Source organism: Vipera ursinii (genome assembly GCF_947247035.1).
Source record: "Vipera ursinii genome assembly, chromosome: 4".
NCBI classification, from domain to species: Eukaryota; Metazoa; Chordata; class Lepidosauria; order Squamata; family Viperidae; genus Vipera; species Vipera ursinii.
The window spans coordinates 1,155,481-1,298,101 of NC_139514.1; the positions used below are offsets into that span (position 1 = coordinate 1,155,481).

At 50.2% G+C, this 142,621-nt stretch overlaps 1 protein-coding gene across 2 annotated transcripts; it reads right to left on the reverse strand.

Moving 5' to 3' along the window:
• Nucleotides 1-10,614: 10,614 nt before the first annotated feature.
• CLPB (ClpB family mitochondrial disaggregase) lies at nt 10,615-97,581 on the reverse strand. Of its 2 annotated transcripts, none has more exons than XM_083362116.1 (16): nt 97,045-97,581; nt 93,576-93,627; nt 86,346-86,432; nt 73,192-73,295; nt 66,529-66,657; nt 49,399-49,496; nt 36,728-36,842; nt 28,157-28,234; nt 25,840-25,895; nt 22,584-22,628; nt 21,688-21,849; nt 17,998-18,154; nt 15,935-16,008; nt 14,294-14,413; nt 12,490-12,594; nt 10,615-11,324 (listed from the first exon to the last, which is right to left on the reverse strand). In XM_083362116.1, the coding sequence occupies exons 1-16, from the start codon at nt 97,544-97,546 to the stop codon at nt 11,070-11,072; spliced, it is 2,139 nt and encodes a 712-aa protein (XP_083218242.1). In that variant the 5' UTR covers nt 97,547-97,581; the 3' UTR covers nt 10,615-11,069. The 2 variants fall into 2 exon arrangements, with proteins under 2 accessions (XP_083218242.1, XP_083218241.1); XM_083362115.1 differs by having other exon boundaries at nt 22,584-22,631.
• Between the last annotated feature and the right edge of the window lie 45,040 nt (nt 97,582-142,621).

The following is a 142,621-nucleotide window of genomic DNA, read 5'->3' on the forward strand; positions in this document are numbered from 1 at the left end:
CCTCCCTTCTAGCACTGATGTTACCTAGCTGGGTCATGAAACATCTGCAAGAAAACCGCGGAGCAGGAGATGTGCTTCAAGGGGTCCAGGCCTTCATAGGTGAGCAGATTTTCTTGCTGCCCATTTGGGTCAAGTGCTGGCATTGGGGAGAGCAGGGTCCTCTCTCCAAGCCTGGACATCGGGAGCCTTAACAGCTCTCGGCTGAATCCTCCGATCTTGGGGAAGCCAGCTGGGCATCCCCACGGCCACTCAGGACCGAGTCTGGCCCAGACTGATAGGTCTCCATCCTGACACAGCACCCGGGAAGGAAATAGAATATTATAGAATATTATAGAATATTATAAGGGATGCGGTGGCTCAGTGGGTTAGGACGCTGAGCTTGTCGATCAGAAGGTCGGCAGTTTGGCGGGTCGAATCCCGAGTGTCACGTAGCAGAGTGAGCACCTGTTACTCGTCTCAGCAGTTCAAAAGCACGTAAAAATGCAAGTAGAAAAATAGGGACCACTGCGGTGGGAAGGTAACAGCGTTCCGTGCGCCTTTGGCGTCTAGTCATGCCGGCCACATGACCACGGAGACGTCCTCGGACAAGCACTGGCTCTTCAGCTTTGAAACGGAGATGAGCACCGGCCCCTAGAGTCGGAAACGACTAGCACGCGTGTGCGGGGGAACCTTTACCTTTACAATAGAATAGAATAGAATAGAATAGAATAGAATAGAATAGAATAGGAATAGAATAGAATAGAATAGAATAGAATAGAATAGAATAGAATAGAATAGAATAGAATAGAATAGAATAGAATAGAATAGAATAGAATAGAATAGAATAGAATAGAATAGAATCTGGAAGGGACCTTGGAGGTCTTTTAGTCCAGCCCCCCTATCAAGCAGGAAAACCTATACCATCTCAGACAGGTGAATGTCTAGCCTCTTGTTAAAAAGCTCCAGTGATGGAGCGCCCATGATTTCTGGTGACAAGCTGTTCCACTGGTTAGTTGTTCTAACTGTCAGGAAGTTTCTCCTCAGTTCTAGGTTGCTTCTCTCCTTGATTAGTTTCCATCCGTTGCTTCTTGTCCTTCTCTCTGGTGCTTTGGAGAATAGTTTGACCCCCTTTTATTTGTGGCAGCCCCTCAGATACTGGAATGCTGCTATCATGTCACCCCTAGTCCTTCTTTTCTTTAGACTAGCCAAACCCAAGTCCTGCAGCCGTTCTTGGTACGTTTTTGTCTCCAGGCCTTGGATCCTCTTAGTTCCTCTTCTCTGAATTTTTTCTAAACTCTCAACATCTCCTCTTTCTGCTAAGGCATCTCTGAAGGCCACCAGCCCTTTAATTTTTATGTTCTATTATTTATTGCAAGTCTTGGATTACTGGGTGACCTTGGGGTCCTTGGTGAGAGCAGGGTGGCAGAGGAGTTTAAATTATTATTAATATTCTTGCAGTTCCCCTGCGGTGCTCCCCCAAGCCCCGGGGTGGGGGGGACCTCTGTGGCCGGGAGTGGAGTGGAAGTGGGTCTTCCCAATCTAAGGCAGCATCTTCGCTGGGACACCCGTCTCACACTCAGTGGGCTCCGGAGAGATCCAGGCTGTTTCCCCAGCCCTTGTCAAATTCTGTTCAGAATACAATACGGAGGGGACATGGAGGTCATCTAGTCCAACCCCCAGCTCAGGCAGGAGACCCTATGCCATGCTGAGCCAATGATTGTCCAGTGTCGTCTTAAAATCCTCCAATGTTGGCTGATTGTTCTCACTGTCAGGACATTTCTCCTTAGTTCCAGCTTGCGTCTCTCCTGGATTAGTTTCCATCCTTGGCTTCTTCTTCTCCTGCCTTCAGGGGCTTTGGAGAATGGTGGAACACCCCCCCCCCACCCTTCTTCGTGGCAGCCCCTCAAATATTGGAAGATGCTATGACATCACCTCTGGCCCTTCTTTCCTGTAGAGCAGGGATCTCCAACCTTGGCAACTTTTAAGACTTCTGGACTTCAACTCCCAGAATTCCCCAGCCAGCAAGGCTGGCTGGGGAATTCTGGGAATTGAAGTCCACAGGTCTTAAAGCTGCCAAGGTTGGAGACCCCTGCTCTAGACTCGTCCATCAAATCCCAGCAGGGCTGGTGTCACAGGGGCGAGACGTCCAGCCTGGTCCCGGAGACCTTGCCAAACGCCAGGCACGAGTGAAATCTCCCCCACGGTTGTTAAATGAATCCACTGTTCACCTTGGGAAGATCTCTGTGGAGATTCTCAGTCATCCAAGTCACGGTTGTCCCCAAGGTGCTTTTTTGCTGTTCCCCAGAGCGGGAGGGGATGATGGTGGCCACCACCTTTCAGGCTTCGGAAAAGGGCCCAGAAGACTGGAGGCTTTTCCCCACCCCAACCCCCCCAAGGGGCCGAGCACCCCGGCTGCCGTGGGGCACAGGAAGCTGGATGAAGCCAGCTCCCCCTTGCCCGTTCTCCAGTGGCCTTCGGCTTCCCGTCTTGGGAGAAGACAAGCCCAAGGCCACGGAAGCCCCACGGCTCCGGCAGGTCCCCCCATCTCTCTCTCCGCCCCCCCATCCCCTGCCCCCTCGGAAGCCTTGTTTGTTCAGCAGGCAGCTGAAGCTGGCCCGCCGTGGGGCTGCCGACCCCTCGGCTCAGCAGCCCTTCTGCTTTTGGGAAGCTGCTCGGCCCTAATTGAATTACCACCCAACATGGGGCTGAAGGCTGCCGGTAATTGAATTTCGGCGTCACAGGCTGCTGTTTCTCTCCGGCAGCTTGAGCTTGGTTTTTATTGTTTCTTGCTTCGGCTGCGCTGGCACATTTATTTGATCTGTCAAAGGCAGCCCCGTCACCCTCGCCGGCTTTCTGAAAAGCGTGCTGCCTGTTTGCCGACGCCACAGGAAACCCACCCAACAGGTGGGTCAGGGTGCTCTGTGGCTGCTGCCTTCCGGCTGGTGGGGGAAAAGATGCTTTTTTATTTATGAAGGAAATTTATACGGCCACCCGGCTCCGTCTCGGTGACTCTGGATGTCTTGCAAGGATAAAACCCCAATTGGTTGTTGTTAGCTGCAAAGTCGTGTCCGACCCATCGCGACCCCATGGAGAACGTTCCTCCAGGCCTTCCTGTCCTCTACCATCTTCTGGGGTCCATCTAAGCTCACGCCTACTGCTTCAATGACTCCATCCAGCCACCTCCTTCTCTGTCGTCCCCTTCTTCTCTTGCCCTCCACCTTTCCCAGCATGAGGCTCTTCTCCAGTGAGTCCTTCCTTCTCCTGAGGTGGCCAAAGGATTTGAGTTTCAGCTTCAGGATCTGGCCTTCTAAAGAGCAGTCAGGGTGGATCTCCTCTAGGACCGACCGGTTTGATCGCCTCGCAGTCCAAGGGACTCGCAGGAGTCTTCTCCAGCGCCAGAGTTCAAAGGCCTCACAAACCCCAATAAATTTCCCCTGGTGACCACGATCAAAGCAACCTCTTGATGGGCTCCGTGTCGTCTTGAGGTCCCCACGCCTGCTGCAAAACCAGGTCTTCAGGGCCTTTGCAAAGAGTGGCAAGGTGGGGGCTGATCTTATCTTTGCAGGATGTTCTCCACATGAGCCACGGTGGAGTAGGCATCTTGGTCCCACCAGATGGACCTCCTTAGGGGAGATGACTCCTAACCTCCCTTGCCTTTCTTCTCTGCTGGTGGGGTGGATGCAGCTGGGAAAAGGCGGATGCTCAAATCACCTTGTCAAAGCAAGAACATTCCAGTCCTTTTGAAGAGCTCATCTGTCAGAAACTTGACACACCTGGTCTCCAGCCACGGAGGGCTTTGAAGGTGACCCGGTACTGGACCCAGATGCAAACTGGCAGCCGGTGCAGCCCACCCCCCCAAGAGAGGTGGCCCATAAACAAACCTAGACTTGCAGACAACCAGGCGGGCTGCCGCATTTTGAACCAACGGAAGCTTCCAGACTGCTTCAAGGGCAGCCCCATGCAGAGCGCGTTGTGGTACTCAAGACAGGAAGTGACTACGGCGTGGGTGGTTGCGAGCAAAGCTGGTTGACCCAGGAAAGGGCAGAACTGATGCCCGATCCTCCTGGGCTCGGCTGCCACGTGGAAGTCACGAGTCCAGGAGAACCTGGTTACTTCCCAGCTGACCCACAAGTGCCCAAGTGGCAGGTTTCCGAGAGGGTTAAGCCAGGATGGTCTCCCCCACTCAAGGGGTGGGCTTGATTTCAGACCAGGCAGTCTTCCGTCTGCAAATCGCCGCGTAGGGGGATCAAACGGCTCTGGGGAGCGGGACAGTTGGCCTACGAATTAAATAAATCAAAGCCGATAGCAGAATGATGGAGTTGGAAGGGACCTTAGAGGTCTTCTAGTCCAGGGGTCCCCAACCCCCCCCCCGGTCCATGCAGCAGTGCCGGGCCGCGGCATGCCAGCAATTGGTCTGCACAAACAAGCAAAACCCCATCTGTGGGATGCAGGCAGCAGACAAGACCACACACCCTCTGGTCTGCGGAAAGAAAGAGAGAGAGGGAGGGAGGGAGAGGGAGGGAGAAGGAGAGAGGGAGGGAGAGAGGGAGAGAGGGAGGGAGGGAGAGAGGGAGGGAGGTAGAGGGAGGTAGAGAGGGAGAGAGAAAGGGAGGGAGAGAGAAAGAGGGGGAGGGAGGGAGAGGGAGAAAAAGAGGGAGGGAGGGAGGGAGGGAGAGAGAGAGGGAGGGAGGGAGGGACGGAGGGAGAGGGAGAGAGAGAGGGAGAGAGAGAGAGAGAGGGACGGAGGGAGGGAGAGAGAGAGGGAGGGAGGGAGGGACGGAGGGAGAGGGAGAGAGAGAGGGAGAGAGAGAGAGAGAGGGACGGAGGGAGGGAGAGAGAGAGGGAGGGAGGGAGAGGAAGGGATGGAGAGGGAGAGAGGGAGGGAGAAGGAGAGAGAGGGGGAGGGTGGGAGGGAGAAAGAGGGAGGGAGGGAGAGGGAGAAAAAGAGAGGGAGAGAGAGAGAGGGAGAGAGTTTCTGTCCCACAAGGATTGGCATCTCAAGCGGAATTGTTTCTGCCCGAGGGCCACTCTGCCTTAGGCGGCCTCCTCCAGAGAAATGTTTACGGTGCTCTTGATGCTTGCCAGGTCTCGGTAAGACTTGAAAGTTTCCATGCCATGGAAATGCAATTTGCTCAAGGCCAGCCTGGATGCCAGACTGACTGGGGGCGGGTGGGTCTCTCCTACGCACGTGCCCAACAGAGTCAAAGGCCGCCTCTGTTCAGGAGGAGAGGCGGGCACCATTTGCCTTGCGCCCAGGGGACGCCACCACGCGCCATCAAGAGCCGCGTCGTCTGCCTCGCACTCTCGAAGCGCGGGGAAGGGCTCGAGATCTGCGCCCGATGAAGTCTCCATCGAGAAAATCAACGTCGATAAACAGGAGGGTAGATAAATCCACCTTCCTAGAGCTGCGGATCGCTTGAAGCAGTGACGGTAGCCCGGTGCAGCCGGATGGCACCGGGTCACACTGCAGTGATCAATCAATCGATCAGAATAGAGCTGGAAGGGTCCTTGGAGGTCATCTAGTCCAACCCCCTGCTCAGGCAGGAGACCCTATGCCATTGCAGACAAACGGCTGTCCAGTCTCTTCTTAAAAACACCCAGTGACGGAGCACCCACAACGTCTGGAGGCAAGGAGTTCCACTGGTTAATTGTTCGCACTGTCAGGAAGTTTCTCCTTAGTTCCGGGTTGCTTCTCTCTTTGGTTAGGGTTGACCAGCAAGGAAGCCCCGGTGCGCGTTAACACCAGACGTGTCAATGGAAGGCAGAATCACGAAACCGGGTCTTATTTTGCCCACGTCCCAGGAAGAAAACGGTTCTGTTGGGAAGAGATAGCGGTCAGAGGAAACCAGGCCACCACAGAACACGTTGTGGCTGGACACCATCAAAGTCCACCCCAGCCAGAGCATCGGAACATCTCAAGACAGCGCAAGATCGGAAGAGGTGGAGCGAGCCGGTGCCTAAAATCGCCCGGAGTCGGATTCGACTGAATGGACACCCCCCTGGTCAAACACAAACAGGCTCGCCTTCACCGACTGACCCAATTCACTTTCCATCTGGGCTTCACACAACAGGCCGAACGATTCGCCGGCCAAGGAGACTGGCCTGGAGCAGCCCGAAGCTTTCGGCATGCACAAGTCCTGCAAAGTGTTCCAATATCTCAGGGGCTACCACAAAGAAGAGGGAGCCAGGCTGTTCTCCAGAGCGCCTTAAGGCAGGAGAAGAAGCAACGGACGGAAACTCATCAAGGAGAGAAGCAACCTAGAACTAAGGAGAAACTTCCTGACAGTGAGAACCATTAACAAGTGGAACAACCTGCCTCCAGAGGTGGTGAATGCTCCAACGCTGGAGGTTTTTAAGAAGAGACTGGACAGCCATTTGCCTGGAATGGTATAGGGTTTCCTGCCTGAGCAGGGGGTTGGACTAGATGACCTCCAAGGTCCCTTCCAACTTTATATATTATTATATTATTATTATAAACGGAGCTTGGAGGGAGAGAGGCTACTGACACTTAGCCGAATCGAAGCGTAGCATCTGAATCTTGGGCAGAGTTTTCCTAAGCTCCCTTTGTTCCTTCTTCCGTCCTCTGCCTCTCTAAGGGGGGGGGGTCTTTCTCCACAGGTCTGGCCTGAAGAAGAGAAGGACCAGGGGGGACATGATAACAAACCCCCCCAAAGAAGAGAGGGGGTCCACCTCTTCTCCAAAGCCCCTGAAGAAGGCAGGAGAAGAAGCAACGGATGGAAACTCCTCAAGGAGAGAAGCAACCTGGAGTTAAGGAGGAATTTCCTGACCGTGAAGACAATTAACCAGGGGAACTCTTTGCCACCAGAAGTTGTGGGGGCTCCATCACTGGAGTTTTTTAAGAAGAGACTGGACAGCTACTTGTCTGGAGCGTTACAGGCAGTCCTTGACTTCCACAGCTCACAGTGACCATTTTAAGTTACAACGGCACTGAATAAAAGTGACCTATGACTGTTTTTCACACTTATGACCATTGCAGCAGTCACCTGATCAAAAGTTGGACACTCAGCAACTGACTCATATTTATGACAGTCGCAGGCATCCCGTGTGTGTGTGTGTGTGTGTGTGTGTGTGTCACATGATCCCTTTTTTTGCAACCTTTTGACCAGCAATGGGGAAGCCAGATTCACTTAACAACCGGGTTACTAATTTAACAACTGCAGTGATTCATTTAACGACTGTGGCAAGAAAGGTCATAAAATGGGAGCAAAATTCGCCGAACCGTTTCACTTAGTGGCTTAAATTTTGGCCTCAGTTGTGGTTGTAAGTTGAGGTGCAGAGTCTCAAGGTCGAGCAGGGGGTTGAACCGGAACACTTAGACAACTTGTTTTTCAAAGCACCAGAAGGCAGGAGGAGACGGACACTCCTCAAGGAGAGAAGCAACCTGGAATTAAGGAGAAACTTCCTCACAGTGAGGACCATTAACCAGTGGAACTCCTTGCCTCCAGAGGTTGTAGTTGCTGTGTTACTGGAGGTTTTTTATGAAGAGAATGGACAACCATTTGTCTGAAGTGGTATAGGGCAGGGGTAGGCAACCTTGGCTCTTTTATGACTGCTGGACTTCAACTCCCAGAATTCCTGAGCCAGCTGTGCTGAGGGGAAAGGGAGAGGTTTCCAAGCTGAGCCATGCTGGCTGAGGAATTCTGGGAGTTGAAGTCCACAAGTCATGAAGGGGCTGTAGTTCCCCCATGCTGGCTGAGGAATTCTGGGAGTTGAAGTCCACGAGTCATGAAGGGGCCAAGGGTGCTGAGCTAGAAGACCTCCAAGGCCCCTTCCAACTGTTAATTCTGCTATTCTTTTTTCTTTCTTTCTTTCCTTCCTTCCTTCCTTCCCCTTCTCCCTCCCTCTCTTCTCCATTACTAGAAATTTTCAAGAAGAGACGGGACAACCGTTTGTCTGAAATGGTATAGGGTCTCCTGCTTGAGCAGGGGGCTGGACTAGATGACCCCCAAGGCCCCTTCCAGCCCAATGCAGATTGACTGACTCTTTGACCCGCAGCCTCCCTTCCAACTCTACGATTCTGCGAACGGAAAGACGTCCACAGCCTGCCTCGCTTCCTTTAAGTAACTTTCCCCAACTCTGGGCAAGGATGAGATCGGTGGGCCCTCCACTCTTCCTCGGCCGCACGAGCCAGGGCTGCTCCCGCCCGGGAAGGACCCAGGCAAACGGCACAGGGGAGCTGAAAATGATAAATTCCCCTCATTGCTCCAGCCTCTGCATCCCGCTTGCTCCTCTCATCCTCCATCCTGCCTCCTTAATCCGATTAGGAGCCGGACCTCCAGGCAAGCTGAATCAATGGGTAGACGCCACGCGAGGCCATTGGAGGCAGCTCGGCTTGCTGGCGAGCCATCGATCAAAGCGGGCTGGCGGTTCTGGCGGGTGGAGGAGGCTGCAGGAGGGGACCTCGGTGCCTCCTTGAAGAAGTGGCCTTTCTGGGCATCTCTGCATGTGCCCAGAGGCTTCGGCGAAGGGCAGCGAGCGGCTGTACCACTGCAGTGGACTGTGGGAAAGACCTTGGGAGACGGAGAAGAGGCTGCCGGGGGGGGGGGGGAGGGAAGGAAAGAGGGCCAGACTCTAGAAAGAGCACAGAGGAGAGCAGCAAGGATGATGAGGCAGCTGGAGGCTCAAGCGTGCTTACTGGGTTGTGGGAACTGGGCACGTCTAGCCCAAGAAGGACCAGGGGTGACACAAATGCAGCCTTCCAGTATCTCAGGGGCTGCCCCAAAGAAGAGGGAGTCAAGCTAGTCTCCAAAGCATCTGAAGGCAGGACAAGAAGCAACGGATGGAAACTCATCAAGGAGGCAACTTCATTTCCTGGCCATGGGAACGATTAACCAGTGGGACAACTTGCCACCAGAAGTTGTGGCTACTCCAACACTGGAGGTTTCCAAGACAAAACTGGATTTCCACTTGTCTGAAATGGCATAGGGTTTCCTGCCTGAGCAGCGGGTTGGACTAGATGACCTCCAAAGTCCCTTCCAACTTTATTATTATAGTTTAAAGACCCCAAAGACCAGCTTCATCCTGGGTAAGCCAGAACCATTGTTAATCCTTCCCCGTTTTATGCTCCAGAGGCTGACTTTCTTAAGAAATCACAGGAAAAGGTGTTCGGTTCAAAGTTACAATGGCACTGAAAAATGTGTCTTTGGACCATTTTGCACCCTTCTGACCGTTGCAGCGTTCCCTGTGGTCACGTGGTCAAAATCCAGGCACTTGGCCACTGATTCAAATTTACGACGGTCACAGCGTCCCAAGGGCCCCGTGAAATGGTAGAGGGTTGTTGGAGTAGATGACCTTAAGGGTCCCTTCCAACTCTCTTCTTCTGAGACAGCACAGCCCACAGCCGTGCCTGTGTGTGTATGTGTGGCAGTTGCAGCTTTGAGGATGGATCATCAAGTAGCTTTCTGGAAGCCCATCCTAATTCTGAATGGCCGCTAAGCGGCTGGTCGTAAGTTGAGGGCTGCCTGTAAAGACGATGATGAGAGAACTCTTATTTGCAGACCTTTCAGGTTTTAAAAAGGCAGTCCTCGACTTACGGCCACAAATGACCCCTGAATTTCTGCCAGACAGTTCTTAAGTGAGTTTTGCCCCATTTTACGACCTTTCTTGCCACAGTTGTTAAGTGAATCACTGCAGTTGTGAAATTAGTCGAACTGTTGTTAAAAGTCAATCTGGCTTCCTAAGTCGAGGACTGAAGTGTAACTCACTGGGTCGTGTTTCCTGTCTGGCCTAGGTGGGGGGCCGGGGGGGCCCTGAGAGCCACCACCTGCCTCAGCTTGTCAGCCGCTCCTGGCCAGGGGTCTTTGTCCCCTTCCCCAGTTTTGAGCCCTCTCTCTCGGCCCAGGAAAGGCGGGATTCGCGGTGATAATTCCTAAAAACACAAATCAACTGACTCCACAGCCCAGGGTGGACTAGAAGACCTCCAAGGTCCCTTTCAGTCCGGTCATTCTGTATTTCCGGAAGAGGAGCATATTACAGGAAGTCCTCGACAGCTGAGGAATTCTGGGAAATGAAGTCCACAAACCATAAAGTTGCCAAGTTGGAGACCCCCCCCCCCATGTTAGGGGAAAATTCCCCGCACAAATTTTGTGTACATCAGCAAAAATAACGTTTCAGATCATTCACAGGCAGTCCTCGATTTAGTTCGCTTAGCGACCATTCGAAGTTACGACGGTGCAGGAAAAAAAAAGACTAATGACCGTTCTTCGCACTTTTAACGACCGTTGCGGCATCCCCCGGGCTCACGTGATCCAAATCCAGACGCCTGACAAAATGACTCAGATTTATTGACAACTGCAGGGTTTCGGGGTGAGGCGGCCCCCTTTCGCGACCTTCTGAGCAGCCGAGTCGAAAGGGGGAAGCCGGATTCACTTCGCAACGGTGTAAGTGCAGTGATTCACTTAACAACGCTGGCAAGGAAGGTCGTAAAATGGGGCAAAACTCACGTAAAGGACTCTCCTGCAGAAATTTGGGGCTCAGTTGCGATCGTTTAAGGCGAGGACCGCCTGTTATTTCCAGAAGAGGACGCGACTGGAGGATGAGAAAGCAGCGATCCAGGGACCCCAAAGCCCCCCCCACTTTTACTTTCGAGGACCAAAAGGACGAGGGACACAAGGAGACGCAAACTGCATTTATTCCAATACAACTGCAATAATTTAAATCTCCCCCTATGGCCGTGGGGGGCTGGAAACAACCTCCACGCCGCCCCCCCTGCCCCCCCAAGAGCATCTGGGACAGAAATTAGGCACTCAACCACTCAAGCAATCACCCCAAGACCTGAGACATGATAAGGACCCCGGATTGAATCTTCCCACAGACTCTACGGGGCCGTCCTAAAACGACGCCCCTCTTCCTGGGACACCCTTCCTTTTGACCCTCTCCGGTTGCATTGGACTACAACTCCCACGCACCCGGGCAGTCCCCGGAGGGCGGCGAGCTGCCCTTCCTGCTGCCCTCGAGAAAAAAACCGCCCTCTCCCCCCCCACCCCCGCAGACACATCCGTCTCTTAGGATCGCTTTATTGCCAACTCTTGTTCCGCCAGGCGCTGCCCTGGGGCGCCGGGGTCCGGCGCCTAGGAGGGGTAGGAGGCTTCGTCGGGCATCAGGGGGGCCTGGATGTCCAGCTTCCGGCTCTTGCTGTCCTCCAGGATCTCCAGGCGCAGCGTGGGCCCCTTCCGCTGGCCCTCGGCGGGCAGGGGGCTGTCCTGGCTTCTGGCCTTGAGCAGCTGCTTGTCGGAGTCGTCCACCGCGATTCTCAAGGTGCAGCCGTGGGGCAGGAGGTCCTGTTCGTAGGCCGCGGCCAGCTGGTTCACCACCCGGCGCTCCACCTGGCCAAGAGGGAAATCGGGCACTGCAGGCGGCAACTTGCGGGGCCGACCAAGGCCGGACCGGCTGCGTTTTCCAGAGGAACATCGGCCAGCCGGACCCCGAATCTCAAGATTTCAAGGGGGAAAAACAAAACCAGCCAAGCGACAGGGACCCTCGGCCGGGGGCTTCTGGGCAGAGTTTACAGAAGGGAGGGGGGCAGTGGAACCCAGCCGGGTAGGAAATTAGCAGAATGTCCTTGTGTTTCATTGCAAAGGGGTTTAAAAAGGTGCTTTCTTTGGCTTATTAAGTCCCTGCAGCAGCTGGGAAAGCTAGAAAACCAGCTAGGTTCCAGTCCTCATTGGCACATGAAAGCCGGCTGGGTGACTTTGGGCCAATCACCAGGAGGCGGTGAGTTCTAGTCCTGCCTTAGACATTGAAGCCAGCTGGGTGACTTTGGGCCAATCACCAGGAGACGGTGAGTTCTAGTCCCACCTTAAGCACGAAAGCCAGCTGGGTGACTTTGGGCCAATCACCAGGAGACGGTGAGTTCTAGTCCCGCCTCAGGCATGAAAGCCAGCTGGCTGACTTTGGGCCAATCACCAGGAGACGGTGAGTTCTAGTCCCGCCTTAGGCATGAAAGCCAGCTGGCTGACTTTGGGCCAATCACCAGGAGACGGGGAGTTCTAGTCCCGCCTTAAGCACGAAAGCCAGCTGGCTGACTTTGGGCCAATCACCAGGAGACAGGGAGTTCTAGTCCCGCCTCAGGCACGAAAGCCAGCTGGCTGACTTTGGGCCAATCACCAGGAGACGGGGAGTTCTAGTTCTGCCTTAGCAGAAAAAATTGGTTGGGTGACTTTGGGCCAACCCCCTCTTCCTTCTCATCCCAACCCACCTCGCAGGATTGTTACTGTGGGGGAAAATAGGAAGAGGAAGGAGCATTACGTACGTCTGTTGCCTTGAGTTATTGTTTTTTTTTTTTTTAAAAAAAAGGATGTAAATAAATAAATATTTACTTCTGGTGCAGAACCTTTGGGAAAAAGTGAGCAATGAGCTAAATGCAAAAAAAAAAACGGAAAAAAAAGGAAGAAGCAACGAGTGTGTGTGCGTGGGGGGGGGGGTCTTGCCCCCTCGGCTCCAGGGTGGGGGTGGGGGCCTGGAGAGAAAAGAAAGGTGGCCTGGGCTCACCTCGTGCTTGATGGACCGGGCTCCGTAGTGCAGGTTGTAGCCGTCAGCCAAGACGTCTGTCACCTCTCGGTCCCACACCAGAGTGATGTTGTGCCTCGCTTTGGCCTGCAGGGGGAGGAAGGAGCAGCAGTGAGGGAGTCTTCCAACAGGGGGCTCTTTCTGGATGGGGAGGGGAGGATTCCGCTCCCCCTGCCTCTCGCATAAGACACCCCTGAGCCGTCTCTGTCTGGCGGGGTGTGTGTGTGTGTGTGTGTGTGTGTCTGTGTGCGTGTGGGACAGGGAGAGGCGGAGGCCCAGCTAAGCAATCCTCATCCCTTTCGTCGGAGGGAACTTGGTGCTGCAAAGGAGAAGTTTTTCCTTTTTTTAATTTTCATTGCTGTGAGCCGCCCTGAGTCCTTAGGGAGAAGGGCGGCATATAAATTTAAGCAAATAAATAAATAAATAAAGTGCTCAGTCTTCCTTCTCCTTGACTTCTGAAACCCCTCCAAAATATTGGGAACCCAGCGGCGATCAGAAGCTGTTAAGTGCGCTCTCTCTCTCTCTCTCTCTCTTTTGATGTGCAAAATCCATCAGGTCACATAAATGTCCAATGGTCCCAAAGGGGCTTTTTTTTTTCCCCAGGAGGCAACGGGACATTCTGGGTGTTTTTCTTTTGAAGACGTTTCGCTTCTCCTCCAGGAAGCTTCCTCAGGTTCTGACCGGATGGAGGGGAACGGAAGGATTTATACTCCTTGCAGAGAGCTGGTCGTTTGCATCCTTTCAGAGGGTCCTTGAGGCCATTCCCCACCGTCCAGCTGAAGATTTATTTATTTATTTATTTATTTATTTATTTATTTATTTATTTATTTATTTATTTATTTATTTATTTATTTATTTATGGGATTTATATCCCGCCCTATCTCCCGAAGGACTCAGGGCGGCTAACAACCAAACATATAATAAGTACAGAAATTAAGATAAAAATAAAATTAAAATCATCTGTGCAATAAATTAAAATTAAAAACTAAAAATAAATTAAAAATTGTAAATTGTAATTGTAAAATTGTAAATTGTAAGCTTCTCTGAGGAGGAGCGAGAGGTCTTCAAGAGAAAAACGAGGAAGTCCAGTTGCCTCCTGAAAAAGCATCTTTGGGACTACCGTGGCCAGGAGGGAAGGCCAGGAGAAACGCCCCCCCCTCATCTCAGGGGGTGGGGGGGACAGTGTTCCACAAAGTAGGCGCAATGGCAGAGAAGACCCTCTTCCTGGACTCCCCACCCACCCACCCACCCAGTTGGAGTTCCCTAACTTGTGAGATGTGCAAACGTCCCTTCCCCGTCCGAGAGGGTGGGGCGGGCTGATGCTTAGGAAGAGCACAGGGTGGTCCTTGACATACGACCGCAACGAGCCCAACATTTCTGCGGCTAAGCAAGGTTGTTAAAAGTGAGCCACGTCCGATTTCACGAGACTTCCTGCCACGGCTGTTAAGCGGACGGCGGCAGTTGTGGAGCAAATGGTGTGGCCGCTAAGAAAATCCATCTCCTTCCACCCCACTCCCCCCATTGTTTTTGCTTTTGAAAGCCAGCCGGGAAGGCGGCGAGGTGACGCGACAACCGCGCCACCATCATAAATACGAGTCATTTGCCAATCACATCGCCACAGGGAGGTGGCAATGTGTGTGTGTTTGTGAAAAAAACATAAATCCCTTTTTTTCGCTGATGTTCTAGCTTTGGTCGGTCACTAAATGAACGGTTGTAAGTCGAGGACTCCCTGTGCGGAAGAGGGAGCAGAGGGGAGTTGGGCCAGGGCAAGGCTGGCAGGGCTCACCCGCTTGGCCCAGAAACTCAGCTCCTTGTTGACCAGCTGGATCAGCTCCGACTGGCAAAAGGGGAGGAAGTAGACGATCTCGTTGATCCGGCCCAGGAACTCGTCCCGTCGAAAGTGAGCCTGGGGTGGGAGGGGGGAGGAGGGAAAGAGGAGTGTTGAAGGTGGGTGGGTGGGCTGGCACAGACCCATCCGTTGCACCGGCTATAATCGGGCGCCTTTGCAAATCGCCGCGGAGGGGACAGGTGGCCTACGAATTAAATAAATCAAAGCCGATAGCAGAATGATTCAGTTGGAAGGGACCTTAGAGGTCTTCTAGTCCAGGGGGTCCCCAACCCCCCCCCCCGGTCTGTGGACCAGTGCCGGTCCGTGGCATGCCAGCAACCGGTCCGCACAAACAAGCAAAGCCCCATCGCAAGATGCAGGCAGCACACAAAACCACGCACCCTCCGATCTGCGGGAAAACCTCTCTCCACGGAGCCGGTCCCTGGTGCCCAAAAGGTTGGGGACTCGGTTTCTAGTCCAACCCCCTGCTTGAGGAGACCCTTGCAAACTTACAGAATCACAGAGTCGGAAGGGACCCTGGAGGTCATCTAGTCCAACCCCCTGCCCAGGTAGGAAAACCCCCATATCATTTCAGACAAATGGCTGTCCAGTCTCTTCCTAAAAACTCCCAGGGTTGGAGCACTCACAACTTCTGGAGGCAAGCAGTTCCACGGGTTAATGGCTCTATCAAGACGCCCCCCCCGCCCCCCACCCCCAGTTACTGCCTTGCTCTTGGCGAAACAGACCAGGGCCCCTTGCGAAGTTATGGGTGGGGGGGGGTTTCTAAGAAGAGATTGGACAGCCATTTCTCCAGAACAGCACGGGTGGTCCTCGACTTAGTGGCCATTTGAAGTTACGGCACTGGAAAAAGTGACGTGACTGTACTTAGGACCGTTGCAGCATCCCCCCCCCGGTCACGTGATCAAAATTCGGCCACCTGGCAACTGGCTCGTATTTACGACGGTCGCCGTGTCCCGGGGTCACGTGATCCCCTTTTGCGGCCCTTCCGATAAGGAGGGCGGTATACAAATTTAATAAAATAAATAAAAAAAAATAAATAAAGTTAATGCGGAAGCCAAATTCACTAACTTAATAACTGCAGTGATTCACTTAGTAACTGTGGCAAGGAAAGTCATAAAACGGGACAAAATTCACTTAAGAAATGTTTTGCTCAGCAACAGAAACGCTGGGTCGTAAGTCGAGGACTACCTGCATAGGGCAAGGCTGGGCCTCTGCGGCACCTTTACGGCCTGTGGGCTTCGACTCCCAGAGTTCCTGAGCCGGCCAGGAATTGAAGTCCACAGGTCATAAAGGGGCCACGGATGCTCAGCCCTGCTATCAAGTCTCCTGCTTGAGCAGGGGGTTGGACTAAATGACCTCTAAGGTCCCGTCCAACTCTGTTATTCTGCTAAGTCCTGCATTTCCCCCCAGAGGGGTGGGAAAAGGTTTCCTGGCATAAATCCAACCATCCTAAGGCCAAGATACCAGCCTGGGATTCGGGCTTAGCTAGAGAAACACACACACACACACACACACACACACACAGGCTCCCATTTCTGCAACTTGGGGGCCCAGGGCTGTAAACAGCACCATCTGTACCTTGAGGATGGGGCGGATCACGTTCTCCTTGAACTGCTTGGAGATGGTTATCTTGTCCCTCACCTGGACGTCATCTGGAAGACAAAAGCAGAGCTGATGGGTACCCAAAACACAGCGCTTAAGAAGTGGGGACGGGGGGGGGGCTTCCTGGGGGTGGGGAAAAGGGCTGGCTAGCATCTGTCCGTCCAAATCCACCCATCCATCCGTTCATCTGTCCATCTATCCATGCATCTATCAAAACAGCTAACACAATCCTGGGTTGCGTAAACAGAGGCGTAGAATGAAGATCACGCAAAGTATTAGCTTTATAAAGCCCCACTGAGGCCACGCCTGGAGTACTGCAGCCGGTTTTGGCTACCGTGTCACAAAAAAGATGTTGAGACTTTGGAAAAAATTCAGAGAAGAGCAACTAGGATGAATAAAGGCCTGGAGACTAAAATAGACGAAGAACGGCTGTGGGAGTTGGGTTTGGCTAGTCTAAAGAAAGAAGAAAGAGAAGCAGCCTGGAATTAAGGAGAAACTTCCTGACAGGGAAGACAATTAACCAGTGGAACAGCTTTGCCACCAGAAATCGTGGGTGCTCCATCACCGGAGGGGTTTTAAGAAGAGACTGGACAGTCACCCATCTGAGATGGTATAGGTTCTCTTGTTTGAGCAGGGGGCTGGACTAGAAGACCTCCAAGGTCCCTTTCCATTCCATTCCATTCCATTCCATTCCATTCCATTCTACATTCTGTTCTATTCTATTTCTATTCTATTATTCTATTCTAATTATTCTGTTCTATTCCATTCTATTTTAATTCCATTCCATTCTCCTATTCTATTCTATTCTATTCTATTCTGTTCTGTTCTGTTCTATTCTAATTCTATTCCATTCCATTCTATTCCATTCCATATTTTCTATTCTATTCTATTCTATTCTATTCTATTCTATTCTATTCTATTCTATTCTATTCTATTCTATTCTATTCTGTTCTGTTCTATTCTATTCTAATTCTATTCCATTCCATTCTATTCCATTCCATATTTTCTATTCTATTCTATTCTATTCTATTCTATTCTATTCTATTATTCTATTCCATTCCATATTTTCTATTCTATTCTATTCTATTCTATTCTATTCTATTCTATTCTATTCTATTCTATTCTATTCTATTCTATTCTATTCTATTCTATTCTGTTCTGTTCTGTTCTGTTCTATTCTATTCTGTTCTATTCTATTCCAATTCTAATTCCATTCCATTCTCTATTCTGTTCTGTTCTGTTCTATTCTAATTCTATTCTATTTTAATTCCATTCCATTCCATTCCATTCTCTATTCTATTCTGTTCTGTTCTGTTCCATCCCATCCCATCCTATCCTATCCCATTCCATTCCTCTGTCCATCCACCCGTTCATCCCTGCATCCATCCATGCCAGCTCTCCCAAGGGGGCTGCTAGACCCCCTCTGTTGCTTGAGAACAGAAGCCAAGGCTGATCGGGCAATCCTGTGGCCAGGGTAAGGATGACAGACCTGCACTACAATTAGTCCTCGACTTACAACAGTTCGCTTACTGACCGTTCGAAATACAACAGCCCTGAAAAAAAGAGATTTATAACCATTTTTCACACTTACGACTGTGGAAGCATCTCCGTGAGCAAAATTCAGACGCTCGGCCACGGACTCGTATTTATGACGGTCGCAGCATCCTGGGTTGTGTGTGTGTGTGTGTGTGTGTGTCACGTGATCCCCTTTTGCAAGCTTATGACAAGTCAATGGGGGTGGCCAGATTCATTTAATGACCCCGTCACCAACTTAACAACTGCAGCGATTCGTTTAACAACCGCGGCAAGGAAGGCGGTCAAATGGGGCCAGGTTGACTTATACACATGTCTCGCTTAGCAACCGAAGTTTTGGGCTCCATTCTGGTCGTTAAGTCGAGGGCCCCCTGTGAGGAAGGAGAAGCCGCCCAGCCAAGGGAACTCTCTGGAGGGAAGGGAGACGGCGGACCGCACAGGATCGCCCTGCCAAGTCTCCAGGGGTTCCGGGGTGGGGAGGGAGGGAGGGAGGAAGAGGCACCCACCCAGCTTTTCGGCGATCCTCTTCCGGCTGAGCTCCGCGGCGTCCTCCCTCAGCTCCAAAGCGTGCTGGGCAATCTCATCGCTGGCCACGTTGGAGGTCATGATGAAGATGGCGTCTTTGCAGTCAATGGTCTTCCCCTTCCCATCGGTCAGCCGGCCCTTCCCGGGACACAGGAAGCGGAGGTAGGCCTCGTCAGGCCGAAGAGAAGCCCCCGGGGCCCTTGGACACGGGCAGAGAAGAACCCCCCCTCCCTCCCAGCATGGATGAAGACGGGTGGTGAGGCCTGTTCCCGAGGCCGGACAAGGAGCCGCAGATGGGAAGCCATCCCAAAGAGAAGCACCTTGGAATTAAGGAGGAAATTCCTGACGGGGAGGACAATTAACCAGTGGAACTCTCGGAAGTTGCAGGAGGCTTTCAAGAAGAGACAGGACAGCCGTTCGTCTGAAATGGTATAGTGTCTCCTGCCTAAGCAGGGGGTTGGACTAGATGACCTCCAAGGCCCCTTCCCACTCTGGGATTCTAATTCTAAACCTCTGCAAAAAAAGTCAACCAAACTTAAGACAGCATCCAGGGCCGCCCGGTCTTCTCCCCCCCCCTCCTTGTGGCACTGATGAGGTTGCCTAGTTGGGTCATGAAACGTCCGCAAGGGGAAGCCCAGCCCAGAGGGGCCCAAGGACCCCAATGGGGCAGGGTCTGCTTGGAGCCCTTGAAACAGGCTCGGCGCTTGCTTGGAGAGAATGTCACACAACCCCCTCAACTCACTCATCACCCCAGAGCTTGTAGCACAGCTAGTCCTCCACTTATGACCACCAGTAACCCACTTCCGGCTTCCCTACTGACTTTGCTTGCCAGACGGTCGCAAAAGGGGATCGCGTGGAACCCACCGGGACACTGTGACCGTCATAAACGCGAGTCAGTTGCCAAACGTCTGAATATTGATCACGTGACCCCGGGGGGGGCCCTGCAACATTCATGTGAAAAGACCCTCTTTTCAGTCAAGTTGTAACTTCGGACGGCCGCTAAATGAACGGCTGTGAGTTGCCCCCACGTCGTTTCTCGGAGGACGGCTCTTCCGCCAGGACCGCTCTCGGTGGGCCCGGCTTCACTGAGGATAGGGGCAAGCACAACTAGTCCCTGACTTACGACCGTTCATTTAGCGACCGTTCGGTTACAACGGCACTGGAAAAAGTGACTTAGGTCCGTTTTTACGACCATCCCAGCGTCCCCCAGGGTCACGTAATCAAAATCCAGATGCGTGGCAGCTGTCTTGTATTTACGACGGGTTGCAGCATCCGGGGGGGGGGGTGTTTCACGTCATCCCCTTTTGCGACCTTCGGACTAGCAAAGTCAACGGGGGAAGCCAGATTCGCTTAACGACCGGGCGACTCGCTTAAGAACTACGGTGATTGGCTTAACGACTGTGGCAAGAGAGGTCGCAAAATGGGGCCAAACTCACTTGGGACGGGAATTTGGGGCTGAGCTGCGGTCCTGAGCCTCAAGGACCACCTGATTTTTTGGCTCCGGGTGAGGGAAAGACACCCCCCCCCTCCAGGGACCGTCTGGGCTTGGGGGTCTGACCGGGGGTGCAGAGGGCCCCCACCCAGACGGGACTTTGGGGCAAGGCAGGGCTACGAGGCTGGCCCCCGCAGGGGTGCCCGGCTCTCCCCTCCGAGAATGCTAAATTCAGGGTCTTTTAAAAATACGGATGGTTCGTAAGGGGGGGAGGAGGAGGAGGAGGAAGAGGAGCAAGGAGGACACAGAATGGGGGGGGAAGGGAGGCCTCCTCCCCCTCCCCTCTCCAAGTGTCGCCAGGAGCGCTCCTGTCCAGCCGAACGAACGACAGGCATTTGTGTCAAGAGCTGGGGATTAACATTTCGGTTATTGCTCTGTCAGACCGGCAGTTCAGGAATTGATTTCGCATTTAGCGGCTGCCACCGTGATCTATGCAAGAAAAATACCAGGGTTATTAATCCTGGGGAAAAACAAAACACAGACCCCCAAACGAACAGAACTCTGAAAAGGCGCCACCGAGGAGGCCGCCATTTTTACTTAAGGTCGAGGAGGGAGAGGGTTGGGAGACCCCCCCCCCGTGGAGGCTGGTGGGTTCAGGGGGCGGGGTGGGGGTGCCTCCCCTGACCCAGCTGGGTGCAGAAGCCACCTGGCACCGACACAGCTGGGCGTGCCAGCCTCGTCAGAAATGCGAGTCATGACGGTCGTAAAGTGGGTCACCCAGGTGGCTGACCCGATTTTATGAGCTTTTTTGGAGGAGTGGGGGGTGTTAGGGTACGGAGAGGGGATCTACCCTCCTGGTTCCCGAGGGTCTACTGGAAGCTTCTATGGGCTCAGCTTAACAGAACAACAGAAAATCAGAGTTGGAAGGGACCTTGGAGGTCTTCTAGTCCAACCCCTCCAACGAATGGTTGTCCAGCATCTCCTTGAAGACCTCCACAACTTCTGGAGGCAAGACGTTCCACTGATTCATCCTTTCCACTTTCAGGAAATTCCTCCTCAATTCCAGGCTGCTTCTCTCCTTGATTAGTTTCTATCCGTTGCTTCTTCTCCTGCCTTCGGTCGCTTCGGAGAAGAGGTGTCCTCCAGCCTTGACAACTTTTAAGATTTGTGTGCTTCAACTCCCAGAATTTCTCAGCCAGGCATGCTGGATTGAGGAATTCTGGGAGCTGAAGTCCACAAGTCTTAAAATTGCCACAGTTGGAGAGTCCAGAATGAATATTTATTTACTTATTTATTTTAATTCCATTTATATCCCGCCCTTCTCCGAAGACTCAGGGCGGCTTACATAAATGACCTGGAACCCAGAATGAAGGAATGAGTGAGTGAATGAATGGATAGACCTAGTGTTGTGATTCAGGGTCAGCCTGTGGGTTCGGCAGTTGGGTCGGACTCAGAGGAGGAGGAAGGGGGTGTTGAAGAGCTTGCTGATGAGAGCCCCCAGCCAGGCCCCTCTCATCTGCTCACGACGCAGACCCAGCTGTTGTGAGCCTGACAGCGTGGATGAAGATGACCCACAGCTGGCCCTGTTTAAGGACGCCCGACGCAGGAGGCAGTCAATCAGGAGTAAACAGGGGAAGGCAATGGGGCACCTCGGAAGGAGGCAGAGAGAGGCCACGCCCTGAGCTGTATTTAAGGGGAATGTGTGGGAGGGCTGGTTTGCTGAAGGCAACCGCTTGAATAGTTCCTGTTTCTTAGCTCCTGTTTCATGGTTGGTGTCTGTTTTATGTTAATAAATTTGACAGGCTTTATTACAGCCTCTTGCCGTTTGTAACGGGGTTGTCCCTGCTTTTTCTGCAGGGTCGGTAGCAGGCTGGTACAGAACACCTAGAACCCAGAACAAATGAATGAATAATTGACCTGGAACCCAGAATGAAGGAGTGAGTGAATGAATGAATGGACGGATGGACCTGGAATCCAGAACAAATAATTGACCTGGAACCCAGAATGAAGGAGAGTGAGTGAGTGAGTGAATGAATGAATGGATGGATGGACCTGGAACCCAGAACAAATGAATGAATAATTGACCTGGAACCCAGAAAGGAGTGAATGAATGAATGAATGAATAAATGAATGAATGGACCTGGAACCCAGAAGAAATGAATGAATCTATGAATGACCCGGGAGCCTGAACCAACGAGTGACCTGGAACCCAGAACAATCCCAAGGAGACCGATCTTACTTCATCGAAGAGCTGCAGCATGATGGTCAGGACATCTGGGTGGGCCTTGTCCACCTCATCAAAGAGGACCACGGCGTTGGGGCACTGCTTCAACTTCTTCGTGAGCTGCCCCCCTTCGTCATGACCAATGTAGCCTGGGGGAGAACCGATGAACTTGGCCACCTGCAAGAGACCCCCCCCCCCCCGAGTTACATCATCCAGCCTTCTGGGCTTCAACGGAAGGATGCTGCTCCTGAGGCCCAAGCTGAAGACAGGCTGGCCATATTTGGAACAGAACCAGCCCAGCCCTGATAGCAATAGCTCTTAAGACTTACATACTACTTCACAGCCCTCTCTAAGCCGTTTACAGTCAGCCAGTTGCCCCCCATCTGGATCCTCATTTTACCCGCCTCGGAAGGACAAAAGCCTGAGTCAACCTTGAATGCTGGCTCAGGAATTTTGGGAGTTGAAGTCTACGAGTCATAAAAGAGCCAAGGTTGCCTAACCTTGACCTACAGCTTCATATCCACCCCCTTCTAGCACAGATGACGGTCCCTGGTTGGGTCGTGAAAGGTCTGCGTGGAAACGCCTCCTCTTCCTCCTCCTCCTCCTCCTCCTCCTCCTCCTCCTCTCCTTCCCCCTCCCCTTTGGTGATGTTCCCTAGTCGGGTCATGAAAGGTCTTCAAGCAAACGGCCAAGCTCGGACACCATGGCTGAACCCAGAGCTACAAGTATCCTAACGAGACTGACCCATAGCAAGAACTTTTAGAGGAGCCAAGCCAACTCCTCGGAGAAAGCTCACCCCTGGGACGGTCAAAGTGAGGGTGAGGGTCTTTGGGGTCTGCAAAGGAGGGCAACTGATCGAGGGGGGCGCCAGGCTGGGGAGGCCTGGCAGAAACGGTCCCCCTCTTCCTCACCTCGTGTCTCTCTTGAAACTCCGACATGTCCAAGCGAATGAAACCCTGCTGAGGAAAGAGGCAAAGGAGGGTTAAGAGAGGTTGTCAGAACGGCTCAAGCCACTTGTTAAAGGGGGAAACACTCTCTACACAGTGTGTGCCCGTCCACAAGGAGGCTGGTCAAGGCCCCTTGGCTCCTTGAAGGATCCACAACTCACACCCTCCTACACAAAATACGCACCATGGCCTTAAGACGTGGCTGACGCCGTACGCAAAACTCACTTCCCTGAATATCTAAAAAGGTTAAATCGTGGCAACTGGGCCCACGTTTATTAACACTGAGGTGTTTCGTCGACTGGCCCAGGTAACCTCTTCCGTCAAACTGAAAGCTTTGGGATAGCAGAGAGTCACAATCGTGGGAGTTTTCACTGCTTTTCATTTTGGGGAGAAACCCCCCACACCCCCCCAGTCGGGTATGGCAAGAGTTAGTCACATTCCGACAACTTTTTGATTCTCCGTTTACCCAAGATTTCCATTCTGACTGAAGCAGTTACTTGGAGGAGTGAACGAAACATCTCGGTTTTAATAAACTTTGCTCCAGTTGCCATGATTTAACCTTTTTAGATACCTCTGGCCCGGAAGATTGAAGTCTCGGTTCCCTGAAGTGCTCCTAAAGCCAGGTGCGCTGAAGTAAGAGGGAAGCTGAGCTGGCTCAGGTATCAAACTGCCTTATCCTATCCTAGAACCAGGCTGTCTACGTTCACAGGCTTCGCTGGGCGCCTGTCTCCTTTAGTGGCCGTTGCGATGGGGACGGGAAAGTAATTCAGCAACTTAATCCTTGCGTTTATGACCTTGGCAGGCCTGTAAAGCGAAGGAAAGTCAGAAGATAATAAACGAGGTCACCATCCATCCATCCATCCGGCTTGTCAGAAGGTTGCAAAAAGGGACTCCAGGACACTGCGACCGTTATAAATATGAGTCAGTTGCCAAGCGTTGGAATCTGGGCCTTGTGACCCATGGGGCAACAGCCGTACACGTCACTTTTATCAGGGCTGTTGGAAGTCAAGGACTACCTATGCTCCTGAAACCTAGGGGGGGGGGGGTGTGCCTCTGACTGAGATGGCCCACCTGGGTTTCATTTGAAACACTCCATCCAGTTTTGGTCACCACGATGTAAAAAAGGTGTTGAGATTCTAGAAAAAGTGCAGAGAAGAGCAACAAAGAAGATCAGGGGACTGGAGGCTAAGACATATAAGGAACGGTTGCAGGAATTGGGGATGTGTAGTTTAATGAAGAGAAGGACGAGGGGTGACATGATAGCAGTCTTCCAGTATTTGAGGGGTTCCCACAAAGAAGAGGCAGTCAAGCTATTCTCCAAAGTGCCCAAAGTCAGGACGAGAAGCGATGGATGGAAACTAGTCAAGGAGAGAAGCAACCTGGAACTAAGGAGGAATTTCCTGACAGTGAGAACAATTAACCCGTGGAACTCCTTGCCTCCAGAAGCTGTGAATGCTCCAACACTGGAAGTTTTTAAGAAGAGACTGGACAGCCATTTGTCTGAAATGGTATAGGGTTTCCTGCCTGAGCAGGGGATTGGACTAGATGACCTCCAAGGTCCCCTTCCAACATTATATTATTATTATTATTATTATTATTATTATTATTATTATTATTATTATTATTATTATTATTATTGTCATCATCATCATCATTATTATTGATGGTATCTTGAGAGTCAGGTGCTTCTACCTGTTGCCAGACTGAAAATCCCGGCATTCTTAGAGGGAAAATGAGCTTTGCTTCCTATTCCAGTGGAAGGAACTCTTCCCGCCAAGCAAAGTGGCATTTTTCCCACGAGTAATAACCTACTACGCATCCCACAGAAGCATTATTTCACTTTGACAGACGTCGGCGGCTTTAATTTAGCATTTTGTTGGCTTGTGTTTTATTCTGCTCGTAATTTAAATTCCTTGCTTGTGGAGGGACGCGATATATTTCTTGGTATATTTGCAAACATTCAAATAGCTTTAATACTCTGCTATGCTATTTGACAAATCGGTTTCGAATTTCCTATTTTTTCTAATTGCCCTAAAAAAGGGAAGAGAGGGACCTTAAGGACGACTCCTGACAGGGTTTCCCGAGAAATGCAACGGAATTTCCGTTTTCGGCGATAAAACTCTTTGTCTTTCACATTACTGTAGTCCTCAACTTACGACAGTTCATTCAGAGCGGTTCAAAGTTACAACGGCATCGAAAAATACGACAATGGCTATTTTTCACAGTTACGGCCTTTGTGGCATCCCCGTGATACAAATTCAGACAGTTGGCAACTGACTCCTATTTACGACCGCCAAAAGCGTCCTGAGGTCACGGGATCCCCTTTTGCTGACAAGCAAAGTCAACGGGGAAGCCAGATTCACTTAACAACCGGGTTGCTAACTTAACGACTGCCGTGAGCGTCCATGACAATCCTTCGAGGACAGCCCCTGGTGTAACAGGCTGCTGCGTTCCTTCAAGTGGGAGGTTAGCCCGGCAAACGTCCGCACTGCCAGGCTCTCTCTGGCCAAGCAGGGGGACATCTGACGCAGCCGCCTAAATGGGTGACAGACGCATAGAGGCAGGAGGCCGGATTCTGGCTTTTTAAGATGGTCAAAGTACTCACCTTTCCCCCTATTTTATCTTTTTATTTGTTTAAATTACCTGCTGCCCATCGGGCCATCCAAGGCCACTTGCATCTGAGGGCAGCGGTGGCAAGTCGGCAGGTCTCAGAATGATTTCCGGATTGGTCTGGTGGTTAAGGCGCTAGGCTAGAAAGAGGAGGCGGTGAGTTCTAGTCCCGCCTTAGGCATGAAAGACGACTGGACGACTTTGGACTAATCACCAGGAGACTGGGAGCTCTAGTCCCATCTTAGGCATGAAAGATGACTGGATGACTTTAGACTAATCACCAGGAGGCTGGGAATTTTAGTCCTGCCCTAGGCACGAAAGACGGCTGGGTGACTTTAGGCCAATCACCAGGAGGCTGGGAGTTCTAGCCCTGCCCTAGGCACGAAAGACGGCTGGGTGACTTTGGGCCAATCACCAGGAGAGCGGGAGTCCTAGTACTCTAGTCCTCTAGCCTTAGCCATGAAAGCTGGCTGGGTAACGTTAGGCCAGTTTCCTCAGCCAGCATGGAATTCTGGGAGTTGAAGTCCACAAGCCTGAGTGGCCCAGGTTGAGAAACTCCAATTCTACAGCTGTTCTCGGCCTGCACAGAATCCTCACCTGGAGATCTTACCTTTTTGACGTCCTTATGCAGGTACTTTGCAGTTTGCTTGGCCAGTTCCGTTTTACCTGAGCAGGAGGCAAGACCAGGAGACGTTAGGAGCAGAAAGGCTTCCATAAACACTACAAAATACAGGCAATCCTCGCCTTCACAACCACAATTGGGACTAACATTTCCACTGATAAGCAAGGCAGTGGTTACGTTACGTCATGCACCAGATTTTATGACCTTTTTCTGGCACGGTTGTTAAGTGAATCATAGGGTTCTTAAGCAAACCCGGCTTTCCCCCTTGGGAGCTAGCTGAGGAGGTCGCAAATGGTTCAGGCCAGGAATGCTGGTTTAAGATGCAGCTTTCCCTACGGTGCTGATCTTGAGACAAGGAGCAGTCAATGCTAGGAAACACAATCTCCTTTGTTTATTGGGTTTATATACAACTCCGGTCATAAAAGTCTAGGCGCGAGACAATTAATAATTCAAAATGTATATTGCAAAACAAATCTATTTTGATGTTCACCAACGCACAAGAGTTGAGAGAGCTGTTCCTGGCCAGGTGTGTCTCTGTCCCCAAGGTAAAAAGCACCTGGGAGATTTATTTAACATTTATTGATCAGGAGGTGTTTTTTTTCCTATGGTGGTTATTTGACTCTAAGCAGCTTATAAACAACCATGTGCAAACAGGTAATAATATAACAATTCAGGAAAAACAACAACACCCAGAAGTTATCAATCTATCTACCAGCTCCAGAGGGGAACATCCAGAGCAGAGAATTCCTTTTCTTTTATTATTTCTATAGCTGCCCACTTTAACCAAGTAACTCTGGGAGGTTTACAATTCTAAAACTATAAAAATTAAAAACAATAACATGATGAGCTCTTGATGCTTCTTTGCTGCTCTTGGTTTTTTTCAGCACCATCAGAAGCCATCCCACCTTTTAGGTTGGTTTTCCCACCTCGATAACTTTCAAGATTTGTGGAGCTCAAATCCTAGAGTGCAGGCTAGAGAATTCTTAGTGACAAGGCCAGCCATGCTGGCTAGGGAATTCTGGAGTTGAAGTCTGTCGAATAGCCAAGGCCAGGGGTCTGCAAACTGGGCCCTTTTATGACTCGTGGACTTCAACTCCCAGAATTCCTGAGCCAGCAAGGGGGAATCTATGGCCCCTTCATGGCCTGTGGACTTGCAACTCCCAGAATTCCTCAGCCAGCAAGGGGGAATCTATGGCCCCTTCATGACTGTGGACTTCAACTCCCAGAATTCCTGAGCCAGGCTGGGGGAACTATGGCCCCTTCATGACTGGTGGACTTCAACTCCCAGAATTCCTGAACCAGCAAGGGGGAATCTATGGCCCCTTCATGACTTGTGGACTTCAACACCCAGAATTCCTGAGCCAGCATGGGGGAACTTTGGCCCCTTCATGACTCGTGGACTTCAACTCCCAGAATTCCTGAGCCAGCCATGCTGAGGGAAAAGGGAGAGGTTTCCAAGCTGAGCCATGCTGGTTCAGGAATTCTGGGAGCTGAAGTCCACAAGTCGTAGGGTGGACACACTTACACACCTCTGCCTTAAACCACCATACGTCTCCTCCCTCGAGGGTTTTCATTGACCCGTGGATGACAATCTCCAGATTAAACTCAGGTGGCCTCCAGAAAAGAAGGCCCCCCTTGAATGGCAGTGCGGATACGGAGCCCAAATTAAAGATTTGATCTGACTACTGTGGAGTCACCAGGAGCGTGTTGGGTGGCTTTATAAATTCTTTCAATAAAGAATAAATTTTTAAAAAAGGATGGCAGAAGGGGGTTTGAAATGAGGCCTCCATGGTGCTCTCTGAAACTTGGTGGTTTCTTTGCAGACGTTTCAGGACCCAACTAGGTAATCTCCTCAGTGTCAGAAGGGAGAGGGGTTTCCACGGAGGAGGAGGAGGAGGAGGAGAATTACTGTGTGGGGTCCTTGGTGTTCTTTGAGCTTGGCTGTTTTCTTGTAGACGGTTCATGACCCAACTAGGGAACATCATCAGTGCTAGAAAGGGAGGAGGAGGAGGAGGAGGAGGAGAACTGTGGGGTCCTTGATGTTCTCTGAGCCGGACTGTTTTCTTGCAGACGTTTCATGACCCAACTAGGGAACCTCATCAGCGTCCTGCACGCTGGGCCGTGAAATGTCTGCACGAAAACAGCCACGCTCACCGGCTGTTTTGCGATCTTAGTGGCTTCCTTTGCCGCTAGGTTTTTCTTCTTTTATCCCTCCGAAGGCCAACACAGCCAAGGCTCCAGGCGGCTGCAAAACACCTCCCCTCCTTTCTCGGGGAGGGGGGGGGGAGAAGGAGGGCAGCCTTACCTATTCCCGAAGATCCCAGGAAGAGGAAGACCAGTGGGTGCTCTTCATCGTACCATCCATTTTCCTTTCTCCGGATGGCTGCCCGTGAAAAAGGGAAAAAAAAACACAAAGAAAGTTTGGGGGGGGGGAAGGTTTATAAATCTGGGCACATAAAAAAAACCCAACAAAAAAAAAAAGGGAATGGCATATAAATCAATGACACAACAGCCAGGATAATTATCACTAAGTATACACTATGTTTTACTGCTCTCTGCCCACTCAGAGTCCTGGCTGCCATTAGCGCAAGCTAATTTGATTAGCCGGCAAGGGCCCCAGAGGTACTTAATCAGGTTAGCATGGATTTGGAAAGCTGCCCAGGAGCAGATTTCGGATAAAGTTTTCCAGGATGTGCACTTAAGAGTTGCCAGGGAAACAGGAGGAGGAGGAGGAGGAGGAGGAGGATGGAATGAAGCAGAAAGGGACTGAGGGGGGGGGAGGGGGCGCTCCAGTCCGCACAGGAGGGGCTGGCGAGGGGAGGCTCCCCCCCCAACTGCTTTGATGCTGACGGGAAAGCCAGCAGACCTGCAATCAAGGTCACGGAACAGACCAGCATGTGGGCGCTCGTGGGTAAGGGTGGATGCAGAGGAGGGGCCAGGTCCATCACACCAGGAGGAGGAGGAGGAGGAGGAGGAGGAGGAGGAGGAGGAGGACTCCAGGCTGAAATACTAAGAACAGGGTGGAGTAGAGTAGGGAAGGATAGGGTTAGGGGAAAGGACAACAGACCAAAGGAGAAAAAGGATGGAGAAGAAGGGAGAGGAGAAAAGAAAAATGAACAGAACATATGGAATCAAATCGAATTGAATCAAATTTATTTTATTTATTTATTTTAATTCCATTTATATCCCGCCCTTCTCCGAAGACTCAGGGCGGCTTACAAGCTTAGCAGTAGCCTTCATTCTATGTATATGCCTGCTTATTAGGGCTTTCACACCCCCCCCCCAAGCGGCATTATTACAAAGTCAGCTTATTGCCCCCAACAATCTGGGTCCTCATTTTACCTACCTGGGAAGGATGGAAGGCTGAGTCAACCTGGAGCCTGGTGGGATGCGAACCTGCACTAATTGCAGGCAGCTGGTCTTACTTAGGGAGGCCTTAGCCCACTGCTCCACCAACGCAAATTACAGAACAGAATAGAGAATAGAAACAGGACAGAATTACAGAACAGAACAGAACAGTAGAGCAAAGGAGAAAAAGGAAGGATGGAGAAAACAAAGAAGGAAGGAGGATAGGATAGGAGGGGAGGGGAGGAGAGAAGCAGAATAGAGTAGAACATAATATCATGGAATCACAGCACTGGAAGGGGCCTTGGAGATCTTCCAGTCTGACTCCCAGGAGAGAACAGCAGTGGCGGCTGACTCCTTATCTGCGGGCCAGCTGCTTCCAAAGACCTCATCAGGCAAAAATCAGGAGGAATCTGGTAGCATCCGAAGCAAATTCTAAGAAATAGGATACTCCTGACAACTGGAAGATTCTAACAGGTAGAATAAACTGGGAGCAAACTCGCTATAAACTCAAGAGTCCTCTAGGCCCACACCCCGCCTAGACCCACACCACCATCCCAGCCCCAAACACTTTGCACAAAGACACAACCTCTTAAGGCACCAAGGCCCTTCTGGATCCTACAGAAGACAAAACGTTCCTGTAGAAAGATGAGCGGACTGGAGCTTGAAGTCGGGACTTCAAAGAAGGACGGAGCCCAGGGCATGGCCACCCCCGAGAGATTCTACTGAAGACGAGGCCATCTTTGGGAACGCGTAGTAAGGAAGCAAAATTCATGCGCCACCGCACTCTCAGGAACTCCAAACTATTAGCAGTGCCATTAAGCAAGAGATGGCCCAAGTTATGAACATGATCAGTGCTAGGATGGAGCGGAGTTCGGGATGTGGAGGACCGTGGGGTCCTTGGTGGTCTCTGGGCTGCGTGGTTTTTTCTTGCAGACGTTTCGTGACCCAACTAGGGAACCTCATCAGTGCAGGAAGGAAGGAAGGAAGGAAGGAAGGAAGGAAGGAAGGAAGGAAGGAAGGAAGGAAGGAAGGAAGGAAGGAAGGAAGGACTGACTGTGGGGTCCTTGGTGCTCTCTGAGCTGGATTGTTTTTTCTTGCAGATGATTCATGACCCAACTAGGGAACATCATCAGTGCTAGAAGAGAGGAGGAGGAGGAGGAGGAGGAAGAGGAAGGAAGGAAGGAAGGAAGGAAGGAAGGAAGGAAGGAAGGAAGGAAGGAAGGAAGGAAGGAAGGAAGGACTGACTGTGGGGTCCTTGGTGCTCTCTGAGCTGGATTGTTTTTTCTTGCAGATGATTCATGACCCAACAAGAGATGGGGGCTTGCTCTGTTTATATACATATAGCTTGCCCTGTCAGTGCTACCCCCTATCAAAGAAGTACCAATTCAGACAAATAATCCATAAATAATCCCCCGACCTCCGTTCATTCCGCTGGGACCTGAAGACCTGGCTCTCTGGCCCAGGCTGAGAATTTTAATTTTAATTTTAATTGGGGTTTTTACTTTTTTCAGGGATTGATGTAATTTTTAAAATTGTTTTTAACTTTTGTATTTCTTGTTTTAAATACCCTGTAAACCGCCCTGAGTCCTTCGGGAAAGGGCGGTATATAAATCCAATAAAATAAAATAAAATAAATAAAATAACAGTAAGCAACAGCCTTATCAAGGAACCACCAAGACCCTCCTCCCCCCCTCTGCAATCCCCACTTCCTTCTAGCACTGATGATGTTCTCTAGTTGGGCCATGAAACGTCTGCAAGAAAACCGCCCCGCTCAGAGAGTACGCAGGACCCCACAGTTTGACCCTGAGCTGCAAGTATTGTCTTTTTTTGGGTGACCAACAACACCTTGACCAAAGCCTCGGCCTTTTAGTGCAATGGATCAGTTTGATTCTGCTGGGCAGGCTTCATCCTACATTTCAGAGACGGCTCTGCTTTCTGCCCGACGCTCGCCTGCGATTTCTGCTTCCTTTCTTGATCAAAACGGGCGACAATCAGCCGGGTCTGGATCAAATCTCCTGCCTGCTTTGTTTCGCTCCCCCCCACCCTCCTGCTGCCCCCCCCCACCCCCTGGTTCCTGTTAGTAGCTCTTACTTACCCCAAGCTGACTTTTCAAGGCCGTTCCGGCATGGGGGAGCCCTCTCCTGACTAGGCCAGGCAGCCCACCTCCTGACCGTCACGCCACCCGTCCTGGAAAAGGTTTCAGCCGGGGGGGGGGGCAACCGCCAATTCGGCAGGCCTTGCAGCCTATTCAGAGGGGACCCCTTCGCCATGCCAAAATCAGCCTCCAAAGTCAGCCGGCCTTTAAACATCCTAAGCTCCGCTATTTCCCATCTTGGTGCGGGGGAGGGGGGCAATTTTAAGAGAGATGCTTAAGGATGGGCAGCCCGGAGACCGCCGGGCTGGACTTCCGGTCCGTCTGCCAGGAGTGCCAGCTAAGGCAGCCGGACGTGGTTGAGATGGCCACGGTTCTTCAAGGTCTGACTTGGATGGAGGATCCTCGAAAGGCCCTTTTGCCAAGAGTGCCCATGCTCCTTTGCCCGGTGATGACTGCAAGAGCAGGAGATACTGACAGAGTATGCAGGGGCGGGGATGACCAGGCTGAGGCCGAGGGTCGAACGCAGGGCTCCTCAAACGTGGCCACTTTAAAAGACTTGCGGACTTCAACTCCCAGAATTCCCCCGTTCCACTGATTAATAGTTCTCACCCAAAGGACATTTGTCCTTGGGGTATTTCCAGGTTAGATCTTTCCTGGACGAGTTTCTCTCCGTGGCTTCTTGTCCTGCCTTCGGGCGCTTTGGAGAATAGGTGGGCCCCCAACTCTTTCCTGGGGCAGCCCCTCAGATACTGGAAGGCTGCTATCCTGTCCCCCCCCCCTCGTCCTTCTCTTCACTAGACACTCCCAATTTCTGCAACCTCCAAAGGGCAGGGGAGGGGAGGGAAGACTGCAGTTCCTCCTAGGTTTCATCCTCCGCTCCCCTAACCTCCTTTGTTGCTCCCCTCTGCGCTCTTTCTCCAGTTGCAGCATCTTGTTCTAGATCACAGGAACCGGAAGCGAGTGGGGGATTCCGAGCGTGGCCTCACTAGGGCGGCCTCGTCACAGGCCGGGCGCCTGGTCAGCCTGCAGTCCGGATCCTTTGCATGTCTCCTGTTAACCAGCCATCCGCTCCCCGAAGCTTCGGCTGCCTTCTCCGGAGCAGAGAACTTGGTCTCTGGGTCTCTGTTCACTCCAACCGAGGCCTCCAGTTCTCCTCTAAGGCTTCGGATCGCTCCGAAAGGCTCTTTGGGATACGCTCTGTGCCAGCTGCAGCGGGAAGGAGGTTGACAGGGGAGAATGGAGCTCAGGGTGGAAAGGAGAGGGGTCCTGGGTGTTCTCTGAGCTGGGTTGTTTCCTTGCAGACGTTTCATGACCCAACTAGGGAACATCATCAGTGCTAGGAGGGAGGTGGTGGTGGCGGAGGAGGAGGAGGAGGAGGAGGAGGAAGAGGACGGTGGGATCCTGGGTGCCCTCTGAGCCGGGTGGTTTTCTCGCAGATGTTTCGTGACCCAACTAGGGAACATCATCAGTGCCAGAGAGAAAGTTGCCCCAATCAGAAATGAGAATGCTGAAGACTGCCAGGTCAGAGACCCAATCCTGGGGTGCCCCCTTTGAAACCACAGTGTCTTCCAAGAGGACTAGCTCCTTGGAGGGTCAAAGAAAACAGAAAAACGCCCACATTTTGGGCTTCAGCTCAGGCCACCCTCCCTGCTAGGCCTGGCAGGCGAAAAGAGTCACTTAGCAGCCCGGCAAACCCCGCCTGACGAGGCATTAAAAATATCAGAAGTTTAACTTCTATTTGTGTTGCCACTTCATTAATTTTTCATCCCCGGACATTTGGGGACTCCTCGTCATCCTTCAGACGGACGATGCCCTGGGAGCAGGCCAAGCTCCGCCAGCCCCGCCTCAAGGGTCCTGGGACCCCCACCCCGCAGCCGAGTGGGAGCAGGGGGGCTGTAGAAAGGCAGGAAAGGGGGGGGGCGTCAGGCTGGCCCCGTGTTCGAAAGCTTTTCCCCCCCCTTTTTTCCAAAGGCAGGCGGATTCTGCCGCCATCTGCCACAGCGGCCGTGTCTCTGGGAGGCCCTTCAGCTTTGCGATTGAGCTGATAAATTCACTGTATTACTTTACACCAATCAATACCCCAGCAGTTATCAGGGCCCGACGTGAGCAAAATTGGTTTCAGCCAATTTGTGAGCGTAATAAATGTCCATTTATCAAATCAATTCATTTTGCGGGCCTGGGCGGGATCCCGTTTGGGTCGGGGATACCAGAAGAACAAAGAACCCTGGAGGGGCTGGAGGGGACCTTAGAGGTCCTCTAGTCTAACCCCCACCCACCCCGCTCAAGACAGGAGTCCTTATGTCATCCTGATCAAAGGGACGTCCAGCCTAGTTTTCTGAAGGAAAAAAGAAGAAGGAAGGAAGGAAGGAAGGAGAAGGAAGAAAGAAGGAAGGAGAAGAAAAAGGAAAGAAGAAAGAGAAGGAAGGAAAAGGAAGAAGAAAGAAAGGAAGAAGGAGAAGGAAGGAAGAAGGAAGGAAGGCAGGAGGGAAAAGGAAGGAAGGAAGGAAGGAAGGAGAAGGAAGGAGAAGAAAAAGGAAAGAAAGAAAGAGAAGGAAGGAGAAGGAAGGGAGGCAGGAGGGAAAAGAAACGAGGAAAGAAGGAAGGGACAAGGAAGGAGGAAGGAAGAAAAAAGGAAAGAAGGAAGGAGAAGAAAGGAAAAGAGAGGAAGGAAGACTGAAAAAGGAAAGAAGGAGAAGGAAGGAAGAAGGAAGGAAGGCAGGAGGGAAAAGGAAGGAAAAGGAAGAAGGAAGGACAAAGGAAGGAAAGAAGAAAGTAGGAAGAGGAAGGAAGGAGAAGGAAGAAAGAAAGGAAAAGGAGGAAGGAAGGAAGGGAGAAGGAAAAGAGAGGAAGGAAGACTGAAAAAGGAAAGAAGGAGAAGGAAGGAAGAAGGAAGGAAGGCAGGAGGGAAAAGGAAGGAAAAGGAAGAAGGAAGGACAAAGGAAGGAAAGAAGAAAGTAGGAAGAGGAAGGAAGGAGAAGGAAGAAAGAAAGGAAAAGGAGGAAGGAAGGAAGGGAGAAGGAAAAGAGAGGAAGGAAGACTGAATAAGGAAAGAAGAAGAAAGGAAAAAGGAAAGAAGGAAGAGGAAGGAAGGAGAAGGAAGGAAGAAGGAAAGGAAGGAAGGAAGAAGGAAAGGGAGGGAGGGAGGAAGGAAGGAGAAGGAGGAAAGGAAGAAGGAAGGAAGGAAGGAAGGAAAGAGGGAAGGAAGGCAGAAGGAAGGAAGGAGGAAGGAAGGAAGGAAGAAGGGAGGGAGGGAGGGAGGGAAGGAGGGAGGGAGGAAGGAAGGAAGGAAGGAAGGAAGGAAGGAAGGAAGGAAGGAAGGAGAAGGGAGGGAGGGGAGGGAGGGTTAGGGTCCAGGGTGCCCAGAGGCGGACTGGCACCCAGGAACCCCAGCCTGCCGCATTTTCCCCAAAGTCCACCGTGGGGCCAGAGGGTGTCGGAGCGCAGCTGGTGCCCGAGGGGCAGGGGAGGCATCCGAGGCCGGGCCCTGCCTGCTCCCCGGTAATTCAATCAGGAGACTCTCCCCAAGGAAGGCAGCTGCTCCCTCCCGTGCCCAAGGCCGTGCCCCCCCCACGTCAGAGGACCCCCACCATTAATCACGGCCTGCGGATTAGCTTCCCCAGCTGCCGGCAGGCGTGGCCTGGGCCCTACCAGGGTGCCAGGCTGTGGGGGTGCAAGGGGGAGATGCCCCCCGAGAGGGCTGGGGGGGGCTTCCTCTTTCGGGGTCCCCTTCCTAGCTGAGCCTCTGGGTTAAGAAGGGGCCGAGCTGAGGCTTGGAGCCGTTTTGGGGGGAGGGGGTGTCCTGCGTCTCTCGGGGCGTACGGGGACCGTTCAAAGTTACGAGGGCCCCCAGAAGCGGCTTACGATCCTTTTTCACTCCGGCCACCCTTGCGGCCTCCCCCCAGGGTCGCCTCACTGACATTCGGACAACCGACTCATAGCTGAGCTACCGGGAGCGAGAAACGGCCAGAGTCACTTTCAGCAGTGATCTGGGTGATGTACAGAAGAAGGGAGGGAAGAAGAAAAACAGAGAGAGAGAGAGAGAGAAGGAAAGAAATACGGAAGGAGGAGAGAAGGAAGAAAATACGAAAACAGGGGAGGGAGGGAGGGAGACAGAGAGAGAGAAGAAAAGGAATACGGAAGGAAAGAAGGAAGGAAGGAAGAAAAAGAGAGAGAGAAGGAAAGAAGGTCTAGTACAGTCCCTACTGGTCTTCAAGCGTATCTTAAGAGTGAGTCAAAAACATTTTTTTTTCTTTAATTGCTAAATGGAACATCAAATAGATGCTAATCTCTCATCCTGCCCATCTTTTATCTTTCTCCTTGCTCTCTACAGCAACAAACTGGCAGGGGGCCTGTTACCAGTGCACATGTGAAGGGCAAACACGGTCCAGGGCTCTGCTTTTTCAGGGGCTGCAGTTTTGCATGCATGCATCTATTTATCTATCTATCTATCTATCTATCTATCTATCTATCTATCTATCTATCTATCTATCTACCTACCTACCTACCTACCTATCTATCTATGTTCTATCTCTCTCTCTCTCTCTCTCATCTATCTATCTATCTCTATCTATCTATCTATCTATCTATCTATCTATCTATCTATCTATCTACTATCTATCTATCTATCTATCTATCTACCTACCTACCTACCTACCTACCTATCTATCTATCTATGTATGTATGTTCTCTCTCTCTCTCTCTCTCTCATCTATCTATCTACTATCTATCTATCTCTATCTATCTATCTATCTATTTATCTATCATCTATCTATCTCTATCTATCTATCATCTATCTATCTATCTATCTATCTATCTATCTATCTATCTATCTCTATCTATCTATCTATCTATCTATTTATCTATCTATTTATCTATCATCTATCTATATCTATCTATCATCTATCATCTATCTATCTATCTATCATCTATCTATCTATCTATCTATCTATCTATCTATCTATCTATCTATCATCTATCTATCTATCTATCTATCTATCTATCTATCTCTATCTATCTATCATCTATCTATCTATCTATCTATCTATCTATCTATCTATCTATCTATCTATCATCTGTCGTCTATCATCTGTCATTTATCATTTATCAATCTGTCTGTCTGTCTGTCTGTCTGTCTGTCTGTCTGTCTGTCTGTATCTATCTATCTATCTATCTATCTATCTATCTATCTATCTATCTATCCATCCATCCATGAATGATAGAGATGTGATTGACTTAACAAATAGCAAGGTCATAAAATGGGGCAAAACTCACTTAACAAGTGTGTCTATGTGTTCATGGGCTGTGTGTATGTATATACACGCACTGTCTGTCTGTCTGTCTGTATGTGTAGACACACCCAGAGCATATAGAGACACACACGAGCACACGCATGTCTGCTCGTCTGGCCTTCCCGGGCCGGCTTCCCCGCCTCACCGGCTCCGACGGTGGCGATGGCGCTCTCCTGGCCAATGATGTGTTCTCGGAGTCGCTGCTCCAGGGGAAACCGCCGGCGTTCCTCGATCTCCCTCCGGCGCTTCTCTTCCTGGAACTGTGGAAAGGGCAGGGAAAGAGACGCTGGTGACCCCCGGGCCTCTCTCCCGCAGCCCTGGCTGTGGGGAGGAGTGGGTGGGTCGCAGAGAGGCTCCCTGCAGGGCGGAGAGGTCCTGGCCATCTTGGAGGAAACTGCCGGGCACCCACTTTGCCAGAGCAGCCCTGGACCCGGGACAGTCTGGTGCCATCTCTGCCCAGCCACCCCCTTCCCCTTCCCAGAACTGGGGGGGGGGGGTGAGTCAGGGGTGCAAAAGCAGTCTGGCTGCCCTCTAGGACAGGGCTAGGCATCCTTGGCTCTTTCATGACTCGTGGACTTCAACCCCCAGAATTCCTGAGCCAGCCACGCTGAGGGGAAAGGGAGAGGTTTCCAAGGTGAGCCATGCTGGCTGAGGAATTCTGGGAGTTGAAGTCCCGGAGTCATGAAGGGGCCAAAGTTCCCCCATGCTGGCTGAGGAATTCTGGGAGTTGAAGTCCACTAGTCATAAAGGGGCCAAAGTTCCCCCATGCTGGCTCAGGAATTCTGGGAGTTGAAGTCCACCAGTCATGAAGGGGCCATAGTTCCCCCATGCTGGCTGAGGAATTCTGGGAGTTGAAGTCCACAAGTCATGAGGGGACCAAAGTTCCCCCATGCTGGCTCAGGAATTCTGGGAGTTGAAGTCCACAAGTCACGAAGGGGCCATAGTTCCCTCATGCTGGCTGAGGAATTCTGGGAGTTGAAGTCCACCAGTCATGAAGGGACCATAGTTCCCCCATGCTGGCTCAGGAATTCTGGGAGTTGAAGTCCACCAGTCATGAAGGGGCCAAAGTTCCCCCATGCTGGCTCAGGAATTCTGGGAGTTGAAGTCCACCAGTCATGAAGGGGCCATAGTTTCCCCCATGCTGGCTCAGGAATTCTGGGAGTTGAAGTCCAGAAGTCATAAGGGGCCATAGATTCCCCCATGCTGCCTCAGGAATTGTGGGAGTTGAAGTCTACCAGTCATGAAGGGGCCATAGTTTCCCCCATGCTGGCTGAGGAATTCTGGGAGTTGAAGTCCCCGAGTCATAAAAAAGCCCAGGTTCTCCACCCCTTGCCTATACCTTACCAAATAGAGTCTTCTGGACTTCCCCATTTCTTTTGTGCTGAAAACTCTGCCAACATCTGGACCCGAAGGCACTCCAGCTGTTAGATAGATTCCTTCTCTTGTTCTTGGTCTCTCCGCTCCAAAATCAGTTCTGGGGACCTCACTTTAAAAAAAATATTGGTAAGATTGAGCAAATCCAGAGATGGGCAACAAAAACGGTGCAAGGAGTTGGAGTCCACGAGTCATAAAAGAGTCCAGTCTGCCTAGCCCTGCTCTAGGACAAGGCTCAAAGTCTCAAGGTTTGGGGAGAAGACGCTGGGCAGGAAAGCCGCAGAGACACAGGGCAATTCGGAAACGCTTGCCCTCTTCTGGCCTGAATCAAGTGGAAGGCAGAGTGACACGGCACGGGTCACGGCGCAGATCAGATCATTCACACCGGGGCTCCCCAACACGGGCCGTGGTCTGTTAGGAAGCGGGCCGCACAAGCAGCGGGTGAGCAGGCGAAGCTCCATCTGCACATGTGCAGGATCTAGGCGGCGTGTGAAACCATTCCTCCTCACCCATCCCCTCAAGGTTCGTGGGAAAATTGTTGGAGACCCCTGATTGACATCATCTGTATGATGATATAATGCAGGCGGTCCTCAAGGTATGACTGCACTGCAGCCTGCTCATTGTGGCCGTTAAGTGGTAATAGTTGTAAAACGGGTTGGCCGTGTGACCAACCTGATCTTATGACTTTTTTTTTTTTACAATGGTAAAAAAATTCTCTAAATTCAGGTCATAAGTCCCTTTTTTAAGGTAGGTTGTAACATTTTTGACATTTTTGGTAGCAGCTGTTAAGCGAATCACCATGTCGTAAGTGCAAGCCCACGGTCATTAAGCAAACATGGCGGTCGTTAAGTGCAAGCCCACGATTTGCTACGGGTGTGGTTTTGCCAAAAACCAGACGTGGCTTTAGGGTAGGGGGTAGGCAATCTTGGCTCTTTTATGACTCGTGGAATTCAACTCCCAGAATTCCTAAGCCAGCATGGGGGAAGTATGGGCCCTTCATGATTCGTGGACTTCAACTCCCAGAATTCTTGAGCCAGCATGTGGGAAACTTTGGCTCCTTTGTGACTCGTGGACTTCAACTCCCAGAATTCCTAAGCCAGCATGGGGGAACTATGGCCCCTTCGTGACTCGTGGACTTCAACTCCCAGAATTCCTGAGCCAGCATGGGGGAACTATGGCCCCTTCATGACTCGTGGACTTCAACTCCCAGAATTCCTGAGCCAGCATGGGGGAACTATGGCCCTTCATGACTGGTGGACTTCAACTCCCAGAATTCCTCAGCCAGCTTGGCTCAGCATGGAAACCTCTCCCTTTTCCCTCAGCATGGCTGGCTCAGGAATTCTGGGAGTTGAAGTCCACGAGTCATGAAGGAGCCAAGGTGGCCTACCCCTGCTTTAGGGTTACTGCACAGCCATCTTGCAGAGTGCCTGAAGAGGCATCACCTGGTTGCAGGGGTATCAGATTCAGGAGGATCCTAACTTTGAGCAGTTGCTAAGTGAGCAGTCGTAAGTGGAGGACTACCTAAAACCAGCCCAATGCCAAGTTTTCAAGGTCAGCTGCAGGTACTCAGTGATGCGGCATTTTCAGACCCGCAAGGACCCACCACAGGCACGATGGCCATGGGTCTTATCGGTGTGTGTGTGTGTGTGTGTGTGTGTGTGTGTGTGTGTGTGTGTGTGAAGGAAAGCTCTGCCGAAATTTTGACCCAATTTTTAAAGAACGCAGGCACTATTCGGGCTAACTTTTCATCCTGCTTTAAAGTGTTTCTACCAAAGCATTTAGCTGTGTTCTTTCAGGGTCTGTTTTTCCAATTTCGGCAGAACGCGTAATTCATGCATGACTTTAAAGAGAGAAATTTTATTTTGGTTTACTTATATTGAACTCATTTGTACTGCAGGCCACTTTTAGCTTCCTCTCTAAATATCAAGGCGTATAAATACCACAGATAGTAAACCAAAGCACCAGTGGGACGAGAGGCAGATTTTGATTATTCCTGGCGTAAACACCCTTAAGAGGCTGCGGGGTTTCTCAAAGCACACAGATCATCAAAGGCCGTTATGCCATTGTGACTGCAGTGAGACAACCGGAGCAAAACCCAAAGCATAAAATTTGTGCCTTTCCTATCCTGGCGCCCTCTTTTCGTCCAGCTGGCTAAGAATCCCGGGACCTGCAGCCCCAAAGTTTCACGTTGCCCAATCCAGCAGCCCAGAAGCCAAAATGTCTCCAAAGCTTCCCATGGCTTTCCAACTCTCCTAAGCAAATGGGCGGGAAAAACCTATTCACACAAACAACGCTGCGCCGGGGTGGGACGGAGTCGTCTTCCAAAGGATTTGTGGCAAGAAAGGTGGGGGGCAGAGGTTGGCTAAATGGCTGGCTAAAGGAGAATCGACGTACTGGGTCTGTCTCTCGACCTGATTCAACAGGGCCATTTTTCCATTCCACTTTTTCTTTTGAGTCGATTTGGTTGTTTCCTTGCGGACGTTTCATGACCCAACTAGGTAACATCATCAGTGCTGGAAGGGACTGAGGTCGGCTCTTGTTTTTATACAAGTGGCTTGTCCCAGGGATTAAATCCTTCTTTTTCTTTCTTTCTTTCTTTCTTTCTTTCTTTCTTTCTTTCTTTCTTTCTTTCTTTCTTTCTTTCTTTCTTTCTTTCTTTCTTTCTCTTTCTTTCTTTCTTTTTCTGCCTTTCGAAATAGCACCTTTGGGATAGCCCTGATGAGGCCATCTAACTGGGTAAATGAAAATCTGTATGAAAACTTCCAAGCTCAGAGAGCACCAGGGACCCCGTAGTCCTTGCCCCCTTGTCCTCCTCTTCCTCCACAAGGCCCCTTCCCTTGTAACACTGATGGTGTTACCCAGTTGGGTCATGAAAGGTCTGCAAAAAAACAAAAACAAGAAAACAACCAGGCTCAAAGAGCATCAAAGACCCCAAATTACTCCTCCACCTTCTTTCCGCAAACGCCACACTCCCTCCTAGCACTGATAAGGTTCCCTAGTTTGGTAATGAAACGTCTCCAAGAAAACCACCCAGCTCAGAGAGGAATGAGGACCCCACAGTCAGTCCTTCCTTCCTTCCTTCCTTCCTTCCTTCCTTCCTTCCAGCACTGATGACGTTCCCTAGTTGGGTCATGAAACGTCTCCAAGAAAACCACCCAGCTCAGAGAGCACCAAGGACCCCACAGTCCTCCTCCTCCTCTTCCTCCGCCTCCTCCTCCTCCTCCAGCACTGATGATATTACCTAGCAGGGTCATGAGAGGTCTACAAGAAAACCACCCAACTCAGAGAGCACCAAGGACCCCACAGTCCTCCTCCTCCTCCTCCTCCTCCTCCAGCACTGATATTACCTAGCAGGGTCATGAGAGGTCTACACGAAAACCACCCAGTTGAGAGAGCACCAAGGACTCCACAGTTCCACCCCGAGCTACAAATATTCTCTTCCATCAGTATCCTTCCACCGATTTAATCAGCGCTATCCGTTTTCACCAGGACGGAAGCATCAAAAAAGCTTCTTCAGCCTCAAAAGCCACCCGGGAGTTTTTTTTTCCTGTGATGGGAACGACGGTGACAGAAGTTTTTTTCTTTTTTTAAAACAACACCACAAAAGCCGCGGAGCCCATTTTGGCTGTTGCCGTCCGTCGCGGCGGGAGACACCCCATCCGTCCTGATGCTTCAATATGGAGCAATAACTTCTGGGCCGATCCCAGAGGATGCTCATTGCCGGGCTGAATCCGGAGCACCAATCCTGCCGCGGCTCCCCTCAGGCTCTGCATAGATCACCAGCCTCCCCCGTCTATACATCTCTGTCTCCCTGAATATATAGGCCAATTCGTTTATCCGTTGCTTTTTTTATGTCTGCGGAAAAAAGGGCTTCTGGCCAGATATATTATCCGAGGTGACTGACAGGCAGATTCTGTCAGAGAACGGCCTCGTGGTTCCCATCAGCTCTGTGGAATCAAGCTTCTGTCTTTCTCCCTTCTTCCAAAATTCAGAGATTTATGCTGAAGCCGACAAAATGGGTGCTTGGTGCCTATTTGGGCACCCAGAGAACTCGCTGCCGTCGTGATCCGAAGCAGGACGGATGGTACCTGGTGATCCAAGGTGCAGCAAACATGCTTGGAAACCAGGTTATTAAGGCTGGCTTACGCCTTCTGGATTCAGGGTGCCTAGAGCGAGGCAGAATACAGCTAGTCCCCGGCTTGCGACGGTTCGTTTACTGACCGAAGTTACAATGGCACTGGGAAAAAGTGGCTTGTGGCCATTTTTCACACTTACAACCGTTGCGGCACCCCCACGATCAGGCGATCAAAACTCCGCTGCTCGGGCAAACGACTCATATTTATGACAGTCGCAGTGTCCCGGGGTCACGTGATCCCTTTTTGTGACCTTCCAGCAAGAAGCCGGATTCGCTTCATAACCGAGCGACTAAGTTAACAACTGCGGCGATTGACTTAACAGCTGTGGCAAGGAAGGTCATAAAATGGAGGCAGAACCCACTTAACAAATGTCTCGCTTAGCAACAGAAAACCCGGGGCTCAATTATGGTCCTAAGTCGAGGACTACCTATAACACAGTCGCTAAGAGAATCTGGATGTACTTACGACGTGGTCGGTATGAACGGGGTGGCAAAGGAGGCCTCTGCGTTTCTTGCAAGCTCCAGTTGCCATGTTTTTATTTATTTGTCGATTCCTTCGTCGTATTTACACAGCCGCTTATCTTTCTCTCTTCTCTCTCTCTCTCTACCTATCCTCTTTTTTATCTCTCTTTTCTATCTCTTGCTTTCATCCATCTCTCCCCCTCTCCCTACCTCATCCATCCATCCCTATCTATCCAACTATCAATTCATCTGTCCATCTCTATCTATCCATCCATCCATCTATTCTTTTTTTTTTAATCCCATTTATATCCCGCCCTTCTCCGAAGACTCAGGGTGGCTTACAATCTAAGAAGCACAAATCAATGTGCTTAGCAATAGCCTTCATTCTATGTATATGCCTGCTTATTAGGGCTTTCACACACACCCCCAAGCGGCATTATTACAAAGTCAGCTTATTGCCCCCAACATCTGGGTCCTCTTATCTATCTATCCATTTATCCATCCATCCCTATCTATCCATCTATCTCTCAATCTATCCGTCTCTATCCATCTATCCTATCCATCCATCCATCTCTATCCATCCATCCATCTCTATCCATCCATCCTTCTATCCATCATCTATCTATCTATCTATCTATCTATCTATCTATCTATCTATCTATCTATCTATCTATCTATCTATCCATCCATCCATCCTCTCTCTCTCCATCTAATTATTTACCTGCCCACCTACCTATGATATTTTCTTACCAGATTCTTCAGTGCCTTCAACAATAAGAGAATTTATAATTCATTGCCTTCACTACAAAAGTTGAGATACATTCAAGGGTGCGTATCTGCCTTGAAAGTAGCCCATGTTCAACTGTACAGCACAGGGGTAGGCAACCTCAGCTCTTTTATGACTCGTGGACTTCAACTCCCAGAATTCCTGAGCCAGCTCTGGGAGTTGAAGTCCACGAGTCATAAAAGAGCCAAGGTTGCCTACCCCTGGTATATCAAGTCAAATATCAGCATAGGAAACGTACGACATTTTTTATTGTCATAAAGTATGATTAATTTTATGCCATAAAAGGTTTTATAAAACTGGCCAATTTTTAATCCCATAGGAGCAGGGATCCCAAATTTTGGACGCCCTCTATAAGTTAGCTGATATGAAGCATTTGCTTCAAAAACTGTTGCCTTGTGATGCTCTGTTTTGCCCAGTTAAAAGGTTAGAGGAACGAGTTTTTCCATAGACAGACATACAGATGTAAGTTGGATGGGATGGAACTGTGGAAATATTGATGGAATGTAATAAAAGGAACATTTTCCATTAGTCCAGATGATGAAAGTGCCGTCAATGAATCTCAGTAAAGGAGGTGTTTCAGGGGAACAGCTAAGAAATTGTTGCTCTAGCTCAGCACCTCAACCCAGCACCTTTAAAATGGACTTCAACTCCCAGAATTCCCAAGCCTGCGATATGGAGACACAGGGAGCATCCGACAGCTCCGTCTGCTCCAAGGCCAGGCAGGCAAGCCAGCCTCCCTCACCTGCCCACGGAGAGGACCTGGGACAGGAGAGCACCCTTTGCTGCTCATGGTAATTTTGTACCCAGGATCAACTCAAGTCTTCTCATTCACAGCCCATCCCAGCTGGGGCCAAGTGCTTCCTCCCAGTATAAGGGAAGGAGCTTCCGTCACAAAGCACCCGAAGGCAGGACAAGAAGCAACGGATGGAAATTCATCAAGGAGAGAACCAACGCAGAACTAAGGAGGAATTAACAGCACAATTAACCAGTGGAACAGAAGTTGCCTCCAGAAGTTGTGGGTGCTCCGTCACTGGAGGCTTTCAAGAAGAGACTGGACAGCCATTTGTCTGGAATAGCACAGGGGTCTCCTGCTCAATCAGAGGGTGGGACTAGAAGACCTCCAAGGTCCCTTCCAATCCTACCATTGTGCTGCTCCAGGAGGGTCTTCCATTGCTGAGGGAGGGGCCGTCCCAGAAAGAGCTCCACTCCTAAACCGAGCTTTTTTGTGCCGATGGGCACGTTTTCAGAAGTGGTGGGTTGCTCCATCACTGGAGGTTTTTAAGACGAGACTGGACAGCCATTTGTCTGAAACTGTATAGGGGTTTCCCGCCTGAGCAGGGGGTTGGACTAGATGACCCCCAAGGCCCCTTCCAATTCTGTGATTCCCTTATATTCTGCTGCAAGTAAAAAGGGGACCCTTCCAGAAACAAGTGAAAGCCACCAGTGGGACACCTCCTGTTGCTTTGTCACCGCTGTGCGAAGACCCTGGGTGGGACGGGCCTCTCTTTTGTATAGCAGCCCCAGTACATTCTCCAGCAGGGATGATAACGGCCCATAAATCCTCGAAGGCTCTCCGCAGGTTGGGAAGCGGCAGGAGAAAAGTCTTCTGAGCAAGCCCCACATCTACCACGGCGTGTCCCCCACAGCGCTGAATTCATCACCAGGCAGCCAGGAAGAGTTTAAAGATTTTTATGCCTGCACCATCGCGTTTCCTTCGGCAGTTCCCATTTATCCACAAATCACAGCCTCTCTCTCTCTCTCTCTCTCTCTCCAAGGTTGCAGGGTCTGTGCGGGAGACGTGAAAACCCTCTCCTAACCATCTTTAAGTAATGAAGAGCTCTGACTTTCCGGAGGGGACCCCAGAGACTCATCAGACTTAGCGAGACCTTGTTTCTCTCTCTCTCTCTCTCTCTCGTCTTCTCACGGAGATGGAAGAACCGCGACTCCTGACATTTCTTTTACACCAACTGAAATTGCGACAACTTTATCCTCGCCTCCTCTCCCCAAAGCCGACGACCCCTGGATTTTGCAGTCAACGTCACCCTTGGGTTGACGCTTCCATTATGTGGAGGTGACAACTGGCAAGCAGTTGAGTGCATTATATATATATATATATATATATATATATATATATATATATATATATATATATATATATATATATATATATATATGGAAGAAGGAAGCTGAAGCCACCAGCCTGATGATGACGGATGGGATTCCGTCGAAACGTTGCTCCTACACCTTTAATTCTACGGATCTGTGTTTATTCCAAGCATCTTTAAACTCAGTTACAGATGGTGGACCCACTTCCTCTGCCGGAAGCTGGCTCAAAGCTTTCACCGCTCTTTCTGTGAAGTCATCCTTTCTAATGTGAATTCTCAACTTCTCTTCTGTCAAGTTTGAGGCGAGGTTCTTCTGTTCTTTATTTTTTTTTTTTTGCTTAATACTTGACAATGCCACCTTCCGGAACCTTACTCACGCCTTTAATATATTTAAAGGTTCCAATCATATCCCCCATTTCCCTTCTGTTTTCCGGGCTGGGCACATTCAGTTCCCCCAACCTCTCCCGACAGGTCTTGTCCCTCAAGCCTTGCACCGTTTTTGTTGCCCATCTCTGGATTTGCTCAATCTTACCAATATTTTTTTTTAAGCGAGTTCCCCAGAACTGATTTTGGAGCGGAGAGACCAAGAACAAGAGAAGGAATCTATCTATAACAGCTGGAGTGCCTTCGGGTCCAGATGTTGGCAGAGTTATCAGCACAAAAGAAATGGGGAAGTCCAGAAGACTCTATTTGGTAAGGTATAGGCAAGGGGTGGAGAACCTGGGCTTTTTTATGACTCGGGGACTTCAACTCCCAGAATTCCTCAGCCAGCATGGGGGAACTATGGCCCCTTATGACTTCTGGACTTCAACTCCCAGAATTCCTCAGCCAGCATGGGGAACTATGGCCCCTTCATGACTCGTGGACTTCAACTCCCACAATTCCTCAGCCAGAATGGGGGAAACTTTGGCCCCTTCATGGCTCGTGGATTTCAACTCCCAGAATTCCTCAGCCAGCATGAGGGAACTAGGGCCCCTTCATGACTGGTGGACTTCAACTCCCAGAATTCCTGAGCCAGCATGGGGGAACTATGGCCCCTTCATGACTGGTGGACTTCAACTCCCAGAATTCCTGAGCCAGCATGGGGGAACTATGGCCCCTTCATGACTCGTGGACTTCAACTCCCAGAATTCCTGAGCCAGCATGGGGGAACTATGGCCCCTTCATGACTGGTGGACTTCAACTCCCAGAATTCCTCAGCCAGCATGGGGGAACTATGGCCCCTTCATGACTCCTGGACTTCAACTCCCAGAATTCCTGAGCCAGCTTGGGGGAAATATGGTCCATTCATGACTGGTGGACTTCAACTCCCAGAATTCCTGAGCCAGCTGTGCTGGGGGGGAAGGGAGAGGTTTCCAAGCTGAGCCATGCTGGCTGAGGAATTCTGGGAGTTGAAGTCCACGAGTCATGAAGGGGCCATAGTTCCCCCATGCTGGCTGAGGAATTCTGGGAGTTGAAGTCCACAAGTCGTGAAGGGGCCATAGTTCCCCCATGCTGGCTCAGGAATTCTGGGAGCGCCAAGGAGCCCTCATCCCAGCCCAGCTGCCGGTGGCCTCTTGCCGACACCTCCGGGACCACCAAACCCACGCCAGACATTATTCTACTGAGCGCCAACGCCAGTCACTTCCCCAAATATGATCACAATTAAATCCAGGTCTCTCAGATGGGAGCCAGTTTGGTCTAGTCCAGGGGTGGCCAACCTGGGCTCTTTTATGACTCGTGGACTTCAACTCCCAGAATTCCTCAGACAGCATGGAGGAAACTTTGGCCCCTTCATGACTTGTGGACTTCAACTCCCAGAATTCCTGAGCCAGCATGGGGGAACTACGGCCCCTTCATGACTTGTGGACTTCAAGTCCCAGAATTCCCAAGTTTCTGCAGGGGGGGGGGCGGAGGAAGCTGCCTCTGCCATGGGCACAAGGGCTGCCTAGACCAGGGGCAGGCAACCTCGGCTCTTTTATGACTCATGGACTTCAACTCCCAGAATTCCTCAGCCAGCTTGGCTCAGCTTGGAAACCACTCCCTTTCCCCTCAGCATGGCTGGCCCGGGAATTCTGGGAGTTGAAGTCCACCAGTCATAAAAGAGCCCAGGCTGCCCACCCCTGATATAGGCATAAAATACGCGTTCCTTCTGTGTCACCTCAAAGGTTGCCACAAATTAGTAAAAAAAAAATAACTTTGAGCAGGAAAGAGACCAGACCAGGGGGAAGCAAAATACAGAGAACAAACTGTACTCCTGACTCCACAAAGGGCTACAGAATGGACTTCTGTAACCTGCCTCCTTCCCAACCCAGAGCTCCCTTAACAACTGTCTCGCTTAGCAACAGAAATTTTGGGCTCCCATTTTGGGTTTTAAGTCCGAGGACTACCTTTTATATCTATTTGATCTAATTACCCACCATTTATAGCAGGGGTCTTCAAACTCGGCCCTTTTATGACTCATGGACTTCAACTCCCAGAATTCCTCAGCCAGGCCGAGTTTGAAGACCCCTGATTTATAGTATCTTTTTTTCCCCTTTCAGTCGCACGTTATCTACATTGGTTCCGATGTATTACTTCTCAGATCTGGGCTTCCGACTGCATCTTATAATTTACTTAACATTTTTGGGTGCCTTCAAGCCAGTGTTTGAACACGGCATCGTTTACGTACGAAACCAGTGGCTCGCATGCGACAGCCGGTCAATAGAAGTGCAATAAATAAAAATAAATAAAACATACGTAGGTGGTATGCCCTGAAGCAGCCTGGCTTGCCTGTCACCAACAACGCATTCCTCATAAATTTATCCGTAGGCTTAACAACCAAGAGGACATTTTTAACTTGCTCCCTGATCAATGGAGAATTATTTGCAAGCGTGCCATCCCACAGGCTCTCCTTTCAACTAGGGCAGAGGGTAGGCAACCTCGGCTCTTTTATGACTCGTGGACTTCAACTCCCAGAGTTCCTGAGCCAGCCATGCTGAGGAGAAAGGGAGAGGTTTCCAAGCTGAGCCATGCTGGCTCAGGAATTCTGGGAGTTGAAATCCATGAGTCATGAAGGAGCCATAGTTCCCCCATGCTGGCTCAGGAATTCTGGGAGTTGAAGTCCACCAGTCATGAAGGGGCCATATTTTTCCCTATGCTGGCTCAGGAATTCTGGGAGTTGAAGTCCATGAGTCATGAAGGGGCCAAAGTTCCCCCATGCTGGCTCAGGAATTCTGGGAGTTGAAGTCCACGAGTCATAAAAGAGCCAAGGTTGCCTAGCCCTGATCTAGGGAGACCCAGCAGCGAAAATGTTTTTTAAGTGGTCATTCCTACTGACTTTACATAAAGATCATGTAAACTTATAAATACCACAATCAATCGATTTCTCTCTCCCTCCCTCCCTCTCATTGCACCGAGCTTCCTACTTTCCGTAAAAAGTATTCAAGCTGATTCGCTCTATTGTATGTTTCCTTTAAATTAAGAAACAGACTCATAAATTGTTTTTCTTAAGGGTCTTCTCCAGAGCAAGCCTGTGTTCTGCACCCTCCCTAGCCAGCATAAAGGCACACATCCGCTCTTCCCAAAGGTTGACACCCCTTGTGACAATTGGATCAGGATTCTGCCATCCACGTACCCAGGTCCTTCTGTATGTTTTCCATTCATTTGTACAGGGGAACGCGGCTTTCATTTCTACAACCTCGGAAGACGATTTTTCAATTCCACGTCTAAACGTCTAGGGCAGGAGTCCCCAACCTTGGCAACTTTTAAGACCTGTGGACTTCAAATCCCAGAATTTTCTGGGAGTTGAAGTCCACAGGTCTTAAAATTTGCCAAGGCTGGGGACCCCTGTACTAGGGTATTAATATATATACCGTCTCATTTTGGGTTGCCCAAATACTTCTGAGCTTCTGGTCAAATACTTAATATTTTACTTGTGTTTCCGAGCTAGAAAGAGAGGGAAGCTCGCTGAAAACGAATGCCCAAATCCTCACCTTTGTTGCTGACGTCTTCAAGAGTTTCATGACTTCTCCCTCGCGGGCGTAATCCAAGGGCGTGTGCCCCATTTCGTTTCTCTGCAGGGGGTTGGCACCTGAAAAGGAAGGAAGGCAACTCAACGTCTGGGAGAGGCCTCTGAATGTTATGGCCTCCCCCTTCGTCTCTTGTGATGAGCTCGAAAGAGAGGAGACAACATCAAAAGAACGGAGCAGAATATCTGTGGCCCAGGGTTGAATTGCAGGGGTCTCGTGGTCTCTGAGCTTGATAATAATAATAATAATAATAATAATAATAATAATAATAATAATAATAATAATGATGATGATGATGATGATGATGATGATGATGATGATGGAAGGGACCCTCCATGGCCAGTATAAAGGAACAACAATAACAGATTACAAAGCTAAACTAATCCACTGGGCGTTGTGTAAAAAATACGACTTGCCTGTGTCCGAAAAGTCATGGGAACATAGGGTGGGAAAAGTTCTCGAGAATGAGAGGGTGAAGATCTTGTGGGACTTCTGAATACAGACAGATCGCCATTTTGAACACAACACGCCGGATATCGCAGTCGTGGAGAACCAAAGCGTACAGCTGATTGATATCGCTGTACCAGGAGAGGCCAGAGTCGAAGAAAAAGTACTGGAAAAAATTACGAAAGACCGCGACCTGGCCATCGAAACTGTGCAATTATGGATGAAACGTGTAACGGTGACACCCACTGTCATCGGGGGCACTGGGATCTACGTCCAAACACTTTGCAAAAATACACATCAAGAAACTGCAGCTTCCTGCAATAACTCCAGCAAAGCTACAAAAAACTGCGCTATTCGGAACATCTTACATTTTAAGGAGATACCTGGCGGATACCTAGGATGCTGGCAGCAACCCGTGTCAACCAGTAGTGCCAGTCAATATGAGTGTTCAGCTGACTGAGGTTCATGTTTAATGAATAAAAGTTTTATAACAACAACCACCACAACCACAAAGTTGGAAGGGACCTTGGAGGTCATCTAGTCCAACCCGCTGCTCAGGCAGGAAACCCTATGCCATTTCAGACATTTATCTGCAGACGTTTCACGACCCAACGAGGGGACCTCATCAGTGTTCCATCAGAAAGGGCCCGTTGCGCTCTGATTATTTGCAACTGGCTTGCCTTATTTATATTGGTGGGAGGGTTCTTGGTAGATGATTGCTTATTGTTAGCTTGTCTCTCCGAGTTGGTAGTTCCTTGACCGGGATGTTAGGGCTTGACTGCTGATCTACTGTTAAATCTCTGCTTATCTGTTGATTGCTGGCAAAGAGGTCTTGTGGCCTTTTTGCTTCCCTTTTCGACTTTTTGATGGTCTCTTTGGAATGGCATGTAGACGTTGTTTATTTCCAGGGGCCTGGTGATGGCTGAAGAAGAGCCTAATCAAGAACACTCCCACCAACAGGGCAGGGCAAGCCATGTGAATGTAAACAGCAACGTATCAGTGCTAGAAAAGAGTGAGGTTTACTCTCTGTTTATGTCAGGGGTCTTCAAACTTGGCCCTTTGACGATTTGTGGGCTTCAACTCCCAAAATTCTGGGATTCTGGCAGCTGAAGTCCACAAGTCATCAAAGGGCCAAGTTGGAAGACCCCCCTTGTTTGTATACAGTAGCTTGCCCAGCCAAGGTAACCCCAACCGAGGACTTATCAATTCAGACAAACATATTGCTACCACTGAAGATGGTTCCTCCTCCTCCTCCTCCTCCTCCTAGTACTGAGAAAGCTACTTGTTGACAACCCAACACAGAGAGCACCACGGATCCCACCGTTCAACCGTGAGCTACAAATACTCTCTTCTAGGGGGAGTTTCTTGGAAAAGGGCACCGGTGGGCATCCCTGCCAAGGACCTTTGGCCTTCAGGAGCTCCTTCGGCCTCCTCCCAACACAGTCATGCTGTTAAGAGCTGAAGTCTTCTGCGCCTCTGCGGGTGCAGAAACGGCAGCTTGGCAGGCACACCGCGTCGGCTTCAAAGGCCAGATGTGTTTGATGGGCTAGGACAGGGGTGGGCAACCTTGGCTCTTTTATGACTCGTGGACTTCAACTCCCAGAATTCCTGAGCCAGCCACGCTGAGGGGAAAGGGAGAGGTTTCCATACTGAGCCATGCTGGCCCAGGAATTCTGGGAGTTGAAGTCCATGAGTCATAAAAGAGCCGAGGTTGCCTACCCCTGGGCTAGGAGGTCTATGGCTTCCCCTTAGTCAGCAAACATGGGCAGGGGGGGGGGTCTTGTTCTCCTCTCCACCTTCTCACCCACGGAGAAGGAACTCTTCCCAGAGAAGAACTGGGATGTAGAGAGCCGGGTATAGTCTAGAGAAGAGAAGGACGAGGGGCGACATGATAGCAGCCTTCCAATATCTCAGGGGCTGCCCCAAAGAAGAGGGAGTCAAGCTCTTCTCCAAAGCACCTGAAGGCAGGACAAGAAGCAACGGATGGAAACTCACCAAGGAGAGAAGGAAGCAACCTGGAACTAAGGAGAAATTTCCTGAGTGGGAGAACAATTAACCAGGGGAACAACGCAACTTCTGCCTCCAGAAGTTGTGGGTGCTCCATCATTGGAGGTTTTTAAGAAGAGACTGGACAACCACTTGTGTAGCAAGATATAGGGTCCCCTGCTTGAGTATGGGGTTGGACTAGAAGACCTCCAAGGTCCCTTCCAGCTCTGTTATTCTGTTCTCCAAAGCACCAGAGGGAAGGACGAGAAGCAACGGATGGAAACGAATCAAGGAAAGAAGCAACCAGCAGAGAAACTTCCTGGCAGTGAGGACAATTAGCCAGTGGAACAACCTGCCTCCAGAAGTCATGGGTGCTCCATCACTGGAGGCTTTTAAGAAGAGCTGGACAGTCACCTGTCTGAGATGGTTTAGGTTCTGCTTGAGCAGCGGGCTGGACTAGAAGACCTCCAAGGGCCCTTCTAGGTCTGTTATTCTGTCAAGCCTCGTCTCCCCCCCCCAGGAAGGAGGGGAAGGGCAGTTTCCCTCCCTCACAATCCAGAAGGGCTCGCAGACGAGCAACAGGTACCAAGGGGGTGCCACGCTTTTGCAAAAAAGTTGGGGTACACACCACAGCCTTTCTCCGAAAGGGGACTCTGCCCGCTTCTCCCCTAAAGCCCAGAGTGAGCCTGAGAGGGCGGCATGAAAGAAGAAGGGCCGAGAGGCCCGAATTAGCCATTTCCCAGACCCCCCCCATCCTTACTTGCCTACGGAATGAGAAATGCGTTCCGTAAGGCTTCCGACGCAGAGTTAATTTCGGCGGTGGGTCCTCGTCTCCCCCCCACAAAGACAATCCAAACAGGTGACCACGTTATCTATGGCTTGCCAGGACCAGCCACTCAATAACCTTTTGAAGAGGAGAACGGCCGCTCTTTTCTGACGAGACAATGGCCGGGGGGTCTCCAAGGAAGAGGAGGAAAAAGTTTTCGGGGGCCCTGGAGGCTGGCCAGCCTGGAGGCTACCTTTTGCCTTCGAAGATCTGGACTTCGTGCTGTCAATCTATTAATAACGGCTCACCAATATCGGTCTAATTCCCCTGTTAATGGCGCTGACGACTTGACTAATTGCTGCAATAATTGATAGACCCACCAGACTCGGCCTGCAACGTTGCCGCCGGTCGATCTCCTCCTCCGATAGATACCCATGGCAATAAAATATTATGCTTTCATAAATAATGTGGTGGCAGGCCACTTGCTAGCCCAGCGGGCCGCAGAGAGGGCTGCTGGCTATCCTAAGTGTCGTGGCCTGACCCCGGCCCCCTTCTGTAGCAGGGGGGGGGCAGCCGTCCCCCCCAGCAGCAAGTGCCTCTCCTGGATACAGCCAGGCCCACGCCTGCTGAGGGGGCTTCAACCTTTGGGATTCGGGATGGGATGTCATTTGTCACCTCCCACTAGCTGTCGCTGGCTGAGAATCAACACCTGGGCAACGCCAGGAGGGGCTCTGCAGGAGACTGGGATGCCCCCTCCCCAAATCTTGGCTCCCGTGAGTGGGCCCTGACTTATAATATTTGATAAATAGCAGGCTGGCTCACCCCCAGCATCAACGCGGCAAGGCAGAGCCCGTGCAGCTGCCGAAGGCCCTCTCATTGGGGAAATATCTTTCCGTCAGAGGTATTGAAAAAAGTTTAGCCGAGCGGCAGCTCTCAATTTTTCAAATTTTATTAACTCCATCCTCTTCGTCATTTGTCTTGAATTCCTCCAGATTCCAGGCCGCTGTCAATAGAGGGGCTGGGGAAGGGATTACGGATGGCGAGGACGTCGCGCTGGGAGGAGGCCAGAGTGAGTTAATGACTCCAGGGCGAGGGGTGGGCGAGCGGGCGGGCAGGGGTGCCAAGTGGGCAGGAGGCAGGGAAGCCCACCGGTGGGTGGGGTGGGGGTCCCCCTGGCGCTTGGCTCTCAACCCACCGAACAGACATCTCTCTCTCTCTTTCTATATGGAGGGGGACACGGACGTTTCACTGGGTGTAACAAAGCAACATCGAATTCAGAACAGCCATTCTGGTTGGAAAAAGAACACACACACACACACACACACACCAGAGAAGTGGGTTGGAAAAACTTCCAGGATCAATATTTTCCATGCAGCATTTTCCACTTTAGGCACAATGTATTGCCCTCGCCCCAAAACTGCTTCCAACGTTCCAATAAAACATTTCTTTCCCCCCAAAGTCCTTAGATTCCTCGAATAGGTAGCTCAAGCCCGCTAAAATAAGGTAGAATTCATTTTTTTTGAGTCACTCGGGAGATGGAGAGTCTTGCCTTGAGACGTGAAAGGCCAGGGTGACTTCAGGCCAATCACCGGGAGACGGTGAGTTCTAGTCCTGCCCTACGCGGGAAAGCCGGCTGGGTGTCTTTGGCCCAATCACCAGGAGACGGGGAGTTCTAGTCCCGCCTTCGGCATGAAGACTGGCTGGATGGCGGGTCCTGCTGTAGGCACGAAAGCTGGCCAGGTGGCCCACCCCTGGGAGACGGTGAGTTCTAATCCTCACTTAGGCCTGAAAGCTGGCTGATTTTGACCCAATCCTTCTCCCAGTCCAACCCACCTCACAGGGTTGTTGTTGGGGGGAAAATACAGGGAGTGCAGAATTATTAGGCAAATGAGTATTTTGACCACATCATCCTCTTTATGCATGTTGTCTTACTCCAAGCTGTATAGGCTCGAAAGCCTACTACCAATTAAGCATATTAGGTGATGTGCATCTCTGTAATGAGAAGGGGTGTGGTCTAATGACATCAACACCCTGTATCAGGTGTGCATAATTATTAGGCAACTTCCTTTCCTTTGGCAAAATGGGTCAAAAGAAGGACTTGACAGGCTCAGAAAAGTCAAAAATAGTGAGATATCTTGCAGAGGGATGCAGCACTCTTAAAATTGCAAAGCTTCTGAAGCGTGATCATCGAACAATCAAGCGTTTCATTCAAAATAGTCAACAGGGTCGCAAGAAGCGTGTGGAGAAACCAAGGCGCAAAATAACTGCCCATGAACTGAGAAAAGTCAAGCGTGCAGCTGCCAAGATGCCACTTGCCACCAGTTTGGCCATATTTCAGAGCTGCAACATCACTGGAGTGCCCAAAAGCACAAGGTGTGCAATACTCAGAGACATGGCCAAGGTAAGAAAGGCTGAAAGACGACCACCACTGAACAAGACACACAAGCTGAAACGTCAAGACTGGGCCAAGAAATATCTCAAGACTGATTTTTCTAAGGTTTTATGGACTGATGAAATGAGAGTGAGTCTTGATGGGCCAGATGGATGGGCCCGTGGCTGGATTGGTAAAGGGCAGAGAGCTCCAGTCCGACTCAGACGCCAGCAAGGTGGAGGTGGAGTACTGGTTTGGGCTGGTATCATCAAAGATGAGCTTGTGGGGCCTTTTCGGGTTGAGGATGGAGTCAAGCTCAACTCCCAGTCCTACTGCCAGTTTCTGGAAGACACCTTCTTCAAGCAGTGGTACAGGAAGAAGTCTGCATCCTTCAAGAAAAACATGATTTTCGTGCAGGACAATGCTCCATCACACGCGTCCAAGTACTCCACAGCGTGGCTGGCAAGAAAGGGTATAAAAGAAGGAAATCTAATGACATGGCCTCCTTGTTCACCTGATCTGAACCCCATTGAGAACCTGTGGTCCATCATCAAATGTGAGATTTACAAGGAGGGAAAACAGTACACCTCTCTGAACAGTGTCTGGGAGGCTGTGGTTGCTGCTGCACGCAATGTTGATGGTGAACAGATCAAAACACTGACAGAATCCATGGATGGCAGGCTTTTGAGTGTCCTTGCAAAGAAAGGTGGCTATATTGGTCACTGATTTGTTTTTGTTATGTTTTTGAATGTCAGAAATGTATATTTGTGAATGTTGAGATGTTATATTGGTTTCACTGGTAAAAATAAATAATTGAAATGGGTATATATTTGTTTTTTGTTAAGTTGCCTAATAATTATGCACAGTAATAGTCACCTGCACACACAGATATCCCCCTAAAATAGCTATAACTAAAAAAAAACTAAAAACTACTTCCAAAAATATTCAGCTTTGATATTAATGAGTTTTTTGGGTTCATTGAGAACATGGTTGTTGTTCAATAATAAAATTAATCCTCAAAAATACAACTTGCCTAATAATTCTGCACTCCCTGTAGGTGGAAGGAGGAGTACTTTCTTGCCTTGAGTTATTTATACAAATAATAAAGGTGGGATAGTTAGATGACAGATGGATGGACGAATAAGACAGACAGATGTAAGTGGGCAGAGGTTACATCAAGACTGAGGGGGGTCCAATCCCCGGTTTCTGCCCCAGGTGGGGATCAGATGCCCTGTTCAAATTTCCAATTTCATGACCCTAAAAGGCAACCACGCCTCTCCCTCCACGCTTATGAAGGAAATGCCCAGGGGAACGAAGCAGAAAAGCAATAAAGGCGGGGGATAAAAAAATAATAATCTAATAAAATACGTAAACAAATGAACAAAATATCTAAGGCCAGAGTTGCGTTCGTCGGATTCCAAAGGAGCCCATCCTCGTGCTCCCACCTCTAGCAGCCCACTCACAAGCGTGCGCCTGTGTCTGCACACCCAACCTGACACCCGCAGGTGTGCGAGGTGGACGGCCACCGACCAGATGCGCTTCCAGCGCCAAAGCGGCCAGGATTTTGCCGGGAGGAAGCGGCGCTGGGAGCTAGAGGAGGAGGAGGAGGAGAAGACGATGCCGTGTCATCAGCCATCATCCCTGACAAGTCCCGACATCCTTATTGCTCTACATGGCTAGTTAAAGTAATAGGAAGAGACTCCTGTCCTCCGGAGCCCGGCCGTGATTGAATTAACATGATCACCCTTTTTTCCGGTAAAATAAGCGCGCTTCCAATACGGGGCGGCAAGAACACTCCGCAGGTGGCCTCGGAGAGCAGAGCAAGGAAGAGAGGGAAGGAGCAGCGCGCCAGCCTTCCAGAAAGGCCGGCAGCCGAGGGGCTTTTTAATCACCGCAACGAGGCCGCGTCCTGCCACGGACAGGGTGGGCGAAAGCTCCCCGGCTTTGGTCAGGTGCACGGCGGTTCCCGAAAGGGGCGAGAGCTCAGGCGCCCCCAGACGCTCCATCTTCCCTCTTCAACTGTTGTGCTAAGCGAGAGAGGAGACCCTTGGCAGCTCAGGGCTGGGGTCTCTGGAGGTGGGCGGTTTTGTGAGAGGGGCTTCGCGACCCAAGCAGGGAACATCATGGGTGCTAGGAGGGAGGAAGGTTTGTAGAGTGGAGGAGGAGGAGGAGGAGGAGGAGGACTGCAGTGCTCGGTGCACTCTGAGCTTGGTGGTTTCCTTGCAAATGTTTCATGGGCCAAACAGGGAGGAAGGTTTGCAGAGAGGAGGAGAAGGGGGGCAGGAGGAAGAGGAAGGAGGAGGAGGAGGAGGACTGTGGGATCTTGATGCTATATGAATTTGGTTGTTTTTTCTTGCAAACATTTCATAACCCAACTAGGGAACATCATCAGTGCTAGGAGGGAGGTGTGTGTGTGTGTATGTGTGTGTACACAAATGGCTGGCCAGTCTCTTCTTAAAGACTTCCAGTGTTGGAGCATTCATAGCTTCTGGGGGCAGGTTGTTCCACTGGTTAATTGTTCTGACTGTCAGGAAGTTTCTCCTCAGTTCTAGGTTGCTTCTCTCCTTGACTAGTTTCCATCCGTGGCTTCTTGTCCTGCCTTCAGGTGCTTTGGAGAATAGCTTGACTCCCTCTTCTTTGGGGCAGCCCCTGAGATACTGGAACACTGCTGTCATGTCACCCCTCACCCTTCTCTTCCTTAAACTACACATACCCAATTCCAGCAACCGTTCCCTATATGTTTTAGCCTCCAGTCCCCTGATCCTCTTTGTTGCTCTTCTCTGTACCCTTTCTAGAGTCTCGACACCTTTTTTACATCGTGGTGACCAAAACTGGATGCAGTATTCCAGGTGTGGCCTTACCAAGGCATTGTAAAGTGGTATTAGTACTTTACTTGATCTGGATTCTATCCCTCTGTTAATGCAGCCTAGCACTGTGTTGGCTTTTTTGGCAGCTGCAGCACACGGCTGGCTCATATTGAAGTGATTGTCTACTAGGACTCTGAGATCTCTCTCACAGTTGCTACTATTGAGCAAGGTACCACCTATACTATACCTGTGCATTTGACTTTTGTTGCCTAAAAGCATTTGGTTTTTCTTGCCTAAATGTCAGGCTCAGTTGTGGCCAAGACTCCCTGGAATGACCAACACCTTGAACAGGACGGGAGGCCAACTGGCCACGAATGCAGCCGGCTTTCGCTGATCCCTGCGCCCAAGCCTGCTGCCCAAGCACACCCGCGTTGTCCACCCAACTTTGTAATTTCACGCTATTCAATGCCTTACGAACGGCTGTATCGGTACAAAACATCTGCGCCCGGGGAGGCCTTCGGAAGGCTGAGTTGTGGGGAAGCTGTTCTTAAAAGCTTCGACCCAGACGCAGACCTGTGGCCGGCCTGGCGCGGATTGCGCTGCCCGTGTCGGGATGCCAAAGCTCTCGGCGCCGTGACATGATTGGCTTTTACATCCTGGTCTCCTCGGAGTTTAATCGCTGCTGTGGGGCTCCTGGGTTTGGGGCGGGCGGCCTTCGCAGGCAGGGCAGGTCGATATACTGCCGGCCTGCAACATATTGAGCCTTGGCACCGGCGGAGGCTATTGAGCCATTTAATCATTTTTTGCAAAATTTACAGCGCGGCCGAAGGAATCAATACGGAATTTATCACACTCTCTGGCAAACGTGAGCAGGAGGAGAGAGAGGATTCGGGGCACGGCGTGGGGGAACGCAGGCTGTCTTCAGCCGCAGCCCCTTCGCAGGTGGGTCCGTCCTGGAGGACCCCCGTGGCGGGGACCCCTTCATCTTGGGGGACTCCTGCTGGGAATTCTCCAAGGGGCACGGGAGGTGAGCTCTTCCTAGCCCAAATCTTCAGAAATCCCTGCTCTGAATTCATGGTGCACGAACATCCAAAGCTGGATTCGGGCACTGGGTTAAGCCAGGAAGGAAATAAACCACATTATAATTGAGCACAGGATGAACTTAGTCCACCTCTGCATGAACCACAATTAAACCAACAGAAGAGTATCTCTGTGGCTCAGGGCTGGACTGTGGGGTCCTTGACGCTCTCTGAGCTGGGTGGTTTTCTTGCAGACGTTTCATGACCAAATCAGGGAACACCATCAGTGCTAGAAGGGAGGAGGAGGAGGAGGGAGGGAAGGAAGGAAGGAAGGAAGGAAGGAAGGAAGGAAGGAAGGAAGGAAGGAAGGAAGGAAGGAAGGAAGGAAGGAAGGAAAGAAAGTGGGGTCCTTGGTGCTCTCTGAGCTGGGTGGTTTTCTTGCAGACGTTTCATGACCCAACTAGGGAACATCATCAGTTCTAGAAGGGGGGAGGAGGAGGAGGGAAGGAAGGAAGGAAGGAAGGAAGGAAGGAAGGACTGTGGGGTCCTTGGTGCTCTCTGAGCTGGGTGGTTTTCTTGCAGACGTTTCATGACCAAATCAGGGAACACCATCAGTGCGAGAAGGGAGGAGGAGGAGGAGGAGGACGACGACGACTGTGGAGTTCTTGGTGCTCTTTGAGTTTGGTGTTTTTTCTTGCAGACATTTCATTACCCAACTAGGTAACATCACCAGAGTTAGAAGGGAGGAGGAGGAAGAGGACGACGACTGTGGGGTCCTCGGTGCTCTCTAAGCTTAGTGATTTTCTTGCAGACGTTTCATTACCCAACTAGGTAACATTATCAGTGATGGAGGAGGAGGAGGAGGAGGACGACGACGACGACTGTGAGGTCCCTGGTGCTCTCTGAGCTTGGCTGTTTTCTTGCAGACGTTTCATGACCCAACTAGGGAACATCATCACTGAGGAGGAGGAGGAGGAGGAGGAAGGCTGCAGTGGTCATTGGTGTTTGCTCAGCTTGGTCCTTTTTCTTGCAGACGTTTCACGACCCAACTAGGGAACATCATCAGCGCTAGGAGGGGGGGGGCCTTGTGGAGTGGAGGAGGGCAACTGTGGCGTCATTAAGTGAACTGCACCTGATTCTATGACCTTTTTGTCACAGTCGTTAAGTGAATCTAGCTTCTGCCATTGGCTACGTAGTCTCTTGTGGGGTACAGAGGCCCCCACCACATCCATGAGACCCCCTCCCCCGCCTCTATTAAGAACTCCCTATCTTGGATCTTTCCATCTTGGCCGTTTTATAATGTTGTTTTACATTTTTAATTTTTTTTTTTAAAATTATTGGGTTTTTAATCTTTTATGGTACCGATTAAACCGCAGCGGCCCCCCCCTCCCCAGCGCCCCTCCGCGAGGGAGACAGCCCGCTAAGGAGTTCCCTAGGTAAATAAATAAAATAAAAGGAGGCTGTCGGTGGGTGGCCTCCCTTTGTATCTGGCCTCCTCCCCTGGGGCCGAACGTGGGGCTCCCTTTGTCCTCCTCTTCGGCCCTGACTAAGTCAACAGCCTCCCCCCCCCGCAGGCCGAGATGGCTCCCGAGTGGGGGTCCCCGGCTAGCGACCGAGGGGCCGGCCCTGCCCCGACACCCAAGCCAGGAACTGGGCTGCAAATGGGGACCCCCGAGGGTCCCTGGGCCTTCTGCGTCCTATTAGGACTCCTAGGCTGCAAGGCCCATGGCCCCCCTCACCAAAGGTCCGGGGGCTCTTAAGGAGACCACGGCAGCCCACCTTCCTAGCATTATAGACAGTCCTCGAATTACGACCACAAAAATTTCACTGGTTGAGTGAGTTTTGCCCCGTTTTGTATCCTTTCTTGCCATCGTTGTTAAGTGAATCACTGCAATTGTTAAGTTAGTCACACCGTTGTTAAGCGAATCTGGCTTCTTCGTTGTTAAATGAATCACTGCAATTGTTAAGTTAGTCACACTGTTGTTAAGCGAATCTGGCTTCTCCTGCTGACATTGCTTGTCGGAAGGTTGCAAAAGGAGAACACGTATCACACATCCCGGGACGCGGTGACCCGTCATAAATACGAGCCAGTTGTCGAGCGTCTAGATTTTGATCACTTGACCCTGGGGATGCTGCGGCGGTCGTTAAGTGTGAAAAACAGTGATAAATCACTTTTTTCAGTGCCGTTGTAGCTTTGAATGGTCACTTAATGAAGTGTTGTTAAGTTGAGGACTAATTATTTTATTTTATATTGTATTATACTGGACTACATTACACTACACCAGGGGTAGGCAACCTTTTATGACTCGTGGACTTCAACTCCCAGAATTCCTGAGCCAGCCATGCTGAGGGGAAAGGGAGAGGTTTCCAAGCTGAGCCATTCTGGCTCAGGAATTCTGGGAGTTGAAGTCCACAAGTCATGAAGGGGCCAAAGTTTCTCCCGTGCTGGCTCAGGAATTCTGGGAATTGAAGTCCACAAGTCATGAAGGGCCCATAGTTCCCCCATGCTGGCTCAGGAATTCTGGGAGTTGAAGTCCACAAGTCACGAAGGGCCCATAGTTCCCCCATGCTGGCTCAGGAATTCTGGGAATTGAAGTCCACAAGTCATGAAGGGGCCATAGTTCCCCCATGCTGACTCAGGAATTCTGGGAATTGAAGTCCACGAGCCATAAAAGAGCCAAGGTTGCCTACCCCTGCACTACACTATATTATATTATATTATAACCTCAGCATTGATGGTATGAGTGCTGGGGTAATAATAATAATTGGTTGATGCTTGGAGTGAGCTAAAACTGAATAAATACCTAAAGAAAGAAGCCATCTCCAAACGGAATGGGAAGAGAGCATTTTTAATGTTTCAACGCGGAATGTTTTAGAAAGATTTGAATGCTCTCTTTGTTTTATTTATATCACGCTTTTAAGATGCTGTAAGCCGTCTACAGTTGCTGCGTAGGCAGATGGGTGGCATATAAATGTGATAAATAGTAGCAGTAATTATTATTTTACTATCATCGGCTTTGGCAGAATCACTACTGGTCAACTGCAAAAGGCAGTTTTATTTGCAATAGCTGGCATCCTTTTTAGCACCCTCAAACCACCACATCTGCCTATCTGAGATAGAAATGCTAAATCCAGTCTAAATCTCTGGCCGGCTGTGCGACAGAACCACAACAACAACCGACAGCGTTGACGAACGCCCCATCGGTCAATTGCAAAAGGCAGTTTTGCTAGGAACAGCCGATCCTTTCACGCTACGACATATCATCTTCCGCCTATCCCTGGGTCCTTGGCCAAATCCAGTGTAAAACATCTGGCAGACCGTGTGACCAGCCACAATAATAGTGAGGGACCCCCACCCACCCACCCCTACCAGCAGGGCGGTGACCGAGAAATGCAAACACAAATGCTCCCGGCCTCGGGCTGAGCCTGCCGCGCATCAATCCTGCCTCAACAAATCCAGCTGCGGTGGCTCGGCCCCCGTGACGACGCTGAGGCACCTTGTCCTTCTGTTCCCCCCCCCCAAAAAAATGCCCCAGAGCCAGAAGGGTGACCGAACTTTCCCTTCCCACCCATGGAAATGCCCCGATAGTAACTGTCCTGCTTCAAAGGGCGGGCGGGCGGGCGAGTGGCTGGGCGTGATAATGGCCAACCCAATTGTGGTGGGGGGGCTGTTGGCCCTCTTTTCTCAATCAAAGGGAGACAAAAACCTGCGGATCGATTAAGGGTGGGAGGACCCCCTCCGAAGGACGGCCTGGCCAGGCGGACGTTCGCTGGCTGGCTGGCTGGGGCTGCCGTGCCTTCCCGGGCGTGTCACTTTGGGTCAGGAGACCCCGGGGTCCGAGCAGGAAGGGGCCGGCCTGCCTCTCGCGCTCCGCTGGGCACACACAGACTGACCACAAGGAAGGGTCAAGTGATGCAGCCCAAAGGCCGGCGGTGGGGTGAAGGGTGACGGGCAGCCTGCCTCCAGCCAGGAAGAGGGAAGAAAGGGGGGGGGCGCAAGTGGAAGCAGGGAGACGGCAGGGGGGAGTTAATGGCTTTGGCCCCCAGGGCAGAGAGATCGCGCCAAGGGCCGGCCGGCCGGAGGAGAGGGCGGGCGCCCGGCGGAAGGGCAGGTGAGGGGGCCGGAGAAAGCAGAGGGGGCCTGGTGGCCCAAGGCAGGGAGGAAGTGCCCACCTCTCGGGGGTCAGAGTGCAAGCCACGCCGGCATTCCCCGGTGGAGAAAGGGGCTGCAGGCGGTTGAACAAGGCATCAGGCAAAGCGTGTGTGTGTGTGTGTGTGTGTGTGTGTGTGTGTGTATGTGTCTCCCCCCCATTGCCCCATTTTACGACTGTTCTCGTCGCAATCGTTCAATGAATCCCCGCAGTTGTTAAGTGGGTAACACGGTTGCGAAGCGAATCTGGCTTCCCCCCCCCCAGTGACTTTGCTTGTCGGAAGGTCGCAAAAGGGGATTGTGTGACAGCCCCCCCCTCCCCGGGACTCTGCGACCGTCATAAATAGGAGTCAGCTGCCAAACGGGTCTGAATTTAGATCACGGGGAGGCTGCAGCGGTCGTACGTGCGAGAAACGTTCCTAAGTCCCCTTTTTTCAGTCACAAAACACATAGTTGTAAGTCAAGGACTCACAAGTCACAGGACTCCTTTGCTTTCAATCCCGTGATCCCAGATCTCGGCTAGTATTCTCTCAACCTGGGCGACTTGGAAGTCCCGGTGGACTTCAACCTCCCGAATTTCCCAGCCAGCCAGCCCTGGACCACGGAAGGGGGTCCTCCCCTACCCCCAACACACAGCTGCTCACCCTTCCCCAGTCTCAGCCAAGCCTCCTCGGACAGAGCCAGGTGTTCCCAGAGACAGAGTTTTACACAACCCTGGTTAGGACAAAGTCTTCACAAAAAGACCCTCCACCAACTTTTAAGCAGGGGTCTTCAAACTTGGCCCTTGGATGACTTGTGGACTTCAACTCCCAGAATGCCTCAGCCAGGCACGCGTGACCCCTGGCTGAGGCATTCTGGGAGTTGAAGTCCACGAGTCACCCAAGGGCCAAGTTTGAAGGCCCCTACTCTTACTACAATGATTGTCATTGTGGCCTAAGGAGAAATTGCAACAGGGTTCTCTTAATTCATGCAGTCCTGAAGCTGGAAGGGACCTTGCAGGTCATCTAGTCCAACCCCCTCGCCAAGGCAGAGGTTCCCATACCATCCCAATCTTCCATATTTTTCTCTAAGGGCAGTATGGCAACTGTGGTTTTAACTCCAGACTTATTGATCTATTGCTATATTTCAGGGGTCTTCACACTTGGCCCTTTGATGACTTGTGGACTTCAACTCCCAGAATTCCTCAGCCAGGCATGAATTCTGGGAGTTGAGGTCCACAAGTCATCAAAGGGCCAAGTTTGAAGACCCCTGGACTTCAACTCCCAGAATTCCTCGGCTAAGCACGCTGGCTGAGGCATTCTGGAAGTCCACAAGTCATCAAAGGGCCAAGTTTGAAGACCCCTGCTTTAAAAGCTCAACAAGCGCCCCCCTCCTGAGAACAACACACAAGCAACAGTAAACTCACAAGTCATCGCAACAAGCACAGCATGCCAGGGAGATGGTGATGTCACTTCATTACAGGCTATGGGAAACGGGATGCCAGGAGATGTGCCAGGAATGGAAATTTAGGAATATCCAGAAGGCCGCAAACTGGGATTTGCTAGTCAGGGCTTCGTGCTGACATGATGGAAGGCCTATCTGGCAGACTGGGGCCACCCCCAAAAAGGACCTGTCCTTTGTTGATTGCCAGCTTAGCTGACAAGCAGCAGTTCTTGCTGGCCAGCCCTGCAATGAAGGCTACTTGGTGTGAGTCCTGGCAATTCTCCATGTACCTTAGAGCAGGGGGTGTCCATCCTTGGCCACTTGGAGGCTTGTGGACTTCAACTCCCAGAATTCCCAGCTGGCTGGGGAGTTCTGGGAACTGAAGTCCATAAGTCTTAAAGGGGCCAAGATTGGAGACACCGGACTTAAGAGTCGTCCCCAACAACCAGCAAATCTTTGGTAACTTTCTGACTGTTCTTCGTAACTGGGATTTCCTCCAAATACTGGCTGGGAATCTGCGAGGCGATGGAAACCGTTTTAGGGAGAATCAGTAGTAAAATCCGTGGAAGGTTGAGGAATAAGGAGGATCTGGAAAGCCAGGAATGAAATAGTACTTCCCCTGAAAGGATAGGCACTTCTCCGCAGAGAAGAGGGGGTCAAGCTATTCTCCAAAGCACCGGAGGGCAGGCCGAGAAACAATGGATGGAAACTGACCAAAGAGAGAAGCAGCCTGGAATTAAGGAGAAACTTCCCGACAGTGAGGACAATCAACCAGTGGAACAGCTGGCCACCAGAAGTTCTGGCTGCTCCATCACTGGAGGTTTGTAAGAAGAGACTGGACAGTCACTTGTCTGAGATGGTGTAGGTTCTCCTGCTTGAGCGGGGGGCTGGACTAGAAGACCTCAAAGGTCCCTTCCAGCTTCTATTCTATTCTATTCTGTTCTGTTCTGTTCCGTTCCGTTCTATTCTATTAATTCTAATTCTGAATTCTGAATTCTATTCTATTATTCTATTCTATTCATTATTCTATTCAATTCTAATTCTATTCTTGTTCTGTTCTGCTCTATTCTATTCTATTCCATATTTCTATTCTATTCTATTTCTATTCCATATTCTATTCTATTCTATTCTATTCTATTCTATTCTATTCTATTCTATTCTATTCTATTCTATTCTACTCTATTTTATTCTATTCCATATTTCCATTCCATTCCATTCCATTCCATTCCATTCTGTTCTGTTCTGTTCTGTTCTGTTCCGTTCTATTCTATTCTATTAATTCTAATTCTGAATTCTGAATTCTATTCTATTATTCTATTCTATTCATTATTCTATTCAATTCTAATTCTATTCTTGTTCTGTTCTGCTCTATTCTATTCTATTCCATATTTCTATTCTATTCTATTTCTATTCCATATTCTATTCTATTCTATTCTATTCTATTCTATTCTATTCTATTCTACTCTATTTTATTCTATTCCATATTTCCATTCCATTCCATTCCATTCTATTCTGTTCTGTTCTGTTCTGTTCCGTTCTATTCTATTCTATTAATTCTAATTCTGAATTCTATTCTATTCATTATTCTATTCAATTCTAATTCTATTCTTGTTCTGTTCTGCTCTATTCTATTCTATTCCATATTTCTATTCTATTCTATTTCTATTCCATATTCTATTCTATTCTATTCTATTCTATTCTATTCTATTCTATTCTATTCTATTCTATTCTACTCTATTTTATTCTATTCCATATTTCTATTCCATTCCATTCCATTCCATTCCATTACATTCCATTCCATTCCATTCTATGACCAGGGACTGTTTTTAAGTGAGTCCTTTCTAAAGTGACAGAAGGAAGCAAAGCAAACCAAACGGGATCAGCTCAGAGAGCAAACACAAAGGACTCAGCCCCCCCCCCACCCAATCTCTGGACAGCTTCTATCCCTGGAACTGACAAAATGTCTTCCCTTCCTTCTCCTTTCACCCCAAACCAACCACCCCCAATGCGCAGGAAGGCTTGTCTCCAGATCTGGCACACTAGTGTCCAACTCCACAGGGGGAACATCTCAAGAACTTCCTCCAGGAGAGAGAGGCCAAGTCCCCTCCCCCGCAGGGACCCCTTACCTCCTTCCAGGAGCAACTTGACTGTGGTGTAGTCATCCGCCAGAACCCCGTAATGCAACGCCGTGCAGCCCTTGAAACTTGCCCGGTTGTTCAGGCGGTTGTTGAAGTCATCTTCCCGGGTGACCAGCACTGCAGGACACGGTGGGAGAGTTCGTTAGGGACAAAGCAACGCTCTCTAGCTCAAGGTTGCTTCATTGGCGGTGTGTGTGGAACAGCATGTAATCAAGGGACCACTAAGACCACTCCCAACCCAACCCACCCCCAGCACTGATGATGTTCCCTAGTTGGGTCATGATACGTCTGCAAGAAAACCACCCAGCTCAGAGAGCACCAAGGACCCCACAGTCCATCCTTCCTTCCTTCCTTCCTTCCTTCCTTCCTTCCTTCCTTCCTTCCTTCCTTCCTTCCTTCCTCCTCCTCCTCACACACCCCTCCCTTCTAACACTGATGATGTTCCCTAGTTGGGTCATGAAACGTCTGCAAGAAAAGTACCCAGCTCACAGACCACCAAGGACCCCACAGTCAGTCAGTCCTTCCTTCCTTCCTTCCTTCCTTCCTTCCTTCCTTCCTTCCTCCCTCCCTCCCTTCTTCTCCTTCTCCTTCTTCTCCTCCTCCTCCCTTCTAGCACTGATGATGATCCCTAGTTGGGTCATGAAATGTCTGCAAGGAAACCACCCAGCTCAGAGGGCACCCAGGACCCCACAGTCCTTCCTTCCTTCCTTCCTTCCTTCCTTCCTTCCTTCCTTCCTTCCTTCCTTCCTTCCTTCCTTCCTTCCTTCCTTCCTTCCTTCCTTCTAGCACTGATGCTGTTCCCTAGCTGGGTCATGAAACGTCTGCAAGGAAACAGCCACGCAACGAGGATCCCCCAGCTCAGAGCTGATCTACAAAGATCCTATCTATCAATATGTAAACTATTCTGCCCAGACCGAAGGAAGATCTTAAGAGATAACCCAACAGAGGATGAACCTGCCAATTTAACCAGACCAACTTTTGAGTCCCTCGGCTGCTGAATCGGTGCCCTTGGTCTGTTTTTGCCAGCTTGGCATAAAAAGGCAGAGACATTACTTTGCCCGGTTAACGGAGGAGGAAGAGGGAAGAGATGAAAATTTATTAGATGCAAAACTAATGAAGAAACAGAATTTTCCTATTGTAACAGCACGAGTCATCTGGCGTAGATCAAGTCTACATTTAATGTAGCGCCTGCATAAACAAACAAATAAAGGTGGTAGTCCTCAACGTATGACCACAATTGAGCCCAAAATTTACATGGCTAAGCGAAACATTTGTTAAGTGAATTTTGCCCCATTTTAGGCAAGATATTTAATATTTATTTGTTATGTATATGTAGGGGTGCGGGTCTATACATATGTGTTTATAGTATGGTTAGGTGTGTGTCATGTATGTGTTTCACTTGGGGAGCAGGCAACTAAATTTCATTTTTGAAATTTAGATGTGTGCCGTTGTGCCCACAGTAAAAAAAAAATGACAATAAAGGTTATCTTATCTTATCTTATCTAAATACAAGTCAGTTGCCAAGCCTCAGAATTCGGATCACGTGACCCTGGGGATGCCGCAACGGCGGTGTGGAAAAACGGCCCTAACTCCCGTTTTCCAGTGCCGTTCTAATTTTGAACGGTCGCTAAACGAGCTGCTGTAAATCGAGGACTATCTGTGAACGATTTGAAATGTTATTTTTGCTGATGTACACTGTTGTGGACAAAATTTTCCCTCAACACAAAGCGGGTCTCCAACCTTGGCAACTTTACGACTTGTGGACTTCAACTCCCAGAATTCCTCAAGAGAGCTCTGGTCTGCCGGCTGAGGCATTCTGGGAGCTGAAGTCCACAAGTCGTAAAGTCGCCAAGGTTGGAGACCCCTTGCCCTAACACAGGGGTCGGCAACCTCGGCTCTTTTATGACTCGTGGACTTCAACTCCCAGAATTCCTGAGCCAGCTATGCTGAGGGGAAAGGGAGAGGTTTCCAAGCTGAGCCCTGCTGGCTCAGGAATTCTGGGAGTTGAAGTCCACGAGTCATAAAAGAGCCGAGGTTGCCGACCCCTGCCCTAACAGATACATTCCTGGTGGGGTTTTTTTCCTTTGGTGGAGCTACACCGGGAAATTTGAAGCAGACACATTATTTAAAGTTTAGAAGAGGTTCAATGGTTGTTTTTGTTTTTTTTAAAAAAGTGACCTTTTTCTTCCCCACCCTGGAACATACGTCCTTACAGATGTTTCCAGAACAGAACATCTGGAAAAGAATAATTAAAACCCCCACCACCCCCTTATTTCTCTGCTGGATCAAACTACGGTCTCACTTTTCATTTCTTCCATTTGTTATATTTACATCTTGCCTTTTTCCTTGAAAAGCTTCAAGTGGTTTGCATACATTTTTTTTTTTAAAAAAATTCATTTATTAAGAGAACTGATACGGCTGCTGCTCAACTCATTCATCGTGACTCCGGGTGGCTGGACTGCTCTGTTGTTTTATGTCGTTCCTATCGCTTTTACTTTTTAATACTTATTTGTTAAAATTACGGGCCACCCGCCTCGCTGACACGCGACTCTGGCTTACAATGAAAACAGTGTTATTATAAAAGGTTAAAACATTGAATCCTGCCCCAATTTGCCGAGCCACAGTGGATTGGCTCTACGATGCTAAAATTAAAAATTAGCCACGAAGCGGGCGGGGGGTGGTGGTAAATATATGTAGGGTGGAGGTGGGCGCTTCTATTTAATGCGACTGCAGCTCCCAGTATGACACGCCCACGTCAACTGGTAGAGCTGGGTCCTCAAGCCCTTTCGGAAGAGTAAAGGAGCGGGTGCGAATCTCACCTCGAGATCAGACGGAAGAAGCTTCTGGGATGAGAAGTGGAACACTTTCAAGGAAGGAAGGAAACTTTATTGTCCAAGTACAACCACGTATACATTGAGATTGGCTGAGCCTCCCTTCGTGCTGCCACCAGCAACTCGGGGTGGGGGCGAAGAAACCAACCCCAAGTCCAGTTGCCTTTTTTTGGGGGGGGGGGGAAAGCACCTTTGGGACAACCTGGATGGCCGAGAAGCTCCGTAGACCTTTAAAAGTCTGTTTTTCACCGCTAGCCAGCCAGAGCCGCGCAGGTGAGACGGGCAGCCGGACAAACCTCAAAATGCATAAGCAGCACGTAGAGCAAAAGCTTCTGAAGGGACCTCGGAGGTCTTCTAGTCCACCCCGCTGCTGGAGACAGTCAGCGAGCCCGTGTGCCCCCCCCGACTCCTACACAGGTGGGTCCTGAGCAGCAGCAACAGGCAGCCCCCCCCCAACTTTCCTGGGCAGTGGCTGGTTAAGGACCAGACGGGCGAAATCTAAAATATCGTAATTAACAGCCGGCATCCCTCCCAGCTGCCATTAATGCAAATAAATCTCAGCATCTGCAGAAGGAGCCATCAGAGCGGGATAGGCTGGACCTTCTGTTGTTTTTTCTTCCCCTTTTCCTGGGCTGCGTTTTTCCCTTCACTTTTGTGTGTTTTACTTTTTTCTTTTCCTTCCCTTTCCTTTTAGGGAGGGGGGGAGACCGAGAGGCCGTCCCCTTATTTATTTCCCTCCTTTGCCTATCCGGGGAGGGGCCCAGGATAATCAAGTGGCTGGTGTCAGAGAAGATGAATCTGAGCTACTAGGAAGGGATGCAGTAAAAAGATTAAAGTGTTATTATGGTTAGGTAGCTTCCCCCCCCCCCCAGTGGTCCTGCGTGACAGCTCAACCGTCATCCATAAAAAATGTCTCCGGGAGAGATAATCATCGGAAACTCAATAAAGCGTCAAGGGAAGCCTCTTCCGCCATCCATCATGGGGAGCCTGGAAATTTTCAGCTCTCCATCTCTCCTCCCTGCCATCCGTATAAATGTCTCTAATATATTTTGTGCGGCGGGCGTGGCGGCGGCAGCGGAGGGTGGCAGCGGAGCCCACCCCTCTCCCTGGCTTTGCAGGCTTTTATGAAATATATATATATATATATATGTATGTATGTATGTGTATGTATATATAACATGGGGCAAATCTTTATTTCCTGTTTTCAGCCTATCTTGAAGGCCATCGAACAGGCTATAGTCACACCGGACAGTTCATATATTTGTGTAAATTACTAACAAAGAATATATATATATACACACACACACACACACACACAATATGCAAATCGTTAAAAAATAGCCGCGGAAAACAAAGGCAGTTTTTTTTCTCTCTTTCTCTCTCTTACCTCCCCCCACCCCCATCTCTCTCTCTCTCTTTCTCTCTCTTTTTTAATGCAAGTGAATTTATTCTTTTTAATAAAACATGTCAAGCAAACAAATGAAGGCGACTTCCTTCGGAGGGGGCCTGCTTTTCCTACATTTCTTCCTCCATGCCCCCCCCACACAGAAAAAAATCCGGAATGTAACATAAAATACATACATGGGCTGAAAAAGGGCAGGGGATGCAGACAAAAATATTAACTTTACGGCTTGGATAAAGTCTAGCAAGATATATTGGCATCCTGTTGTCTGCCTTTAATGGTGCGGTGTGAACTGTGTGTGTGTGTGTGTGTGTGTGTGTGTGTGTGTGTGTGTACATACGATGGCTCCTGTGACTCAGGGAATTTCCTTCTCCTTGCAAATCTGATCTCCTGACCTTGACTTTAGCCTCAATTGGCATATCATATATCATATATCATACATCTCTCTCTCTCTCTCTCTCACACACAGACATCGGCCGTCCTCAACTTACGGCCACAATTGAGCTCAAAATTTAGGATGCATTTGTTAAGCGGGTTTTGCCCCATTTCGCGATTTTCCTTGCCACATTTGATAAGTGAATCGCTGAACTTGTTAAGTTAACACTGGTAACACTAATTTAAGGGAATAGAATAGAACAGATGATAGAATAGAACAGGGCTTTTCAACCTTTTTCACCCATTGTACCACTTTTAGGATAGGGCGACATCCGAGTGCCACCAGTCGCCTAGCAAGGGGTCAAAAACTTGACCAAAAAAAAAAAGGAAAAAAAGTGATGAAGTACAGGTAGTCCTCGATTTACAACAGTTGGCTTAGTGACTGTTCGAAGTTACAATGGCCCTGAAAAAAGTGGCCCCCGAGCCACAGCCGAGCAAGGCACCTGCCTGCCCGCCCAGCGGCGCTCTTCCTCCTGTCCGAGGTTTTCATGGTTGTGAGCATTTCTGTTGAGGATTGGCAGTGAGTGTGGGGTGGGGGGAGTTTGGTTTTTATTCCCCCCCCCCCCCGTCTGCTGGGTGGTTGCAGCAAGTTTTGGTCACTTCACATGACCCTGGGACACTGTGACCGTACATTCCGGCTGATCGGCGCTTCTTCCGGGCTCAGAAGTGCCTGGATCAGCACCAAGCTCCATCTGGATCCTGGCACTGATCCTGGCGCTTCCGCTCAGCCCCGACAGCCCTGCAGCTCCAGCCGTCTCTCAGCTTGTGCGGTGCTGCCACCGGTTCAGCTCATTCTCCTCCCCCGCTGCCACTTTGCTAGGATGGTTGAGTACCACCTGCCAGGTGCCGACGTACCACAGGTGGTACCCGTACCACTGGTTGAAAAGCACTGGAATAGAACACCTTTACTGTTGTTGTGTAACTCACAACGAACCTGGCTCCCCCACTGGGTTTGCTAGACGGAAGGTCACAAAAGCGGATTGTGTGACCTTTGCGACCGTCTTAAGGACGAGCCAGTTGCCAAACGCCTAAATTTTGATCACATGACCTGGGGGAGGCTGCCCACGGTCGTTAAGTGTGAAAAATGGCCGTAACTCATTTTTTTCAATGCCGTTGCAACTTCAAATGGTCACTAAGCCAAGTGTTGTACATTGAGGATCACCTGCATTTATTTTATTTTATTTTTATCAACAGGGATAAAAAAACGAAACGGAAAATGAACATCCAACGCTAGCAAACGAGCAAAGAGTTCTTGTGTAGTTTTTAAAAAAAGGAAAAGGAAAAAAACAAAAACCAAACTCCAATTGTCAAATAGATCTAACATTAAACATCAAGAATTCATCCCAGCCAGATGCTGAAAAGTTTGTGTGTGTGTGTGTGTGTGTGTGTGTGTGTGTGTGTGTGTTTGTATCTCCCCCTTACATAACGGGTGTACAAATTGTTGCAAGCTTTCCCTTCCTTATGTAAGAAAAATACTATATCGAATAAACAAGCATTTCAGATAAGGGAGTCTATCGTGTCTGACAATCAAATCCACCCAACATCTAATCATGGTATATATGTAAAAAAAAAAACAACGGATTAGCGCAAACACATATCTTCAATCCCCTCTGTTAATCATCGGTTCTTGTGGTGTTTCTCAACCGCGGCAACTTTAAGATGCCTGCACTTCGACTCCCAGAATTCCCCAGCCAGCCCTGTTGGCTGGGGAATTCTGGGAGTTGAAGTCCACAGGCCTTAAGGTTGCCGCAGTTGTAGAGTCCTGATCTGGAACATGGCTCTCTATGGTCAACCCTTGGTTTGTGCTTGGGGGGGGGGGGAAATGGGCGTGGAGACCCCGGGTGAAGCTGCCGCCTGAAGAAATGCTTTGAGACCCCTCACTTCTAAGGAAGACAAGGGGGGGGGAGAAAAAAGACCCAGGCTTCCCCCAAGAGGGGGGGAAATAAACCAACGAATCCATCGGAGTGAGTGAAGTTCTGTTACCTTCCAAAGAATGGATCCCCTTCTCTTTGGCCGTCTGATAGACGCTGCTGAACTCGTCTCCCAGGTTGGGGTCAGCTCCTCCCGCCAGCAGAGCCTTCACCACGCTGTCCAGAGAGAGGAAGAGGAAGAGGACAAGAGGCTGCGGTCAGATCCAGGAAGGGCTGGCGGAAGATGGGAAAGGAAGGAAAGGTCTGTTGGAAAGGGGGGAGGGGAGGGAGGGAGGGGAGAAAGGAAGGAAGGAAGGAGGGGAGGGAGGAGGAGGGGAGGGAGGGAGGAAGGAGGGAAGGAAGGAAGGAAGGAGGGAGGGAGGAAGGAAGGAGGGGAGGGAGGGAGGGAAGGAAGGAAAGAAGGAAGGAGGGGAGGGAGGGAGGGAGGAGGAGGGCAGGGAGGGAGGAAGGAAGGAAGGAAGGAGGGAAGGAAGGAAGGAGGGGAGGGAGGGGGAGGGAAAGAAGGAGGGAAGGGAGGGAAGGAAGGAGGAAGGAAGGAAGGAGGGGAGGAAGGAAGGAGGGAGGAAGGAAGGAAGGAGGGAGGAAGGAGGGGAGGGAGAGATGGAGGGAGGAAGGAGGAGAGGGAGGGAAGGAAGGAAGGAGGGGAGGGAGGGAGGAACAAAGGAAGGAAGGAGGGGAGGGGGGAGGGAAAGAAGGAAGGGTGGGAAGGAAGGAAGGAGGGGAGGGAGGGAGGGAGGGAGGGAGGGAAAGGAGGGAGGGAGGAAGGAGGCAGTTGAGCAGGCATTTGGGCCAATCACTAGGAGATGGTGAGTTCTAGTCCCGCCTTAGGCATGAGTTATGTGGGTGAGTTTGGGCCAGTCCCTCTCAACCAGCCAAGACTACTTCACAGGGTTGTTGTTGGGAAAACAGGATGAGGAAGGAATTTTTCTGAAGTTATTTTGCCGCCTTGAGTTGTTTACAAAAAACAAAAACAAAGGCAGGATATAAAATAAATAATAAACAGTCACTTTTGATTGAAGTCCTTTGATCTGAAGGGAAAAAAAAAGTAAGGCAGCCTTTCCCCCGCCCCAAAATACACCGGGGTCTGTGTATTTAATAGCCTTGGTGGAGCAGTGGGCTGATGCCTCCTTAAGTAGCACCAGCTGCCTGCCATTAGTGCAGGTTCGAGTCCCACCAGGCTCCAGGTTGACTCAGCCTTCCATCCTTCCGAGGTAGGTAAAATGAGGACCCAGATTGTTGGGGCAATTAAGCTGACTTTGTAGCAATGCCGCTTGGGGTGTGTGTGAAAGCCCTAACAAGCAGGCATAGACATAGAATGAAGGCTACTGCTAAGCTTGTAAGTCGCCCTGAGTCTTCGGAGAAGGGCGGGATATAAATGGAATAAAAAAAAATTCAGAATGGTTTCAGTCACCTGGAAAGCGGTCTGGGTTTGTTTTGTCTCCCCAATTCCTGGCCCACGGAATAGAAAAGCGGAAAATCGCTCGGCTCCTAAGGCGGCTTAATTGATTCAAGCGGGGGCCGATTCCTGCTTGGCTGCTCTAATCAAAGTGAGGGTCGCGACAAAGATTCTGCCATTCCCCATTTCTTCAAAGGCACGTCGGTTCCTGTCCAACGGACCGCCCCCCCCCCAGCCCACTTCCGTGCAGTTGGCCAGAACCACGCAAAGGATCTGGAAGCAGATCCTTTTGGATCCGGTCCTCCGGGCCCCACTGCCCTTCAGCCTAGCGCCCCAACAAAATGCCAGGCTGTGCGTCAGAGCCAGCTTGACATTTGAGTGATGGCAGATATTGATTGCTCTTGTCCAATTGGCAGATAGCAAAACAAGAGTCCAGTTTGCAAGAGAAATTAGCCTTTGCAAAGCTGGAGGGGGGGGAGAGCGGCCCAGCCATTAAAAAGCCATCCTTGTTTGTTTATTGCGTTTTCGCCCAGCCCCGGAAACCAGTGGGCACCAAAAAAAGGGGTTTGGAAGAGAAGGACGAGAGCTAAGTGATTAAAAACCAAAGGTTGGCAAACGACGCTCAGAGACGGAAAAGAAATCTGTGGGAGTGCATTTCATTTAGTTATTTGAAGCAAAGGGAAAGAAAAAAAAAATGTAAGTCTTGGGATGGCCCAAGATCTCCGGTCCTTTCGCCGCGGCCTCAAAACACTCCTTTTCCACCTGGCTGACCTGGACTGACAGGCATTTTAATTATGTTTACAATTTTTAATTTATTTTTAATTTTTAATTTTAATTTATTGCACAGATGACTTTAATTTTAATTTTATCTTAATTTCTGTACTTATTATATGTTATTGTTGTTAGCCGCCCTGAGTCCTTCGGGAGATAGGGCGGGATATAAATCCCATTAATAAATAAATAAATAAATAAATAAATAAATAAATAAATAAATAAATAAATAAATAAATAAGTCAGGTCTTTTGCTTCTCTGTTTCTGAAATGGAGGTCACTTTCCACCACTCAGAAGGGTCCAAGTAGAGTATCTACCTACCTACCTATCTATCTATCTATCTATCTATCTATCTATCTATCTATCTATCTATCTCCATCCATATCTATCTGTCTGTCTGTCTATCTATCTATCTATCATCCATCTAATATCTATCTATCTATCTATCTATCTATCTATCTATCTATCTATCTATCTATCTATCTATCTATCTATCCATCTCTCTCTCTCTCTCACTTTGGCATCCAACTGGGCCAAACTCCCAGCAAGGAAAATGCAGAAAGAGAAAGATACACGCTCACAAAATGTTAAGCACAGGAACACCCACGTATAGGTAGTCCTCACCTAACAACCGCTCACTTAGCGACCGTTCAAAGTTACAACGGCACTGGAAAAAAGGAACTTAGGACCACTTTTCACATTTACCAGCGTCGCCGGGGTCATGTGATCCAAATTCAGACGCTCGGCAACTGACTCGTATTTATGACGGTCGCCGTGTCCCCGGGGTGTGTGTGTGTGTGTGTGTCACGCGATTCCCCTTTTGCGACCGTCTGTCAAGCAAAGTCAGTGGGGGAAGCCCGATTCGCTGAACGACCGTGTGACTAACTTAACGGCTGCAGTGATTCACTTAAGAACGGTGCCAGGAAAGGGCGCAAATAGGGCAAAACTCACTTAGCAAACGTCTCGCTTAGCAGCGCAAACTGTGGTCGCGACGTCGAGGACTACCTGCACACCCACCCAGCTTTTCCCATGTTCTCGCGCAGTCTGTTGATGACGTGACTGAAGACAGGGACGCCCCGTGGGGGGCTGGAAAGAGGGCGGGGGGGGGCTCAGCCTGCACAGGTGCACCCCAAGGCCAAGCGCTGCACCGAGGGGGGACGTGCAAGAGGTGTCATTTGTCTTTCAGGGAGGGGGGGGGAACCTCCCCAGCTTCAATAATCCCTGCCTTACAGCCTCCCCCAACTAGACCTTTAATTTGCTGATCGGGCCTTAATTGCATTAGCCCCTCATCTGCGCGCATATCAATCTGCCCTGACCCCAGAGGGCAGCCTTTAACTAAAGTTCACCAGGCAGTTAAATCAATGACAGTAAGTGCTTTCTGCTCTGAGGGGTTGGGGGGGGGGGCTGGACGAGTTGGGGTGGGGGATGCGTGCAAGGAAGCTCGGAGGGTGTGCACGCCTGGCGGAGGGTGCGCCAGCTGCGGAGGGAGCCCTGGGCGAGAGTGTGTGGACCGCGCTGGAGGAGCTTAACAAAAGGAGGCAGATAATTACATATTAATTATAGATCGGGGCGTCAAGTCTGCCTTCCTCCATCTTGGGCTGCGGCCCCTTCCTGTCCGAAGGTCCATCCTCTGCTCCAGTTGGGACCCCCGTGGGACCTCCCCCCCACCCCGGTGGCTCAACAGTCCTCAGCAGGATGGAGGGGGGAGCCCATCTCGTTACGGGGGGTCCTCAACGACCGTTCGGCTCTGAAAAAAGTGGCTAAAACATATGAGGAATGGTTGCAGGAACTGTCTGCTTTAATGACAAGAAGGACTAGAGGTGACATGATAGCAGTCTTCCAGTATCTCAGGGGCTGCCCCAAAGAAGAGGGAGTCAAGCTGTTCTCCAAAGTGCCCGAAGGCAGGACGAGAAGCAACGGATGGAAAGTAACCAAGGAGAGAAGCAACCTGGAACTAAGGAGGAATTTCCTAACTGTTTGAACAATTAAACAGCTTGCCTCCGGAAGTTGTGGGTGCTCCAACACTGGAGGTTTTCAAGAAGAGACTAGACAATCATTTGTCCAAGATGGTCTAGAGATCTCCTGCTTGAGCAGGGGGTTGGACTAGAAGACCTCAGGCTAAAACATATAGGGAACGGTTGCTGGAATTGGGTATGTGTATTTTAATGAAGAGAAGGGTGAGGGGTGACATGATAGCAGTGTTCCAATCTCTCAGGGGCTGCCCCAAAGAAGAGGGAGTCAAGCCACTCTCCAAAGCGCCTGAAGGCAGGACAAGAAGCAACGGATGGAAACTAGTCAAGGAGAGAAGCAACCTGGAACTAAGGAGAAACTTCCTGACAGTTAGAACAATTAACCTGTGGAACCACCTGCCTCCATTTAGCTGTGAATGCTCCAACACTGGAAGTTTTTAAGAAGAGACTGTCTGAAATGGTTATAGGGTTCCCAGCCTGAGCAGGGGATTGGACTAGATGACCTCCAAGGTCCCTTCCAGCTCTATTCTACTCTATTCTGTAATTCTGTAATTCTGTTCCGTTCCGTTCCATTCCATTCTATTCTATTCTATTCCTATTCCTAACAGTGAGGACAATTAACCAGTGGAACAGCTTTGCCTCCAGAGGTGGTGAATGGTCCAACACTGGAAGTTTTTAAGAAGAGACTGGACAGCCATTTGCCTGAAATGGTATAGGGTTTCCTGCCTGAGCAGGGGGTTGGACTAGATGACCTCCAAGGTCCCTTCCAACTTTATATTCTTATTATTATTAACTCTTGTTATTCTGTTAAGGAAAGTCTTATTTACCGCAGATCGTGACCATTGCTGGTTAAAGCAGACGGAGTGAGAGGCCGAGGGAATATCTTTTCGGCAGAAAAAATGCGAGAAATGGGAGGACCGGCTGGGCTAAACCGCTGTAGCATGAACTGCCTTTCTCCTTCTCTTTGCACCTCCCAAAACCTCGTTCTGCTCCGCTGGACCCTCGGAACGGTCCCTCGGGATGGTCAACAACGGTCACACTCCGTTGCTGACCATTGTCCGTTGGTGAAAAGTGCAAAGGGAGTGCTAAACTCATCCTTGCACAGCCGTGTAAATAGGAGGACCTGCGGCTGTTGGGACATCAAAGTTCAGCAAACAGTTTCAAGGCTCCGGCCTGCTTTTCGGAGGCCCTTCCGAAGGCCTTCCCCAAAAGGGTCGTGACTTTCAGCTTGTCACAGCGCACATCAAAGTTTTCACCACACACGAACTCGGCACACGGAGTCGTATCCGCGTCGCCCGAGAGCGGATATTCGGCCTTTGTCCGCCCGTTTAATCCAGTGTTTTCCCAAAACATTAAGTCTTATTTTTTTGGGGGGGGTTATGAACTTGTGACTAAGTCAAGCCACGCTGAGAGGTCGCCACATCAAAGCCCCCTCCACCCGGCCGTCCCACGTTCCCCCAAATTGGATTCCTTTCTCCCTCTCTGGCCTGGCTTGTGAATAAAAGTTAATTGAATTTAGTTGTGGACCGAAGGCATTGTGAAGAGCTGGCTTGAAAGGGCGGGCGGTTGTGTTGGGAACTTACGGGGTGCGAGGGCCCTGACTGGACAGCTTTCCCAATCCAGGAAAACAGGGGAGAAAAACCAAAACGGAGAGAATAGAATATCTGTAGCTTGTGTTCGAACTCTGGAGGTCCCTGGTGCTCTCTGAGCTGGGTGGTTTCCTTGCAGACGTTTCAGGGTCAAACTAGGGAACATCATCAGTGCTAGAAGGGAGGAAGAGGAGGAGGAGAAGGAAGGAAGGAAGGAAGGAAGGAAGGAAGGAAGGAAGGAAGGAAGGAAGGAAGGAAGGAAGGACTGTGGGGTCCTTGGTGCTCTCTGAGCTGGGTGGTTTTCTTGCAGACGTTTCATGACCCAACTAGGGAACCTCATCAGTGCCAGAAGGAGATGAGGTTGTCTAGTAGTGGTGGTGGTGGTGGAGGAGGAGGAGGAGGGGGAGGAGGAGAAGGAGGAGGAGGAGGAGGAAGAGGGAGGGAGGGAGGGAGGGAAGGAGGGAGGGAGGAAGGAAGGAAGGAAGGAAGGAAGGAAGGAAGGAAGGAAGGAAGGACAGATTGTGGGGTCCTTGGTGCTCTCTGAGCTTGGCTGTTTTCTTACAGACGTTTCCTGACCCAACTAGGGAACATTGTCAGTGCTAGAAGGGAGGAGGAGGAGGGAAGGAAGGAAGGAAGGAAGGAAGGAAGGAAGGAAGGAAGGAAGGAAGGAAGGAAGGAAGGAAGGACTGACTGTGGGGTCCTGGGTGCTCTCTGAGCTGGGTGGTTTTCTTGCAGACATTTCACGACCCAACTAGGGAACATCATCAGTGCTAAAGGGAGGAGGAGAAGGAGGAGAAGGAAGGAAGGAAGGAAGGAAGGAAGGAAGGAAGGAAGGAAGGAAGGAAGGAAGGAAAGTCGGGTCCCTGGTGCTCTCTGAGCTGGGTGGTTTTCTTGCAGACATTTCACGACCCAACTAGGGAACATCATCAGTGCTAAAGGGAGGAGGAGAAGGAGGAGAAGGAAGGAAGGAAGGAAGGAAGGAAGGAAGGAAGGAAGGAAGGAAGGAAGGAAGGACGGACTGTGGGGTCCTGGGTGCTCTCTGAGCTGGGTGGTTTCCTTGCAGACGTTTCATGACCCAACTAGGGAACATCATCAGTGCTAGAAGGGAGGAGGAAGAGGAGGAAGACTGGAGTCCTTGGTGCTCTCTGAGTTGGGTGGCTTTTCTTGCAGACGTTTCATGACCCAACTAGGGAACATCATCAATGCAAGGAGAAAGAGGAAGGAAGGAAGGAAGGAAGGAAGGAAGGAAGGAAGGAAGGAAGGAAGGAAGGAAGGAAGGAAGGACTGTGGGGTCCTTGGTGCTCTCTGAGCTGGGTGCTTTTCTTGCAGACGTTTCACGACCCGGCTAAGTAGCATCCCCAGTGTTATGGGGTTTCCTCCCCTGGCCTTGTCAGTGATGTCCGTATAGGGTTATGTTTTTTTTCCCCTTTGGCATCTCCTTGATGAGGGTATCTCTTTCCGTTTGATTGCTGTCTGGTTCAACTGCTCCTGGCCCTCTCTGAGCTGGGTTCTTTTCTTCCAGATGTTTCGTTACTCAAAGAGATATGGCCACCAGCGCCTCATGTTGTTACCTAGTTGGCCCATGGAATGTCTACCAGAAAACCAGCCAGCTCAGAGCGCACCGAGGGCCCCACGTCAGAGCAGAGCACTCTCCACCTTTACGGAGTTTTACAGAAGCGCCACTAAAATCCCAACACTTTACCTGCAGGTAGCCATTACTTTGAGGATTAGATTATTACTCGCCCTCTTTCTAACGCCCAGAACTGGCAAATCTCCTCTTCAACGGCCAAAGGTTTTGCCGTAGCAGTCTCCATGCCGGTGGAGGACAGCAAGGGAAGTCACAAGCTGGGGAATTCTGGGAGTTGAAGTCCACTCATCTTCAAGTGGGCAAGTTTGAAAAACACCCGTGCTGCATAAGCACGACCTCCAGGCCTGCACCGTTCCCGCTGTCTTAGGAAAGCCCAAAATGTTCTTAAAGACTCGTCTCACCCCGTTCTTTTCTTTTTTTTGAACTATTACCATGTGGTAGATGGTACAGGATAGGCTGAAAAATAAGTTTTTATCCCAGCGCTGTAACCACATTAAACACCACAGTATAATGCAACATTAAAGTGCAATATTAGGGGCAGCGCAAGGGTGAACAGAATGCGAAGGATGTGTGTGTATATAAATGTATGTTCTTATTTGTGATTTTTACTTGTGTGTAGTGTGCACTGTGGACAGCACTTAATTTCGTTGTGAGTTACACAGTGACAATAAAGATATTCTATTCCCGTGGTGCCGTTGTAACTTCGAACAGCCAGTAAGATAACTGTTAATAAGTCAAGGACTACCTTTGCCTGTGTTTGGTTTCTTAAGAAAATCAGCCTCTGGAGCATAAAATGGGGAAGGATTAACTATGGTTCTGGCTTAACCAGGATGAAGCTGGTCTTTAAACAATAATAATAATAATAATAATAATAATAATAATAATAATAATAATAATAATAATAATAATAATAACCCCTTCATGGATTACTGCCTTGTCGTGGCGAAGGGGCTTGCGTAATTCAATGAAGCTATGGGCTATGCCGTGCAGGGCCACCCAAGACGGACAGGTCATAGCCGAGAGTTCTGACAAAACGTGATCCACTGGAGAAGGAAATGGCAACCCACTCCAGTATCTTTGCCACGAAAACCCTATGGACAGTACCAAAAGGCAAAACGATATGACGCTGGAAGATGAGCCCCTCAGGTCGGAAGGTGTCCAATATGCTACTGGGGAAGAGCAGAGGGCTAGTACTAGTAGCGCCAGAAAGAATGAAGCGACTGGGCCAAAGCCGAAAGGACGCTCAGCTGTGGATGTGTCTGGTGGTGAAAGGAAAGTCCGATGCTGTAAAGATTTTTTCTCCATAGGAACCTGGAATGTAAGATCCATGAATCAAGGAAAGCTGGACGTGGTGAAACAAGAGATGACAAGACTGAACATCGACATCTTAGGTATCAGCGAACTAAAATGGACAGGAATGGGTGAATTTAATTCAGATGACCATCAGGTATACTACTGCGGACAAGAATCCCTCAGAAGAAATGGAGTAGCCTTCATAGTCAATAAAAGAGTAGGAAAAGCAATACTAGGATACAATCCTCAAAATGACAGAATGATCTCAGTTCGAATCCAAGGCAAACCATTCAATATCACAGTAGTCCAAGTCTATGCCCCAACCACCGGTGCTGAAGAGGATGAAATTGACCGGTTCTATGAAGCCCTACAGCACCTTATAGAACTAACACCCAAAAATGATGTCCTTATCATCATGGGGGATTGGAATGCTAAAGTAGGAAGCCAAAAGATAACTGGAATAACAGGCAAGTTTGGCCTTGGAGTACAAAATGAAGCAGGGCACAGGCTGATAGAATTTTGTCAAGAGAATACGATGGTCATAGCAAACACTCTTTTCCAACAACCCAAGAGACGGCTCTACACATGGACATCACCAGACGGTCAACACAGAAATCAGATTGACTATATGCTCTGCAGCCAAAGATGGAGAAGCTCTATACAGTCAGTAAAAACAAGACCAGGAGCTGACTGTGGCTCAGACCATGAGCTTCTCGTTGCAAAGTTTAGGCTTAAACTGAAAAAAGTAGGGAAAAGCACTAGGCCACTCAGGTATGAATTAAATCATATCCCTGTTGAATATACAGTAGAGGTGACAAATAGATTTAAGGAATTAGATCTGATAGACAGAGTGCCTGAAGAACTATGGACAGAGGTTCGCGACATTGTACAACAGGTAGCAACCAAAACCATCCCAAAGAAAAAGAAATGCAAGAAAGCAAAATGGCTGTCTGAGGAAGCTTTGCAAATAGCTGAGGAAAGGAGGGAAGCGAAAGGCAAGGGAGAAAAACATAGATATGCCCAATTGAATGCAGAATTCCAGAGAATAGCTAGAAGAGATAAGAATGCCTTCTTAAATGAACAGTGCAAAGAAATAGAAGAAAACAATAGAATAGGGAGGACCAGAGATCTTTTCAAGAAAATTGGAGAGATGAAGGGAACGTTTAATGCAAAAATGGGCATGATAAAGGACCAAAATGGTAGGGACCTAACAGAGGCAGAAGAGATTAAGAAGAGGTGGCAAAATTACACAGAAGAACTATACAAGAATGAGCTTAACGTCCCAGATAATCACAATGAGTTGGTCACTGACCTCGAGCCAGACATCCTAGAATGTGAAGTGAAGTGGGCCTTAGAAAAGCTGAGCAACAACAAAGCTAGTGGAGGTGACAGTATTCCAGCTGAGCTGTTCAAAATCTTAAAAGACAGTGCAGTAAAAGTGCTACACTCAATCTGCCAGCAAATTTGGAAAACTCAACAGTGGCCACAGGATTGGAAAAGATCAGTTTACATCCCAATTCCAAAGAAGGGCAGTGCCAAAGAATGTTCAAACTATCGCACCATTGCACTCATTTCTCATGCTAGTAAAGTCTTGCTTAAAATCCTACAAGCTAGACTTCAGCAGTATGTGGATCGAGAACTACCAGAAGTACAGGCAGGATTTCGAAGAGGCAGAGGAACTAGAGATCAAATTGCCAACATACGCTGGATCATGGAGAAAGCTAGGGAGTTCCAGAAAAACATCTACTTCTGCTTCATTGACTATGCTAAAGCCTTTGATTGTGTGGATCATAACAAACTGTGGCAAGTTCTTAAAGAGATGGGAGTACCAGACCATCTTATTTGTCTCTTGAAAAACTTATATGCGGGTCAAGAAGCAACAGTGAGAACTGGACATGGAACCACTGATTGGTTCAAAATTCGGAAAGGAGTCCGGCAAGGCTGTATACTTTCGCCCTGCCTATTTAACTTATATGCAGAGCACATCATGAGAAAGGCAGGGCTAGATGATTCAAAAGTTGGAATTAAGATTGCCGGAAGAAATATCAACAACCTAAGATACGCAGATGATACCACTCTAATGGCAGAAAGTGAAGAAGAACTAAAGAGCCTCTTGTTGCGGGTGAAGAAGGAGAGTGCAAAACTTGGGTTGAAACTTAACATTAAGAAAACCAAGATCATGGCATCTGGCCCTCTCAGTTCCTGGCAAATAGATGGGGAAGAAATGGAGGTAGTGACAGATTTTATTTTCCTGGGCTCCAAGATCACTGCAGATGGGGACTGTAGCCAAGAAATTAAAAGACGCTTGCTCCTCGGAAGGAAAGCCATGGCAAATCTAGACAGCACACTAAAAAGCAGAGACATCACCCTGTCAACAAAAGTGCGTATAGTCAAGGCTATGGTCTTCCCAGTTGCAATGTATGGCAGTGAAAGTTGGACCATAAGAAAGGCTGAGCGCCAAAGAATTGAGGCCTTTGAACTGTGGTGCTGGAGAAGACTCCTGCGAGTCCCTTGGACTGCAAGGCGATCAAATCGGTCAGTCCTAGAGGAGATCAATCCTGACTGCTCTTTAGAAGGCCAGATCCTGAAGCTAAAACTCAAATACTTTGGCCACCTAATGAGAAGGAAGGACTCACTGGAGAAGAGCCTAATGCTGGGAAAGATTGAGGGCAAGAGAAGAAGGGGACGACAGAGAATGAGGTGGCTGGATGGAGTCACTGAAGCAGTAGGCGTGAGCTTAAATGGACTCCAGAAGATGGTAGAGGACAGGAAGGCCTGGAGGAATGTTGTCCATAGGGTCGCGATGGGTCGGACACGACTTCGCAGCTAACAACAACAACAACAATAATAATAATAATAATAATAATAATAATAATAATAATAATAATAATAATAGTAAAAAAGTTGGAAGGGACTTTGGACATCATCTAGTCCCGTGATGGCAAACCTATGGCATGCGTGGCACAGGTGGCATGCAGAGCCCTTTCTGTGGGCACGCATGTACTGTAGTTGCCCCAGTCCTAGAAGGCCTTCAGCTGGCTTTTATAAAACCTTTTTGCTTTAGGCCTCCGCAGCCTTGTTCAAAAAAAAAAAAAAAAGGTTCAAGCAATCAATTTCAACTTCTTGCAGGAAAAAAAAAAAGATCTCACAAAGTTAGAATTGATTGATTGAACTTTTCAGTCCCACCCAGTCTGCCGTTACCACCGCAGCCACGCCCACCCAACGGGCCACGCCCACCCAACGGGCCACGCCCACCCAACGGGCCACGCCCACCCAGCACCTGAGGATACATAACTGGGTTTTGGGTTGCAGTTTGGGCACCCGGTCTCTAAAACGATCGCCATCGCTGACCTATTCTATTCTAATTCTGAATTCTATTCTATTCTATATTCTATTCTATTCTGAATTCTATTCTATATTCTACTCAAATTCTGAATTCTATTCTATTCTAAAGTAATGGTAAAGGTTGCCCCGCACACGCGGGCTAGTCGTTTCCGACTCTAGGGGCCGGTGCTCATCTCCGTTTCAAAGCCGAAGAGCCAGCACTTGTCCTCCTCTCATCTTCCGTGGTCATGTGGCCGGCATGACTAGACGCCAAAGGCGCACGGAACACTGTTACCTTCCCACCGCAGTGGTCCCTATTTTTCTACTTGCGTTTTTATGTGCTTTCAAACTGCTAGGTGGGCAGAAGCTGGGACGAGTAACAGGCGCTCACTCTGCTACGCGGCACTCGGGATTCGACCCGCCAAACTGCCGACCTTCCGATCGACAAGCTCAGCGTCCTAACCCACTGAGCCACCACATCCCTATTCTATCCTATTCTAATTCTGAATTCTATTCTATCCTAATTCTGAATTCTGAATACTATTCAAGTGATTGTGCCATAACTTTTCATAAGTAGAGTCTGCCTCGTAATGCTTTTATTACTTCTTATCAGTATACATTAACCCACTCATTAATGATATTATTGGGCACCACTCTCCGATAGCAGCAGAAGTAGGTTCTCCAGGATACAGGTAGTCCTCTCCTTAAGACCGCAACTCAGCCCAAAATTTCCGTTGCTAAGCGAGACAGTCGTTAAGTGAGTTCTGCCCCACTTTACGACCTTTCTTGCCGCAGTTGTCAAGCAAATCACCGCAGCGGTTTAAGTTAGTAACACTCTTGATCAATGAATCTGGCTTCGGCTTTGCTTGTCAGAAAGTCACAAAGAGATGATCACGTGACCACAGGGACGCTGCAACCGTCACAAGTACACGCCAGTTGCCAAGCCTCTGAATTTTGATCACGTGACTCTGGGGACGTAAACGTGAAAAATGGTCCCGAGTCACTTGGTTCAGTGCCGTTGTAAATCGAGGACTTCCCCTGTTCGAAATCCTGAAACCGTTTTGCTGGGCTAGTCTGGAATTCCTGCCAGACAGTTTCCTTCAAATACAATTTCCGTTCCAGCCCAGGGCGCTAAGGCCCGATGAGATGCTTTTTCCCAGAACGGTGGGGTTTTTTGTTTTGTTTTGTATCTATGAATTTCCCCCCCCCCCACTTCTGCCGCAATTCGTGTGAATTTTGGGGTCTGTTTGTGCAGTTCTAGCATTTTTACTCACCTTGAATTTCTGTTTATCGCTGCTACCATCAGAGCAGACCATCCAAGTTTATGTCGGGTGTTCACGCTAACTCCTTCTTGCAACAACCTGCAGAGGGAAGTACACAAATGTGTCCATTAGTCCAGATGTGTGAGTCTGTGTGCTTAGCCCCAGGCCAGGGCTTGGGACGAGCAGGGCAGAGTTGCGATAAGCACCACAGAAGACAAGTGTTTGTATGCCAAGGGTTGAACCCTGCGCTGCTTGGTGCTCTCCGAGCTTGGCTGTTTCGCTTGTAGACATTTCACGGCCCGACCTGAGCCCTGGAGGCACGGCGGTTAGAATGCACTTTTGCAGGCTGACTTTGCCCGCTGCCAGCAGTTCGACCCTGACCGGCTCAAGGTTGACTCAGCCTTCCGTCCTTCTGAGGTTGGAAAATGAGGACCCAGATTCCTGGGGGACCATACACTGACTCTGTGAACCGCTTAGGGAGGGCTGTAAAACACTGTGAGGTGGTATATAAGTCTAAGGGCTATTGCTAGAAGGGAGGAGGAGGAGGACTGTGGGGTCTTTGGTGCTCTCTGAGCCTGGTGGTTTTCTTGCAGACGTTTCATGACCCAACTAGGGAACATCATCAGTTCAGGAAGGAAGGAAGGAAGGAAGGAAGGAAGGAAGGAAGGAAGGAAGGAAGGAAGGAAGGAAGGAAGGAAAGGATGGACTGTGGGGTCCCTGGTGCTCTCTGAGCTGGGTGATCTTCTTGCAGACGTTTCATGACCCAGCTAGGGAACATCATCAGTTCAGGAAGGAAGGAAGGAAGGAAGGAAGGAAGGAAGGAAGGAAGGAAGGAAGGAAGGAAGGAAGGAAGACTGTGGGGTCCTTGGTGTTCTCTGAGCTTGGTGGTTTTCTTGCAGGCATTTCTTGACACAACCAGGGAACATCACCAGTGTTAGAAGGGAGGAGGAGGAGGGGGAGGAGGAGGAGGGGGAGGAGGAGGAGGAGAGGGAGGAAGAGAGGGAGAAAGAGGAGGAGGAGGATTATGGGCTCCTTGGCCATCTCTCGGCTTGTTTTGTAGACCTTTCATGAGCTAACTAGGTAACGTCATCAGAGCTGCAAGGGAACAGACTTCCCTATTGATATACCCACCGACATTGACCGGGCCAGCTACTCATCTAGAAACAGGCATCAAACCCCTCTGCCTTCTAGCTCTGATGATCTCACCTGGTTGGGTCCTGATGACGTCTGCAAGGAAACCGAGTACCGGGGACCCCACGTTACAAGCGTCCCCTTCTATCTGTGGGCTCCGGGGGAGCAAGGTTCGCCACAGCGTCGCCTATTTACCCAGAGCAGGAAAGGACGGTCAGGGCCACCTTGGACTCGCCCCAAACCGGAAGCAGACATCTTAAGGTGGGCACTGCGAGTGGCCACCATGCAGTCCAGTTGCCCAGCTCCTGAAATTCAGCCATGGGTGGGGGGAAGAAGTGACAACACTGTAGGAACTTTGCACCAGGTGGTAAGTAGACCCCCTCCCTCCCCCCCGGGTAGGTCCCAGTCGTAAGTCGAGGGTTACTGGTCTTGTTTTGCCGGGATCAGAAGCTGCAACGGAACCAGAAGCATCTGATGCTCAGGACCAAGAGGGGAAGTGCTGTGAAACCAGGCCAACAGAGGCATCACAACCTGTGCCGGTGTGCTTGGGTTTCACAATCTTACAGGCCTTCTCCACCCCCCAAGATCTCTGTTTTGCTGTTCTTAGAAAGAGACCCCTGGCTACAATTAAAAACATTTTAATCAGATAACGGAGAAATTCCGGAAAGTTTGTAAGGCAGGGGTCTCCAAGCTTGGCCGCTTTCAGACTTGTGGACTTCAACTCCCAGAATTCCCCAGCCACCACCTAAGGCAGGGGTCTCCAAGCTGGCTGGGGGATTCTGGGAGTTGACGTCCAGAAGTCTTCAAGTAGCCAAGCTTGGGAGACGGCGGATCCACTTTCTGCAAGACTGGGCAGGGTGACGAGGAGGAGGCAGATGGTTGTGTTTACAGCAGCAAGAAGAGAGGCCTTTGTGATGGGGGATGCTGTGCCCTGGCATCCAGGCCAACAGCTGCATGCAGGGGCTGGGCGTTTCCCAAGATCCCCCAGCAGCGTATCCCAGACCCCTGTCTCTAGCTAATTGCTCCTGATCGTATTACATCGTCTGGAGGGTGACTTCCTTGAGGTCAAGGGGGCAGCTTTGCAACTCTAGTGGTTGAAGTAGCCCCAGTGGGGAATCAAAAATAGGGAGTCTGCGCCGGCGGCCTGGCTGCTGTTTTCCCTTAAGGCCACAATGGATTTCACGAGTCCAAACATACAAAAGAGGCTCAAAATTTAATAATTTAATAATTTAATAATTTAATTTGTATATCGCCCTTCTCCCGAAGGACTCAGGGCGGTGAACAGGGCAATACATAGTAAAATAACCCCGTGGTCAGCTTTTGAGTCCTTCGCAATGCAATAAATCTTCCATTTTCCCAAAGAGATGGAGAGCCTACCTTCTCATCAGAGTGAGTCCTCAACCTAAATGGTTCATTTAGAGCCAGAGTAGGCAACCTTGGCTCTTTTATGACTCGTGGACTTCAACTCCCAGAATTCCTCAGCCAGCATGGAGGAACTGTGGCTCCTTCATGACTCGTGGACTTCAACTCCCAGAATTCCCGAGCCAGCATGGGGGAACTATGGCCCCTTCATGACTGGTGGACTTCAACTCCCAGAATTCCTCAGCCAGCATGGGGGAACTTTGGCCCCCTCATGACTCGTGGACTTCAACTCCCAGAATTCCTGAGCCAGCATGGGGGAAACTATGGTCCCTTCATGACTCGTGGACTTCAACTCCCAGAATTCCTGAGCCAGCATGGGTCAGCTTGGAAACCTCTCCCTTTCCCCTCAGAGTGGCTGGCTCAGGAATTCTGGGAGTTGAAGTCCACCAGTCATAAAAGAGCCGAGGCTGCCTACCCCTCGTTTAGGGACTTCGCCAATTACAACAGTACAGGTAGTCCTCGACTTAAAACAGCTCAGTTAGTGACTGCTCAAAGTTGCAAAGCCACTGAAACAAGCAACTTAGGACCGTTTTTCACATTTACGACCGTTGCAGCATCTCTGCGGTTACGGGATCAAAATTCAGAAGCTGGGCAACTGGTTCACACTTACGACTGTTGCCGTGTCCCGGGGGGGGGGTGTCATGGGATCCCCTTCGGTGACCTTCTGAGAAGAAGCAAAGTCACAGGGGAAGCTGGTTCACTTTACAACCAGGCTACTAACTAATCAACTGCCGCGATTCACTTAACGACTGTGGCAAGGAAGGCCGCAAAATGGGGCAAAACTCACTTAACAACTTAGCAGTAGAAATTTGGGGCTAAGCTGTGGTTGTAAATCGGGCACCATCTCTGTCTGTGCTTTCTATAAACCTCTACACACCCACCCAGGCGGAGTAAACGACTCGGAATAACGTTTTCCGCAGCTATTTCCGCTCACGGAATACTGATCCTTCTGCGCTGGACTATTTTAATAACGCTTAAGTCAAAGAGAATCTCTTGAGTTTAATCTTATGTTGTAAGCCGGAAAGCTTCAGTGCATATTCTGATCTTTGCGTTTTTACTTTGGCTGAAAAAACATTTGTTTTATTTGCGATCGCTACGAAGACGTAAACAAAATGAGCCTGAATAATATCGCCACGATAAATCACCCTCGGAGCGCGCAAAGTAGGAAAACAAGCAATTTCGTTGTTCTCGTAAACAGGATGCTTAATATTTCAATTGGGGAGGGGGGCTTGAAATATTTTGAAAGCCTCTTCGGTTCCCAATTATTCATGAGCGGATTTCTCTGCCTTCCCTAAAGCCTGCCCAAGTTGCAAATTCTCATTATTATTTTTTCCCAGCTTGCAAAATTTAGCTGTGCAGCGCAACACCTCATCGAGAAGAAATGCAGAGGAGATACACGTAGAAATTGAAAGTGGATACGATGCTCTCCTCCCCCCACCCCACCCCCCCCGCCAGATCGTGGTAATCCCACAGCCAGGGATCCTGCTCACTAGATTTAGGTCCTTCAAAAGGAACCATCCAGAGTTTGCTGTGCAGCCTATCGCCAGATCAGCGTGGATTGACACCAGACAAACCATGAAGCGGAAACCAATACCCTAAGGAAGGAACATCAGAGGGAAATAACCACACCCCGACAAAATGGCAGGGCAAGCTACTGTGTGTAAGCAGAGGGCAATCCTCACATCCTTCCAGCACTGATGAGGTTCCCTAGTTGGGTCGTGAAACGTCTGCAAGGAAACCACCCAGCTCAGGGAGCACCAAGGACCCCACAGTCCGTCCTTCCTTCCTTCCTTCCTTCCTTCCTTCCTTCCTTCCTCCTCCTCCCTTCTAGCCCTGATGAGGTTCCCTAGTTGGGTCGTGAAACGTCTGCAAAAACCAAACAAGCTCAGAGAGCACCAAGGACCTCATAGTCTGTCACTTTTCTTTCTTTCTTTCTTTCTTTCTTTCTTTCTTTCTTTCTTTCTTTCTTTTCTTTTTTTCTTCCTTCTTTCTTTCCTTCTCTCGCTTTCTTTCTTTCTTTCTCCTTCCTTCCTTCCTTCCTCCTCCTCCTCCTTCTCCTCCTCCCTTCTAGCACTGATAATGTTACCTAGTTGGGTCATGAAACGTCTGCAAAAACCAAACAAGCTCAGAGAGCACCAAGGACCCCACAGTCCATCCTTCCTCCCTTCTAGCACTGATGATGTTCCCTTTTTTTCCTCCTCCTCCTCCTCCTTCTCCTCCTCCCCCCTTTCTCTTCCTCTCCCTCCTCCCAACTCCACAAACCCCACTCCTTTTAGTATTGATGAGATTCAGGAAACTTCTGCAAGAAAACCACTAAGCTCAGAGAGCACCAAGGACCCCACATCCGCGTCCTCCCCCCCACACACAAACCCCACTCCCTCCTTGCACTGATGAGGTTCCCTAGTTGGGTCATGAAACGTCTGCAAGGAAACCACCCAGCTCAGAGGGCACCCAGGACCCCTACAGTCATCATCATCATCTCCTCCTCCTCCCCCCTCAAATCCTGCTCCCTTCCGGCACTGAAGACGCTGCCTAGTTGGGTCACGAAACGTCTGTAAGAAGTCTCCCAGCAGTTCCACCCTGAGCCACAAACGTTCACTTCTCCCGGCAAAGGCAGGCTGAAGAAAGACCCCTGTGCGTGCGAGAGCTCAGCTTACAGTCCTCCCCGGGGGAGGGGGCTACAAATCCTTCCCTAGCAGGAATCCTACCGCCCCGGCTCCCTTCCCCACCTGCAACCCCAGCCACAATCGGATCCAAAGGCCTGCCCCCAACACACACACACACACACACACTAGGAGTCCGGATGTGTTTGGGCTCTTAAGCAGCCCCCACCCCGCCAAGGCAGATGACCCTGAGACCTCTCCGGGCATCTCCGCTTGCAGCACAGGCCCAGGCCCTGGGTTCCCCCCCCCCAACTCCGCCAGCCCCCCAGCCCAAGACATATGGAGCCTCTGTTCAGAGTTCTGGCTGAGTGACTCCAAAAGCCCAAAGGCCATGTTTGACTTTGTGCTCAGGGCCGCCAGCCAAGCGCCTCGCCCGCCTGGCCGCGGAAGGGAGAAGGAGGCAAACTTGAACTCCGGAGCCGCCACAAAGCGGCTCTTCTCGGCGGGGGGACAGATCCGATGGCTGCTCCTCCCACTAGGTCACTGTTCCACAGCCGGGCTGGCGGGAGAGGCCTGGGCAAAAGTCTCTGCGCGGAAGGGAGACCAGCTCCTCCTCCGACCGGACAGCCAAGCTCAGAGAGCGCCAAGGAGCCCTCATCCCAGCCCAGATGCGGGTGACCCTTGCCGACACCTCCGGGACCACCAAACCCATGCCAGACATTATTCTACTGAGAGCCAACGCCAGTCACTTCCCCAAATATGATCACAATTAAATCCAGGTCTCTTAGATGGGAGCCAGTTTGGTCTAGTCCAGGGGTGGCCAACCTGGGCTCTTTTATGACTCGTGGACTTCAACTCCCAGAATTCCTCAGCCAGCATGGGGGAACTATGGCCCCTTCATGACTTGTGGACTTCAACTCCCAGAATTCCTCAGCCAGCATGGGGGAACTATGGCCCCTTCATGACTTGTGGATTTCAACTCCCAGAATTCCTCAGCCAGCATGGGGGAACTATGGCCCCTTCAAGACTTGTGGACTTCAAGTCCCAGAATTCCCAAGTTTCTGCGGGGGGGGGGGGGGCGGAGGAAGCTGCCTCTGCCATGGGCACAAGGGCTGCCTAGACCAGGGGCAGGCAACCTCGGCTCTTTTATGACTCGTGGACTTCAACTCCCAGAATTCCTGAGCCAGCATGGGGGAACTATGGCCCCTTCATGACTTCTGGACTTCAAGTCCCAGAATTCCTGAGCCAGCATGGCTCCGCTTGGAAACCTCTCCCTTTCCCCTCAGCGTACCTGGCTCAGGAATTCTGGGAGTTGAGGTCCACCAGTCATAAAAGTGCCCAGGTTGCCTAGCCCTGGTCTAGTGCAAGGGAAGGCAACCTTGGCTCTTTTATGACTCGTGGACTTCAATACCCAGAATTCCTGAACCAGCCATGCTGACTCAGGAATCCTGGGAATTGAAATCCACCCATCTTAGAGTTACCAAGGTTGAGAAACACCAGCCTACACCATTCTTTACGCATGGACTTCAACTCCCTGTATCCTTTGCAATGACCATGCTGCCTGAGGAATTCTGGGAGCTGAAGTCCATACATCTTAGCTAAGGCCGAGAAACACCAGCCTAGTCCAGGGGTAGGGAACCTTGGCCCTTTTATGAATTGGGGATGTCCAGTTTAATGAAGAGAAGGACTAGAGGTGACAGGATAGCAGTCTTCCAGTATCTCAGGGGCTGCCCCAAAGAAGAGGCAGTCAAGCTACGTATTCTCCAAAGCGCCCGAAGGCAGGACAAGAAGCAACGGATGGAAACCCATCAAGGAGAGAAGCAACCTGGAACTCAGGAGAAACTTCCTGACAGTCAGAACTATTAACCAGTGGAACTACCTGCCTCCAGATGTTGTTGGTGTTCCAACACTGGAAGTTTTCAAGAGGAGACTGGACAGCCATTTGTCTGAAATGGTATAGGGTTCCCTGCCTGAGCAGGGGGTTGGACTAGATGACCTCCAAGGTCCCTTCCAACATTATTATTATTATTATTATTATTATTAGTAGTAGTAGTAGTAGTAGTAGTAGTAGTAGTAGTAATAGTACCTTTCCACTTCAGGGACATTGTTCAGCCGCACAGCTTCCAGGAGGGACTCTTCTGAAAAAGAGAAAATGGAAATGAAAAAAGCGGCTTCTGATTTCGGTCCTCGCAACGACGACCACTGCAGCACCTCCACGGTCACATGATCAACATCCAGGCGCTTGGCAACCGGTATGTTTGCATGTATGACGGTTGCACCGTCCCGGCGTCCTCTGGGCGCCATTTGCAACCTTTCCAGCTGACTTCTGACCAGTAAAATCAATTGGGGGGGGGGGAAGCTGAACTCGCCTAACCGCCACGGCCTGATTCGCTCAACAACCGTGGCAAAAAAAAGAGCGTAAAATCGGGGGCCGACTCATTTAACAATCAGCTCGCCTGGCAGCGGAAACACAGGTCCCAACTGTGGTTGTAACTCGAGGAGCGGCAGATCTCCTCTCTGCCCGTCAGGTGGGCTAAACCTTGTGTCACAGCCCCAAAAGGTCACCCTGAGCCTAAGCGAGGGGTCTCCAACCCGGGCAGCTTTAAGACGTGTGGACTTCAACTCCCAGAATTCCTCAGCCAGCTCGGCTGGCTGAGGAATTCTGGGAGTTGAAGTCCACACGTCTTAAAGCTGCCCAGGTTGGGGACCTCTGGCCTAGGCAACTTGGGAGGAGCAGCAGCTGGCATGGGCGGACCCCCTTCCACCCGGCAGCCCAGCCCCCTCCCCACACGTCTTTCCTCCCAATAGGGGGGGTGAGGGGGGCCCTAGTCACCTTCCAGGTTGAGGGCAGGGCCTCTGAAGGTCCAGGCAGCCCCTGTGCCCACGCCAGGGGCAGCTCACCTTCCGCCGTGCTTTTGCAGAAGGTGGCAGCTGCCCCCAGCATGGGTGCAAAGACCCCAGGCTTTAGGGACCCCTCCTCACGCGCCCTGCATCCCAATAGGGGCTCTGCTAGACCCTGCGTTGAGGACAGGGCCCCCATGGTCCAAGCAGCCCCCCCCTGCCCATGCCAGGGACAGCGGCCGCCTTCTGCAAAAGCACCCCAGGGGCATTCTGGCTCGGGGGGGGCACATCAAAGGCAGTGACAACCCAGAAAGCTTGTATAGATGGGGGGGGGAGGCAACTGCCCCTGGCATGGGCACAAGGGCTGCCCACAGCCAGATCCAATCCTTAGAGCAGCGTTTTCCAACCTTAGGAACTTGAAGATGCGTGGACTTCAACTCCCAGAATTCCCCAGCCAGCTATGCTGGCTGGGGAATTCTGGGAGTTGAAGTCCACGCATCTTCAAGTTCCTAAGGTTGGGAAACGCTGCCTTAAAGGGCCTGGGGGTGCCCCTTCCCACAATTCCTTCATTCCAAAGGGGGGGGCTGAAGTAGCCCATAGCCAACTTTTGGGTTGAGGGCAGGGTCCGCTGAGTACAGGTACCCCCATGCCCAGGCCAGCTGCCATCTTCTGCAGAAGCACCCCAGGGTCAGTCCGACTTTTTTTAGGGGGTGGGTGTTGTGTGAAAGCTGGAGTCACCCTGCCAGGTTTCTGGGGGTGTCTGGTGTTCCTGGCACAGCCGTAAGGGACCCGTTCCTGGCCCTCAGAGGGTCTGGGGGTGCCCCCCTCCCCACACATCCTCCATCCCAATGGGGGGAAGGAGGGGGATGAGGGGACCCCCCCAGTGTCCTGCCAGGCTGAGGGTGGGGCCTTTAGCGTCCAGGCAGGTCACCCAATGAAATGGGCACCCCCATGCCCAGGCCAGGGGCAGCCGCCACCTGTTGCAGAAACACCGCAGGGTCACTCCAGCTGTTTTTGGGGGGGGGGGGGAGTCAAAGCTGGAGTCACCCTGCCAGGTTTCTGCAGACGGGGTGGGGGGAGTGACCTGCCCCTGACCCGATCTTTAGAGGGCCTGGGGGTGCCCCTTCCCACAATTACTTCATGGGGGGGGCTGAGGCAGCCCGTAGGCAACTTTCAGATTGTGGGCAAGGCCTCCAAGGTCCAGGTACCCCCATGCCCAGGCCAGGGGCACCTGCCACATGTTGCAGAAGCACCGCAGGGTCCCTCCAGCTGTTTGGGGGGGATGTCAAAGCTGGAGTCACCCCAAGTTTCTGCAGGGGGGGCGGAGGAAGCTGCCCCTGCCATGGGCACAAGGGCTGCCTAGACCAGGGCTAGGCAACCTCGGCTCTTTTAGGACTCGTGGACTTCAACTCCCAGAACTCCTGAGTCAGCATAGCTAAAAGAGCTGAGCTGACTCAGGAATTCTGGGAGTCGAAGTCCACGAGTCCTAAAAGAGCCGAGCTGACTCGGGAATTCTGGGAGTTGAAGTCCACGAGTCCTAAAAGAGCCGAGCTGACTCGGGAATTCTGGGAGTCGAAGTCCACAAGTCCTAAATGAGCCGAGCTGACTCGGGAATTCTGGGAGTCGAAGCCCACGAGTCCTAAAAGAGCCGAGCTGACTCGGGAATTGTGGGAGTGGAAGTCCACGAGTCCTAAAAGAGCCGAGTTTACTCGGGAATTGTGGGAGTGGAAGCCCACGAGTCCTAAAAGAGCCGAGCTGACTCAGGAATTCTGGGAGTGGAAGTCCACAAGTCCTAAAAGAGCCGAGCCGACTCGGGAATTCTGGGAGTTGAAGTCCACGAGTCCTAAAAGAGCCGAGCCGACTCGGGAATTCTGGGAGTCGAAGCCCACGAGTCCTAAAAGAGCCGAGCTGACTCGGGAATTCTGGGAGTTGAAGCCCACGAGTCCTAAAAGAGCCGAGCTGACTCGGGAATTCTGGGAGTCGAAGCCCACGAGTCCTAAAAGAGCCGAGTTTACTCGGGAATTGTGGGAGTGGAAGCCCACGAGTCCTAAAAGAGCCGAGCTGACTCGGGAATTCTGGGAGTTGAAGTCCACGAGTCCTAAAAGAGCCGAGCTGACTCGGGAATTCTGGGAGTCGAAGCCCACGAGTCCTAAAAGAGCCGAGCTGACTCGGGAATTCTGGGAGTTGAAGCCCACGAGTCCTAAAAAAGCCGAGCTGACTCGGGAATTCTGGGAGTGGAAGTCCACGAGTCCTAAAAGAGCCGAGCCGACTCGGGAATTCTGGGAGTTGAAGCCCACGAGTCCTAAAAGAGCCGAGCCGACTCGGGAATTCTGGGAGTGGAAGCCCACGAGTCCTAAAAGAGCCGAGCCGACTCGGGAATTCTGGGAGTTGAAGCCCACGAGTCCTAAAAGAGCCGAGCCGACTCGGGAATTCTGGGAGTTGAAGCCCACGAGTCCTAAAAGAGCCGAGCTTGCCTCCACCTGGCCTAGACCCAGACCCGGTCCTTAGAGGGCCTGGGGGAGCCCCCTCCCCACCATTCCTTCATCCCAATGGGGGGGGGAGGCAGCCCACAGCCATCCTCCACCTCCTGCAGAAGCCCCGCAGGGTCACTCCGGCTCTTGGGGGGGGTCCCTCTGCCAGGCTTCTACAGGTGGGGGTGCAGCTGCCCCAGGACCCCCCCTCCCCGCTAACCGGCCCCCCCACCCTGCAGTCACCTTTGGAGGCGGGGCCGCGGCTGTAGCACAGGGCCAGCCCGGCAGCCGCCAGGACCGCGGCGGGGGGGGCGGCCGTGCTGGCCCGGCGGCCCCCGCCCTGCTTGCGCCGGTGGTGGCCCGCGGGCGCCGGGTTGGGCCACTGGCGCGGGGGGTCCTCCTCCTCCTCTTCCTCCTCCTGGGGGCGGGGCAGCCAGCCGCCCCCCCACCAGGCCCCCAAAGGCGTCGGGGAGCCCCGCAGGCCCGGCGGGCGCCCCCTGGCGGCCGCCCGCCGCCGCTGCACCCCGTCGCCGCCGGCCTCCGCCGTCCGGATGGGGGCCGGGCGACCCCTAGCGGCGCCCGGCGGGAAGTGCAGCTCCCGGCGTTCGGCCCAGCGGGCCGCGTCTTCTCGGCCGGCCGACTGCCACGCCGACGTGCCGCGTTTGGCGAGCGGGCGCCTGGCCGCGGCCCCCAGGAGCCGCGCCAGAGCCGGCGGGCCGGGCCGGCTCATCAGGCAAGCCAGCATCTCGCTCCTCTCCTCTGCGGGCCGGCCGCCCCAGTCGCCCGGGAAACCAAGATGGCGGAAAGGAGGGCGCTGCTGCGAAAGGGAGGCGCGCTACGCAAGGAGAGGCGTGGAGGCGCTCATGGGAGCTGTAGTCCTCGCGCTGGCCCGGCTCTGCTTGGCGCCGCGACGTCCGGCGATGAGAGACTACGATTCCCATGGAGACGCGGGCGCGCACGCGTAAACAAAGAGGCGCTTTATTGACGTCACGGGCAGATGGGGAAACCTAGGGCGGAGCCTCCAATGGCAGTGCGGCAGCGGCCCAGGCTCCGCGAGTTCGAGACCCGAGTGGAGCCCGGTCCGGGGCTGGGAGGATATAGCTGGGAACGGTAGCGGACCGCGGGGAAACTACCGTTGGGTGGTTGTAGGAAAGGTGTAATAGCAGAGAATTACTGTCGACTTTAACCCTTCCAACTGTGCGTTGGAAACCACACCAGCCTATGTTTGTCAAGTTGCACAGAGAAGAAGCTTGTGCAAACCTCCACAGTTTGCAACGTTCACCCTCCAAAGCCTTGTGCCACCTGCCTAGAAAAACCAGCTTCTGATAAGCAAAGTCAACAGGGGAAGCCAAATTCGCTGAACGAGTGCAGTGATTCACTTAGCAACCGGGTCAGGAAAGGTTGTAAGATGGGGCAAGACTCACTTAGCAACTGTCTCGCTTAGTAACGGAAGTTCTGGGCTCCGTCGTGGTCATAAATCAAAGACCACTTATACTGTTTGTCCCTGTGCTCAATGCCATGTGCTAAATAAGTAATAATACCAGCCTCTCTGACCGGGAAGGTTTTTAAATATTATTTATGCATTCGACACACACTGAATATGCAGGTGCAAGCAGGTAGTCCTCGGCGGCATCATCATCATCATCATGTTGGAAGGTACCTTGGAGGTCATCTAGTCCAACCCCCTGCTTAGGCAGGAAACCCTATACCATTTCAAACAAATAGCTGTCCAGTCTCTTCTTAAAAACTTCCAGTGTTGGAGCATTCACCACTTCGGGAGGCAGGTTGTTCCACTGGTTAGTTGTTCTCACTGTCGGGAAGTTTCTCCTTAGTTCCAGGTTGCTTCTCTCCTTGATGAGTTTCCATCCATTTCTTCTTGTCCGGCCTTTTTCAGGCGCTTTGGGGAATAGCTTGACTCCCTCTCTTTTTGGGGGCAGCCCCAGAGATATCAGAAGGCTGCTATCATGTCCCTCCTCATCCTTCTCTTCGTTAAACCGGACATTCCCAATTCCAGCAACTGTTTCCTTATATGTTTTAGCCTCCGGTCCCCTGATCATCTTTGTTGCTCTTCTCTGCCCTCTTTCCAGAGTCTCAACATCTTTTTTACTTCGTGGGGACCAAAACTGGGTGCCGTATTCCAAGGGTGGCCTTACCAAGTAAATAAATAGAACTCACAAAGGGGAGTGTGGGGGGAGTCAGAATAAAAAACCCAAAGCCTGCGGGACTTTGTTTTTTGAAAAGGGGACAGGGCTACAGCTGGGATCTTGCAAGTGCTTCTTCCCCCCTGCTCTTTGGGTGAAGAGAGGGGGGTGTCTGTCCCAGATGTTTTCCTGAGTTATCTATCTTTCTTGGCCGGCCTCAAGCCTTTTATCTGAACGTTGCCTGGGCGATCATTCAAGGCTGTCCTATTCCTCCTGCCAAACATCCCCCTCTGTTTTCAAAGCCCCTCCCCAGGGCAGTTCAGGGAAGGAGGCCCCCCCCATTTTCTAAAGCATGCCAACCAAATGCCAGCTGGCTCTTCTCCCACGCCAGCCTTTTAAGAAGAGGTTAGACAATCGTTTGTCTGAAATGGCACATTAGACTAGAAGACCTCCAGGGTCCCATCTGACTCTGTCATTCTGTTAGCCTCTCCAGCTTGCCTTCCACGGGGATAGCCCAGCTTCCCCTGCTGCCAAGGGTCTCCTGCCCAGGGCTGCCCTGTGTGGGAACAAGCTCTAAGCAAAGGTTGGCCTTTCTGGGACGTTGGGGAAGAGGGATGGCCAGCTCAGAATAGGGTGGAATAGAACAGAATAGAATAGAAACAGAACACAGCAGATTAGAAATACAGAATAGAATAGAGTAGAATAGAATTGAATAGAATTACACAACAGAAGAAAAATACAGAAGAGAAATACAAAACAACAGAACAGAATATGAACAGAACAAATTAGAAATATAGAATAGAATAGAGTAGAATAGAATAGAATTACACAACAGAAGAGAAATACAAAACAACAGAACAGAATAGAATATGAACAGAACAACACATTAGAAAGATAGAATAGAATAGAGTAGAATAGAATTACAGAACAGAACAGAACAGAATATAATAGAAATACAGAACAGAACAGAAATACAGAACAACAGAACAGAACAGAATAAAAACTTTATTGTCACTTTAAATGTACGCTAATCAGCATACATTAAAATGAAATTGTGTTTGTGAGGTGTTCTCACGATGAATCGTTAAAGGAGCTTCCAAGCAAAGGCATCACGCAGAGATGCAATCATATTTAGCTTTATTCATGATAAATCAAAGAGAAAGAAATACTTGGCATGAAAGCATTCATGCCTGCGTGTAAGAGAGAAATAAAATAAAACAAAACAAGCTAGTATTACATGACTAAAATAGAGGTTAGGAGTAGAGATAGGACTGGAACAAAAAAGAGAATCAGAGAAGCTAGAAGCTAGAAGCTAGAACAAAGAGCAGCCCCTCGTGCAGAGGTATTTATGGGGGGTCTTGGCCCCTCCTTGACCATAAAACACTCTCACCAATGGGGCTGTGGGTCTGAGACCCTTGGCTCATCAGTGGAAGCGAAGAAACCTCTTTGCCTCCATCTGATGACCCTTTTGGGGAACTGCCAATGGCTGGCACTAAACATCTAACAATTCCCCTTCTTGCCAGCCAATGACAGGGACCAGTGAATGTATGTAAGGGGCGAGCAGGTGTCATAGACATGTATGAAAACATTCAGAAGGCCAAACACAAACGCTTACACAGAAGGTTGTGCCGGTCAATGGGAACAGGTTTGGTAAACAGATCAGCTATCTGGTCAGCTGTATTACAGTGCTCAACATGTATAAAACCCTTTTTGGTAAGCTGCCTGACATTTTTGTAGCGTATGTCTATATGGCGAGATCTAGATCCTACTGCATAAGCCTCCGAGATTGCAATGGCAGCTGTGTTGTCCTCTAGAATTTGGATGGGCAGAGGGGGAGATGCCCAGATGCTTGTTATCAGCTCATTGAACCAAGTCAAATCATTGGCCGTGTCTGACAGGCTGGCATATTCAGCCTCGGCCGTGGAGCAAGAAATAAATTTTTGCTGCCTAACATTCCAATGTACTGGGCAGCCATTTAGCAATATGAGGAAACCGGAAGTGCTCCGTCTAGTTTTGGTGTCGCCAGCCCAGTCTGCGTCTGAGTAAGCGGAGAGCTGGGCCGTCTTCCCCTTCTCTGGTTCTAGCATAAGGAGGGCATCAGCTGTGCCCTTTAGGTATCTAAGCACCCTTTTAACAGCAGTCCAGTGGAATTGCTTTGGGTGTTCCACATGCCTGGACAATAGATTCACAGCTAAAGCTATGTCAGGTCTGCTCCAATTGCTGATGTCCCTGCCTACATCCAAGACTTCAGTTCCTGAGGCAACCTCAGCTGCAGATGAAAGCGCAAATGACCTTCATCCCGTCAGAGGATCCAGCAGAGCGTCTAGGACCCCTTCACATGCCTCTCTACAACTGAACGCCACAGAGGAGAGCATACAAGGTTTGCAAACTGTCCAAGGCTGCTCAGATGCTGCAGAGACGGACCTGGCTGAGACCAAACGCCGCGTGAGTAAACTGACTGCACAGGAACGTGAAGAGCTGCTTAAAGAGATCCTTGCAATGCAGGGGAAAGGGAGGGGGAAGGCAGCCCAGGAAACCGAAGAGACTACGAGGCTCCCAAATATGGCGCCTGCCACCCTTAGTAACCCCGGGACCCCAGGGATCTTGGCGGGAACCCCCCCTCCCAGCCGTGAGCTACAGCTTCCGGGGGCAAGCGGAAACAAGATGGCTCCGCCCACCTGGTCTGGCACAGGAAACAAGATGGCGGCCCCCACACTGTCTAACAAAGACTTGACTTCTTTAAGTCTGGAAAGCCAGCAATCTCTGGCTTCCAACCAAAATAGCCTGCAGTCACTGGCATCCAGCCTGAATGACATGCAATTCCTGGCATCCGAGCAAGGCAGCATGCATATTCCTGATTTCTCCCCCCCACAAAGCCTTAAATGCTATGATAGCAATGAGATCTGCCCAGCCAAAACTGTTACAACGGCTCTCCAGACAGCCATGCAAGCTCTGGCCACTGCCTTAGAGGCTAGCAAGACAGCGGCCACACAGACATCGGGGGTGCCCACCCCCCCTCCAAGGCCTCCCATCCTCTCCCCAGAGCCCAACTGCCGGGAGGAATCCAACCTGCAGCCTCCCAACAATCCATTCAAACAACCCCGGGCTGGTAAATCTGGGCTCCGCCCCCCCAATGCCTCATGGGAAGAAGGGAGAAACCCTGAACAACGCCCTCCCCCTGATCACATGGTCTCCGGGCACGCCCATATGGAATTGCTAAATAAGCAACAAGAAAAAAGAGTGTCCCCTTTCAATGCAGAAACAGCTTCAGGAGTAAGCGTTTTTCCGCTTCCTTTTACATCAATGCCCATCTCAGAATTTTTTAAATATGGGTCCGAGTTCCTGGTCACAGACCTACCTAGTGATTTTAAAAAACTGCAAATAGCAGGAGAAAATTATAGCAGTTGGAGTAAAGATATACAGCTATATCTCTTAAAGCATGGGATTCTACAGATGGTTCGAAAACCACCCCCTTCCCCATGGGGACGTCAAGAAGAGCTGCTACACTTGCAGGCTTATTCTGCTCTACTCAGTTCCCTGGATAATAACTTGTTCCCTAGTATCCCAGCTGGTCTCAGAGCTGCTCAGGTCTGGGATCTGTTATTCAAATTATTCAACAGCGATACCATTGGTTCCATCACCAGATATACAACTGAGCTTTATACAACCAAACTGAAATTTGGTGCCAGCATGCCTGAACATCTTGCAAAATTAAAGGCACTCAGGGCAGAATTGATTTCCAGAGATTTTCCTGTATCTGATGTGAGCATGCTCTCCATAATTTTTACTTCCCTAGACAGGAGTTGGAGCAATTTCATTGTTTCACTCGAAGCTGTCAAGAGGGAAGACATAAATCTGTCCTACCTCACAGGGAGACTGATTGAAGAAGATCGGAGAAGGAGAAATGCTGGAGAATACGCTAGAGTCACCACTCAGCAAGCCAGAAGGGGGCGCCACAACTCAGAGCAAGTTAATGCTCTGCTTAAATGTTTCATCTGTGGCTCTGAGGAGCACCTCAAGAAAGACTGCCCCCATCAACATCAAGCCCCTAAACGTGGTCCCAATCAAGTAAGAGGGAAGGGGCAAGTAAGGGGGCGTGGCAGGGGCAAAGGACATTCACTGCATACTTGTTCCCTCACCCCCACAACAAAGACTGATAGCTCCACTGACTTATGGTTACTGGACTCTGGAGCTTCTTCTCACATTACTAATATGAGTCAAGGTTTTAAAAGGTTAAAGAAAATTACCTCATCTGTCAAGGTTGCAAACGGTGATACTGCCTCAGTTGTTGGGGAGGGTTTCGTTTCTCTACCTGGACTTGGGAAAGTAGAGGGTGTCCTGCACGCGCCTTCTATAGCCAACAACCTTTTGAGCATCACCAAATTGTGTGACGATGACAAAGTGGAAGTCCTATTTCGCAAGGGGGGAGGTCATGTCACCCGAGACCAGAAGGTCATTGGAAATATTACAATAATAAATGGCTTGCCATATTTTTCTCCCAAGGCACCACAACCTGCCCCAAGGCTTTCCAAGGGCAGTGTGGGCAAGAAGCCTGAATCTCAGCAGGCACCTACAGCACCACTCAAAGCAATAAGAGCCAAGAGAGTGTCCATGGGAAAGCCAATGCACAATAAGTGCGTCCACCTCATGCACAGAAGGCTAGGACATGCAAGCTTCCCTGTAGTTAAAAAGATGGGAGAGTTTGCTGAGGGAGTCCAGCTCAAGGACTGTGACGTGTTTCTGGACTGTGCCATTTGCAAGAAAACAAAGAGGAAAGCTGCTCCTATATCAAAGGTGTCATCCCGTAAGACCCAATACCCTTACCAACTAGTACATGTTGATTTGGTTGGGCCTTTTACACCATCCCTAGGAAAGAAAAGGTATTTTCTCACTGCCGTTGATGATTTTTCACGTTACAGCCACGTATATACTCTCACAGAGAAATCTGAAGCCTTTGACGCCATAAAGTCGCTGTACAACTTCGTAGAGACCCAGTACAAGACCAAGATCGCACAATTGCAGAGCGATCGCGGGGCTGAGTTCATGTCTCAGAAGTTCCAGGACTGGGTAAGGCATAAGGGCATCCGCCATTTTCTAACTGCACCGTTCACCCCGTCGCAAAATGGTGTAGCTGAGAAAAGGAATGGAATCCTGCAAACCATGATGCGTAGTCTGATTGCAGACGCGGGTGTCGCAGAATCATACTGGGGGGAGGCAATTCATTATGCCAATTACACTTTAAACCGCACCTGGAGCAGTGTTGTGAACCAGACCCCATATTTCCTGGTTCACGGTAGGAAACCAAATCTGGCACATTTGCGTGTGTTTGGTTCCTATGCATGGGTGCATATCCCCAAGCAGCTGCGGAAGAAGGGGAAACCTGTTTCTCAGAGACTAAGGTTCTTGGGCTATGCTCCTGGCTCCAAGGCCTATCGTTTCCTGGGAGAAGGGGGCAGGCCTGTGACTTCCCAATCTGCCTCTTTCGAAGAGGATTCCAATTGGACCCAGATCCACTCAAATGATCTGAGCCCATATGCCAACCGACCCAGCAAGGACACACCGACCGCGACATCACCAGAGGCGACCTCGTACCCTGCCACCGACGAAAGTGAGGAACAAGATGAAGATGCGTCCAGTCCCATGGAGGAAGACACGCCGTCTTCACCCCCAGCGACACCTCAGAGACCCGCGGAAGAAAAGAACGGTGAGTGGCAGAAGGTAAGGAGGTCAAAGCGGTCCAACAAGGGGGTCCCACCAAAGAGAATTGACATTGGCCACATCGCGTCTGTCAACAGCGTTGTGGTCACCCCAAAATCCTTCTCTGACATCCAGGAGCTGCCCATCGAAGAGCAAGAGAAATGGCAGCTCGCGATGGAGAAGGAAATGCAGAGCCTAAAACAACTCAAGGTCTTCACCCCCCAGCAACCTCCAAAGGAGAGGAAAGTCATTGGCACAAGGTGGGTTTACAAAGCCAAACCACTTGCCAATGGCCTCTACCTGTATAAGGCCCGTTTGGTAGCCCAGGGCTTCGCTCAGCGTTATATGGAGGACTACTCGGAGACTTACTCTCCAACCGTTCGGGCAGAGAGCGTCAAGGCCGCCCTCGTGACTGCAGCCGCTCTGGGAGAAGAAGTCTTCCAATTCGACATCCAGACGGCTTACCTCCACGCCAACTTGGACCGGCAGATCTACGTGAGGGCCCCACCTGGCTACCAGCAAGAAGGGGAAAATACATGGTTGCTTCACAAAGGGTTATATGGTCTTAAGCAGTCAGGGAAATTATGGTATGACTGTCTTAAAAAGAGTTTAGAACGAGTTGGTTTTCATACATCTAATGCAGATCAATGTGTTTTCACACGCAATTCCAAGGGTACCACAGAACGGGTGTTAGTTTATGTGGATGATCTATTATATGTAGGGCCAAACAAGAAAGGGTGTGATGAATTTGCCAAGGCCCTGGAAGAAAAATTTACTCTGAAGTCTTTGGGGCGGGTTGACAAGTACTTGGGTGTGCATATTTTGGCCACTAAAGGGGGGTTCGCTCTATCTCAAAAAGAAAAGATAGAGGAATTACTGGCCAAATGCAAAATGACAGAATCTAATCCTACGCATAGCCCAATGCAAACCGATTTTTACAACCACACCCATAAGGACGGTCCTGAGTTCACAGATAACACGCTTTACAGATCTGTGATTGGCTCCTTGCTATACATCAGCAATTGGAGCAGACCTGACATAGCTTTAGCTGTGAATCTATTGTCCAGGCATGTGGAACACCCAAAGCAATTCCACTGGACTGCTGTTAAAAGGGTGCTTAGATACCTAAAGGGCACAGCTGATGCCCTCCTTATGCTAGAACCAGAGAAGGGGAAGACGGCCCAGCTCTCCGCTTACTCAGACGCAGACTGGGCTGGCGACACCAAAACTAGACGGAGCACTTCCGGTTTCCTCATATTGCTAAATGGCTGGCACTAAACATCTAACAGTGTTGCATTCAGCTCTCAAAAAAATACCTTTATGCACACCTGCACACACACGCACACACACACACAAACACCCATGACACAGAGAAACATCACAGTCTAGTTCATTTCCTTGCCCGTTTTTCCCCTGAGAAGGACGATGGCCCTCCAAGCACAAATAAAGCCGCAGAGCTGGTAGAGCAGTCAGAGCGCAGGTGTAACGACATCCGTGCCAGGTTCAGAGCGCTCTAATATCTGGGCCAGCGATCCCTCTTGGGAGCGAGGGAAGGAGGAGGGAGGGAAGGAAGGAAGGAAGGAAAGAAAGGAGGGAGGGAAGGAGGGGGAGAAAGTAGGAAGGAGGGAAGGAAGGAAGGAAGAAAAGAGATGGGAGGGAGGGAAGGAAGATGGTAGGGAAGAAGGAAGGAAGGAGGGATGAGGGAGGGAAGGAAGGAAGGAAAGAAAAAGGAAGGAAGGAAGGAAGGAGAGAGAGAAATACAGTGTTTGGCTGTCTGGAAGGAGGAGGAAATGATCAGCCCCCTGGCTGGCAGGAACGCCCTCCTGAACCTCCAGATGCTTGGGACCCCAACTCCCATGCTGCCCAGCCAGCCCTGCTCATCTGCTGAGGTGTTGGGAGGGAAAACAGCTAGTCGTTCCTTTAGCCCCCCCCCCCCAGCCCTCTCGGCATAAAAAACCCGGCTGTCTGTCATATATTGTTGTCGGCTAAAGCAGCTGCCTTTCCAGTCAAGCAGGGCCTGGCCAGCCGCAGGGGAAAGGAAGGGGGCTGCACATGTGTGCAGAGCCCCCCCCCGTGGCCACAGGCACACCACAGGCACACCGGCAGGCATGTGCTCTGCACCTCGGCTGTGGCGGAGAGCTTGGCTGCGCCCCTGCGTGACTCATCCCTGCAGCCTCTGGGCTGCTCCCTCCCCATCTGTCCATGTTTACAGGCGCCGGTTGGCATCCAGACCGTGTTTCTCCTCCTCGGCCTCCCCCGCCTGCCCCAGCAGGGAAACAAACATTGGCAGGCAGAGACTCTGTGTGTGTGTGTGTGTGTGTGTGTGTGTGTGTGTGTGTGTGTAGCCTCAGCGCCTGGAGGCCAACAAAAGGAGCTGCGGTGGGTCTTCCTTCTGGGACCCTTTGATGTGTCCAGCAGTGAATCACAGAATCATAGAGTCCTAGGCCTGCAAGGGACCTTGGAGGTCTTCTAGTCCAACCCCTGCTCGAGCAGGACACCCAGTACGATTCTGGACAAGCGGTTTGTCTAATCTTTTCTTGAAAATCTCCAGTGATGGAGCACCCACAACTTCGGAAGGCTGTCAGCTCTGTCTACAGTCTGTCTGTCTATCTCCATCCATCCACCCATCCGCCATCTGTCTGTCTGTCTGTCTGATTTATCTATGTCTATCTCTTTATCGTTCATCTATCATCTATCTATCTTCATCCATCTTCATCTATTTTCATCCTTCTCCATCTATCTGTCTATCTGTCTATCTATCTATCTATCTATCTATCTATCTATCTATCTATCTATCTATCTATCTATCTACCTATCCATCCATCCATCCATCCATCCATTCACCTATCTACCTATATTTATATGCTATAACTTTGTGTATGTCTATCTGCCTGCCTGCCTGCCTACCTACTTATTTTCATCTATCTATCTATCTATCTATCTGTCTGTCTGTCTGTCTGTCTGTCTGTCTGTCTGTCTGTCTATCTATCTATCTATCTATCTATCTATCTATCTATCTCTATTTTCATCCATCTTCATCCATCCATCCATGCATCTATCTACCTATATTTATAATTCTATGTCTATCTGTCTGCCTGTCTGCTTGCCTACCTACCTACCTACCTACCTACCTACCTACCTACCTATCTCTATCTTTACATATCCATCCATCTATGCAGGTTGGGGAATTCTGGGATTTGAAGTCCACCCATTTTAAAGTTGCCAAGGTTGCGACACACTGGGTTAGATGTAGCACATCTGGAAGTGACAAAGACAGGCTGCTACTCAACTGGAGGGAGAAATCCAGCCTTTCCTTAGCTGCACACCTTCACGTCAATGCCCTGAGCACGCACCCCCGCCACTCGCAGAGGGGGTCTCCTTTTCACCCAAACGTTTCTGTGCATGCCAGCCACTGCCCCGTGTACCCGCTTTGCCCCTTACACAAAGACACACTCAATTCCTGGCAATGCACCATGTATTGATCTGGGCAGCGTTCCAGGAGTTTTTCAGTTTTCAGCCCAGCTGCAAGATGAGATTTCTGAGTGGTCTCCCATCCGCCTCAGCCACAATCGGCGAGCTAGAGGGTGCCTCCAATGGCTGTTCTGCTCTTTGACCTACTACAGGTAGTCCTCAATGTACGACCACAATTGGGCCCAAAATTTCTGTTGTGAACTGAAACATTTGTTAACTTGTGTTTTACTCCATTTTTGCAATCTTTTTTGTCATAGCTGTTAAATGAATCACTGCAACTGTTAAATTAGTAACCCGGTCGTTAAGTGAATCTGGCTTCCCCATTGACTTTGCTTGTCAGAAGGTCACAAAAGGGGATCGCGTGCCCCCCTCCCACACCAGGACACCGCCATGGTCATAAGTATGAACCAGTTGCCAACATCTGAATTTTGATCACGCGACCCGGGGACGATGCAAAGGTCATAACGGTGAAAAACGGTCATAAGTCCCTTTTTTCAGTGTAACTTTGAACGGTCAGTAAATCAACTGTCGTAAGTCAAGGATTACCTGTAAAAGAGGGTGGAAATATTTGAATTAAAAACACACGTAGTAAAGTCCAATACAAAAATATAAAACAAAGCACCAGATAAAGCCCATAGTCCCTTGTTGAGATGGGCGGCTATAGACATCAAATTAAATCAGTCAGTCAATCAATCATTCTCTAAATAAATCACACCAAAAAAGGACACAACTAGACTAAAAATAAGTGCAATGAAATCCAACCCAATCCAATAAAAAAATCATCTAATAACGCGCAAGGACATTTGCTGGAACGGGTGGCAATAAGAAAACTAAACTAAACTATAAACTAAGCCAGGGGTCTTCAAACTTGGCCCTTTTATGACTTGTGGACTTCAACTCCCAGAATTCCCCAGCCAGGCACGCTGGCTGAGGAATACTGGGAGTTGAAGTCCACTCCTCTTAAAGTCTATATCAGGGGTCTTCAAACTTGGCCCTTTTATGACTTGTGGACTTCAACTCCCAGAATTCCCCAGCCAGGCACGCTGGCTGAGGAATTCTGGGAGTTGAAGTCCACTCCTCTTAAAGTCTATATCAGGGGTCTTCAAACTTGGCCCTTTTATGACTTGTGGACTTCAACTCCCAGAATTCCCCAGCCAGGCACGCTGGCTGAGGAATACTGGGAGTTGAAGTCCACTCCTCTTAAAGTCTATATCAGGGGTCTTCAAACTTGGCCCTTTTATGACTTGTGGACTTCAACTCCCAGAATTCCCCAGCCAGGCACGCTGGCTGAGGAATTCTGGGAGTTGAAGTCCACTCCTCTTAAAGTCTATATCAGGGGTCTTCAAACTTGGCCCTTTCATGACTTGTGGACTTCAACTCCCAGAATTCCCCAGCCAGGCACGCTGGCTGAGGAATTCTGGGAGTTGAAGTCCACTCCTCTTAAAGTCTATATCAGGGGTCTTCAAACTTGGCCCTTTTATGACTTGTGGACTTCCAGAATTCCCCAGCCAGGCACGCTGGCTGAGGAATTCTGGGAGTTGAAGTCCACTCCTCTTAAAGTCTATATCAGGGGTCTTCAGACGTGGCCTCTTTATGACTTGTGGACTTCCAGAATTCCACAGCCAGGCACGCTGGCTGAGGAATTCTGGGAGTTGAAGTCCACTCCTCTTAAAGTCTATCAGGGGTCTTCAGATGTGGCCCCTTTATGACTTGTGGACTTCAACTCCCAGAATTCCCTAGCCAGGCTGGCTGGCTGGGGAATTCTGGGAGTTGAAGTCCACAAGTCATAAAAGGGCCACATGTGAAGACCCCTGAACTGAACTAAACTATAAACTATAAACTAAACTCAACTTGACTAGTCAACAACCACCCATTTAGTGACTGTTCGAACTTACAATGGCCCGGAAAAGAGGAAATTATAACTGTTTTTCACACTTAATGACCGTTGCAGCCTCTCCATGGTCATGTGATCAACATTCGGACACTTGCAAACTGGCATGTATTTAGGAGGGTCGCAGGTTCATGTGATCCTTTTTTGCGACTTTCAGACTAACAAAGTTAGTGGGGAAGCGAGATTCACTTAACCACCGTGTGACTAACTTAAGAAGTGCAGCGATTCACTTAACAACTGTGGCAAGAAATGGTGTAGAATGGGACAAAACTCACTTAACAACTGACTCACTTAGCAATGGAAACTTTGGGCTCAATTGCGGTCGTACGTCGAGGACTACCTGTGTGCAGTAGCATGGTGAGCATCCAAAACTAAAAAACTAAAGCTCCCCGAAGTGACCTGGACGAATGCACCCCTCTAGAAATTGAGGATGCTTGAAAAATAAAATGAATAGAATAGAATAGAATTACAGAATGGGATAGAAATAGAAATAGAAATACTGTAAGAATAGAAATAAGAATAGAATAGAATAGAATAGAATAGAATAGAATAGAATAGAATAGAATAGAATAGAATAGAATAGAATAGAATAGAATAGAATAGAATAGAATAGAAAATATGGAATAGAATAGAATAGAATAGAATAGAATAGAATAGAATAGAATAGAATAGAATAGAATAGAATTATGGGATGGAATAATAGAATAGAATAGAATAGAATAGAATAGAATAGAATAGAATAGAATAGAATAGAATAGAATAAAAATACAGAACGGAATGGAATAGAATAGAACAGAACAGAATAGAAATATAGACTAGAACAGATATGTAATAGAATAGAATAGATACGGAATGGAATGGACTAGACTAGAGTAGAATAAAGAATAGAACAGAACAGAAGAGAATAAGAACAGAACAGAACAGAAGAGAATAAGAACAGAACAGAAGAGAAAAGAATAGAACAGAAATATAAAATAGAACAGATATAGAATAGAATAGAATAGAATAGAAAATAGAATGGAACAAAATGGGTGTGTGTGTGTGTGTCCACCAGCTTCGTCCTGGTGGCTCCCCTGAACCTCGGGGTTTTTTTATGAACCTAGACAGCGATTCATTTATTCCAAACTGCACAATTTGGTCACTGCACTCAGACCATTTTCGGCACGGCGTTTCTCCAGAGGGAGCCGATCCTCGGAAAGCCGCGTTGCCAAGGAACCGAGGAGATTCCACTCTGTAGCATCAACTCGGCAGGCCTGGAAGACGCAGGGAGAGACTCTGGGAGAATTGCCCCACAAAACAGTGGGTGAGGACAGGCACTCTCCCCTGGCTGTGGTTCCCCCAGAGAGCTGGCTAAGTGCCGAACAAGCGAGTTGGGCTTTAATGTGCAATAATAATTTCCTGGTTTTGGCTGCGGGAGATCAATCCGGCTGTGGACCGTCAGCAAATTCTGCAAAATAGGCTTGGCACAGGATTGGTTTGCAGCCTGAACTGGGACGAGGCTCATCCTGTCTCTCTCCGGTCTCCCCGTGGGTGTTTGTGTGGGGGCCTTCGTGGGCCAGTCTTCGGGGGGGAGGGCTGGAGAGTCACAGCATCCATGCGCCACAGCCGCAGGTGCAACAGGACCTGCCTGCAGAAAGAAAATGAAGGCTGCTTGCGAACCACAGCACCATTTGGGGCCCTTCCTGGAGAGGACTGCGCACGGGGAGGAAGGGGTTAACCACCCTCGGGATTTGGGGGGGTCTCAACCCCAGGATGCTGCCCTCTTCTTGGCTCTCCTAAATATGTTGTATTTCTAGTCTCTGGGTTAGCATTTCTCAACCTCTGCAACTTTAAGAGGCCTGGACTTCAACACCCAAAATTCCCCAGGGGTAGGCAACCTCGGCTCTTTTATGACTCGTGGACTTCAACTCCCAGAATTCCTGAGTCACTGACTCAGGAACTCTGGGAGTTGAAGTCCACGAGTCATAAAAGAGCCGAGGTTGCCTACCCCATCATTTATACGTTAAATTTGTACGCCACCCGTCTGTCACGAGTTACTCTGGGGGTGGGGTATCACACCCGTATAAAAACAGGTAGTCCCCGACTTACGACCACAGTTGAGTACCAGATTGCTAAGCGAGATAGTTGTTAAGCGAGTCTTGCCCCATTTTACGACCTTTCTTGTTAGATGCCACAGTTGTTAACTGAATTGCTGCAGGTGCTAAGCTAGCAACAGTGTTGTTAAGTGGATCTGGCTTGTCGGACGGTCACAAAAGGGGATCATGTGACGCACACACACACCCCACAGGACACTGCGGCTGTCAGAAGTACGTGCCAGTTGCCAAGTGTCTGGATTTTGATCACATGACCATGGACATGCTCAAAGTCACCCGGTTGGCTTTCATGCCTAAGGCGGGACTAGAACTCACCGTCTCCTGGTGATTGGCCCAAAGTCAGCCAGCTGGCTTTCATGCCTGAGGTGGGACTAGAACTCCCCGTCTCCTGATTTCTATACCAGCACCTAAACTATTACATCACCCTGGCTCTTAATTTAATATTTCGAAATGAATATATATTTGACTGCTGGCTCTTGGCTCTGCGTCTTTCCTCCTTGTCCTCCGTAAGGCGCCGGGTGCAAAGCCACGCTCCAACTTCCCCGAGCATTTTGCACAGAGGAGGAAGGAAGCGCCCCTCCTGCCTCGCAGGTGGTGGCCATGGGGGTTTCGTGGCCTCGCCTGCCCGTCCTTCCTCTTTTCTGCCCAGCCAGGAGGAAGCTGGTTTGTTTTCCCTGGGCAAACACTCCACCGGCCCGGAATGGCCGGGCTTCCGGGTAGGACCAGCCCCGCCCCTGCATCCGGCCCTGCTCCCGGGGTGCTTCCCTCCTCCCACAGCTTGCTTTATACTTGCTCCCCTTCTTACGAAACACCTTTTGCTGTTTCTGCTGAAAAGTGGCTATGGACCGTACGAATCGGTGCCTGGGTTTGGCTTCTGCGGGTTCCCGGAGCTTTCGTGCTGGTCCCACGGAGAGATAGAGGAAGTGCACCCACTCTGGATGTGGGTCTCGTACAGCCATGATGACGTTACCTAGTTGGGTCGTGAGATGTCTACAAGGAAGCAATCACAGACCATCAAGGACCTCTAGTGCTCCTCCTCCTCCTCCTCTCTGCAAACAGACACCTCTCCCTCCTAGCACTGATGGTGTTCCCTAGTTGGGTCATGAAACGTCTTGCAAGCACCAAGGACCCCACCTCCCCCTCCCCTCTTCTTCTTCTTCTTCTTCTTCTTCTTCTTCTTCTTCTTCTTCTTCTTCTTCTTCTTCTTCTTCTTCTTCTTCTTCTTCTCCTCCTCCTCCTCCTCCTCCTCCTCCTCCTCCTCCTCCTCCTCCTCTCTGCAAATAAGACACCTCTCCCTCCTAGCACTGATGATGTTCCCTAGTTGGGTCATGAAACGTCTTGCAAGCACCAAGGACCCCACCTCCCCCTCCCCTCTTCTTCTTCTTCTTCTTCTTCTTCTTCTTCTTCTTCTTCTTCTTCTTCTTCTTCTTCTTCTTCTCCTCCTCCTCCTCCTCCTCCTCCTCCTCCTCCTCCTCCTCTCTGCAAATAAGACACCTCTCCCTCCTAGCACTGATGGTGTTCCCTAGTTGGGTCATGAAACGTCTTGCAAGCACCAAGGACCCCACCTCCCCCTCCCCTCTTCTTCTTCTTCTTCTTCTTCTTCTTCTTCTTCTTCTTCTTCTTCTTCTTCTTCTTCTTCTTCTTCTTCTTCTTCTCCTCCTCCTCCTCCTCCTCCTCCTCCTCCTCCTCCTCCTCCTCTCTGCAAATAAGACACCTCTCCCTCCTAGCACTGATGATGTTCCCTAGTTGGGTCATGAAACGTCTTGCAAGCACCAAGGACCCCACCTCCCCCTCCCGTCTTCTTCTTCTTCTTCTTCTTCTTCTTCTTCTTCTTCTTCTTCTTCTTCTTCTTCTTCTTCTTCTTCTTCTCCTCCTCCTCCTCCTCCTCTTCTCCTCCTCCTCCTCTTCTTCTTCTTCCTCCTCCTCCCCCTCCTCCTTCCCCCTCCTCCTCCTTCTTCTTCTTCCTCCTCCTTCCTCCTCCTCCTCCTTCTTCTTCTTCCTCCTCCTCCTCCTTGCCTCTTCTTCTTCATCTTCTCCTCCTACCCTCCTCTTCTCCTCCTCCTCCTCCTTCCTCCTCCCCCTCCCCTCTTCTTCTTCTTCTCCTCCTCCTCCTCCTCTTCTTCTTCTTCCTCCTCCTCCTTCTCCCCTCTTCTTCATCTTCTCCTCCTCCCCTCCTCTTCTCCTCCTCCTCCTCCTTCTTCCTCCTCCCCCTCCCCTCTTCTTCTTCTTCTTCCTCATCTTCTCCTCCTCCCCTTCTTCTTCTCCTCCTCCTCCTCCTCCTCCTCCCAAACCCCTCTCTCTTCTAGCACTGATAATGTTACCTACCAGGGTAATGAGATGCCTTCAAAACCCAACCAAGCTGAGAGAGCTCCAGAGCCTACGCAGTTCAGCCCTGAGCTGCAGAGTTGCTCCTTTATCCGTGTGTCTCACACGGTCCACACAATATGGGATGGGCTCTTGGTCCAAATCAGACAGACGGAATCCATGGTTCAAGTTATCCGGAAAGCATTTCTGGAGGCATCTTCTCCGGAAAGTTGAGTCATCACTTTACAATCATTCATTTAACGAACGTTACAACGCCACCAAAGAAAGTGACTTAAGTCCTCACAATTATGGCCATCGCAGCATCCTAATGTCACACTGTCAAAATGTGGGTGTCTGGCTACTGGCACATATTTGCGATGGTTGCAGCTTTCCGACATCCCTGATCTCTATTGGTGACTGGCCCATCTGGCTTTTTGACAAGCAAAGTCAATGTGTGTGTGTGTGTGGGACGTCTGATTTGCTTAAGGACCATGTGATTCACGTAACAACCACGGCAGGAAAAAAATGTCCTAAGTGAGCGCAACTCACTTAACCACCTTGCTAAGCCACGAAAATTGTGGTGCTAAATTGTGCTTGCATGTCGAGGACTATCTGACAGGATGTTTGGGGGGAAAAAATGAGAATTTCCAGTCGCAAAGTGTAGAAAATCGATAGAAAATCACAACAGGCCATTAAAAACAAAGCTAATCAATGCAAAATACAAAAGGAGGCTCTTACTCAGAGGCCTTCAAATTTGGCCCTTTGATGACTTGTGGACTTCAACTCCCAGAGTTCCTCAGCCAGGCACACTGTGCCTGGCTGAGGAACTCTGGGAGTTGAAGTCCACAAGTCATCAAAGGGCCAAGTTGGAAGACCTGTCTTAAATCTACCAAACAAAATTGAGGCTGGCTGAGGAACTCTGGGAGTTGAAGTCCACAAGTCATCAAAGGCCCAAGTTGGAAGACCTGTCTTAAATCTACCAAACAAAATGGAGGCTGGCTGAGGAACTCTGGGAGTTGAAGTCCACAAGTCATCAAAGGGCCAAGTCTGAAGACCCCTTGCTCTGTTTGATGGACGTTTGTACTGTTGTTAGCCATTTGCCTGCCATGTCAATTTACCAACAAACCAATAAAACTCAGCGGGAGCCTCTGCATTGATTACAAATAAACAAACAGACCAAGTGGGTCAATTTCTGGGCAACTGCGGCTGAACCCACAGGAAACCGCAAAATACGGGGTGTCCTCTACTTATGACCACCACGGAGCCCAAAATTCCTTTTGCTAAGACCACTGTTGAATGAAATTTGCCCCTTCCTTGCCACAGTTGAGGGGACCTCTGCAGTCATTCTGCAAGCCGGATGGTTGTTAAGCGAATCTGGCTTTCCCCCTCCCCCCGGGACACAGCGACCGTCATAAATGTGAGTCGGTTGCCCATTTTGATCAAGTCACCAGGGGGGAATGCTGCAACGGTCGGAAAGGTGAAAAGCCGTCGTAAGTCGCTTTTCCAGTGCCCTCGTCACTTCACGCTGTCACTAAGTGAGCTGTCATAAATTGAGGACTCCCTGTAAGCCGGTTTCCAACCGACCTCTCCACCAAGGGAGGGAGAAAAGTCCGGGTGGCCGCGCTGCCCTCCTGCCTCGGCCGTGGAACACGGGCGAGGGGTCCGCAAGCATCCCGCCCCGTTGCCCGCCGAACGTGTGAATGCGACGGGTGGCGCGTTTGCCGGACGGGAGGGCCTCGCGGGGGTCCGGAGCCCGCGGGCCGCCTGCTTGGGGAAGGCGGCCGCCCCGCAGAGCGACGGTAGGACCCAGCAGACACCGGCGGCGCCCGGGGAGGCCGGGGCGGGCGGGGGGGCGCCGGCTTGCCGCTGCTCCGGCGCCGCATCCCGGCAGAGGCGAGCTTCCCCGGCCGCCGCTCTGCAGCTGCTCCCGGGCCCCCTCCGCCCAGCCCGGCTGCGGAGCCCGGTCCGGTCCGGAGGGAAGCCGGAGGAAGAGGAGGAAGGAGGGAAGGAAAAAGAGGAGGAAGAGGAGGAGGAAGGAGGGGAAGAGGAGGAGGAGGAGGGGGAGGAGGAAGAGGAGGGCCCGCGGCGGCTCACCTGCGCCGTGACTCACCTGTCCGCTTGGCCGCCCGCCAACGCCACGCCAGTCCGCCCCGACTCGGCCAGAGAGCGCAGGCGGCGCCCCGACGTGCGCCCACCAGACACGCATCTCGGGCCGCCTGCCCCTTCCTCCTCCTCCTCCTCCTCCTCCTCGGCTTCCCCAGCCCGGGGGGTCTCCGGCGGGGGGGGTCTCCGTCGCGGGGGCGGCATGTCCGGCCGGGAGAGCGTGCAGATCCCGGACGATCGCGACTTCGATCAATTCCGCACGGAATGCAACTCGGAAGCCGGCTGGCACCTGACCTACCACCGCTCCGGGATCGCCGTCTGGATCCAGATGCTGGAGGCGGAGAAGTCGCTGCACAAGATCAAGGTAAGCCCAGAGCCCCCTCCTCTCCCATGTCCCCCCTCCCCTTTTTTGGGGGTGGTGGTGGTCCCCGAGCTACCTTGCTGGCCAAGCTTCAGACTGACCGGGTTTTGGGGTGCAAAGGCAGGGCTGGGTTGGGGACTGACCAACTCCAGAGTTTGTGGGGAGCAGGCTGGGGGGCGGTTTCCGGTCAAGCCCCCTGCCCCACCCGCTTTCTCGCAGCCCCTTGGCGGGGTGACCGGCTCTGAGGATCTCGGGCTGCCGGACGCCAGGGGTGTCCTTCATCGGCCGCTGTGGTCAGCCGGGGCCGGAAGAGGAAGGCTGCATCTGTGCTGGGGGGGGGCTTGGGGGGGCTATAGGCCTTCTGGGTTATCCTGGCACCCCAAAAGCCAGGATGGGGTTTTGGCAGACTTTGCGAATGAAGGTTTATTTGTATACAAGAGGAAAAGCAACCAGCCGTTTGGGAAGCCGGAGCGAAACCTGTCAGTTGACATTTTACACAGAAAGCCAGTTCCAATACAGGCCGTCCCCCACTTAACAACCATTTGTTTAGTGACCGTTCAAAGTTACAGCAGCACTGAACGAAGGGCAGTTCTGACCTTTCCCCCAGGATCATGTGCTCAAAGTGCAAACATTAAGACCGTCGCCGTGTCCCGGGGTCAAGCGATCCCCTTTTGCAACCTTCTGACACGCAAAGTCAATGGCAAAGCCAGATTCACTGCAGTGATTCACTTAACAACTGCAGCAAGGGAAGTCATCAAGTGGGGCAAAACTCAAACCACCCGTCTCGCTTAGCGACGGAAATTTTGGCCACCGTTGTGGTTGCAAGCCGAGGACTGCCTGTGTCATTTCCCCAGAGAGAGAAAATAGGGTGCGTTCGTGTGTTGGAGGGTGTGTTTGTGTATGTACACACACTGGCTGGGAGAAACTTGAATTAGAAGAAGGGTCTCAAAACCTGGCCCTTTGATGACTCATGGACTTCAACTCCCAGAATTCCTCAGCCAGGGTTTACGCGTGCCTGGCTGAGGAATTCTGGGAGTTGAAGTCCACAAGTCATCAAAGGGCTGAGTCTGAAGACCCCTGAATTGGAACTGGGTTGGTTCAAGGGCGAAAGTTTTCCCAGGATTCTCTCTCGAATGGCAGCTGAGGAGCAGAATTCTGAATACAGGTTGCGCCCCACGTACAACAGCTCATTTAGCGACCGTTCCAAGTTACAAAGGCAGTGAAAAAAGTGACTTACGACCCTTTTTCACACTTTGCAGCATCCCCAGGATCATTTGATCCAAATTCAGACGCTTGGCAAATGTCTCGTATTTATGATGGCTGCAGTGTCCCAGGGTCATGGAATCCACTTTTGCGACTTTCTGACCCGCAAAGTCAGTGGGGGAAAGTGATTCACTTAGCTAACCAAGGAGAGAAGCAACCCAGAAATAAGGAGGAATTTCCTGACAGTGAGAACAATTAGCCAGTGGAACTCCTTGCCTCCAGAAGTGGTGAATGCTCCAACACAGGAAGTTTTTAAGAAGAGACTGGACAACCATTTGTCTGAAATGATATAGGGTTTCCTGCATGAGCAGAGGGTTGGACCAGATGATGATGATGATGATGTTGATGATGATGATGATGATAATAATAATGGCCCCGGATGGCCCCCGACCTTCGCTCCTTCCGGCGCGATCTCAAGACCTTCTTTTTTGAACAAGCTGGCCTGGTCTGACGGGATGGGGTCGGGTTTTTTATAATTAGTTTTAACTTTTAATATGTATTAATTACTACGGGCATAGTTGTTTAATCACTTTTTAATTTTTGTATCCTGTTTTTTATTATGTATTGCCCTGTTCACCGCCCTGAGTCCTTCGGGAGAAGGGCGGTATACAAATTAAATTATTAAATTAAATTAATAATAATAATAATAATAATAATAATAATAATAATAATAATAATAATAATAATAATAATAAATGATGAAGATGATGATGATGAAGAAGAAGAATGTTGAAAGGGAACCTTGGAGGTCATCTAGTCCAATCCCCTGCTCAGATAACCTCCAAGTTCCTTTCCAACTTTATTATTATTATTATTATTACAACAGGGTTACTAACTTAGCAAGTGCAGTGATTCACTTAACAAGATTTTAGATAACCTTTTATTGTCCTTTTTTTTTTACTGTGGGCCCAACAGCCCACGTTAAAAATGAAATTTAGTTGCTTGCTCTCAAAGTGCACACATACATAATACACATTTAAACCTACTATGTACAACTTATGTACAGACCTACCCCCTTACATGTAATTAACATGTAAAAATGAATCACTGTCCTATCTTGAATGCAGAACGGAAGGAGGACTGTGGCAAAATAGGTTATAAAATGGGGCACGACCCCCTTAAGAAACGTCTCCCTTAAGAACAGAATTTTGGGCTCCAGTTGTGGTCGTAAATCAGGGACTTACCTGCACTGAGCAATTTCCTACTGTAATACTGCAGCGTTATGGAGCAGGGGACGTGTCCATGTGGCGCATCTCACCCAAAAAACTAGGTTAACCAAAGCAAACGCTTGCTTCTGGTGTTATTCAAGGCCCACCTAGGTGGACGGTGCTTAACATGACGGCCTACCTTGGGCCCCCTACTGTAGTCAACCAAAACTTGGATTTCCACCACCCAACCAGGCCAGAACTATCCATTTTAGCCTAGTTTGGCCTGTAACACAAACCTGGCCTTTGCAAACGTGCTCCAGTTCTGGCTTTGGAGAGAGTTGTGGTTGCATCGTTCACATCTGGGCTGTCGGACCTTCCCTTGGACGTTCAGAGGCTGGAGGACCCAGCTTACACCTTGCCAGCTACAGCCTGGTGGGCTTCGTTGCTGGGGGTGGGTCGTGGAGGGACAACCATCCCTCCGTGGGCTGGTCTTTCTTCTCCAGCCGTGCCTTCAGGGGGACAGTTGTGATTCGAGGAGGGGGCAGGTGTCATCAGAAAGGTCTGGGGTTGGGTGGAGACCACGGGTTGAGGTGGGCCCATTTGAAATGGGGATCTGGTGGTCCTTGGCTTGGGGTCAGGCAAGACCCTTGGAGGTCCTGTTGATGTGTCCTGGTCTTCCAAGGCAAAAGAGGTTGTAGGTGCAGGGCACGGGTGGGAGGGAGGGTGGGGAGAGGAGATAAGGGGGGCACCCTCTGAGATTTTGCAACGGCCTCCTTGCACTGCACTGCGGCCATTCCAGACTCATCCGTGTCAAACCCTCCATGAAGCCGGCTTGGTGGGCGGGTTGAGTTCATGCCCTTCCTGGGGGGGGGGTCTTTTCCAAGGCCTTCCTATCACCTTCGAATCTCTGAGAGATCTGGGTTCAAGGGATCCCAAGGACCCGATCCTCCCCAATGGTCTTTCTCTTGGTTTTCCTTTTTGCTCTTTTTTTTTTGCGATTGTTCCAATTGTTTATTCGTTTATCGAAATATAAAATCTGGAAATGTAAAGGAAATAATGGGAGATCAGTCAGAATAAAGCTGGAAGGGACCTTGGAGGTCTTCTAGTCCAGCCCCCTGTTCAAGCAAGAGACCATTGCAGACAACATGACTATCTAGTCTCTTCTTGAAAATCTCCAGCGATGGAGCACCCACAACTTCTGTTCCACTGGTTAATGGTTCTCACAGTCAGGAAGTTTCTCCTGAGTTCTGGGTTGCTTCTCTCCTTGGTGAGTTTCCATCCGTTGCTTCTTCTCCTGCCTTCTTCAGGGGCTTTGGAGAATAGCTTGACTCCCTCTTCTTTGGGGCAGCCCCTGAGATACTGGAACGCTGCTATCATGTCACCCCTGGTTCTTCTTTTCTCTAGATTGGCCATACCCAAATCCTGCAACCGTTCTTCGTATGTTTTAATCTCCAGGCCTTTAATCATCTTAGTTGCTCTTCTCTGCACTTTTTCCAAAGTCTCTTTGAAAAGCATGGACTTCTGACTTTTTTGATGCCTAGGATAAGCTAAGAATGTACAACTTCAACTTTTTACTTTTACACGATAATAATAATAGTAATAATAACAATAATAGCAATCATCATAATAATATTAATAATAGTAATAATAATAGTAATGATGATGATGATAATAATATAATAATAATAATAATAATAATAATAATAATAATAATAATAATAATAATAATAATAATAGAGTTGGAAGGGACCTTGGAGGTCATCTAGTCCAACCCCCTGCTCAGGCAGGAAACCCTATACCATTCCAGGCAAATGGCTGTCCAGTCTCTTCTTAAAAACTTCCAGTGTTGGAGCATTCACAGCTTCTGGAGGCAGGTGGTTCCGCTGGTTAATTGTTCTCACTGTCAGGAAATTCCTCCTTAGTTCCAGGTTGCTTCCCTCCTTGATGAGTTTCCATCCGTTTGCTTCTTGTCCTGCCTTCTTCAGAGGCTTTGGAGAACGGCTTGACTGCCTCTTCTTTGGGGCAACCCCTGGTATAGGGCTGTGTATGCTAGCTATTTGTATAACAACAACCCAATCTAATCAGCAGAACCCCAAAATCAAACTGTCGTTTTTGAAGCACGCATTTTCAAGCCCAATATTCTTCCTGGAGAGGAAGGTCCACCGCCATCCGGGGGAGGCCAGGCAGGTGGGGGTCCCACCAGGAAGGAAGGAAGGAAGGAAGGAAGGAAGGAAGGAAGGAAGGAAGGAAGGAAGGAAGGAAGGAAGGAAGGAAGGCCTTCTCGGCGGGACCTCTTCAGTCCTTCCGGCCTCTTCCCAAAAAACTCTCCTGGTGCCTTCAAAGAGCCGGTCTTTCCCGGGGGGGGTGGGGGGTTGACCTCTGTCTCTAATATTCTTTCCACCCTGGTGTGTTTTACAGTTTTTCTGCTTTATCTTGTCTTTCCTCTTGGTTTCCAATCGGCCTGCAGCTGCCAAGGAACTGGCTTCCAGCGCACCACAAAAAGCACAATCTCTTCTTTCCTCCGCTCGCCATTCAGGCCTCTCGGCTCAAAGCTTATTAGCAGACTCTTTGCGCATTTAGCAAAATTCTTTGTTTGGCCCTGGAAACCTTTTGCAGGGCTTCAAAAACCCAGGGGAAAAAAAAAACCCTTGAGATCAACCCAAGCGAACTAAAACGGAGAGGACTCCAGTGTCACACAGGTGCCCACAATAAAATAGGTTGAGACGGTTTGGTCTGGTCTAGAGGTTAGGCGCCAGGCTGGATTGTGGGAGATGGTGAGTTCTAGTTCGGCCTTAGGCCTGAAAGCGGCTGGGTGACTTTGGGCCAATCACCAGGAGACGGCGAGTTCTAGTCCCGCCTTAGGTACGCTCCAAGACTGGAGGTTTTTAAGAAGCGATTGGACAAGCCATTTGTCTGAAATGGTATAGGGTTCCCTGCCTGAGCAGGGGGTTGGACTAGATGACCTCCAAGGTCCCTTGCAACTTTATTATTATTATTGTTGTTGTTGTTGTTGTTGTTATTATTATTATTATTATTATTATTATTATTATTATTATTATTATTATTATTGCCAGCTAGGTGACTGTGGTCCGATTATCAGGAGGCTGTGAGTTCTAGTCCCGCCTTAGCCATGAAAGCAGGCTGGGTGATTCAGGCCCAGTCCCTCCCTCTCTCAGCCAGCCCACCTCACAGGGTTGTTGTTGTTAGGGGGAAAACAGGAGGAGGAAGGAATATTGGATAGGTTTACTGCCTTATTTGTTAAAATAATAAAGGTATGATACAAACAAGGTTTTCTTTGATGGATGATTCCCCCCCCCAATTTTGCATTGTATTTGTTTTCATTTATTTATCATTTCTTTATTTAAATGCCCATCTGTCTCACAGAGAGAGTGAGTTTTTGTGGCCTCCATCCCTCTGAGTGTTCCAGATCAGCCGTCCCAGCTTTGTAGCAAAGACCCTTTTTCCTTAATCATCTCAAGAGATCCTGGGAACGGATCCATCTTACAGCGCAGGGCTCTCCTCTGCTGCTTTAGAAAGCCAGAATCGGCTTTTATCTCCATCTCAAAACCAGAGGATCAAAGCCTAGGTTGCCTTTTTTTGGCAAAAAGCTGTGGATTTCTTCCGTCTGGTTTTAACACAAGGATTATCAACCTGTGCATAAAGTTGCTAGCCGGTCAGGAAATAAATAAGCTAAAATAGGAAATGTCCTTTTGGCATTTTAACAGCAGAAGTCTGCAGCAAAATCTTTTTTTAAAAAAATACAATATAATACAATTGCATTGAAATCATCATAATACAAATGAAAGGAAAAAGGATACGGTGGAAAATCTGCAGCAAAACCATTTCTTTTTTTAGAATATAATTTAATATTTCATTGAAATTATCATCATGTAAATTTAAAAAAAAGAGGGAATGTCCTTTTGGCTTTTTAACAGTAGGTTCATCTGCGGAAGTTTGCAGATAAATCTTTTTTTTAAAAAAATAATAATTTAATATCATTTTATTGAAATTATCCTAATATAAATAAGAAAGAGGACACGTCCTTTTGGCTTTTTAACAATACGTTCAGTCTGCAGAAATCTGCCGATAGATCTTTTCTTTGTTTTAGCATTGGCTTTATGAGTGCCGCGTAACAGAGTGAGCGCCTGTTACTCGTCCCAGCTTCTGCCAACCTAGCAGTTCGAAAGCACGTAAAAAAAATGCAAGTAGAAAAATAGGGACCACTACGGTGGGAAGGTAACAGCGTTCCGTGCACCTTTGGCGTCTAGTCATGCCAGCCACGTGACCACGGAGACGTCCTCGGACAAGCACTGGCTCTTCGGCTTTGAAACAGAGATGAGCACCGGCCCCTAGAGTCGGAAACGACTAGCACGCGTGTGCGGGGGAACCTTTATCTTTACCTTTTACCTTATTGAAATTATTGTGGCATAAAATACAAAGGAAAACAAAGAGAATAGGCAAACGGGTAATGAAAAAAGAGAGACTAAAATGTAAAGGAAAAATGTAAAGGAAAAAAGAAGGAAAAGCATGGATTCCCTGTTACATGTTTTGTGCCAGCCATGGCAGTTCCCCAAATAGGTCATCAGATGGAGCAAAGAGGCTTCTTTGCTCCCCTGCAGCAGCCCCATTGGCGAGAGAGTTTTATGGCTAGGGAGGGGCCGAGACCCCCCATAAATACCTCTGCCCAGGGGCTGCTTCTTTGTTCTAGCTCTGCTTCTCTTTCTATCTATCTTCTATCTTACAAGCATGGATGCTTCCATGCCATATAGCTCTTTTTATATAACCTGCCGATGAATAAAGCTTCATAATGACTGCATCTATGCATTCTGCCTATTTCACTTTGGAAGCACCTTAACGTTCCATCGATCTCTTGTGAAAGCTGCTCCACAAGTTGGTAGCAGAGAGGATGGTTGAAGGGAACGCTTCCAAAGCCTGCAGCTAATGCCTAGATTTGAAACTGAAATGGATGGCCGGAAATCGCAGATTGTGACCAGGAGTCTTCAATCAAGATTAACAGCTCTAGCCCCTGAAGCAAGCCCCGCTCCAGGTGAGAGCACAGATGGCCTCCTTCTGCACGCCACAGAGGGAAGCTTGGAAGTTTTACAGTCCGCCCAAGACTGTCAAGATGCAGCAGAAGCGCTCCGGGCCCAACGCAAGCAACGCGTGGATCAAATGTCTACACCAGAATGCAAGGAACTGCTTCTAAAACTCCTTGAAGTACAGGAGACCCCACAAGCCTCTCCACGGAGGACATCAGTGCAGAAGGACTGTGAATGCCGGGTAAGCCCCCCCTCAGCCACCACGAGGCCCCTCAATATGGCGCCTGCCATCCTGAGTAACCCCGGGACCCCAGGGCTTTCGGCGCGAAATCCCCTACCTAACCGCGACCTCCAGCTTCCTGGGGCAACAGGAAACAAGATGGCTCCGCCCAGGGAGACCGCATGGCCCGGCACAGGAAGCAAGATGGCAGCCCCCTGTGCGCCCACATTTTCTAACAAAGAAAGGCCTCAACTTAGTCTGGAGGCCCAGCAACCCCTGGCATCCTGCCATAGCAACATGCAAACTCCTGGGCTCTCTCCAGCAGAAACCCTCGTGACCTATGATGGCTATAAGACTGCCCATTACCCCCCAAGGCCCCCGACCCTCTCTCCGGGGCCCCCAGCCTTCCCTTCGCCCCCGCCCAGGCGCTCTCCTTACTTGGCCTTCGGGGGGGGGTTGGCCCCCTCCTCCAGCATCGGCTTTAGCCATCCCCAAGGTTTTCAGGAACAACAATGGGCTTCCCAAGGCAATGCAGGGCCGGGAGGGCTCCAGGAAGGATTTCCAGAGCATTTTAAAAACCAAGTGCCGGCCGGCAATCTTGGGCTCCGCCCACCCCCTGATCACATGTTTTCCGGTCATGCCCAGTACGGGCTTTTTAACCCAGAAGGGGGGCCATCTGAAAATCAGAGAAATATACCACCAACGCCCACTAGAGGGGTACCTTTACCATTTTTTTCAATGCCAACCTCCCAAATGCTCCAAGAATGGGATAATACGTTTCTAATTGCGTCCCCGTTGCCTCCAAACTTTGAAAAATTGAAAATTGGGGGTGAGAACTATCACAGTTGGAATAGAAATTTGCAGGTATGTCTATTGAAGGATGGGATTCTTGAAATGGCCCTGAACCCACCACCTTTCCCGTGGAGCTCACGAGAAGAGTGGCTTCATAGACAGACTTTTTCCACTCTGATGGAGTCCATCGATGATAATATGTTCCCTAGCATTCCAGATGGACTAACAGCTTGCGCAGCCTGGCGCTTATTATACAATTTATTCAACAGCAAGAGCATGGGTTCTCTCACCAGACTCACAACTGAGTTTTACAACACAAGACTCGGGTTTGGGGCCAGCATGGCAGAACATCTTGGAAAATTAAAATCCCTCAGGGCGCAACTAATGTCCAAAAATTACCGAATACCTGAAGAGAACTTGGTCGCAGTTATTGTGGCTTCCCTGGACAAAAGTTGGAACAATTTTATTATTTCCCTGGAAGGGGGCAGGGATGGACCCATGCCTCTGTCCTACCTCGAGGGCAGACTCATTGACGAAGATAGCAGACGTAGACATACAGGAGAATACAACAGAGTCACCAGCCAGCCAGCCAACACACGACACCGCAACTCAGAGCGGGTTAATGCTCTACTCAAGTGTTTCACCTGTGGCTCTGAGGGGCACCTCAAGAAGGACTGCCCCCATTTTCAACAAGGCCCCAAGCGTGGTCCCAATCAAGGTAGGGGCAAGGGACAAGGAAGGGGCCGTGGCGGGGCCAAAAGTACTAACAATCTTGTGTCTACCTGTGCCCCCACCACAAGAGCTGATAGCTCCACTGACTTATGGTTGCTGGACTCTGGAGCTTCATCTCACATTACTAATGTGAGTCAAGGTTTTAAAAGGGTAAAGAAAATTAAATCATCTGTCAAGGTGGCCAACGGTGATAAAGCTTTGGTTATTGGGGAGGGCACGGTTTCTCTACCCGGGCTTGGAGAAGTTGAAGGTGTCTTACACGCGCCCTCTATTGCCAACAACCTGTTGAGCATTATCAAGTTATGTGACGATGACGGGGTGGAAGTTTTATTTCGCAAAGGGGGAGGTCATGTCACCCGGGACCAGAGGGTCATTGGAAATATAGCCATCATAGATGATTTGCCATATTTCTCCCCCTTAGAAGGGGCCTCACAGACAACCCCAAGACTGCTTAACGACCGCAAGGGTGAAGCGGTTGCATCCAAGCCCCCACAGCAAGGCAGTGTGGATAAGAAATCCCAACCTCAGCTGTCACCTGAAGCACCGCTCAAGGCAACCAAAGCCAAGAGGGTGTCAGTCGGGAAGCCACTCCACGATAAGTGTGCCCATATTTTGCACCGAAGATTAGGTCATGCAAGCTTCCCTGTAGTTAAAAAGATGGGAGAGTTTGCTGAGGGAGTCCAGCTCAAAGATTGTGAGGTATTCCTGGACTGTGCAATCTGTAAGAAGTCAAAGAGGAAAGCTGCGCCTATCCCAAAAACATCACTGCGTAAGACCCAATTCCCATATCAACTAGTTCATGTTGATTTGGTCGGGCCTTTCACACCATCTCTAGGGAAAAGTCAGTATTTTCTCACTGCAGTTGATGATTTTTCAAGGTACGGCCATGTGTATATCCTCACAGAAAAATCTGGAGCTTTTGATGCCATAAAATCACTCTACAACCTTGTAGAGACCCAGTATAAAACCAAGATTGCACAACTGCAGAGCGACCGCGGGGCTGAGTTCATGTCCCGAAAATTCCAGGACTGGGTAAAGCGTAAGGGCATCCGCCATTTTCTTACCGCGCCTTTCACCCCCGCTCAGAATGGTGTGGCAGAGAAAAGAAATGGAGTCCTACAAACTATGATGCGTAGTCTGATTGCAGACGCAGGGGTCGCAGAATCATACTGGGCAGAAGCGGTAAAATACGCCAATTATACCTTAAACCGCACTTGGAGCAGTGTTGTGAACCAGACCCCATATTTCCTAGTTCATGGTAGGAAACCAAATCTTGGACATTTACGTGTTTTTGGGTCCTATGCATGGGTTCACATCCCCAAGCAGCTGCGGAAGAAGGGGAGATCTGTCTCCCAGAGACTGAGGTTCTTGGGCTACGCTCCTGGCTCCAAGGCCTACCGTTTCCTGGGAGAAGGGGGCAGGATTGTGACTTCCCAATCTGCCTCCTTCGAAGAGGACTCCAATTGGGCCCAGATACACTCCAATGATCTGAGCCCATATATCAACCGTCCCAACAAGGGCACACCGACTACAACATCACCTGAGACGTCCACATACCCTGCCACCGACGAAAGTGTGGAACAAGACGAAGATGTCATCCCACCTGGTTCAGATGGGGAGGATGAGCCGTCCAGTTCCCCAGCAACGCCTCAGAAACCCGCAGAAGAAAAAGGCGGTGAGTGGCAGAAGGTAAGGAGGTCAAAGCGGTCCAACAAAGGCATCCCGCCAAGGAGAATTGACATTGGGCACATCGCGTCTGTTAACAGCGTTGTGGTCACCCCAAAATCCTTCTCTGACATCCAGGAGCTGCCCATCGAAGAACAGGAGAAATGGCAGCTCGCGATGGAGAAGGAAATGCAGAGCTTAAAACAACTCAAGGTCTTCACCCCCCAGCAACCTCCAAAGGAGAGGAAAGTCATTGGCACAAGGTGGGTTTACAAGGCAAAACCACTTGCCAATGGCCTCTACCTGTATAAGGCCCGTTTGGTAGCTCAGGGATTCGCCCAACGCTATATGGAAGACTATGGCGAGACATACTCTCCAACTGTCCGGGCAGAGAGCGTCAAGACCGCCCTCGTGACTGCAGCTGCTCTGGGGGAGGAAGTCTTCCAATTCGACATCCAGACGGCTTACCTCCACGCCAAATTGGACCGGCAGATCTACGTGAAGGCCCCTCCTGGCTACCAGCAAGAAGGGGAAAATACATGGTTACTCCACAAAGGGTTATATGGTCTCAAGCAGTCAGGGAAATTATGGTATGACTGCCTTAGAAAAAGTTTAGAACGAGTTGGTTTCACTGCATCCCGTGCAGATAAATGTGTTTTCACACGCAACTCAAAGGGTACCACAGAAAGGGTGTTAGTTTATGTGGACGACCTACTATATGTAGGACCTGACAAGGAAGGGTGTGATGAATTTGCCAAGGCCCTGGAAGAAAAGTTCACTTTGAAATCTTTGGGGCGGGTTGATAAGTACTTGGGTGTGCATATTTTGGCCACTAAGGGGGGGTTCGCTCTATCTCAAAAAGAAAAGATAGAGGGGTTATTGGCCAAATGCAAAATGGCAGAATCTAATCCTACGCACAGCCCAATGCAAAGCGACTTTTACAACCATACTCACAAGGACGGTCCTGAGTTCACAGATAACACGCTTTACAGATCTGTGATTGGCTCCTTGCTATACATCAGCAATTGGAGCAGGCCTGACATAGCTTTAGCTGTAAATCTATTGTCCAGGCATGTGGAACACCCAAAGGAATTCCACTGGACTGCTGTTAAGAGGGTACTTAGGTACCTCAGGGGCACGACCGATGCCCTCCTTGTGCTGGAACCAGAGAAGGGGGAGACGGCCCAGCTCTCTGCTTACTCAGACGCAGACTGGGCTGGCGACACCAAAAGTAGGCGGAGCACTTCTGGTATACTCATATTGCTAAATGGCTGCCCAATACATTGGCATGTTAGGCAGCAAAAATTTGTTTCTTGCTCCACGGCCGAGGCTGAATATGCCAGCCTGTCAGACACGGCCAATGATTTGACTTGGTTCAATGAGCTGATAACGAGCATCTGGGCAGCTCCTCCTCTGCCCATCCAAATTCTAGAGGACAACACAGCCGCCATTGCAATCTCGGAGGCTTATGCAGTAGGCTCTAGATCTCGCCACATAGACATACGCTATAAAAATGTCAGACAGCTTGTCAAAGAGGGTTTTATACGTGTAGAGCACTGTAACACAGTTGACCAGATAGCTGATCTGTTCACCAAACCTCTTCCCATTGACCGGCACAACCTTCTGTGTAAGCGTTTGTGTTTGGCCTTCTGAATGTTTTTATACATGTCTATGACACCTGCTTGCCCCTCACACACATTCACTGGTCCCTGTCATTGGCTGGCAAGAAGGGGAATTGTTACATGTTTTGTGCCAGCCATGGCAGTTCCCCAAATAGGTCATCAGATGGAGCAAAGAGGCTTCTTTGCTCCCCTGCAGCAGCCCCATTGGCGAGAGAGTTTTATGGCTAGGGAGGGGCCGAGACCCCCCATAAATACCTCTGCCCAGGGGCTGCTTCTTTGTTCTAGCTCTGCTTCTCTTTCTATCTATCTTCTATCTTACAAGCATGGATGCTTCCATGCCATATAGCTCTTTTTATATAACCTGCCGATGAATAAAGCTTCATAATGACTGCATCTATGCATTCTGCCTATTTCACTTTGGAAGCACCTTAACGTTCCATCGATCTCTTGTGAAAGCTGCTTCACATTCCCAGCTTCATTCAGCGCGGTAGAAGAAAAATAATAAAACACAGCCTCAATTATTTTACTTTTGCATACCGAGAACATACTAGCCGTTTCTAGAACAACAAACGTATCTAATCAGTAAATCCCAAAGTTGGAAATTCATTTTTTTTCTTTCTGTTTCAAGCACCCAAAATGTCTATGACCAGTTTCCAAGCAGAAACAAAACCGGATCAATTCTTATCTTTAATGAAAGGCGTTAATTTGGCCATCTCTGCTGACTCCATCCATTCTTCCTTTGTGGCGGGACTGCTCTGCCCTTCCTATTTATTTTGCACATCCAGCATTCTTGCCGCAGTCAGCGTATCCAACAGGAGAGTGCCAGATTTTGCAGCCAAATCTTTTCCTAGTGCAGAAATAAACTTTTTCAGCTCTGCTGGGCTGATGGATCTCTGCTTCAAAGCAGATCAGGATGATCCAAGGCCCGGAGACTGAAACGTGCGAAGAAGGGCTGCGGGACTTGGGTTTGGCTATCCTAAAGAAAAGAAGAAATAGGGGAGACAGGATAGCAGGATTCCAGTATTTGAGAGGCTGCCCCAAGGAAGAAGAGGGGGGGTCAAACTATTCTCCAAAGCACCCAGAGCGCACGACGAGGAAACAATGGTTGGAAACTGATCAAAGAGAGAAGCAACCTGGAATTGAGGAGAAACTTCCTGACAGGGAGGACAATTAACCAGTGGAACAGCTTGCCACCAGAGATCGTGGGTGCTCCATCACTGGAGGTTTTTAAGAAGAGACTGGACAGTCACTTGTCTGAGATGGTGTAGGTTCTCCTGCTTGAGCGGGGGGATGGACTAGAAGACCTCCAAGGTCCCTTCCAGGTCTATTCTATTCTAGATTCGAGGACCAGGTTGAAATGCTCACGACTTCAGGGTACAAATAGTTCCCGACTTTCTCCCGCATGTGAGGCCAAAATTTCCACAGGTAAGTGAGACATTTCTTAAGCAAATTTTGCCCCGCTTAACGACCTTCCTTGCCACAGTTGCTAAGTGAATCACTGGAGTGGTTAATGATACGGTTGTGAAGGGAATCCGACTTCCCCAAGGACTTGGCTTGTCAGCAGGTCGCAAGTGGGGACCACGTCACACACACACACACACACACACACACACACACGCACGCACGGGATGCTGCAACCACGTCATAAATACGAACCAGTTGCCAAGGGTTTTGAATTTTGACCATGTGACCATCAGGATGCTGCAGCGGTCGTTCAGTGTGAAAAATGGTCATGAGTCACTTTTTTTCGGTGCCAGTCTCACTTCCGTCACTAACAGAACAGTTGTAAGTGGAGGACTGTGTACTTAGCATGTTGTCCTGGCTTTAGTTAGCCAACCTCCTTAAATTTTATCTTGGGGGGGGGGCTTGTTGTAGGTCAGGGGTCTTCAAACCTGGCCCTTTGATGACTTGTGGACTTCAACTGCCAGAATTCCTCAGCCAGGCGTGCCTGGCTGAGGAATTCTGGGAGTTGAAGTCCACAAGTCATCAAAGGGCCAAGTTTGACTGGCTGAGGAATTCTGGGAGTTGAAGTCCACAAGTCATCAAAGGGCCAAGTTTGACTGGCTGAGGAATTCTGGGAGTTGAAGTCCACAAGTCATCAAAGGGCCAAGTTTGACTGGCTGAGGAATTCTGGGAGTTGAAGTCCACAAGTCATCAAAGGGCCAAGTTTGAAGACCCCTGTGATAGATGCTTCTTCCAGTTAATTAATTTAAGGCAGTGAAGTGAAGTTTATTTGTGTCTGAAGGTTGTTGTGCAGCTGGGCACTTCTGCTTTTTTTTGTGATGTCAGCAGCCACTAATGGCCTGCAGTTCCCTCGTTCATTTTCCTCCCCCTATAAGACCCATTGATGCAAAGGGAGGCGGAGCCTCAGCTCTGAATTGCTCTTGATTTACTAAAGGTTTGCAAGCTTTGTGATTGGAGGAGAGTCTCCAAAGGACAATGAATGCATGGTAAAATGAAGGGGGGGGGGAAATCCCAGGTGGACGGAGAGGAAGGGGAGGGAGCGTGAGGGGGGGTGTCAGTCTGGTTTATTAACATGGGAAGAAGGAGAGCCAAAGGGGGAAATTGGAAGACAAAATAACTGCTCTCTGAGCTGGGCGGTTGTCTTGCAGACGTTTCATGACCCAGCTAGGGAACGTCATCAGGGAAGGAAGGAAGGAGGAAGGAAGGAAGGAAGGAAGGAAGGAAGGAAGGAAGGAAGGAAGGAAGGAAGGAAGGAAGGAAGGACTGTGGGGTCCTTGATGCTCTCTGAGCTGGGCTGTTTCCTTGCAGACGTTTCATGACCCAACTAGGTAACACCATCTAGTGCTGGAAGGAAGGAAGAGGAAGGAAGGATGGACAGACCGTGGGGTCCTTGGTGCTCTCTGAGCTGGGTGGTTTCCTTGCAGACGTTTCATGACCCAACTAGGGAACATCATCAGTGCAGGAAGGAAGGAAGGAAGGAAGGAAGGAAGGAAGGAAGGAAGGAAGGAAGGAAGGAAGGAAGGACTGTGGGGTCCTTGACGCTCTCTGAGCTTGGCGGTTTTCTTGCAGACGTTTCACGACCCAAGTAGGCAACATCATCAGTGCTGGAAGGGAGAGGGATTTGCAGAGAGGAGGAGGAGGAGGAGGACTGTGGATTTCTAGGTGGTTCTCTGAGCTGGGCTGTTTCCTCGCAGACGTCTCATGACCCAACTAGGGAACGTCATCAATGCAAGTGAGTGTGGGGTTGAGTCCCTGTTCACATGGCAGTGTGGGTGGGAAAGTGGTCTTCTCCTCAGGAGGTCCTTGAGTAGGCTGCACCAGAATGCACGGTCTCCAGCAGTCAACACTTGGATAAACAGGGACCAACAGCAGCCAAACTGTAACCCACTCAAGGAACCATGAAGAAGAGAACAACTTTCCCACCAACACTGGCAGGGCAGCTGCTGTATCAAAATGCAAACCTTCCTCCCTTCTAGCCCTGATGATGTTCCCTAGCTGGGTCATGAAACGTCTGCAAGGAAACAGCCAAGCTCAGAGAGCACCAGGGACCCCACAGTCCTTCCTTCCTTCCTTCCTTCCTTCCTTCCTTCCTTCCTTCCTTCCTTCCTTCCTTCCTTCCTTCCTCCTTCCTTCCCTGATGACATTCCCTAGCTGGGTCATGAAACGTCTGCAAGGAAACAGCCAAGCTCAGAGAGCACCAGGGACCCCACAGTCCTTCCTTCCTTCCTTCCTTCCTTCCTTCCTTCCTTCCTTCCTTCCTTCCTTCCTTCCTTCCTTCCTTCCTTCCTTCCTTCCTTCCCTGATGACGTTCCCTAGTTGGGTCATGAAACGTCTGCCAAAAAACAGCCAAGCTCAGAGAGCACCAAAGACCCCACAGTCCTTCCTTCCTTCCTTCCTTCCTTCCTTCCTTCCTTCCTTCCTTCCTTCCTTCCTTCCTTCCTTCCTTCCTTCCTTCCTCCTCCTCTCTACAAAACCCCCTCCCTTCTATCGCTGATGAGAGAGAGAGAGAAAGAGAGAGAGCAAACAACGTTAAGCCAAAGTCAAACACGGTTCCCCTTCAGCTTCTCTTGGCACCGACAGCCGGGAGGCTAAGTGGGCTTTGCGTCACTGGTGGGAGAGCAGCCCTCTTTCCGCTGCAAATCCCAGCTCAGCAACATTAAATGGATCCCCTTGGGAAGGACATGATTTTTCGTGGATTAATGGCTCAAAGAAAATGGATCGATGTGGTTTTGGGACGATAATCGTAGTCAGCATTTGCACTTCATTTCCTCTGCTGGCTGGGGGATTCTGGGAGTGGAAGCCCACCCCTCTTAAAGCATCCTGGCTGGGGGATTCTGGGAGTGGAAGCCCACCCCTCTTAAAGCAGGCTGGCTGGGGGATTCTGGGAGTGGAAGCCCACCCCTCTTAAAGCAGGCTGGCTGGGGGATTCTGGGAGTGGAAGCCCACCCCTCTTAAAGCATCCTGGCTGGGGGATTCTGGGAGTGGAAGCCCACCCCTCTTAAAGCATCCTGGCTGGGGGATTCTGGGAGTGGAAGCCCACCCCTCTTAAAGCATCCTGGCTGGGGGATTCTGGGAGTGGAAGCCCACCCCTCTTAAAGCATCCTGGCTGGGGGATTCTGGGAGTCGAAGTCTACCCCTCTTAAAGCATCCTGGCTGGGGAATGCTGGGAGCTTTACAAACAGCTCTCCTCCTCCTCCTCCTTCCTCCTCCTTTTCCGGTTCTCTTAATGGCTACTTGTCCCCCATTTCTGCCCTCCTCACCCCAGGAGGAAAACCATCGGCGGGCGATTCCAGGACAGCTTCCTCATGCGCCAAGGGATGCCACGTCATGCCCGGGTGCTCAGAACCGGTTCCTTGGTTTCTTCCGCAGACGGGGACTTGTGTGACCCTTGTCTGGTTTTTCTACTTTTGTGGATGGCTTCAGGGTGGAGGTTTCTGTATTCCCAGGGGGGGGGGGAGATGGGGAGGGAGGAACCTGCTCCTGGTTGTGTGTTGCTGCAGTTTGCAGTGTGTTGCGTGCATGACACTTCCTCTCCATTGCAGGTAAAGAGCCAATCAATCAATCAATCAATCAATCAATCAGAATAGACCTGGAAGGGACCTTGGGGGGTGTTCTTCCAGTGGTAGTCCTCAACTTACGACATTTGAGTAGTATTCGAAGTTACAACCGCACAGGGATTTATGAACCCTCTTTCACACTTAACAACCGTTGCGGCTTCCCCGTGGTCACGTGATCAAAATCGGAGACTTGGCAACGGACTCGTATTTATGACGGTCGCAGCGTCCCGGGGGGTGTGTGTCACGCGATCCCCTTTTGCGACCTTCTGACGAGCAAGGTCCAAGGGGAAAGCCAGATTCGCTTAACGTCCATGTTGCTAACTTCATAACTGCAGTGATTCGCTTAAGAACCGTAGCAAGAAAGGTCGTAAAACGGGGCGAAAACTCACTTAGCCCATGTCTCGCTTAACAGCAGAAATTTTGGGCTGAGTTGTGGTTGTAAGTTGAGGTTGACTTACAACCATTTGTATGTTGCAGGGGTCTTCAAGCTTGGTCCTTGGATGACTTGTGGACTTCAACTCCCAGAATTCCTCAGCCTGGCTGAGGAATTCTGGGAGTTGAAGTCCACAAGTCATCCAAGGGCCAAGCTTGAAGACCCCCGATATAGAGACTTGGGACCATTTTTCATACCTGTGATCTGCTGGCTGGGGGATTCTGGGAGTTGAAGTCCAGGCCTCTTAAAGCGGGCCAGGTTGAGAAATGGGGGCTCCAGAGCTTTGCCTTCTGCCGCGAAGCCCCAGTTGGTCTCTAGACCTGATCTGCGTCCTACTCGGAGGATCCTCCTGGCGTCGTTTTCACACCTTCCCAGAGTCCATCGCGTGGGCAGGATTTGCGAGCTGTTGTGATGGTTTTTATTTCAACGGGGGGGGGAGCAGAACCCAAACGTGGCACACTCGACCGGCTTCTTCGGCCGCGCAGGTGGCCCCGGCATCACAACGGGCAGACCCTCGCCCTCCTCTCCCCACTTCTCAAGTGCGATGGTGTTTGTTTTGCCCCCAAACTCCTTTACAGGCAGTCCTCAACTTACAACAGCTCATTTAGTGACCGTTCAAAATGACAGCCGCCTTCTCTATCATTCCTCCTCTTCCTCTTCCTCCTCCTCCTCCTTCCCCTCCTCCTCCCCTCCTCTGCCTTCTCCACCATTCTTCCTCCTCCTCTTCCTCTTCCTCCTCCTCCTCCTTCTCTTCCTCCTCCCCTCCTCTGCCTTCTCCACCATTCTTCCTCCTCCTCCTCTTCCTCCTCTTCCTCCTCCTCCTCCTCCTCCTTCTCTTCCTCCTCCCCTCCTCTGCCTTCTCCACCATTCTTCCTCCTCCTCCTCCTCCTCCTCTTCCTCCTCCCCCTCCCCCTCTCACCATTCAGCACATAATTCATTTTCGGCTCTTGCAAGAAAACCGAACTATCTAACACTTTCACTTCTTCTTTCCACCAGCCCAGAGTTTGCCAAGCATGGCCTGCTGACAGTAACTTAATTAATATTAATGTGGATCGTTCCGTTTCCATTTTTACTTCCACAGGGAGCTGAAAGCCTCCTCCAACCTTCACGGGAGGGGTGTCAGCCCCACATCTCACAGGCTTGGTGTTTTTTTTTTTGCAAGCTTTGATGCCGCCTGCTAGTCGTCCAGGTTCTGCCTTTCTTCTCCTGGTTGCAGGCCCTGAGCATCCTTATCTCACCCCTCCCTCTTCACAACTCACCCCTTTATCCACACTGGGTTCCCAGGAGAAGAATTTGGGGAAGGGGGGGTTGGAGATGCTTTTATCTTTAATCCATTCCCCATAGAGGCAGGGTTCATGCAGTCAAGGCCTGTCTGGTGTTGTAAAGCTGGAGTAAAGCTCCCCTTTGCATCCCCGCTGTAAAACTGGAGCCAGCCTCCTCCACGCATCCTTGTTATAAAGCAGGAGTTGACTTCCTCCATTGCAAAGCTGGATTAAACCTCCTCCTTGCAACTCCATTGCAAAGCTGGAGTAAACCCCCTGCTTGGGTCCCTGTTGTAAAGCTAGAGTAAATCTCCTGCTTGCAACACCTTTGAAAATCAGAGAATCTTCCCCCTTCCCCCGTGGCACCTGGTGCAGATTCTCAGGGGCAAAAGAGCGTCCGTGCCAAGCCCGGTAGAAGCACCAACAGGAAATCCACGAAAATGATGCCATTGGCCTCGTTGGAAGGCAGCAACCCGGCCAGGGTTCATATCTGGGGGAGAGAGACCGAGGTCTGTCTGGAGGGGAGACCGTTTGGGTGGGGGGACCTCAACACAGAAGGGGGAGGTCCATGTGGGGGAGAATCCCAGCATGAGGGAATGTTTCTTGATTTATATTTACTTGCTTATTTGTATTCCACATTTATTATTTTTATAGACAACTGAAGGGGATGAACATAACTACTCCCTCCTCCTATTCCCCCCCTGCACCAACAACCCTGTGAGGTGGGTTGGGCTGAGAGGGATGGGCTCAAAGTTACCCACCTGGCCGGCCTGCCTACGGCGGGACTAGAACTCTCCGATTCCCGTTTCCTAGCCTGACGCCCGGTTTTCTGCTTCGTTACAGTCCGTCAACTAATTAGTAGAATATCCCTCTTTTTCCTGAATCAGCCCATTTTCTGCTGTGGTGTGCGTACTCTGGGAGTGGAAGCCTCGACGAAGTCGCAGATGGCACAATCTCATTGTGCAAATAATGCCAAGTGCATAATGGTGGGGTCCCTGGTGCTCTCTGAGCTGGGTGGTTTCCTTGCAGACGTTTCATGACCCAGCTAGGTAACATTATCAGAGCTAGAAGGAGATGAGGTTGTCTAGTAGTGGTGGTGGTGGTGGTGGAGCAGGAGGAGGAGGAGGAGGAGGAGGAGGAGAAGGAGGAAGACTGTGGGGTCCCTGGTGCTCTCTGAGCTGGGTGGTTTTCTTGCTGACGTTTCATCACCCAACTAGAGAACATCATCAGTGCTAGGAGGGAGGAGGAGGAGGAGGAGGAGGAGGAGGAGGAGGAGGACAACAATGTCTGTAGACTCTTTGGTGCTCTCTGAGCTGGGTGGTTTTCTTGCAGACGTTTCATGACACAACTAGGGAACATCATCAGAGCTAGAAGGGGGGAGGAGGAGGAGGAGGAGGAGGAGGAGGAGGACTGTGGGGTCCCTGGTGCTCTCTGAGGTTGGCGATTGTCTTGCAGACGTTTCATGACCCAACTAGGCAACATCATCAGTGCTAGAAGGGAGTGGGATTTGCGGAGAGGAGGAGAAGGGAGGATGGGGGGGGGGGAGAAGAACCATTAGGGTCCTTGGTGCTCTCTGAGCTGGGTGGCTTCCTTGCAGACGTTTCATCACCCAGCTAGGGAACGTCATCCGTGCAGGACTAAGAAACGCCTGCAAGAAAACCGCCAACTATGCTGTCCGTTGAGAGGTCTTTGAAGGTCTGGGCTTGGTGTCCAGGGGCCCCCTCCCTACTGCTGCTGCCCCCCCCGCCTTCTCAAACCCCCCCCCCCCGCCCTATTTCCTCTGCCAGAAAGTGTGACTTCTCCGTTTCTCCCTCTGCCTCTCCCGCTGTTGCTGATTGTGAGAGAAATTTCTTTGCTAATTTCTTTGGGTTTTTATCTTCTCCCTCCCTGACACCCAGACTCGCAAGCTCCACACTCACACTCACACACTGCATTCCCTGGCTAAGCTGGTCCTCAACTTACAAGCCATAGTATTGTGACTGTCCAAAATTTACAACAGCTCTGGAAAAAAGGGACTTACAGCCATTTTTCACACTTACGACCCTTCAGGGCTCCTGTGCTTGTGTGATCAAAATTCGGAGGCTTGGCGACTGACTCGCATTCATGATGACCACAGTGTCCCGTGTGTGTGTGTGTGTGTGACGTGTCCCCTTTTGCAACCCTCCGATAATCGAAGAAGGTGAAGCCAAGTTCACTTAAGAACCGTTATTAATTGAAGAACCAGAGCGAAGCCCCTAACAACCCAGATATGAGAGGTGGTAAAATGGGGCAAAATTCTCTTAACAAATGTCTTGCTTAGCAACAGAAGTTGTGGTCGTAAGTCAAGAACTTACGAGTAATTAATTGATCTTGGTTCCTGTTTTGGGGCTTAACTAACCATGGTTTAGGGCAGGGGTAGGCAACCTTGGCTTTTTTATGACTTCTGGACTTCAACTCCCAAAATTCCTCAGCCAGCATGCGGGAAACTTTGGCCCCTTCGTGACTCATGGACTTCAACTCCCAGAATTCCTCAGCCAGCATGGGAGAACTATGGCCCCTTCATGACTTGTGGACTTCAACTCCTAGAATTCCTGAGCCAGCTTAGCTCAGCATGGAAACTCTCCCTTTCCCCTCAGCATGGCTGGCTCAGGAATTCTGGGAGTTGAAGTCCACAAGTCATAAAGTGGCCTAGGCCAGGGGTAGGCAACCTTGGCTCTTTTATGACTGGTGGACTTCAACTCCCAGAATTCCTGAGCCAGCATGGGGGAAACTTTGGCCCCTTCATGACTGGTGGACTTCAACTCCCAGAATTCCTGAGCCAGCCATGCTGAGGGGAAAGGGAGAATTTTCCAAGCTGAGCCATGCTGGCTGAGGATTTCTGGGAGTTGAAGTCCAGAAGTCATGAAGGGGGGCCAAAGTTCCCCCATGCTGGCTCAGGAATGCTTGGAGTTGAAGTCCACGATCTTAAAAGAGCCAAGGTTGCCCACCCCTGGTTTAAGGTATTGCATTACCCTAAGCACCAACCAGCCACTTTCTGAAAAGGGGTGATTTGGACTACTTCCTCCTTTGAGGATCGGAACTGGGCCAGTTCGGGAAGGAAGAGAATCCTGTCAGCCCCCTTGAGGGGTGGGTGGCAGCCTGTTTCCCCCTCCCCACAGCACTGTAAGGAGGGGGCTCGGCCCTCTGTGCACAGCCGGATCTTGCTTCATGCTCAGGGGTAGGCAACCTCGGCTCTTTTATGACTCATGGACTTCAATTCCCAGAATTCCTGAGTCAGCTATGCTGACTCAGGAATTCTGGGAGTTGAAGTCCATGAGTCATAAAAGAGCCGAGGTTGCCTACCCCTGTTCATGCTTAAGGCTCCCATCATCTTATTAAAGCAAAGAAGAAAAGCTGGTAGGGAAGGGATGAGCTGCTAAGCAAAGCCACTGCAGGAGGGGAGGGGAGGAAGAAGAGGGAGGGAGGGAGGGAGGAGAGGGAGGGAGGAGAAAGGAAGGGAAAGAGAGAAGGAAAAAGGGAGGGAGGGAGGAGAGGGAGAAAGGGAAGGAAAAGAAGGAAAGAGGAAAGAATGGAAATGAAGAGAGGGAGGAAGGAAGGAAGGAAAGAAGGAGAGAGGGGGGAAGGGGGAGGAAGGAGGGAAGGAGGCGATAGAGGAAGGGAAGAGAAGGGTAAAGGAGGGAGGGAGAAACATAGCGAAGAGAAGATGCAGAAAAGAGGGAAAGAAAGAGGAGAACAGGGGAAGAAGGGAGGGAAGGAAGAAAGAGGGATTTGGAGGCAAATGGATCCCAGGGTGGGCTACAGGCTGGGTTGGTCAAAATGGGCGTTTCTCCCAAAGGATTAACTAGCTTGTGTAGCCTGTTTTAATAGTAGGTTTTATATTGTACCTGACCCAGAATCACTTGGAGTCAGATGGGCGGCCGTGTAAGGGTGAGAAATAAATCCAAATAAATAAAATGTGAGCCCCAGAATTTGCCCAGAAGGGTGAAAGGAATAGGAGAAATTTTGTCTGCCTTGGAAATTGTGTTCGGCCCCTGCGCTCCTTCCATCTCTCTCTTCCTGCTTGTGTGTTTGTGTATGTAGTGTTCAACGTGTGAGAACAGTTAGGACAGGAAAATCTGTTGTTAAGTGGAGGGAGGGGGGTTGTTAAGTGGGGCACCACATGCCCCCAATTTTAGGAACTTTTTTTTTTTTTTTGCCACGGTGACTTTTTCCAGTTTTCCCACTGACTTTGCATCTGGGAAAGGTTGCAAACAGTGAGGACGTGACCCCACCCAGAATGTCATAAGTGCGAGGACTGCTTGTAACTCACTTTTTCCAGTGCTGTAATAAACGGTCGCTAAGACGAGCAGTACCTGAAAGTCATTTTCTTTCGGGACTTATAGCTCCAAGTGGTCAGTAAGTGAATAGCTGTAAGTTGAGGACTACCTGAAACTCACTTTTTTCAATCCCACTGCAATTTTAAATGGTCGCTGAGCAAAACTACCTGCCTCCAGAAGCTGTGAATGTTCCAACACTGGAGGCTTTTAAGAAGAGACTGGACAGCCATTTGTCTGAAATGGTGTAGGGTTTCCTGCCTGAGCAGGGGGTTGGACTAGATGACCTCCAATGTACCTTCCAACGTTGTTGTTGTTGTATTGTTATTATTATTATTAACGGTCATAAGCCAAGGGCTACCTGCATGCATCTCCATGTTGATGTGTGTGCCGAATGCATAAATAATATTTAAAAACCTCCCCAGTCCGAGCATTCAGAGGGCCTCGTTTAGAGAGGCTGGTATTTTATTTTGGGCTGCCAGGAGGGGCCGGCGGAATTAATTCCAGGAGATTAAAAAAAAATACAAAAACATCGAAGTCCCAGATTCCCAAGTAAACTGCGGCGTAGTATTTTTAAACAAATTGCGGGTCTTCTGCCAACTTGACAACCGGCAGGAAAGCGGGTGACCGCCAAGAAAGGAATCGAGGGAGCGCGAATAACAGAATATAAACTGCAAAACGACCCGCATAGTGACGAATCAAAGGCCTGTGCTGTATAAGTCGGATCCAGCATTCTTCTGGCTTGACATGTTTTTTTCATATCTGCAAAAAATACACTACAGCCGTCGTAAATAGGAGTCAGTAGCCAGGCATCTGGATTTTGACCCCGTGGGGAGGCTGCAACGGTCGTAAGTGTGGGAAATGGTCATAACTCCCTTTTTCCAGGGATGTTGTAACTTTGAATGGTCGCTAAATGAGCGATCGTAAGTTGAGCGCTAACTGTATACTGGAGTAGCAGAAACAGGAGATATGTTGGTAGTCCCCGACTTATGGCGGTTTGTTTAGTGCAGTGATGGCGAACCTTTTAGAGTCCGAGTGCCCAAACTGCAACCCGAAACCCACTTATCTATCGTCGGGTGCCAGGTGGGCGTGGCCCATTGGGTGGGCACGGCAGACTGGGTGGGACTAAAAAGTTCAATCAATTCCAACTTTGCGAGATCTTTTTTTTCCTGGAAGAAGCTGAAATTGATTGATTGATTGATTAACCTTTTTTTTTTTGCACAAGGCGGCGGAGGCCTAAAGCGAAAAGGTTTTCTAAAACCCAGCTGAAGGCCTAGGACTGGGGCGATGGCGTGTGTGCCCACAGAGAGGGCTCTGCGTGCCACCTGTGGCACGCGTGCCATAAGTTCCTTGGTGGAGCCTTGGTGGAGCAGTGGGCGAATGCCTCCTTAAGTAACACCAGCTGCCTGCAATTAGTGCAGGTTCGAGTCCCACCAGGCTCAAGGTTGGCTCAGCCTTCCATCCTTCCCAGGTAGGTAAAATGAGGACCCAGATTGTTGGGGGCAATAAGCTGACTTTGTAATAATGCCGCTTGGGGTGTGTGTGAAAGCCCTAATAAGCAGGCATATACATAGAAGGAAGGCTACTGCTAAGCTTGTAAGCCGCCCTGAGTCTTCGGAGAAGGGCGGGATATTAATGGAATTAAAAAAAAAAAAAGTTCGCCCCCACAGGTTTAGTGACTGTTCAAAGTTACAACATTATTGAAAAAAGGGACTTATGACCATTTTTCACACTTACGACCGTTGCGGCTTCCCCGTGGTCACGTGATCAAAAATTTGGGCATTTGGCAATTGGTTCGTACTTATGACGGCCGCAGGGTCCGGGGTGGGGTTGTCACGGGATTGTGACCTTTCGACAAGTAAAGCCAATGGGCGAAGTTGGATTCCCTTAAGAACCATGTATTTACTTAAATTAGTTTCTTTAGCTTAACAACTGCAGTGATTCACTTAGCAACGGTGGCAATGGAAGGGTGTAATGACAAAACTCACTTAACAACTATCTTGCTGAACAGTGGAAATTTTGGGCTCCGTTGTGGTCATAAGATGAGGACTACCTGTTCTTTCAAGACGTCCCTCCTCCACCTCCCTGGCCTGATGGCCCCTCCTCGTTTTCCTTCCCTCCTCTTCCTTTTGGGTGACTCCCTTAATCTTAATCAGAATAGAGCTGGAAGGGACCTTGGAGGTCATCTAGTCCAGCCCCCTGCTCAGGCACAAAACCCTAGACTATTCCAGACAAATGGCTGTCCAGCCTCTTCTTAAAAGCTTCCAGTG

Bases quoted from the DNA above. Each gene is read 5' to 3' on its own strand.
- CLPB (XM_083362115.1), bottom strand. From the start codon at position 97,546: ATGCTGGCTTGCCTGATGAGCCGGCCCGGCCCGCCGGCTCTGGCGCGG. The intron at 49,497-66,528 runs GTAAGGGGTCCC...CTTCCTTTTCAG, and splicing joins CAAGTTGCTCCTGGAAGGAG to GTGCCAACCCCCTGCAGAGA. The intron at 12,595-14,293 runs GTGAGCCCTGCC...CTCCCCCTGCAG, and splicing joins TGAGTTTCTGGGCCAAGCGG to GCCAAAGCGAGGCACAACAT.